General features: G+C 44.1%; 1 protein-coding gene across 1 annotated transcript; it reads left to right on the top strand.

Annotated features, from left to right (window-relative positions):
• Window positions 1-6,179: 6,179 nt before the first annotated feature.
• On the top strand, window positions 6,180-73,797 carry MAP3K9 (mitogen-activated protein kinase kinase kinase 9). The gene is made up of 11 exons (XM_054024937.1): window positions 6,180-6,528; window positions 12,826-13,239; window positions 40,171-40,351; window positions 48,771-48,919; window positions 54,160-54,335; window positions 59,955-60,195; window positions 61,510-61,632; window positions 62,328-62,481; window positions 69,758-69,870; window positions 70,636-71,445; window positions 73,200-73,797. The coding sequence occupies exons 1-11, from the start codon at window positions 6,180-6,182 to the stop codon at window positions 73,679-73,681; spliced, it is 3,192 nt and encodes a 1,063-aa protein (XP_053880912.1). The 3' UTR covers window positions 73,682-73,797.
• Window positions 73,798-121,896: the final 48,099 nt, after the last annotated feature.

Raw genomic sequence — 121,896 nt, 5'->3', positions numbered from 1 at the left:
TTCTTTGATTCAATTCTTAGCACTCTGGCAGGTTAATATCAAATAGATAAACTGAGGGGCATATGACATTTATAAAAAATGCTACACGTAACTCTCTCATTTTCCAAGGTCAGTAATAAGAGCTCTGAAGATTGTGGAAAAGCAGTGCACAATTTTTGGTCATCTATGGTTCTTTTTGAAATAGTTATAATGAAGCTCTAACTGGTTGTTTTTCCTAAAAAATATCCTAGAAAATTCAAGCACTTCCCAATCTACAATAAACATATTGAAATAATTCTCTAACGCAAAACACAGTTAAAATAGAAATCCTGGTGCATCTGAACTGTAGTGATACTGCCATGATGTTATAATGATAATGTAAAAGAGAAACAAGGCTCTTTGGTTGACTTATCCATTAGCAGGTGGTAGGGTACATAAAGCTGTTGGTCTGCTGACTCACCAGGCCAAAGTGACTCCACTTTGGATGGAAGGGAAGCAGGGAGCAGTCCTTTAGAGAGGAGGTCATTGAAAGAAACCCAGGTAAGGGAAGGCAAATCTTACATTATATTAATGTTTTTGAGTTAGGTATAAAGTCAAACCCAAAGAAGGTAAATTTGGATCCTAACTGAGAGTCTATGCACTCTCTTGAGAATGAACTAAGGGATTAATTTAATCAGCCTTTACCATTGACTTCAATATAGCCACTGAGTGGGAGTAAAAATGGGCACAAGGAATTATATGATTTTTCCTTCTGTTTAAGCAAAGCATGTTGGCCGGTGTGCCTTTATCAGCAACAGACACAGAATCAGAAAGTTTCTAAGACAGTTGGATTTGGCATGAGAGTTGGGAACTGCATTAGATACTAAGATAATGGTATCTGTAGAAATACCTTGGACAGATGGATTTGGGCATTTTGGAGAGCCAGTCAGAAATAGTTGGCTTTGAGCAAGTAGAAGGAAGCAAGTTTAGAAAAAAAATGTATTGATAGGAGCAAGATCCCCCAGGGAGAGAGATTGGGAAACAGTCAGAGAAGAAACATTATGAGGCAGCTCGGTAAAGTGAGCAAGAGCACAACAAGATATAATGACATTAAGCTGAAAGAAAAAGGGATGGAACAAGAGAGGAAACAACCAGGGAGAAAACAAGAGCCAAGGGGAAAAAAAAAAGATGGAGAAAATAACAAAAGAAATAGTATTTTTCAATTCACCTCATACAAGTACTGTACTGCAATCTCTCTATCGTGAAAGTGCAACTTATAAATGTAGATTTTTTGTTTGTTACATTACTACACTCCAAAACAAAACAGTGTAAAACTTTAGAGCCTACAAGTCCACTCAGTCCTACTTCTTGTTCAGCCAATCGCTAAGACAAACAAGTTTGTTTACATTTATGGGAGATAATGCTGCCCACTTCTTATTTACAATGTCACCTGAAAGTGAGAACAGGCGTTCGCGTGGCACTTTTGTAGCTGGCATTGCAAGATATTTACATGCTAGATATGCTAAACATTCATACGCCCCTTCATGCTTTGGCTACCATTCCAGAAGACATGCTTCCATGCTGATGATACTCGTTAAAAAAAATGTGTTAATTAAATTTGTGACTCGTTGGGGGAAAACTGTATGTCTCCAGCTCTGTTTTACCTGCATTCTGCCACATATTTCATGTTAGAGCAGTCTCGGATGACGACTCAGCACGTTCATTTTAAGAACACTTTCATTGCAGATTTGACAAAGTGCAAAGAAGGTACCAATGTAAGATTTCTAAAGATAGCTACAGCACTCAACCCAACGTTTAAAAATCTGAAGTGCCTTCCAAAATCTGAAAGGGACGAGGTGTGGAGCACGCTTTCAGAAGTCTTAAAAGAGCAACACTCCAGTGCAGAAACTACAGAGCCCAAACCACCAAAAAAGAAAATCAACCTTCTGCTGGTGGCATCTGACTCAGATGATGAAAATGAACATGTGCCGGTCACTTATGCCAGGGCCAGCTTTAGGAAGTGCAGGGCCTAATTCGAACATTTTTGGTGGGGCCCTGGCAGGGATGGCTGAGGGCAGGAGGTGCGGGGCTGGCTGCAGGCAGGACAGGAGGTGCAGGGCTGGCTGGAGACAGGGGCTGGTGCGGGCAGGGCAGGGGATGCGGGGCTGGAGGCAGGGCAGGGGGTGCAGGGCTGGCTGGAGACAGGGGCTGGCTGCATGCAGGGCAGGGGGTGCGGGGCTGCAGCAGAGGCAGCTGGAGCCCAAACCCTTTAAATAGCCCCTGAGCCCCCCGCTATCCCAGGGCTCTGCCTCTGGGGGCTATTTAAAGGGCCTGGGCTCCAGCTGCCTCTGCTGTGCCCCCTGCCCTGCCCGCAGGGCTCCCTTGCTTCTAATGCCCCAGCCCTTTAAATAGCCAAGAGAACCCTGGGGAAGCATCAGGACTCCAGCGGCTATTTAAAGGGCCAGGGCGGTAGAAGCAACAGGAGCCCCAGACTTTTTAAATAGCCCCCAGGGCTCCAGCAGTGGGGCTCTGGTGGCAATTTAAAGGGCCTGATTCTCCAGCCCCTGCTGGGAGCCCAAGGTCTTTTAAATTGCCACCGGGAAAGCCGGGCCACCCTGGTACGGCACACTGGCTCTTGCCAGTACGCCGTACCAGGGCTTGAGCGTGGAGCCCTCTTAGATGCGGGGCCAGATTCAGGGGAATCAGTTGAATCGGCCTAAAGCCAGCTCTGACTACTGCTTTGGACCATCATCAAGCAGAACCCATCATCAACATGGCCCGTGTACTCCAGAGAATGGTGGTTGAAGCATGAAGGGACATATTAATCTTTAGCGCATCTGGCATGTAAATATCTTGCAATGGTGGCTACAACAGTGCCATGCAAACACCTGTTCTCACTTTCTGGTGACAGTGCAAACAAGAAGTGGGCAGCACTATCACCTGCAAATGTAAACAAACTTGTTTGCCTGAGCAATTGGCTGAACAAGAAGTAGGACTGAGTGAACTTGTAGGCTCTAAAGTTTACATTGTTTTATTTTTGAATGCATTTTTGTGTATATAATTCTCAGGGCCGGCTCTAGGTTTTTTGCCCCCCCAAGCAAAAAAAATTGTGGCTGCCCCCGGTCCCAGCCCTGGGCTCCTCGCCAGACCCCTCTGCTGCCCCAGCCCTGGGCTCTTCCCCCCCACCCACACCCCCTGCCACCCCAGCTCTGGGCTCCCTCATTCCCCCACACCATTGCCCCCCACACACACCTCCTGCCGCCCCAGCCCTGGGCTCTCTCCCCCGCCCACCTGCACCTTCCTTCCACCGCAGCCCTGGGTCACTGGTAACTCGCTCCCACGGCAGGTCATTCAGCAGGAATTTTAGATGTGCACAGAACACAGACAGGATTGGTTCCCATATGGTTACAGAACTGCAGTAAAGTGGAACAATTTTCAGCTTGTGTGATTGGAGGATATCTGGATGCATATTATAAGATTGTCCTACATAAATGAAAAGTTGAGGTGTCTTTATTATTCTTTTGTTCCTCTCTTTCTATGGGGAATTTGCCAATGCAATATCACTGTCTTCCTTTTAAACAAACAAACAAGGCAATGGCTGTTGAAAATAGCAATTCCAGTCCTAATAACCACTGGGAAGCATTTCTTGATCAATTTTATCCTACTTTTTCTACAGCAAGTTACAGTGGATCAGTATATTTGATTTGGGAGAAATGAAGTAACAGCTGCCCAAACTGAGCTTGAGCACTCCTGAATTTTGAGGTGTTCAAATCTGGAAGGCAGGTGCTGCGAGGTGGTGGGGGGAGAGAGGGCTGCAGGGGAGCACAGCAGCATGTATACAGCAGTTTGTCTGGCGCTGCGTGGAGCCAGACACGCTGGTCTGAGTGGCACGGTAAGGGGGCAGGAGGGTTGGATGGGGCAGAGGTTCAGTTGGGGGGGGACAGTCAGGGGCAGGGAGAAGGGGGGTTAGATGGGTCAGGGGTTGGGGGGGCAGTCAGGGGACAGGCAGTGGTTGGATAGGCATGGGAGTCCCGGGAGTTTGTCAGGGGACGAGTAGGGGGTGGGGTCCTGAGGGGAAGTTGGGGGGAGGGGGGTCTCAGGAGGGGGCAGTTGGGGACAAGAAGGGAGGCTTAGCTAGGGGGTGGGATCCTGGGGGGCAGTTAGGGGCAGGGGTCCTGGGAGGGGGTGATCAGGGGACAGGGAGCAGGAGGGGTTGGATGGGTTGGGGTTTCTGTGGGGGGCAGTCAGAGGGAGTGGATGGGACGGGGGGGGGGCTACCCTCCCTCCCTGTGGAGTGTCCTGTTTTTTGAATGTTAAAATATGGTATCCCTACCTTCACAGTGCAGCTCTTCATTCACTGCAGCATGAGGTCTCAGCTACCTCACTCCCTCCCCCTCTTTTCTATTGGTAGTCGCCAAGGGAATGCTGGGAAATGTAGTTCTTTCCCTGCTCCAAGGCTGGCTCTATAGGCAGGGAGAGAACCAGGGAACTACAGCTCCCAGGGCCCCCTGTTGGTTCTCAGCTCCCATGCTGGATCCCTGCCGCCCCGCAAATGGACTGCCCCAAGCACCTGCACACTTTGCTGGTGCCTAGAGCCCCTGATAATTCTACATTTGTAAGTTCAGGTATCACTACAGTACTTGTATTAGGGGAGTTGAAAAATACTCTCTTTTATTTTTTACAGTACAAATATTTGTAATAAAAATATAAAGTGACACTATATTTTATATTGTTGCAATTAAAATCAATATATTTGAAAATGTTAACATCCAACTATTACAATAAATGGTATTATATTATTAACAGTGCAATTAATCACACCATTAATAGAAATTTTTAATTACACAATTAATTTGTATTCACTTCCCTAGTTTAAATTGCTGCTTTTTTTTTTTTAAGGAACCAGTTTTCGCTTTGTACAACGGAAATGCTTTGCTACTCTCCACTAGAACCATCACAGTTCTTAGGCTAGAATAACGAAGTGGTGTGTGGGGGAGGAGAGCCCTACCCCAACCGCTACTCGAAGGCTGCTCATCTATTGTCATAGGTCCTACACCGCTAACCAATTCTTTTAAAGTCTGGTAGGGGCCTGCACTCCCCGGGCAGGGGGACATGAGCTCTGTCCAGCTGCTGCTATGTGAAGTGCCAGCGGCTGTGACCCAGTGACTGCCGTACAGCTGTAGAAACCCCAGGCCCCTACTCCTGCGAGGCTGCCGCCGCTGGGGCGGTGCAGGGCAGCTGGCTCACACAGCACAGCAGCAGCCCACGAGCCGTAGACCGTACTGCACCCCAGGGACGCTGCAGGGGCAGTGAGGGAGAAGGCCAGTGACCGCTCTGAGGAGACGCGGGCTCGCACCCCTGAGGCGTCCCATGGGTTCGCCAGTGACTCACACCGCCCCCGAGAGCCGTGAGTAGGGGCAGTGCCACCCACCGGCTCAGCCTCGCGCTAAACCAGCCAGACGCCGCTTGCCGCGGTTACTGCTGACTCTGCCGCTCGGACGCCGCAGCAGGTGCGCCCACAGACGTGACGTCGACTAAAGCTGCGGTTGGACGGCAGCGTCTTACTGAACCCTCCTCCCAACCAATGGCAAACAAACAGACGTTCTCCGCGGGGACAATTGCCCAATCCAAACGAGGCGTTTAATCTCATGGTACACGCCCACATCCTCTGAGCCAATGAAACGAGCCACACGGAGAATAGACTCCGCCGCCGCAAAGTAGCAGAAGGGGCGGTGCTCTGGCGGTTTAACTGACGTGGGCCGTCAGGCCAATGAAAAACCACCACTGATGGGGCGTAGGGCCAACTGGGAGAACGCCGGTGAGCTCGAGAAATCAGGAACGGGTGGGCGGGGATTTCCCTGGGAGGGGAGTGGCTGAGTATCTTCAATCAGGTAGGGGAGGTGCTGATGGACAACCTCATCAGCCAATAGAGATGAATATCTGGCAGAGGGGGCGGGGCCCGCGCTCCGAGCAGAAGCTGCGGGAGCGGAGAGTCAGGTGGCTGAGGATGCGCGGCAGCAGGAGGAGGTGGGGGATGCAGCGGCAGCTTAAGGGTGCCCGGCACTTGCCCGTGCCTAGACTGGGCTAAAGAAGTCTCCGCTGACCCCCGCCCGTACCTGCTGCGCTGCCTGGAGGCGCCCCTAGGTCCGGCTGTATGAGCAGTGGACGCGGCGGCGGCGCCCGGCTTCTGCGGGCGCCTCCCCCTATGGAGCAGCCGCTCCATGGAGCCCTTCACAGCGCGCAGCACCAGTCCGCAGCCGGAGGCAGGGGCCGACGGCGGCAGCAGCAGCAGCCCGGGAGAGGAGCCCCCTCCGGGCGGGCCGCTCTGGACTGCAGTGTTCGAGTACGAGGCGTGCGGCGACGACGAGTTGAGCCTGCGGCCGGGGGACGTGGTGCAGGTGTTGTCGCGGGACTCGCTCGTGTCCGGGGACGAGGGCTGGTGGACGGGGCGGATCGACCAGCGCGTCGGCATCTTCCCCAGCAACTACGTGAGCAGCAGCGCGCACAGCCGCCGCCAGGGGGGCGCCCAGGAGCTGCGGTCCCCCTACGCGCCGCCCCCGGCCATACACCGTAAGGGAGCAGCGGGCCATTGGCGAGGGGCGGGGTGGGGATTATTGAGGGGTGGGCCCGGTCCTACTGGGGCGGAAAGGGGGGGCGGCCTAGCCTGTCACTACTTCTTGTCTTTTAATTTTAGCCTGTAAGTGATAGCAGGGAGTTGCCTTTTCTGGGCAGAGGCGCCTGCGAGGGGGTGAGTTGGGAGGCAGCTCCACAGCCCCGGTAGGGCTTCTTGGTCAGGCAGTGCCAGCCTCCTGCAGCTCAAGTGTATGATTTATATATAATGACCTTGTCCTTAAAGTGTCTACACTGATTCTCACCCACCCCATGGATTTTGGCATTGGTGGTGGAATTACCTACGCCAAGTGGGGCACAATCTGGTACAGGGTTGGAGGTCACAGACACAGCTTTTTTGACCTATTTATCCTGTCACTCGCAGCAGGGAGCTTGGAAGCTAGAAGTTAAGGTTCTAGAATCCTTACTTAGCAATAACTTGTGAAAGGATGAGATGTGGACAAAGTACTGTATACAATCCATTATGTCCCATCTGAGATGTGCAGAGATCACTGTAAAAAAATTCAGTTTCTTTACTAGTACATTACATATCCTATTCCATCAATTGTCACTGTTCTCCTTATCCTAACACGTTTCTTCCTTTTCCACATCCCTCTCTAATTTCCAGAGGACTACACCGCCTATATTTTAGATGTAGGTCATAACATTGTTATTTCATTAACCTTAATCTATCACCTTTTGCTAAACTAACCTGTTTTCAAGAGTTTGGTATGTTCATGCATGACGATAAAAATTTCAGGGTTAAAACTCCCAGGATTGTTTATGTAGTTTGGTGTTTCTCCCAATACACTTAGGGAAGGGTTGTTTGGAAAGAGACCAGTTAATTCTTAATTAGACATATCTGTACTGCTGCTACTTATTCCATATATTCCTTTGTTAAAACTGACTTTTTAAAAAAAGTGTACTTTCCTAACCTAAGATGTTGTATGTTAAAAAGGCTGCTTTCCAGCCCTTTGTCCTCAAGATCAAACAATGCCCTCAGATATGTGCACGAGTCTTATTGACATAAGATACTTAGGCCCAATCCTGTAATGATCTCTTATGATCTCTTATGCCCACTCAGAGCCTTGTTGACTTCTGAGGGTCTCTGAAGGAGTGCACAGGTCTCTCTCTATGGAGTTCATTTCAGGATTGGGGCCATTAGTAGCTCTGTAGCCTGAAGCCATTTCACAGTCTCTCAGTTTATTAACTGCGAGCTATAGTTGTGGAAAGCAAAACATTCTAGAATGTCTGCATCTAGAACATATTTCTGGCTTCTCTATTAATATCTTTTTCAGTTAATGCTGGGAATTCAAAGCCAAAATTAAGATGTTCTTTTTCGAATAAGCTTATTTTGTTTAAAGCAGTGGTAGAGTATACAAAAATGCTCATATAGGACAGTAAACTCCTTCAAGGAAGATCCGTGAAATGTTAATGTTTTTCTGTCTGGCTCCCTGTATGCTCAAAAGTATGTAACTAGGATTAAATAGTAAATCATGCTGCCCATGGGAGAATCCTGGTTTAGGAGTACCAAGAAACAGACACTGTTCTGATCATTAAAGCTGAGTGTTGGATCAATGATTCTGCCCTCCTCTGCTCAGCAGTTGTATGGTTCAATCTTTCCATGCAGTGAACAGCCCAAATATTACCAGTAAGTGGTATGCTAGATATCTCTGAGGGAGTGTGGAAAGGAATCCCTCCATCACGGAGCCATTTCTGCTTCCCTGAGACTGCTCAAGATCCTGTGGCCCTAACTTTTTATTGGGAGTGCAGGGGAAATGTACATATCAATGGATTCTCCAACCCTGTTCCATTCCCTGTGCGTTAGTGCTCAGAGGGCTGCTGTAAAGTACACCCCTTCCAGCAGCCCCAAATCCTGCTGCTCCACTTGTACAGCAGAATTGCAGTGCCTCTGCTGTATAGGGCCTCTTTGCACTTCCTGCTGATAGGATTGCCTCTGTGCGTTAGGGGTTTTGTGTGCCCTAGTGGCTTGTTATGAAGAAGTGATGGAATTTGATCAAGCTGTATACCCATCTGTTGTGTGTGTGGTTGCTGTTGAATTGGGTTTTTACCTTAATGCTTGTGAAAGGTGCTGGACTGAAAGTCCTGGCAACTTCGTTCCAGCAGATAGCTGGAATAGCATGGACAATAGCAGGACATTCTCTTCCACCACTCAGACAATGTGCCTCAGTCCTAATTTAGACAGATTACCTCAAGAGGTGAACGGATAGTTCAGGTTCCTTGCTCTGTTAATCCATGGCCTCTTTGTTGAGGCTGCCAGCAGGGGTGCTGAAGGACTGGGGGGAGGGATAGCTCAATATGTATTGTGGACTCCTGTCCATTAGCAATTGAACTTATCATTGATGAAATGGTAATTATGCTCATCTTCAACTTAATTTGGGTGTGAATCAATGATCTACAGGCTCTGCAACCAGTCCTTTGATTGAGGAATCCGTATATCTTTCATCTACTTCAGTTTATTTGATTTCTCTGTTAATTCTTAGTAATGTTACTGTCTTGGGATTTAAGTATTGTTAAAATATAATCTTTCCCTTAATTTTTACAGTTCAGGAGAACACTATTTTTTACACATTACGTTTGAAATTAGAAAGTGGGTTAGTACTTCCAGCAAGGTGAAGAAAAATAAGGATTTGTAACACAAGTAGTTTTTTGTGCACTTCTACACCCTTGCACTACATTAGACCAACTCATACATCTCACCCAGTGGATTTTTGTAACTATATGAAGAATGAGAATCTAATCAGTCATAATACTTAGTCCTGCCTTGAGTGCAGGAGACTGGACTAAATGACCTGTCGAGGTCCCTTCCAGTTCTGATTCTTTATTGTCTTAGATTTTGTTGATTTCTCCAAAGGTAAACTCCTAGTTATTCCCTTAGATTTTCTTGATTAGACTGTCCATGGGTGAAGGAAGACTGTGCGGTTGCTATCCCAGTTTACCTGAAAGCAACATACAAACTGCAAGTGAAACTGAAAACTAACTAATTTCTAACTACAAATGAAGTTTTGCTATGAGATGCAAGCTTATTTGTGGAGGTACAAAACCTCAAATAATCACTGGGCATAAAATCACATTGTGTTTCCAGCATGAGAGTATAACTTGCAAACAGGGCTGGCACCAGCGCAGCAAGCAGGTGCTTGGGGCGGCATGTCCGGTTCTTCGGCGGTAATTCGGTGGCAGGCCCCTCAGTCCCTCTCGGAGGGAAAGACCGGGCATCGAATTGCCGCCGAAGAACAAAGCAGTGACAGTAGAGTTGCTGCCGAAGTGCTGCTGATCGCGGCTTTTTTTTTTTTCTTTCCGCTACTCTTGGTGACAAAAACGCTGGAGCCAGCCCTGCTTGCAAATCAGGATTGAATTCCAAGATACAAACATGGCAGTTCTGTCTGTCCCCTTCCTTGTGGAGAATCTGTTATACTTTGGCATTCTTTTTTAATAACCCCTTTCTTCTTTCCATCCCCAGCACTGCCTTCTACATTTTCTGTGTTTCTTTTGTATGTCAGTTACTAGACTAAGCTTTTGTAATGGAGCAGAGCATCTGGAAGAATTTTACTATACTACATCCAGAGCCATTCTATTCCTTCCCTAGCTTTCGAGCCATTAACTACAAGATGCATTGCTAGAGGAACTGTCCATTCAGCACCCTTGGGCTCAGAATCATACCTTTTCACTGGAATGTGTATGTTGATATCAAATCTGGATGTAAAGATTTTGCTATATGTCTCAAGGTTCTTTAACCAATTAACATCAGGCCAGCACTAATTCATCACTTTTCTGCACTCCTTTCCTCTATCTTTTTAGCTTATTCGCTAAAGTACTTATGGGAAAATCCTACGATCAACAGCCTCTCTAAGGCATTTTCAGAGGGTAGATTGTTGGGTCCATTGTTTTATAGTTGTGTATCTGCACATAAAGTACAGTTTAACTTCCCTTTCTCTCTCTAGAGGCAGGGTATAGGGAAATAGTGCAACAGCTGGAATTCAGTTGAAAGATTCAAAAAGTAGAAGAGGGGCACTGTTTCCTGTTTTGAATCTTCTAACAAGATGTACCAGGGCTGGTACTTGCACTGGAGGGCCTCAACATAACATGCCTCTTGGATGCTTTCAGTGCCAAAATAATTGGCTCATGTCAGTTATTGCTCTTGTCTTAGAAAGGCTTGATTTAAAATATCACTAATATTTTTGGTCAGAAACTGGTACTGTGACTTCTGCAGTCATGTAGATGACCAATATTAGAATACCAAAGTGCCATTACTGTAGGAGTGACACTGTGTCCATGAGTAGGAGAAAGAGGCTGCTTTCCAGCTCTGTTCAACAGGGTGATTACATGAAGACAAAATAGATCTTAGACAAGTGTAACCTGGGCTCCCCTGTTTTAGGCGTGTTTTTTTTTTTTTTTGGTCTCTTGTATTGGAAGAGTCACAGGAGTCAAGAAAGCTGTATCGGGTGAAAACTCCTGGTACTGTAGAAAGGCAGTGTAACGCTAGATAAAATAGTTGAGGTGTTGAAGGTGAGGATTCTGTTGTGCTGGTACTATTGTGTGAGGAAGCTTTATAGCTAAGCTTGGCAGAATTTGATTTTTATTAACAATTTTAAAGCATATTGATGTTTTTAAAGCATTTTTTCAGTTTAAATTTTCAATTGTGGGAAATTTGGGAGTGGGTCAGACAATTATTTAATGAAATGTTGAGATTCAAAAAGTAAGTTTTATGTTTGTTAAAACACAAATTATCAAAAGCACATGAAACTATACAAAGCAAATACCCTTAAATCAGTCTCTAAATACTCAAACAGCATTTTTCTTACTTTGCCCATCTGTAAAGTTTGAGTATTATTGATGGAATTATTTTATTGTGGGTTTGTGGGTCTTTGGTGAAATTGATGTTTACTAACATGTGCTGATTAAAAATCTAATCCTTCCAAGCCTAATTATAGCATCTCTCTGTCTTGCTTGTGTCTAATCCATGTTTCCTTGATCTTGGTCAGAAACAAGTCAACCAAAATTACAAACAAACTTAATTTTGTGCGATCACCAGTCTGAGCCAGTATATACAATTTAAGGTTCAGTTGTGTGTGTGTGTTTAAATAAATCTTTAAAATGATGATCCTCTGGTTTTCCATATTAAATATTTCCGTATCAAAGTCACATTATGTGATGGTCCAAAGATGACTCTTCTTATTATCAGTTCTGCAAACTCAGTGTGCAGTCTGAAAATCCCGCTGTGCTGTCTCTCAAATAATGTCAGTGACATCAGAACTCTGCTGATAATTCTGTTGACCTGTTGGTGAGAGAGCCCTGCAGCCTATACATCCAAACGGGCGCAAACTAGATTTTAACAGGAGTGAAAACATGTTTGTAGCAGTTGAATAAGCATAGACATAGAAAGAGCAAATGCAATTTTTGTTTGCTTTTGACTAGGTCTATAGCAGTGGCTACTATGTGAATAGAGTGTAATCCTGACACATCATGTGATGTGGTCAGGAAATAAAAAAATTGTTTAAAAGCATTTATTTATGTCAAACTGTGGATGTTTTAATAAAGGTGTATCACAAACTAAACACAGTGCCTGAAGATAAAGTTCAATGAACTCATGTGCAGATGGAGAACATTTTCTACTCCTGAGGGCATTCTGAAATTTGGTGAAATTTGGGTGTGGGTCTGACCCAGACCAAATGCTGTGCAGGAGAAGAGGAAGTCCTGTCTTCTCCAGCCCAGCCGGGACTAGCAGCTGAGCCTGGCACAGGGTAGGAGCCACCACTTGGGTCTTCCCCAGTCCTGCCCCCTTTCCTACAGTGATTTACCTCTCTGCTGGCTGCCCTGGCACCCAAGACATACTGCTGGGGAGGGTTGCATGACTGCTCTTGTGGCTTCCCTTTGCTTTCCCATCAGAAAGTCATTTTTTTGCGGGGAAGTAAAGAAGTCTGCAGGGGGATATAAATTCTGTGTATGCACAGCAGCGCCGAATTCCCCCAGGAGTAGTTTTCATGAAGGGTTTTACAAAGTATTTATAAAAATTTGCCAACTCCCAGAAGATCCCGCAGATCACAGTAGGGAGGCACAGAGTTATCTTTTTCATTCCTACTGTTTAAGGGTGAGTCTAGTAAGTAGTTCACTTATGGCTTCTATTAGAGGTTGACTTATTTTGCAAGGATGGCATTGGGCATCAGACTTTTCCATGTATGAACTAGTGGTTGGATAATTCTTAAGAACAGTTTAACATTTATTTTTCTCTCTCCCTAGTACTGGAGATTGACTTCTCAGAGCTGGCTCTGGAGGAAATCATTGGCATAGGAGGCTTTGGAAAAGTCTATCGAGCTGATTGGGAAGGAGACGAGGTTGCTGTCAAGGCAGCTCGTTATGACCCTGATGAGGACATCAGCCAGACCATTGAGAATGTCCGCCAAGAGGCCAAGCTCTTTGCTATGTTGAAGCATCCCAACATCATTGCCCTTAGGGGAGTGTGTCTGAAGGAACCTACCCTCTGCCTGATCATGGAGTTTGCCCGTGGTGGGTCGCTAAATAGGGTGCTTTCAGGTAAAAGGATCCCCCCAGACATACTAGTGAACTGGGCAGTCCAGATTGCCAGGGGAATGAATTACCTGCATGACGAAGCGATTGTTCCTATTATCCACCGTGACCTCAAGTCCAGCAACAGTAAGTACTATGCCTTGTGTAGCCAGGGTTGGGATTGGGTTTTGAAAGGAAGTGGTAAGGAAGGAGGAATATTGCTAATTTAAATCCTGTGTTGTGAACCACTGTATCTTCTAGTGCAATCCGTTGAGGATAAGAAAACCTGAGTGTTGCAAGGAAGCTAAGTTCTCAGCAACATGGTGGTAAACATCTTATAAACAAAGACTTAGAGTAAGTGTTAATTTCACAGTGTCAGTCGTGTGTACTTTGCAGAGGTAACCAAGTTGGTTGCATGCAGTAAAGGACAATATTTCCCCAACAGGAAACATATTTGTACAGTGAGCTAATATACATACTTGAAAAAAGAACAGGAGTACTTGTGGCACCTTAGAGACTAACAAATTTATTAGAGCATAAGCTTTCGTGGGCTGCAGCCCACTTCTTCGGATGCATATAGAGTGGAACATATATTGAGGACACACACACACACACACACACACACACACACACAGAGAGAGAGCATGAACAGGTGGGAGTTCAACTTAGTATTAGTACAACTAATACTCCTGAGATCTCAAAAGAAGTTGAATTGAGTCACTTCAGCATATATCAGTATGTAGGAAAGTACCACTGAACCTAAAATGCAAATTTGCATTATCCTTCAGTAGAATAATGAGACTAGGTAAACCCGAGGTAAATGTAAGTAATACTTAATATTAGGAATGTAAGAATTGCCCTACTGGATCAGGTCAGTGGTCCAGATGTGGTTGAGTATGCTGTTTCTAACAGTGGCCAGCACCAGATGCTGAAGACGAAAAAAATACAAGAAACCTCACATTTGGCAGATGTGGAATGATCTACTCTCATCCTAATCCCTTATAATTAGAGATTTAGATTAAGATCTGAAGCATAATGTTGCTTTCAAATTTGTTAGCATTAACTATTAACTTTAGATAGCCTCATCCCTGTAAATGTCCAATCCCTTTTTGAGTCTTAAGTTTTTGGCCTCAGGGAAATTCTGTGGCTGCAAGTTTTGTAGTTGAATGATGAGTTGTATGGAAAAAGTGTTTAGTCTTTGTTACATTTTTAATTAATTGAATGTCCCTCTGGTCTTGTGTTTCAAGACAAGGAGCACAGAAGCTCTCAACCAACTTTCTCTGTAACATTAATTCTTACATACTGCTGTCATTGTTCCTTTTATTCATCTCTTTTCTAAAGTAAATCCCAATTTTTAATTTTTTCCCAGAATCCTAAGAAATTTTCATTTCCTTCTGTGTTGTGGATGTGTTAAAGGCATGTTAGTAAATGCTTTGAAGTGAAGAGTTGACCAGAGTAGGTCCTAGCTCTGATGCTGACCTATTCTTGAATTTTTGTGCCTATTTTCTCCATCTGTAAAAAAACCACTTATTTGCCTATTTCATAAGGAGGCAGTGAGACTTCATTTGTTAACACTTACAGAACATTTTGAATTATTCAGTGAAAGGTACTGTAAAGCATAAAACTCATTTTTAAAACTCCTTTTGTCTGCATACACCTCTACCTCGATATAACGCTGTCCTTGGGAGCCAAAAAATCTTACTGCGTTATATTGAACTTGCTTTGATCCACCGGAGTGCACAGCGTTCTATCCGAATTCATGTTATATCGGGTCGCGTTATATCGAGGTAGTGGTGTATTTCATTTTGAATTTGTTGAGTCTAAAAATTTAGAGTATTGAAAGCTGCATGATAAGTTAAGTTCCTTAGCCAAGCACAGAGTTCTGGTTGGGCTAGAGAAGCAAAATGTTATAGCTTATCTGTACCATCTGTGCTGTGAAGAGCAACAGTAAATGTTGGCAGAGTAAATTAGTGGCGCTTGCTCCACTGCAGATGAAGTCAGACTGAGACACTAGATAACTTTTCAAAAATCCCACCCAACCCGATTTGGGAGGAAACAATACATTAAGTATTATGGGAAGGGGGGGAAATGAGTGAGTGCCTGGATGAGGTTAAGGCAAAGTGAATATGAAAATTCTTTTTCAAGTCCAGAGGCCTCTCTTGTTGAGAGGGGAAAGGCTGAGAATTTATTGCACCACATGCTGTGCCACTTAAGCCTGCCCAGCAGCACTTCATCAAGGACTGTGAGTTAAAGATGCTATCAGACAAAAAATACAGGAACATTGGAAGGGGGGAAGTTTCTGCTCTAGCCCAGCAAGAACTGCAGAAAGCAGCAGGATAGTAAACAAACTAAATGCCAAGGTTGGTAGCTGAGGAAGGGGTGTTAGATTATCTATAATAAGATTCCATTATTTTATCTCCCACATTTTGCAAATATGGAAACAATCTAATTGGTACTACAACTATGGACTCCGCATAGTACAGATGCTGTTCATAAGTGCTTGATTGTTTAATTTTTTTAAAGTTTATCTATCAAACTATATAACTGCAATGAGTGACCTTGTTTTTATTGTCTTATGTACACTCTCTTCTGGCTGTATCTATGAATTACTTAAATTCCCAGATTAGTTTGGCATTGAGGACACAAATCAAGTTGGAAACTTTTATTTTCCTGTGATGCATGGTGTATGACCTTCGGAGCCTCAGAGCTTACTAAGAGTTCGTGTTTGAATGTATACTCTGTAGATATTAACAAACAAGAGTTTGAAAAAAAATTATGGAATATTTTTGAGGGACTGAATGGTTTAATTGGCAGGTACTGGAGAAGCTGTGTTTTTTAGAGTAGAATCCTATTTCTATACCTTCCAAAGGTTTTGAAAATAATGGGCTTGGACTTCTTCTTTGGGAAGATGTCACAGGTTGGTTGACCCTCTAAGGGGTATTGGGGCCCACCCTTGCCTGTGGCAGATCAGCTACCCTCCCAGCTGATTCTGATAGGGCCATCTGATAATTAGCCTAACTAAGAAGGGGTCATGGGCTACCTACAAAAGAGCTGTGAGAGCTCAGTTGGGAAAGGAAACTGCAGAAGGGCAGTTGGCTCCTATGGTAGCTCCTGTAGAAGGGTAACTCCCAGATAGATCGTCTGGAGGAGAATTGAGCAGGGTTGCAGGAGGGAGGCTGGCTCCTGTGATTGGTCCTGGAAGAAGGGAAACTGCTAGAGGGGGAAAGCCTTGAGTCAGCACTCCGTAAGAGAGGAGGAAAGAATTGAGAGCTCAGGAGGGATAGAAAATGCTTTTGTTTATGTTGTATTTGGACTGTTGTCAAATTTGTTTCTGGTACCTTGCTGGATGATACTGAGAGACACTTCTACCTGGGAGAGTTTCCTGCGGGGGAGACTGAGGCAGAGTGAATAGTGCCACAGTGGGTCACAAGGAGTAACTGTAGAGGGGAAATCCTGCCACAGTTTGGTGGAAACTGGGTAGTGATCTAGCCCTTGTGGAAGGGAGCAAAGTAGGACAGCAACACTGTCACAGGAGATCATTCCATCTTGTAGGGGGGAACACAGCTGAATTGTCCCTTTTAAAGGTTCCATGATTTCAGTTCTTGAAGATATTGGTAGTTGAGATGCAGCCTAAAAAATAGATTCTATGCTTTCTTTCCTTAAATGAAAAGGGAAACAAGTAAGGGTGCCTGTAGCTTAGCTCAGGCATCTCTCCCATTTTTTTTCCTCTTTCCATCCTCTTATCACTTCCTGAAACATGATGCCCATGGAGATGCATGTGGTGAAGAATAAGAAGAACAGTCTCTTAAAGCTTATTCATAGATTCATAGATTATAGGACTGGAAGGGACCTCGAGAGGTCATCGAGTCCAGTCCCTTGCCCGCATGGCAGGACCAAATACTGCCTAGACCATCCCTAATAGACATTTATCTAACCTACTCTTAAATATCTCCAGAGACGGAGATTCCACAACCTCACTAGGCAATTTGTTCCAGTGTTTAACCACCCTGACAGTTAGGAACTTTTTCCTAATGTCCAACCTAGACCTCCCTTGCTGCAGTTTAAACCCATTGTTTCTGGTTCTATCCTTAGAGGCTAAGGTGAACAAGTTCTCTCCCTCCTCCTTATGACACCCTTTTAGATACCTGAAAACTGCTATCATGTCCCCTCTCAGTCTTCTCTTTTCCAAACTAAACAAACCCAATTCTTTCAGCCTTCCTTCATAGGTCATGTTCTCAAGACCTTTAATCATTCTTGTCGCTCTTCTTTGGACCCTTTCCAATTTCTCCACATCTTTTTTAAAATGCGGCGCCCAGAACTGGACACAATACTCCAGCTGAGGCCTAACCAGAGCAGAGTAGAGCGGAAGAATGACTTCTCGTGTCTTGCTCACAACACACCTGTTAATGCACCCCAGAATCATGTTTGCTTTTTTTGCAACAGCATCACACTGTTGACTCATATTTAGCTTGTGGTCCACTATAACCCCTAGATCCCTTTCTGCCGTACTCCTTCCTAGACAGTCTTTTCCCATTCTGTATGTGTGAAATTGATTTTTCCTTCCTAAGTGGAGCACTTTGCATTTGTCTTTGTTAAACTTCATCCTGTTTAACTCAGACCATTTCTCCAATTTGTCCAAGCTTGTAGGTTTGGGGTAATTATCTAAACCTGGAGCAAAAAAATCCCCATCCTTGGGAGCTCTGAGGATCTGAGATGAGTGGTTTGGTTGTTTTGCGGAGAGTGTCAGAAAACAAATGTAATCCTTAAAGATAGCTGACCCTGCACGCATGACTTTTGAGAGGTCTGTGCTGTACTTTATGGTGCATAATGATATTTTGCTGCCAAGTGACTTCCAATTGTACTGCAATGGACAGACTTGGAATCTGTTAGGCAAGCTTTCTAATGGTTCCTTGAATGGGATGTATAATCCCAGTTATGTGACTGGGTAAGTACAGCAGCTGTTTTGGGATTTATCCCCCGCACAATGCCTTCCTTTATTTATTTTTAAAGGAGAAAAGTGGAGAAAGGTGTGTGTGTGTGTGTTTTTCCCCCCACTTCCCCCGGTATGTGATTAATATGGTTTCCCTTTGTATTGCATAGTGTTTGAGAGGCTCAGAATTTATCCAGCCTAAGAAATTAAACAAATTGGCCAAGACTTTCAGATACTGAGCAGTCACCATCTCTTATTTCTACCCCTTTTGTGTTTCTAGTGGCAGGGCCGGCTTTAGGCCAATTCCACCAATTCCCCCGAATCGGGCCCCGCGCTTAAGAGGGCCCCGCGCCCAGTGGCAGGGTCGCCCAGAGTGGGGGGCAAGTGGCAGAGAATCCCTTCCCTGGCTAGAGGTACCTTTTTAATTTTTACTCACCCGGCGGCGCTCCAGGTCTTTGGCAGCGGGTCCTTCACTCGCTCCGGGTCTTTGGCAGCACTTTGGCGGCGGGTCCTTCAGGTCCTCCTTGAAGGACCCGCTGCCAAAGACTAGGAGCGCAGCCCGGTGAGTACAAGCCCCACGTATTTTTTTTAATGTGGTTTTTTTTTTTTTTTTAGTCATCTCTGTCGGGGCCCCGTCGAAACTGTTCGAATCGGGCCCCGCACTTCCTAAAGCCGGCCCTGTCTAGTGGAATAAAGAAATTAACATAGCTGCTCTTGTTTACTTCTCTACTTGTGCATCAGCCTTAGAGATGGCAGCACAGGAATAATGCCAGTTAACTGATGCTGCAGGGAGCCAGCCAGCAAGCAATACTTGCACTCTCTTGGTTGGTTCAGTAAAACATGATTTTTGGCAATATATTGTGGGATTACTTTTCAGATATTACTAATCCAAGATCTTAAAAGCACTTTACAAAAGTCAGTCTCTATTTTACAAAAAGTGAAACTGAAGTGCAGGGTGATTAAGTGACATGGTCAAGATGTTGTGTGCTAAGGGCAGAGCTGAGAATAACACCCAGGAATTCTGACTCCAATCTTGTGTCTTTATAACACATTGAATCTAAAAGATACTGCTCTCTAAGTGGGCAATTTTTTGGTGTATTGTGTAGAGTCTGAAATATCCATATTGATACTTCAAAGCTGCCGCTTTCTAATGACTTCCCATCACTGCCATGCTTTTGGCTCCCCATTCTATAAAACTGTGAAACACAGCTCCTTTCCAAAACCTCCCAAATACAGCTAACTTCAGCATGAATCTGAACAGCTGACCCAGCAATTCATAATATGAATTGATTTAAAAAAAATAGGTGCAGAGCATTTAACCTTTACTTCCAGGTAAGTATCTTAAATCCAGCTCAAGGGTAATAGTGACTGAAAATTGTTACTGTTTCATAGTTCTGTATGAAATGGTGGCCTCAATTAATTTTCTAGGCATAGCATAGCCCAGTTACAACAGGCCCTCTTCCTGACAGTCTCATCAGAGGGAAAAACTGAATGGACATCAAACCACTGCCTTTCTCTCCCCTCTTCCCGCCCCCAACCGCCACAATCCCAGAGTTGGATCCATTCAGGGCAAGATTAAGGTGCACTGGCCGGGCAGCATGGAAGTGTGTGTGTGTGTGTGTGTGTGTGTGTGTGTGTGTGTGTGTGTAAACCGCTGACTAAACTCTCCCGGGCTTTCAATCTGGCATCTTCCATCAGAATTGAACTGGGTCACCAACACTACTTTCTTTAAAAAGATAATATTTCTATATAAGGAGAGGGAGGCTGTTTTATGAGGTAATCGGAGTTATTTGCTCTTGGGCATAGAGATTGGTGCCCCCCCCCCTCCCCCCCAACAGGAAGGTGAGAGATGGGAGCATTGTCACTTTCTAGCCAATAAATTGGCATGATAATTTTACACACATACATGCAGGTTCAGCGGGGAGTGCAGGGAGCACTAATTAATCCTGTATTTTTTAAGATCATAAAGGTGAGTAAGAATATAGACTTCTGGAGAGCTGTGACCAACTTGAGGAATATTGTAGACTCACCTTTCGAGGTTCTGTCCTTTGTCAGTTTGCCAGGCTTTGTGGATACATTGTACAATGCTGCTAGAAATATACAGGATGTGGTGGGCTCTCTACTCGTCCATTATTTTCTGCCAAAAAGAAGTCTTTCACTTCCTGCCCATTCATCAGTCACAACATGGGTTATTGGTCCTGAGGAGTTATTTCCCTGTCTGCGCGCAATGATATGCTGGTGCTAACTTTTTATTTTTGCTACTTATGTATTGGAAAATCCATTCATTAAGACATTCAAGAGAGTGGGAAAGTTTTCAGTTCAGGCCTTTTTCCTTGGTTCTTTGTTTTTCTTAACTTGTCTAAATTAGTGGCACTTTTTTTTTTCTGAATGAGATTATACAGATACTTGTTTTCAATTATACAACTTTGAAGGCAGTTACTCTAATTCTGTGATCTAAGGGGGGGGCTGTTACTTTCCTTTTGAAAAGTTTTTTGGTTCAATATTTTAATATATTATCTTATACAAACTCTGTCACATGCTCAAAATGCAGAGACCATATGGGGTATTTGATACCCATGAGAACAGTCTGAGTAAAACCACCAAATATTAGTAAGACAATACTGAGCAAACAGAAGTTCTTATTTCTTTGGGCAGAAATAGAATTACCTACTGGAAGAGTCAAAATTCCGTTCATATTTAAACAAGGTTGTATTTTTAAACCTAGTTAATAACTGATTGCTGCAGGGTCTGAGATTCTGCTGTATAATAACTGTTGATAGATTATGACTTAATGATAACTGGTGTGTAGCGAGACCAGGTGAGATATAGATATAATATTGATTGGGGTGGTGGATCTAGGTGATTCACTCTACCACCTCTTACAGGGCTTCCTATTGGTTCTCTTTATTGGGTGTGCTTGTGGTATGAAAGGGAGGAGACAGAGTAACCTTTAAGGGGGGGAACTGACTGTGCATTGTGGCAGGAAGCGTTTTACCTTCTAGAACCTTCATTTGTTTCCTGGTAGTAGGTAGGATCAACTCTGTGCACTCCCATCAGGTTGCGGCCTCTCCTGCCTTGGGATTTGAGTGTGTGGTGGTTTTTTTTTTTTTTTTTTTTTTTTTTTTGTAATTGTAGCACATAGGTGGTGGTGCTAATAGTACTGTCAACTGTAGTTTGGGGTCCATCATGGATCTGTGAGCCTCTCTGTAGTGACTGTTTAGAAGCATGGAGTTAGTTCCATTTTCTGTTTAATATCTAAATCTAACTTTGACTTGAACATCAACTTCTGGGGTAGTGCACTTATATTCATAGCTAGGGCCCTATGAAATTCATGGTCCATTTTGGTCAATTTCATGGTCATGGGATTTTAAAAATCATAAATTTCATGATTTCAACTATTTAAATCTGAAATTTCATAGTGGTGTAACTGTAGGGGTCAGGACTCAAAAGGAGTTGTGGGGAGGTTGCAAGGTTATTGTAGGGGGAGTTGTGGTATTACTACCCATACTTCTGCGCAGCTGCTGGTGACGGCTCTGCCTTCTGTGTTGCTGACTGCAGAGCTGGGTCCTCAGTCAGCAGCCGCCACTTTCAGCAGCACAGAAGTAAAAGGCAGCAGCAGAGAAGTAAAAGTGGCATTGTATTCTATTGCCACCCTTAATTCTGCACTGCTGCTGGCGGGGTGCTGGCTTCAGAGCTGGGCGCCTGGCCAACAGCCACCGCTCTCCGGCCACCCAGCTCTGAAGGCAGCACAGAAGTAAGGGCGGCAATACCACGACCCTCCTAAAATAACGTTGTGACACCCCCTTCTCCCCCCACAACTCCCTTCTGGGTCTGGATCCCCAATTTGAGAAATGCTGGTCTCCCCCTGTGAAATCTCTATAGTATAGAGTAAAAGCACACAAAAGACCAGATTTCAGGGGGGGAGACCAGATTTCACAGTCTATGATGTGTTTTTCATGGCCGTGTATTTGGAAGGGCTCTACTCATAGCTATGGGGATATACTGCCACCCACTTGCTGTGGTGAGGGAAGGGGGATGAGGAGAGAGATCTCATGCTGCATATAACTAAAAGAAAACTGCACAAAGTGGAAACGTGATTGCAAATGTAGCTTCAAAATTATTCCATTTTACCGTTCTATTCCCAGCTGGAGGTGGCTCCTGCTGAAGCTTTGTCATAATATTATAAATATATGTACACACTATTATAATAGGCCTAAACTTTCAAAAAGTCTTAGTGGACCTAATTAACAAAATGCCATTCATGTGATTCCTACCTGATAGACAGTTTTTTACTCCCATGACATTGCTGATGTTTCTTGGTTTTGCTGCCTTGATTCCAGGAAGTCCCTTTATCCCCAAACTTCCAAGTTGATGTGATTTGAGGAAGAATTGAGTTGGCTTCTAGACTTAATTATTTCCCATGGAGCACTTAAATGATTATAAAGTGCAGGCTAATTCAAGCCTAAAGAAGAAAGGTGCTTTAAACCAAGCAATTGGCAGGAATTGAATCTCAGTCCACAAAGGAGAAACTCCACTTTTTTTCCAGGGTTCTCTTTTTCACAAACATTCAATATGTTTTTCCACTAAAACAAAAAGACTTACTTCACCCTAGCTGAGTGAAATGTATCAATTCTAAATATATCATGGCTCTGGAGGCTAAACGTCCCCTTCCCCCATTAAGTATTAGCTCTTTAGTGTTACTGTACAGTTCAGCTTAAACTCCAGGAAGCTGTGCTGTCACATCCATCACATGCTCCAGATTGATAGAATGGGACAGCTGGTGAGCTTTGCTGGACACTCACACATCTGATAATTAAAATGCTTTTGCTTCCACGATCTAGGCAGATATGTTCCCCCTTTTAATATAGCTGATGTTGGATAGGGTTGGGTGGGAGAATATTTGCTTGTTAGCAGAATCAGAATTCACATTGTGGTTTTTCTTTCCAAATTATGGAATTTCAAGGGTGGCCAGTGAAGTCCTTGCTACAGAATCTTTTAAAGTGCTTAACTTGTGGGGCTAAATTCACATCTGGTGTAAGAAGACACAGTCCCACTGAAACTAGTGTCAAAGTATCCAGCACAGCAGGTGGTGACAGGGCCTATAATGATGTAATGAGGGGGAGTATGCATATAGTATGTAGGGAAACCCAAACCTAATCTATATGCAAGTCTGTTACTCACTTCATGTACAGTAGTTGGAAGAATTTTTCCTAAATGCAGGGTCACCAAGAACAAATTGCTCAAGGAAGTGATTCAGTCATTCATGAAGCAGAATTATGTAGGCTGAGTACTTGAAAATTGGAGAAGGGATGAAGTTTATTTCAGTAAACCAGTGCAATGCAATAAAAACTTATTTTGGATGCAATATTTCAAACTATTCTCTCAAAACTGAGTTTCATACTCAAGACATTATGCTACATGAAACTTAGAAAACACTGATATAAACAGCTGGCAAGTTCATCCCCCACCACCTCCATTAAATACGTACTGCTTTTTGTCTCTTTAGCAATGTTGTAGACTTCTTACTTAGCTTTCAGGATCTGTATATTTCAGACAGTGTAGCATGGAGAGAGATTAATTCTCGGCATTCATCATGAATGTCTGGGATGACTTCTGCACCCCCCCATCTGAGCTGCAATATGCTTTTATATAATTGTTTTTGTTTGGATGGGGGATTATGGGAGAATTGCAGTAGAATTTAGCAAGATTCTTCCTCTCCCCTGCAAATTGTTTTTTCACTTGACCTAGCAGCTCTTTCCCCATCAGTGAAAACCCTTATACCATTTTCTATGGCCCACAAGTATGGTGCTATGGTTAATACTTGTAGTTTCCATACCACCTATCTAAGTACCTTTAAAAACACTTTACAAACATTGAATTATACTTAACAATAAGTGGTGAGGAAAGATATTTTTGTTGGGGAAATAAGAATAGAGCGTTCTAATAGGTTGCCCAGGATTGCCCCGAGCTTGCTGGAGAGCTGCAAAGACAGCTAAGTCTTCTGACTCCAAGTGCCATGTTTTAACCTCAGGATTATTCTTATTTCCTCTAAATCAGGGGTCTCAAAGTCCTGGCCTGCTGGCCATCTGTGGCCCGTGGAGGAGAGACGCATGCAGCCATGCTGCCAGCAATGGCTGGGGGAGAGGGACAGAGATACCATCATTAGTCGCCGGGCAGAGTCGGCCATGGAGGCAGTGTCACTTTTTTCCACAATAAATATAAACAAGTCAAAATACTGAACACAACTATCTGATGTACACCTTGCTGCAATCCTGAAGGTTTCAGCTGCTCAGTCACTGAGGCAAAACATCAACAAACTGACAGAACTGAAGTGTTGCCAGGTTTCTGGCAAACACTATACAATTCTTCACCTGCCAGAGAGTTTTTAAAGTTGTATGAGAGTTTTACTATTTCTAAGAAATTCGAAATAAAAAATACAATATAAATGTTTTCTTTTCTGAACACCATCTTCAGTGACATTATTGGCCCATTGGGAGGATTTGAGATCTGGCACTGGCCCTTAGGTAAATTGAGTTTGAGACCCCTGCTCTAAATGGTCACTGATCAAATGCGATGAACTAAGCTTGTACTGGCCTATAAGTGTCTCAGTACTTGAAAAGCTGGCTAGAATAACTAAGCCAAGTTTTTCAATGGAAATGAAAGCCTTGTCCACATAGCTTTGTCACAAGTGTAGAAAAGATGAGAAGAAATCTAGAATTTAATGAAGAGAACCTGAAACTTACAACATATGAGTGCAGTGCTCATTTAATGCATCTTTTAGCCAAAGACTAAAGTACAACTCCACAAATACAGGAAAATGTTGAAATCGCAAAAATACTTCTGTAACAATCACTTTGCTTCAGCTTCACTGAAGAGGGGAGAAGGATCCAAACTAATTTTTCCAAGATGTATATGGAATTCAAGGGTTGACTATTTTGAGCTATTTATTAAGAACTGGCATATTCTGATGACAATTAGTGCAGAAGATCGTGACAGAATAGAAGAAACTATCACAGCCAAAGTAGTCAACATTGGACTAAAGAGAAATGTAGAAGATAAGTTTCAGTATACAGCATATTTTCATAGCCTTGGATGAACTGCAGAAAGATTGCTGTTGCTACTGAATTTGGAGAGAACTTCAAGAGTCATTGAAGAAATATGCAACAAAGTTAAATTGCAGTCACTGAGGACACGGATGGATCAAGCACTTACTCCACCTAATTCTCTTGCCAGTATTCTCAACCCCAAGTTCCAGGGTAGATGTCTATCTGCCAAAGAAGATGCTGCTGCGAGGACATAGGCATCTAATAATCCCCCATCAGTCTTGTCAACCATAATAAATTTCAGGGCTGGAAGTTAACCGTTCAGGCAATACATGTTTGCTGAATGTGTCTTAAAGTCACCACAGTTGAACTGGTGGAAGTCACTAGTTAAGCACTTGGAACCAGAATCTATTGAAGTGCTAAATCAGCTTTTGACAGCAGTAGCCTCATCTACAGGCACAGAATATTTTTCCTTTGGTCTAATTAGTTCAAAGTTGAGAAATCTATTTGAGTTGAAAAAGCAGGACAACTTTTTTTTGTCTTCCAGTCTATAAGGAGGGAGGGGATGAGATCTTCTATTGTAAAAGTTTGAAGGACAGCTAAAGTAACTTGGGGGAGACTCTCATTTTCAGGAGATTTGGGTGATTAGGAACTTAACCTCCAGTCACTTTCACATAGGTATATTTGATAAATTTATATATACAAAACATTGAAGGTTGTTTTATTTAATAAAAATACATTTTATATGCTGTTTAAATTCCAGTTACCCCCCTATGCAGCTTGACCCAAATCATGAACAAAAAGTTACTTCTCTAGTAAATAGAGAAAATATCATTCACCATTTTCTAATATACTAAAGGTGTTACAATTAATAAGAATCTGAAAATATTAAGCTATATAATGCTTAAATAAAGGTGTGTATACATAGTGTACCCTTTTAGGCCTGGTCTACACTACATGGTTAAGTTGACATAAGCTGCTTTGGATCAACCTAGCTGTGGAAGTGTCTTCACCTAATTTTGGCTCCTGCTAAAGTAAGTGCCTCTCCAAACCGATTTAGTAACACCACCCCCCTGAGCGGCGTAGAGTCATGGTCGATATAATGAAATTGACAGGTCGGTGTAGATGTTGCATTGCTTATGTTGACTGTTACTGGTCTCCAGGAGCTGTCCCACAGTGCCTCACACTGACAATGCAGTCAATACAAGCGCTCCTGGAGAGGATGCATACCACTGACCCAAGGAGCCAAGTGTGCGCACACAAGTGATTTAATAACTGCGGTGGCTGTATGCTGACATAATCTAGGTCAACATAGTTTTGTAATGTAGACATGGCCTTACATTTGGAAGTTTTTTTTTTTTTTTTTTTTCCCTTGCTGTGCTGCAGGTAACAGCTCTGTGGCCATCTCCTACTCTTCAGCATCTATTGGACTTCATATTGATTCCTTTAAGAAAGAGGGTTCTTTTAAGCTATGCATATCCATAAAAATGTCTGAGGCAGCCTGGTCTAAAGGCTAGGAGTGATGATTGGATTCTGACTCCAGCAGTGACTTGTTTTGGGCAAGTAACTTAACCCCTATTTCCTTATCTCTAAAATGGTAGTAATACAATAATTAGACACTTAGCCCCAGTCCTGTACAGTGCTTTGAGTTCCTAATATGGAAGGTGCTATTTAAATTCTAACTGTTTCCTGTGCCCATAGCATAGTCACATCTCACAAGTGTTTGGTGAAGACCAGCTTCTTCAAGCTCATGCCTGTTGTACTAATTTTCATGTACTTGCCAGCAGTTAACACACAGCAAACTGAATACACTTTTGTCAGGGGTAGGGATTAGGAGCCCATCCCATAGCCCCAGAAACATTGGCAGCAACCCAGAAGGGAATGCTAAAAGAGGAAAACTATTATTCTTTGCTTTCCTGTACCTTGCAATTTCCCATCCTTTTTAGTGCATTCCCTCTGCTGACATCACAGTGCGCACTGGGCTGTTATTTGATGCTTGCTAGCTAGTCCCAGATGAATGCATTTGAACTGCATTAGCAGCTAGGTTTCCGGTCCTCATGTGCCAGACTCATTTAGCAACATCATGCATTGGCTGATGAGATGTAGTGAAGTGTAAGCTGGAGGGTGCTAGAAACTAGTTGTCTGGCAGGATTTTCTGCCATCTCTCGCCTACTTGTGAGAGAATGTACATTCCAGGGAAAGAGGATAGGGAGCACTGATCTAGCAGCTGGCATAAAGGTGTGGAGGAGTTGCTAAGCTCAAAATACAGTGAGCTTAGTGGGATAGGTATAGAAACTGCTTAGGGGAGCCAAGGGCTTGTATTTTTAAAATAGTGCTCCGATGGTACAGGAACCAAACGCTAATACTGTCCGTGACCAACATTTCTGGGGTTTATCCTGAATGAGAACATTCTGAAAAGATTTAAGGGATGAACTAAAACAGGAGAGAAAACACATTTATCTGAGTATCTGATCCAGACCTCTTTTACAGGGCTGGCTTGCTTACTTTCTCAACTCTTACCAGCCCCGACTTGTGCTGCAGCATCACATTTCCCCTTGTTTTACACATCTCCCCACTGTGGTCTATTTCCCCTGTTCCCACAAGTGTTGCTGCATTATAGGAATCTCCATTTTTCCAATCTCTTTACCTCACCAGCTCAGGCTTGCACTGCTGGTGTTCACATATATTTCTGTGTGTTTTACTTTTCCTGTTCTTTTTTCTTCCCTCTTTCCTCTCCTCTCCTCTTTTCTCTTTAGAAATGTACAATCCTGAAACACAAGCCATTTAATTAAAACAGCTTTTGTCAATTAAATATTCTCATTCCTGAAAGAAAGCCCAAACACTTCTTGAATGGGTTGTGGAAAGCTGGACTGCATTCTACTAGTGGGCATCTATGGGAAATTAGGGTTAAGGAAATTAAGGAGATAAGAGGTCAAGGAGTAAAAGGCCTATACTAAAACATTCTCTAGTAATAGCCTCAGAAAGATGTATAAGCTCTGATTTAATAAAATAATGAATACTTCTTGAGAGAGTCTGGGAACTTAAACACTGAAGCCTGGCATTGGTGATGGCAGTGTTGTATGGGTGCAATTCCTAGCTGGCTACTTCCCTCTGGAAAGGGGCTATTTTGCTCTCAGGTGATAGATGGCATCTGATAGGGTTAGTGTTTTGTGAAGTGTTGCAGATCTTTAATGGTTAGTAAATTTAGCAGTAGTGTGATGTACTCGGAAACAGAGTGACCCTGGGTGAAAACAAGGGTGCTTACAATTGGATTTGCTGTTTTGATAAGGTGCTTTGTCAGTCAGCTTTTCCACCTCAAACTCAGAAAATATAATTTAGTCTTCAGTTATTTTATAGTGCACTATGAATTAATTCAGAGCTGCCAACTTTAAAGCCACTAGAAGGAGCTGAACCTACCAAAACCGGGAGGTGCTGCCATGACAGGCAGTTAGTACTGTATTTTGTGGGATGGAAACTGCACGTGAGGGTGGGGAAGATGCTAATGACAAGGTGCTTTACTCTGAATAATCAATTTGGGATGCTCCCTTCTTTCCTCACTCTGTCTTTGCAAGTGGTTATGCACAGCTTTCAGCACAGACGAGGCAAGGGGCTGCTTGAGGCCTCATTCGGGATTGTTGCTCACAGAAAGATTCAGTGTCTTCCTTAAGCAGTGGGACCAGAAAAAGAGGCAGCACTTCACCAGGTTATGCTGCCTCCTAGCATTGCTCTGGCAATCAGATGAGGAACAATTTCCCACCTTTCTGCTGGCCTCTTCCTTCTCACTAGCAGTAGGTCAGTGTGGTTTGAACCCTTTCCTGCTGTGCCCCTTTCTTTGCCTGGTCAAGGCAGTGAGATGTTGTGAAGTGGGAATGCAATTTTCTATCTGATCTCCTCCTCCAAAGACTTTTGGCTTTGCAAGTGATGGGGCTGGCCTTGTGACTGATGGTAGAAAGTCTGCCTCATGCTTCTAGCTGGTGTTTTAAATGCCCAGTGGTGGTAGCTGAAAGATCAGGTTTCCAGCTCCAGTGGAGGAGTATGAAGAGGATATAGGAGCAAAGAAAAGTGGTTTTGTCCTTAAAAGCCTGTTTCTTCTCCCTGCACCTGGCCTAATAATTTTCCTTTTGAGACTTCCCTGCTGTTACAGCTGTTGAGGTTTCTTTCCACTTCCTGTTATCCCCCATGCACCAAACCTACTCTGAACACACCCAACATCCAATAAACCTTTATGCATAGTGGCTAGGAGGGGAGGGGAGGGAAGGGAAGGGAGTCTCTCCCTCCCCACCACTCTCCATATGGAACAGCCACACTTCCAAGTCTGGAGGCCTCTTGCTCTGTCCTAGGATGCCTTGTACCACCTTGAGTAGCTGGTAAGGCCTGAATGGCTATACCCAAATTGAAGCATCACTGTGTTCAAGCTCAAAGTGTTACCAGTGTTTCTGATCCATAAACAACTTGTAAGTACTCTGCATTGCAATTCAGAGAATGATGGGAAGGAGACTGGAAAGCCAGGAAAAGAGGGAAACCTTTCTAAAGCTACCAGTTAATAGGGGATGATGAAGAGCAGGTATTGCTTCCTTCTCCATCTGCAGCAGATGTAACACTTTCCAAAGCAGAATGCACATATTGCCACCTGTTCTTCTGCATTTTCTCCTGTACATGTATAACCATCCAGTGTCTGTTTAGTTATTTATAATGGCCTGCATTACCATAGTAACAGAGTGCCTCATGCACAACTCATTGCTCTTTGGCTGACACACACACACACACACACACACACACACACACACACACACACACACACACACACACACACACACAATTATTGTAGAAATAAGGATATTCCGAAACCAAATTCTTATTGTGGTAATCTTATTCCTTGTTTATCAACATAGCTGTGAAAGAGTGTTATAATTGCAAGGGTTAAACACAGTTTGGAAATTATTAGTGAAGGCTGTTGGTGAACGTGCTCCTTAACAACTTTGTAAACTTTGTACTATTGAAAATGGAACTCAGTCCTTCTACATCTTATATTGCTATTTTATGTATACTAGAGTATAAATTTCATAGATTATACTTCAGTGAATGTTACAATTTCTTCCCCATCAGTCTCACAATGCCTTCTTACATTTGAACAAGCTTCCACACCATGAACATCATTATTTTCTTATGTTGTATAAATCTGCAATCTGGCTGCATTAAGGGCCTGCTTTCTGAAAAAGTAAGCATGGAGTTGTACATATAAATGTATGCACAGTTGTGTAAATTTACATTCCTACAAAAGTCCAAGTATGGCTATAATTGACCAGTTGTGCATGTAAGTATCTAGTATTTACAATCAGAATAATCGGCTGCAAACCGCAAAAATTATGTTGCTTAATTGCTGAGTACTAGGCCTTCTGCCGTAATTGTGGTTTATGTATGTATGTATGTATGTATTTATTTATTTGCATTAATTTATTTTAAGGTTATCACATACAGTTTGAATTGGTTCAAATAGTAAGGTGAATGGGATGTGAAGCAATGACTTCCAACCGCCAGTCGCTATTGTGGGCCTGGACATAACTTTCTGCACAGCTCAGGTAACAGTATCGTCACATTGGCTTCCATTGTGGTAACTTCCCTTGGAATGGCAAAAATTATTAACTTACACTTCAAAAAAAATTGCTTACAATTTGCAGGATAGTGAGAGGATCTGGCAAAAATTGAACAATTAAACTCTTCAAACAATTTACTTCCATTATTTTTACCTGTTCCTAAATTAATGGGATTTTCTATTTGGAAGATTGTTTTGTGTGGCAAATACTTACTTGCAATCTCCCTTGTGTATCAGCAACTTGAAACCTGGTCATACAGAAAGAATGTGCACTGTGGTGATGGTGCTGGAGATTTTCTGATGTCCAAGCTGGCTATTCCTGCAGACCTTATTTCCACCCATACCATTCCACTTGCTTTAATGGGTTTGGAAGAATGTTATCCTGCATTATCTTGGAAGGCAGAAGGTGAAAAGCAAAAGTTGTCAAACTGAGTCCGCTGCTTCTAAAGTGGAAGTTTTCAAATGCTCTCTGCAAAGTATCTATTCATCAGCTCAAAACCCTGTACTCAAACTGTACAGAAGATCTTTTCGGTCTCCTGGGTAAAGGGGTATTAACTCTAAATCAGTTATTGAGTCTGTAAGGCCCAGAGCTGTGCTCTGTGTGGCCCTGTACACTGTTGAGTGTCCTCAGCTCCTGTTGACTTCACTGGGAGTTCAGTTCTTGGCACCTGGCAGGATCAGGCCCTTAAATAAGGAAGTCTAAATTCAGTGAGAATTTTCTTGGTGTGATCAATATGGGTAAGAAAAGGTGGAATTAGAATTACCTTTTTAATAGCCAGGAATGCAGGGTTGACTGATATTTTGTCAATAGAAAATTAACAATTTATTGTTCAGTAACTTGAACAACTGTTACTTCCTACCACCATTTAGCATTGACTCACTAACACTGAACCAGGATATTTTTGTAATAGTTGATGTTTCCATTTGTCCCCAAACCTCAAAGCACTCTACACCTGTCTTTCTGTTTTTATAGATGGAAGGCTAAGATCCCGAGAAGCTAAGCAAGTTGATCAGGGACATACAGGAAATTTTTTGACAGAACCAGTATTTCCTGACTCCCCATCCTGTGCTCCAGCTGTGCTTGCTTGATTTTTTTATTTTTATTTTTTTTATTTTTGGATTGTATAATGACAGAATGAGAATCAAGTGCCAAGAACCAATTTTTCTCCTGTTCCTTTTTTGGTAGTCAATATTTGTGTGCTGGTAAGCTACAGGAATGTTGTGTAGAGTTGGGCAGCAAAATTCTCTGAGGACTACATCCCCACTCCAGGCCCTCAGTTCCTTTGTGCTGTCTGAACTGTGCAGGTGCCAGTCCCACAGAGCCACTGTGCTTGCTCCATCGCAGGGATAAGAAGGACTTTGCCTGACTTGAACTCAGAGGTGATGAGCTGGACCAGGGTCTGGGGGGGATGGAGGGGCAGGGAATAGTTTGGGACGGGGGAGAATGAAATTGAAGACCCAGGGGGAAGAAACTGAAGGTAATGAGTGTGAGGAGGGGAGGTAGACTGTGACTGGGATGAGGAGCCTGGCAGGCTGGAGACTGGGACTGCCTTGGTGTGGAGTTTGTGAATAGGATAAGGAGATGGGAATTGTGAGGTGGCAGACAAGGAGATGGGTGAGAGGGGACAGGGACTGATGGTGTCAGGCTTTCAGGGAACGTGAGCAAAAGGATCATGTCACTGGAATACCCTCCTTCAGAACCCGGAACAGAACTCAAGATCCCAGCGTCTCTCTATTCCTTTACTGTCAGCAAATAGCTGTGAAACCCACTATTAAAGCATTGTTGTCCTCCTCTATTGGCTGGCTCACAGAGGATGACAAACCTCCTATCAAATATTCTGTTCAAGTGGGAAAGAGATGGGGTGTTGATAGAAAGATTTGAACTCTGCTCATGATCCATGTGGGTGTCCATATATTTCACATGATGAAATTTTCTGGGAGCTTTTCAGTTTGCTTTTATAAAAACCTAACAAATTACATCCAAAAAATCTTACTCTGTGACCTTAATGTTCATTTATTTTTATTTGTAATTAATATTTAACCACTTTACCACCCATATTTGCATGTCTACAGTTTCTTTTCCACGGCACGGGGAAGGGAAGTGGTATTGTGTGTACGCACAGGAATAGATTTTTGCATAGAGCAGGTTGGAGCAGGCTAGCAGTGATTGATGACTAACAAGCTAACACACTGGATGTTCCTGCTGAATCAGCTCTCCTTGTGTGCAGTGTGGTTGAAGACCAGGCCCTGCATCTTGGCTGCCAACCAGTTCCTTTTTTAAAGATGGGAGTGACACTTTGAAAGACGTTTATACCTTGACCCTGCCCTCATTTTTCTTTTTCATCCTGTTGAATTAATAGGCCTGCAGAAGGTAAATTTTCCTGTTAATGGATGGGTTTGGGGGAGATGGGTTGTATGGGTGCCCTATACCTATACTTCCCCCATAGTTTTATTAGACAACACTTAAGAAATAAACCATCCCCTGTACAGGCAAAGCAGTTTTTCTGGATCTCACTTCAGCTGGCTCACCTCCTTGCTGTAGGTTCTATCCTAAGCATACTGACTAGTGCTATTAAGAGATGGATAGACATATGACACTGCTCTGTGAAATGTGACTAGCTATTATAAGACAAGGGGGATGCATGGTGAATTTAATTTGTAAAAATCAATGATTCAAGATCGTGCTGCAGTAGCATGAAGCACAGCAGTTCTAATGAGGAAGGAGAGTGTAGTCCAATGACTTAAATATGTGAATGGGGAATTAATAATGTCCGCTTTTACATGGTCTTTCTCTGTGGCCTTTGTCGTGGGACTGTCTCTCATTGGCTTAGTCTGCATGTGAAACAAGGACCAAGTGTTTGAATGCTTAAATAAACATGTGAGCACAAATTCTTTTGTTAGACCTTAATACAAAGAAAGGTAACTTTCTGAACACACTGTAAACTAAGCAACCAGATTTAGATGATCTCTTGCCCAGGATGGGCCGTGGATCCTAACAATGTCTCTTGCCTTTCCGTTGCTGCAATGTGGTGAACCAGACCTATGAATCACAGACATAGGGTGATTGTATGATTCCCCCTTCCAAAGAGCCTGACAGTTGTTCTGCTTCCAGCAGCTGCGAGGAAGAGTCATACCTTTCTGCAGAGCTTTGCAACAGCACTTGCCAAATCAATTTGATTTTCATCTTCAAAATAGAACTGAAGTGGATTTCTGAGGCTAGAAATGGTATATGCCATAAAAAGGAACCGAGATAGAAGATGCACTCCAGGAGTTCATAAGGGATCTGTGTGTTTATCCTCTGGGAACTTTCTTCCACTTGGTGGTGATCATCCAGCTGGTAGGGCTCCTATCCCTCAGCTTAGGTCAGCTGGGAGCTGGGCACTGCTCAAGGGTACCAAGGATAAGCCTCTCTGAGGATGCCTCAATTGCCGTGCTGCAGATTGTGGCTCTAGTAACATGTACTTCCATTCCCAGGGAGATGGATTCTACATTCTTAATGCCACACCAGGGAGTAGCTTTCCTCTACTCCCATATTCAGCAGTGATAAGAGAAGGATGTTTTAGTCCTGTTCAGTTGCATTTTAGGTAGTGCTCCTTCAATGAAGCTCAGTGGGAGGGAGCCAGGCAGTACTTTATTAGGGCTCCAGCCATTCCTTTCTCTCCTCTTCAGTTTATAAACATGGAGGAAATGGGGAATTCAGCAGCATTAGCAAGGCGACTCTATGGACGGAATTCCAAGTCTGTTATCTCCCACCCTGTCCATTATTTTTATTGATTCAGGAACTTTCTAAAGCGGGGGTGGGCAAACTTTTTGGGCCGAGGGCCATATCTGGGTGGGGAAATAGTATGCAGGGCACAGGGTTGGGGTGCGGGAGGGAGTTCAGAGTGTGGGAGGGGGTGCAGTGTGCGGGAAGGGGTTTGGGGAGGGGTGCGGGGTGCATGAGGTGACTCAGGGAAGGGGGTTGGGGTGCAGGAGGGGTGTGGACTGTGGGAGGAGGCTCAGGATGGGGTTGGGGGTGCAGGGTGCAGCAGGGGGCTCAGGGCAGGGACTTGGGGTGCACGGTTCAGGCAGGTGGCTTAGGGCAGGGAGTTGGGGGGCAGGGGGCAGGAGGAGAGCGGGGTGTACAAGGGGGCTCAAGGCAGGGAGTTGGGATGCAGGAGGGGTGGGTGCACGGTGCAGGCAGGGGGCTTAGGGTAGGGAGTTGGGTGGGGTGTAGGAGGGCTTCGGGCTCTGGGGTGGCAGCGGCACGCGCCAGGGCAGGCTCCCTGCATCCCGGCCCCGCGCCACTCCAGGAAGCGTTGTGGCCCCTGGGGGAGGAGGGGCGGAGGGCTCCGTGTGCTCTGCACTTGTTGCGCCTCCAGGTACCTCCCCCAAAGCTCCCATTGGCCGCGGTTCCCCATTCCCGGCCAATGGGAGCTGCGGGGGGCGGTGCATGGAGGCAAGGGCCTGGGGGCCGCAGGGACATTGGGCTGGCCACTGCTGAGAGTGGTGCGGGGCCCCCGGCACCACGGGGGGCAATCCCGCGGGCCAGATCCAAAGCCCTGAGGGGCCGAATTCGTCCCGTGGGCTGTAGTTTGCCCACCCCTGTTCTAAAGTACCAAAAATTAGGAGGTCATTCTCTTGCTCCCATATACACACAACCAGAGCTGGTCAAAAAAACTTGAACACCGTTCTGTAGAAAAATGCACTTTTGTCGAAATTGAAATGTTTCACAAAAATGTCGATTTTTGACAAAAATTGGGGGAGGGGGAGTCAATGTTTTGCTTTGACTTTTATATTACATTAACTATAAGATACATTTGATTTTTATGTATCATCCTACTAATATTATAAAAGTCTAAACAAAATGAATCAAATTGATGAAGTTGAAATGAGAGTTTTGATGGTCCTGAATCAGAAATCTGAGTTTTGGAGTTGGGTGTCTTTGAAATCTCAAAATTTTGGCTTTTTGTTCAGTCGGCGTTTTGGTGTGGGGTTTTTTATTTATTTATTTATTTATTTATTAAATGTCAGAATTTCCTGCAAAATGGAAATTTTATTCCTGACTAGCTGTCCTCAGAACCCTTTTATAGTTCAGTTAGAATCCCTGCTCCGAGTCACTGAATTGAGCAGAGAAGCAATGGAAGATGTATGTATTCATTTGGTTAGTTAGGCAGCAGACAAAATTCCATCTCCAAGCTACCTTCTTCCATCAGTGTCTTTTTGGTAGCAAATACCCAGGATTGGGTACTATTGGGGACTGTAGGAAAGAGCCATAAATAAAATCCACACAAAAAAACCCCCAAATTGAAGACTTCTTAAATGGTGAAGGGGTGCCTGTGGCTTAGGGTGCTTGAGAAGTTACTTCTAGCTGAATTGCTTGTGCCTTAGTTTCTATTGTATTCCTATGGGAGAAGGTCAATGAGGTTAAGCACCTGCTTTAAGTTTAAACTTTTGGAATAATTGAAGGACTCCTCCACCCAACCCAAGCACTTGATACTTAACACACTGTTTTCCCAAATGAATACCAGCCTAGCAGTTGAGACTTCTTGTATCTCTGTGGAATATAAAAGGAAGTTTTTCCTGTCTTCAGAAAAGAGCTGTGTTTTTAGGCAGAGGTCTGAAAAGTCTCTTTAATTACTAGGATTGCCTTGATTCTGCTCAGGAGCTGGACCAGTCTGTGGAGAATGCACTATTAATTGATGAATCTGTGCTTGATTGGGGTAATGAGTAGCTCCAAAGATCCAGAGTGTTGATGCTCTGCCTCTAACCATGCTGTCAGCTAATAATACAGAAGCAGTTTTTAGGGGGTGTTAGCCTGTTTTTGAGCTAATGCCATGACTCTCGGTGCACTTGGAGTAAGCTTATTCCTGGTGCTTGATTGGCAGTAAGTATGCCTCCCCCCAGTTGCAGATGGCCTTGTAAGCTGCCTTTACTGTTGGTCTGGGTGAGCAGGATAAACTGAACACCCAGTTCCCCACCCATGGTGATTTATAGACTGGCTACTGTGTGCAGCCCTCAAGCCTGGAGAACCACACCAGCTCGACTTGGTGGTGGTGGTGTGGAAATCTTAGGGCATGGCTACACTTGCAGATGTAGAGCGCTTTGAGTTAAACCAGCCTTCGTAGCACACAATAGGGAAAGAGCTGTAATCTTTCCACACTGACAGCTGCAAGCTCACTGGCGTGGCCACATTAGCAGATCTTGCAACGGCCACAGAGAGCAGTGCATTGTGGTAGTTATCCCAGCATGCAAGTGGCTGCAATGTGCTTTTCAAATGCGGGGGGTGGGGTGGAGCGTGACAGGGAGTGTGGTGTGTGTGTATATTGGTGGGAGAGAGAGTGGGTTTTGGGGGGGCTGAGAGCATGTCAGCATGCTGTTTTGTAAGTTCTCCCTCTCCCTCCCGCCTCTCTCACACACACACACACACCATTCCACAGTAATGGCTTGCGTGCCAGCTGTCAGAAACGGAGCTTTGAAAGGGCATTTCCGCATTCCTACAGGAGTTCAAAAAAATGACAAGATTTAAGGGGATTATGGGATGTTTCTGAAGGCCGATCAGAGCGCTGTAATGCAACACCTCATTCACACTGACACCTGTGCGTTGTAGCTAAGGCGCAGCAACCGTTATTCCTCTCGATGAGGTGGAGTACCAGAAGCGCTCTAGCTGTGGAGTCAGAGCGCTCTACGTGCCTTGCCAGTGTGGACGGGGAGTGAGCTAGTGCGCATGGGGCTTCTTTATTGCATGCTAACTCACAAGAGTAGCCAAGCCCTTAGATTCTCCCAAGTATGGTTTTCCTAGGCTTCAGTCATAATACAGATGCCCTGTGACTATACATTTAAAAGTTGATTCTCCCCCGCCCCACATCCCAACCACGCATCCATACAGTAAATGTGGCTTCTGTTGATCCAGCTGTTGGAGGAAATGGCCATCATATTATTTTCCCCAGCTGACAAGTTACACTGCAGAAGTTACTGTTGCCTTCATAAGGTTTAGAAATTCTGCTTTCCATGCTGCCTGGCCACCATGTCTCAACCCTGAACTAATGCCCAATTCCCCCCAAGAGGCCATTCTTCATGGCTCTTAGTCTGCCAGTCTGAGGTTGTGCACAAAGACTTTTTGGATGGACACCTATCCACTGGAATTAGATTGAGAGCTCCAATTTATTTATCCTACATAAATGAAAAGCTGTCTGATTGTGATTACTTTCAATCAGAACCAACCTCATTCTGTATAAACCTGTAGTCTACAGGAGCCATATAAGGCACAATATCCCATTACTAACTTCTTGAGCCAACCAATCCCACACAGGTGAAGGGATTCTAAAGCCTGCAGAAAAAATTGCAGGACAAAAATGTGCCCTTATTTGGGCTGATACAGTTGTACAAATGAATACTTGTTCTGGGTCAAGAACAAAAAAATCTCATATGCAATGAATCCTAAGTAATACAAACCCAGCATTCCTCCTATGCACCATTCCTTGAATATAGTTACCATTAATGATACTGCTGCTCATGTGCTATAGTTACAGGTGAGTCATTTGGGTGGTTGTGCTCCTTGTTTTATAGGGTTTGCATTTGGATGTAAAGTTACTGTATATGCCTGCCTATTTCCTTGCATCTTATTCTAGCCTCTCTCCTATCTTTTTCTACAACACAGACTTAAGTTTTACATATTTAGCTCATAAGAAAGCTTGGACATTTAACATTAAAGTGTTACTAAAGCTAATGGTAGTGTTTTAAATCCACTTTGCATTCACTTTGTAGTGGTGTAGATGACAGCACAAGGTGCAAGGCAATGGAGAAACCGGCATCATGCTTCTTATAGACAAGGATTCTTGTACTCTATGGTAAACTCACATTAATTCTGTAGCAAAGACTCCTTTTATTGCTGTATCATATTGCAACAGACTGGGAACTGTGGCAGCTTTATTTAAAATAAAAAAAGAGGTGCTGTAAAGTTAAATAAGAAAATGAATAATAAAATCAGTACAATAGACCTTGTGGTGCTCATTTTGATATTAAATCCAATGGAGTTTTTGCTGTTTGCACCATTTGTTTTAAATATGCTACAGATTTTTGTGCAGACAATGCATAATTACATCTTAAAAGTTGCTAGAATAGAAGATGAAAGTTTTGGCACATGAGAAAGTGTCCACTTGGCACCTAGGAAGCTGTTAAGGAGGTCTTGAATTGTAGAATAATCACACTAGCTGGATTTTTGTGCTAAAATGATCAGCAATGTCAACATTAACTGTTTCACTTAAATTGTCATCTTTAAATTTCAGTATTAACTCATTAAGATGAATGAAGTGGTTCAGACCTCTGTTTAAGCTATTTCAGGCTGTCTACAAACTCAGGAAGACAACATTATGTTGATTTACATTTGGTAGGCTTTGTTTTTTGTTGCATACTCTGAGCCCTGTCCATAGATAATGGCCATGGCGGATTTAAATATGAGTTCATACTGGAGTAGAACTGTAAGACCGTTAAACACATTTCATCTGTTTGCTCAGTTTAACTGGTAGCAGTCTTGTTACTACTTAAGTTTCTCTCTTTGCTCCTGCCTCAACCCTGTTCCCTCCCTGCATTCCATTGTGACACATCACATGCAACTTATTCACTTGGCCAAGATTTACAAAAGTGCCTAGTAATTTTTGGGTGCCTCAATTTTGGTGTTCCCAACATGAGGCAGTTTGAAGGGGCCTGATTTTCAGGAAGTGCTGAGCATCCATTCTCTGAAAATCAAGCCCTTTTAAGGTGTGTCAAATCGGGCACCCAAAATCACTGTGACTTTTGAAAATCCTGACCTGAAGGTGAGTTTATCGTATGGCCATTTCCATTTTAATGTATTTTTAAATAGAAGTGTACATCCACCCTTATGGGGTTGTTCTCCTTGATAAGAATCTCTTCTAAGCAGTTTGTGAGAAAGATGCGATAGTTGCTTTGCTCAGAAAGGATTAATTAGGAAATTATATACGAGGCACCTCCCCTTTTTTGGATTTCTAGAAGTTACAGTGGTTCACTTCCCTTTACCAGAGGATTGTTTACATAGAGTAACAGTACACAGTACGCCAAATGGTTCTTATGTCCTATTTACCTGTACCTTGGGTATCCTGATACATTAAAAACCAAAGGTCACATCTCCAGCATCCTAGAAATGCATATATGATGCTATAACCCTATATCCTCAGTTGTGTTCTAGTAAGGACTGAGTAAAAACTGAGCAAGGATTTCAGGATTTGGCCAATTTTGCTTCTGAAATCCTTGCTTTCAGGTCTTGGCTGTGATTAATGTTTGTTAATTATGGGAATGGACTCATTAATTAGACATTTTGTTTTTCATCAGATTGAGGGCACAGTTTGAGACTTCTTTTACAAGGCAAGATAATGTGTAAAGCATTCAGAAGCAGAGATTAGCTAAGGCGAGACTTAAATTTGGGAAATGGCTTCTCTTTGGGGGGAGGGGGGGGGAGATCTTTATGGATAAATCCTAGTCTCACTGTACATGTTTCATTTCCCCCTTCCCTCCAGTATTGATACTCGAAAAGGTGGAAAATGGAGACCTGAGCAACAAGATATTGAAGATCACGGATTTCGGCTTGGCCAGAGAATGGCATAAAACCACCAAAATGAGTGCAGCTGGAACATATGCCTGGATGGCTCCTGAGGTCATCCGCTCCTCCATGTTCTCCAAAGGCAGCGATGTGTGGAGGTATTGATTTGGCACTGAGTACTTGGATACTAAACATTTAAGTTCTGGGGACTGCCAGACAACCTACTGTATGCTTAATACAGTACCAATCGTGGTTAATCGAATCCCCAAACTCCTGTTTTACTAAAGCTCTGTGTCCCCTAGCTTTCCATCCTGCTGTATCATCACCCTCCTTTGGGAGTTAGGAATCCAGAACACGGGCTGTTGCTTTATGGGTTCGGACGTGTGCTTGTCCCGTCTCCATTACCCTCACTCCTCTGCAGTACATAAAACAAAATCTGTGCACTTACTTAACAATTGTCTTTTGAATAAGACACAAAATCAAGATCCTATCCACTTGTGATTATTAAAGAGTTAATTTTTGCAAGTGTAAGGGATTCAGCTGATGTTCTGGCAGTATTCCAGCTCTAGTATTACAGTCTGTCTATCTAAACTGCAGGGGGAGTTTTACCTGGACATGATATTCCTTAGTTTCATTCCTAAATCTTGCGCAGTGGCACAGAATTTCCCCAGGAGTAAAAAAAGCTCAGTGTAGCCAAGACCTTAATGAATGGGTATCGCATGTTGAGATCCTATAATATCTATGCACAGTATTATAATCCTCCTGTGAGCCTCTCTCCCAGTTTTCCTTGTTTCACATCAATCAACTACAAAGTCCTGTCTTCTGGCTACCAGCCTTCTCTCAGAGAACAGAATGAATCTCCCTTTGGAGCCATCTGTGGTGTTCTTTAGTTGGAGAGGTTCGCTGGTGAGAGAGCCACGATATTCTGCTTCTCCACAGGCCTGAAATATTTGTTGCTTCTGTGGTACTCTTAGTCCTGGCAACAAGATACTGGCACTTGTAGGATCACAGTTGAGGTGTGTTGAACAGAGCATGGTCCAGTTGGGCATTGGGCCCTGGCCACCTGGTGTCTGAGATACACGTATAGAGGAGCAAATGCCACCCAGGCAATATTATCATTTGAGAGCATTAGCCTCTTCATAAACAGACACAGTTAAAGACTCCTATTCCCACCTAAGCATGCTGTTCAAATCTTGACAGGATTGACTTTTTTTTTTTATCCTATTAGACATGTCTTTCCCCCACACCACTCTCCTGGCTAATCACTGCCAGATTGGAATTTGACTGATAAGCATCCATACAATTAATCTCTATAAGAACAACAAAATTAGCTGTCTCCCTTCCTGAGGTATGCAAACTTTTATCCCAACACCTTTCCTAAAAAGTCTCTTAATTTATTGGAAGAGCTCCTGTCTGAATGAGGGTCCTAGCCTTTTGACAGAGGTCTTATCTAGCTCATCTCCTTGATGCACAAATGCGCAGGTAGCTGTTGGAGAAGATGCTTATTATAGGCCACAGCAATGTTCTGAGGAGTGGTTTCTGCCACCAGTGCCCTAGTTAGGCTTGCTGGTAAACAATATTTTGCACTTAGCTAGCATGCATGCCTTACTATTATCACTTATTTTTTTATGTTGCAGTAACACCTAAGGGCCGCAGTCATAAACAGTGCTGTACAAACACATGACAAACAGTCCCTCCATCTGAGGCTCTCAATGTACTTTATAGACACGTAATTCTTACAACAGCCCTGTCAGGTAAAATAGGTATTTATTTCCACTTTGCAAAGGGTGAAAATGAAGCGCAGAGATTGCAATTTGTACATGGTCATACAGTAAGTAGATATCAGCTGGGTACTGTAACTACTTAATTGTGATTCCTGTCTGTTGTTTGCCACCCACCAAACACCACTGCTCATACCTTTTTATTTGTAGGTGTGGTTTCTGCTGGTATCTAGAATACCTCGCTCTTGTATAGCACCTTTCCTCCACGGATGTAGCTCACCTGGAAAGGGGCATGCCCAGCAAACTACTTCAGTATTCAAATGTTGTTTTATAGGACATTATCCCTATTTATTCCTCTGTGCATTTTCCTTTCTCCCAGATTCTGGAATGCTCAGCTGTTTTTTAGAAACATCCAAAAATGGGTGTTTGGGGAAGGGAGGAATCTCAAAGTAAACACTTCCCCAGAGAGCCATTTTATTAATGAGGAGAAATGCAAGTCCAGCAGGCCATATAGGGGTATAGCAATGGAAATTTCTAACGGCTGCGTGTACTTCACTTTGATACACTTACACTTTTTACAATACATTTTTTCTTTATCCGTGTCAGTGATATTACCATAATGCAGGAAGTGATGCCACAATATCACCTAGCCTCTTCAATTACACATGTACAAGATGCATGTCTGGCACTTCTCAGACCAGTTATCTGCCCAGAATTTTAAATTTTCACCTGTGGGAATAGAGTACTGGAATCATTTAGGCGGGTCTGACTAGCAGATGGAGATGATTCAGAGGCTGGGTATTGGATATAGAGGCTTATACTTACCTTTTAGAATGCTAATTTGAATCCAGCCAAGTCTGTTGTGACTGAAACAGACTATGCAGCAATCTAGGTGAAATGAGTCAGTGGTGGCAGTTCCTGTCCCAATGGATAGGTACTTATCACATGACCACTGTCCAGCCACTATCTCAAAATCACTAATTTATCCTCTTTGCTTGCAGTCTTAGGGCATGGCTACACTTGCAGATGTAGAGCACTTTTAGTTAAAACAGGCTTCCTAGCACGCAGTAGGGAAAGCGCTGTAATCTGTCCACACTGACAGCTGCAAGCTCATTGGCGTGGCCACATTTGCGGCACTTGCAGCGGCATTGGGAGTGGTGCATTATGCGCAGCTATCCCAGCATACAAGTGACTGCAATGTGCTTTTAAAATGGGGAGGGATGGGGTGGAGTGTGACTGTGTGTTGTGTGTATGTGGGGGGAGAGAGAGTGGGTTTTTGGGGGGCTGAGAGCATGTCAACATGCTGTCTTGTAAGTTCAGACAGCAGCAGATCTCCCCTTCCCCCACACCTCTCTCTCACACAGCATTCCACAGTAACGGCTTGCATGCCGGGTGTCAGAAATGGAGCTTTGAAAGGGCATTTCCGCATTCCTACTGAAGTTCAAAACAATGACAAGAGTGGCCACTTGACTTAAGGGGATTATGGGATGTTTCTGGAGTCCGATCAGAGCACAGTAACGCAACATCTGGTTCACACTGACACCCATGCATTGTAGCCAAGGCGCAGCAACGTTATTCCTCTCGCCGAGGTGGCGTACCAGGAGAGCGCTAGCTGCGGAGTCAGAGCGCTCTACGTGCCTTGCCAGTGTGGACGGGGAGTGAGCTAGTGCGCCCAGGGCTCCTTTATTGTGCTGTAACTCGCAAGTGTAGCCAAGCCCTTAGCAGAAAAGCCAAGAAGTCAGTAGTGAAGTTAAACTTCCCTTTCAGCTTCAGTGGTAGTCCCTCCAGGTCAGGGTTGAGTAGGGCGGGGTGGGGGAAGCTAGCGCTGCATGTTATACCTGTTCCGAGGACAAATAGGCTCCCATGCTCTCAGTCCAGTACTATTTGTCAGCACTAAATTATAATCAGGATTTTTTTTTAAATGAAGTGAGATTTCATTCTTGATAGAAAGTGTCTGTTTTCCCAGTGGGTTTTACATTGGGAAGGTGAAGGAACTGGGCTGGGGGTGTTCCATCCTTTGGATCCCCTGTCTGACTTTGCTATCGCTTGTTGGGAGGGGGGGAAATTCCTTTTTCATGTTAAGTGCAGACTCTTGGTGGAGGCAGAGAAGGAAAATAGGGCACTACTGACATTTGAAAATAAAAAACAGAAAGGAAATTAAGACCTTTTGAATAAGTTCAGAGACATCAGGGAAGGTGGCAATATCACATAGCCCCTCCGACTCCCTGAAAATCCATTGAGTAGGATTGAACCTGATGTTAAATGGCTTAAAGGATTACTGGATTACTAGGTGATGATTAATTATTCATATGAACGTTGGTTCATTTGAGTTTACAGTCAGTATTATGTGGTTCCTGTTGTAATTAAAGTCCAAACAACACTTCAGAATGCTGTAAAAAGATCTGGGCCTCCTCTCCTTCTCTATCTCCTTAATGGGGATAGAGAGTCTCTCCTGCTGCTTTTCCTTTCAGTGTGTTAACCTCTTCTACCCTCTGGTTTCTGTTTTATGACCACCAACCTTCTGCTTAAGAGGGGCTGAAAGACACTGTGTTCAATATCGCTTCTTAATTAGTTGGAAAAGTGTAGCCTTCTCTTACCATTTGGGGCTGAGAACGTTGTCTCCAGAGAATTCTGAGCACCCTACAGAAGAGATGGTGACCGGATTGGGAGCAGGAATCAAAATCATGTCTCCTGCAAGCATTTAAATTCAGCATGGGATTGCTGGAATCCCATATTTGCCCATCCCCTCTGCTTTTTGAAATTTCCCTCAGAGGGAGTATCATGTTCATAACACTTGCCCAGCAGCACTGATAGGAGCAGCAGCTGTAGAGTGAGACTGTTGAGGGACCTGGTAAATTTCACTCTGGTGCTACTCCTGGATGAGGAATACCGATGTGCAGAGTAGCATGTGTGATCTGTTGCTGGAGCTGCTCCTTCAGGGAAACGAGAGACAGACTACTTGTTAGTATTAAGAGGCTCAACGGGACATTGTCAATCTCCTTAAACCTCTGCATCTGTCTCATAAAACTGAATGACATGACAGAGCAGTGTATGGTATATTGGGTTGGTATTGCCTTCTACTGTATTATGTCACATCAGTTGCTAAATAAAAAACAGGACATGATTCATATTCCAACTTCACATCACTTAAAAATTTCCCTTATGGCTTAAATCGGATTTGGTGCTTCCTTCCCTTCTTTTGTGTTGCTATCAGCGCTAAATGGCTTCCCTCTTTCATTCCAGAGATTTCAGTAGTAGATGAAATAATAGCTAGAATTTGAAAAGTGCTGTTGGATGCTTCTGAATGAATGCAAAATAAACAGTAAATTGTGAATGGTACATCAGTTCATGTACAGTAGGACCTAGTTGTATCATATGCTCTCTAGTGTCAATAGTGGAGCACAAACCAATTCTGAGAGTCAGTATGTCCAGTACAGACACATCTACCTGGTTCAAGACACTTCAGGTTATTCCAAACGTGGTGCCTGCTTGCCTGGGGATATGGTCTGGGATGGTGTTTCACTGCCAAGCCTTTCCTTAACCACAGCATGGGGAAAAACCTCTAAAAGCTGAACTGCCATAAATAAAGTTGCTGGTTAGCTGATATGTCACCACTGCTGGCAGAAGTGCCTCTTATGGGAGTACTCTTTTTCTTGTGATAACATCATAGATGATGGTTAATGTTCCAACAGCTGTACTGGGTTTCGTAAGTCAGATTTTTCTGAGTGATGAGGTCCACTCACTACAGTGGTGCCTCCTGCTGACCATCATGGGGATTAGTTCTGCCAGGCAGTGCGCCCTCTCCAAGTGATGCCTCTCCCATCATCTTCTCTGCCTGCAAACCTGCCTCAGTCCAAGTCCTCTTCATGACTCGGCCAGAGGCCTGTATTTCCCACTTCCAGGATGGGTACTACTGTTCAGAAGTCAAGCCATTTCCCCAGTGGTGAATGGGGGGACCTGGACCCATCCAATAATCTGGGTCCTGACGCAGGAACCCTGTAGATAGTAGCCTCCTGCTGTGTCTCCTTAACTTCCTTCAATAGTGCTTCAATTCACTGGGCCACTTCCCGGTGGCCCCAGCACCTTCTTTTCCCTTTTCGCAGGGCATTCAGCCAGCAAGTCCCAACAGCCAGCCAGAAGAAGCTCCTTGTTCCCCTGGTCCCTGCCAGCAACTGTTCTGCCCAAGGTGCTACCTTTGCTGCAGCCTGCTGGGAGCACAGTTCTCACTCCTTAGGCTCCCTGCAGCAACTCGCCCTTTTGATACTAGCTCTCTGGGCCCTGATTGGCTGCTCCATGCAGCTTCCCTAGCCTGCTAGGAGGACTCACCTCCCCTGCTCCTTTCTGGGAGGGGGGTGTGGCAGGCCTCCATTAACCCCTTCCACTTGGGTGTGTGATGAACACTCCATTGCACCCCTACTTACCTGCCAAGTCTATTTTTCCCCTTTCCACTGCCATATTGCCCTTTCTGCTACTAGCCCTGCTTCCCCGCCCCCCCCCACCCGATACCTGTCTCAAGGTTCATTGCAGAGGGATTTAATAGGAAATCAGAAAATCATTTGTATTTAGCAACAACAAAAAAGGCAGGACACTATAGTGTTTTTAAAGTCCTCATCTTCTGTTTCTCTCACTTCTCTCATAATTTAAATGATCCAGATGTAGATTACCCAGTCTCTCACAAGACTTAATTTGAAGCAAATATTTTTCTCCCCTTTTCTGAAAAACACCTCACATTTCTGAGCTATCCACATTGCACTCTGAAATTTGTTAGGCTGACTACTAGGGACTATGCTAGGATTTTTGTCAGAAAGCAAACACTCCTTAGAAGGAATAAATCGTAATTTATTATGGGGGGCGGGAATCAAACCCTGGGTTTAGCTTAGCTCAGTGGTTTGAGCATTGGCCTGCTAAACCCAGGGTTGTGAGTTCAATCCTTGAGGGGGGCCATTTAGGGTTCTGGGGCAAAAATCTCTCTAGGGCTTTAAGCAGGGGGTTGGACTAGATGACCTCCTGAGTTCCCTTCCAACCCTGATATTCTATGTAATGGCTTTTTTAAAATTCCAGACTCAAGTCTAAGTCCTTAAGATGTCATTACTGGTTTCCAAGAACACAGTATTGTTGAAAACTGCTTGACTTTCTGCATTTCTTATTGACATTTTCAGAGTTAATGAAATCCTTAAACTAGGGTAGTACTAATAGGCATTCCTCCTTCCCATTTCTTGGGGCTCATTGTCATGAAAAAGAGAATAGGACTAATACTGAAAGTATGGCATGTCAATGTACATATTTATTTTTAGATTTATGTATACATGACATCTAGTTAGCCCTCTGCTCCCCATAAACACAATCAGCTCTCCACATTGCATTTTTGTAACAGCATAACTTTTAAAATGGAGTGGCATCTGGTTCTGAAGTTTTGTACCTGAGTATATACAGAAATTTGAATTTATATGAAATTTATGCAAAAATATAATTTGGCAGGCTTATTACCCCCCCCTCCCCCAATTAGGCTGTTGTGTGGATTGTCACACACAAATTACTTCTACAGGCTTCAGAGTAACAGCCGTGTTAGTCTGTATCCGCAAAAAGAAGAACAGGAGTACTTGTGGCACCTTGGAGACTAACAAATTTATTAGAGCATAAGCTTTCGTGGACTACAGCCCACTTCTTCGGATGCATATAGAATGGAACATATATTGAGGAGATATATATACACATACAGAGAGCATAAACAGGTGGGAGTTGTCTTACCAACTCTGAGAGGCCAATTAATTAAGAGAAAAAAAAAAACTTTTGAAGTGATAATCAAGCTAGCCAAGTACAGACAGTTTGATAAGAAGTGTGAGAATACTTACAAGGGGAGATAGATTCAATGTTTGTAATGGCTCAGCCATTCCCAGTCCTTATTCAAACCGGAGTTGATTGTGTCTAGTTTGCATATCAATTCTAGCTCTGCAGTCTCTCTTTGGAGTCTGTTTTTGAAGTTTTTCTGTTGTAATATAGCCACCCGCAGGTCTGTATGCATCCGATGAAGTGGGCTGTAGTCCACGAAAGCTTATGCTCTAATAAATTTGTTAGTCTCTAAGGTGCCACAAGTACTCCTGTTCTTCTTTCTACAGGCTTGTGAACCAGAATGATCAGAGAGACCACAAATCGCTCTGCCTTCAGAGCAAAAAGTAAAGCATAGCCACTTCTTGACTTAGCTTTTATATGCTTGTATTGATTTGGGATGGCTATCTTTTTGGGGGATGGAGAGGTACAGAAATCCATCAAAGTGTGATTTAGAATTGAAGGTATTTGAAAACTACAGTAATGAGCACAATACAAATATTTGGAAGACTAAATTCTGTCTAAAGAAAAAAATTCCAGTCTCTGTACAGATCCACATAGACTATTTTGCTACATGCTCTATTTTTAGAGAGTTTAGATGGTAGAATTAAGAAACCTTTGCACAATTTTTGTTAAGAGTATTTACTGCTCAAAATGAAAATGGTAAACTGTTCATTTAAAAAGAGTGAAACCCTAATTGTTGCTATATTGACTGTGCTTCTGTAACTTTGACAAATCAGGAGCCCTGTCACATCCTCAGGGAGAGGGAGTTTGCCAAAACAGGACAGCTAAATTCAGGAAGAGGGAGCTGCACAGATTAATACTGGCCAAACATCCCACAAAAGCAGGTGGTCTGTGTTCAGACGTACAAGTCCATTTAATTTTTTTGTTTTGTAAATGTCTTTATTGAGTATCCTTTATATGTGAGGCAGTCTTGATAAATAAGAGAGTCTTATGCCCTGTTTTTGCTTGAGGTTTATTAAAGTGTTTGTTATAGCCGAACACACACTTTCTGTCTCTCTCCCAATAGTTATGGTGTGCTGCTTTGGGAACTGCTAACTGGGGAGGTACCATTCCGAGGAATTGATGGTCTAGCAGTAGCATACGGAGTTGCCATGAATAAACTTGCCCTTCCGATCCCATCCACATGCCCAGAACCTTTTGCCAAACTCATGGAAGGTAAGAACCAATTGCAGTGGGAGAGATAATGTTTTATATATTTTTCTTGAGTGCTTTCCAGGAGTGCCTGTTTTTGTAGGTTTCAGTAGCTCAGACCACAGAATTAAATGGTTTTGCTCAGTGGACCATGTTATTACAGAAGCCATACTAAGCCTGCTATGACAGTTACTGTATCATAAGACCTCTAGGCTGCAGAAATAAAAGCCTTTGTGAAGCGGGGAAGGGGATGTTTTTGTCATCTTGCAGTCTTGATTGTGGGTGATGAGCTTACACCAAACCCCCAGATCCAAATACCACCACATTTGGAGTATTTGAAATCTGACTCTACTTCTGAATTTTGCAGCTTGAGCCTATTGATAGCTAATACTATTATCACTAATCAGAATGGTCTAGTGCAGAGGTCTTCAATCTGTGGGGTGCGCCCCCCAGAGGAGTGCAGAGTAACATTTGGGGGGCACAGCTGGGGCCCTCACCAACCCCCACAGGGGGTGGGGAGGGAGTGCCTCCCTGGCCCCGCACCTGGGGATCGGCCGCGGCTGCCAGCCCCATGCTCAAGGTTCCGGGGCTCTGCACCCAGCCGCAGCTGCAGGCCTCAGCCCCTGGCCGAGAATCTGCTCCCGACTCCAGCTGTGGCCCCAGCCTCTGTCCCCCCTCCCGGAGCCTCAGCCCCACTACCAGCTCAGGGGGAGGGAGCACAGATGGGGCAAGAGGGGCGCGAGGTAAAAAGTTTGGGGACCACTGGTCTAGTGGATTGAACTCTTGGCTGGGGATCAGAATTCTATTCCTGCTGTGCCATTGACTTGGTGGGCCACATTAACGTATTTTGTAATCAATGGAATAGTATCTGCTTGCAGTATTGACACAATAATTGAAATGAATGCTACTTGCAGTACACTGGTGGTGAAATGGGCCTGGTATGTGACTTTTGATGAGTCATTTATCTCACAAAGTAGGGTTGTGAAGCTTAATGTGTATATAGTACTCTCAAAATGTAAAGTTCTATATCGTACTAGTGCTAAACATCATCTGTATCCCCATCAATCTGGTAATGTCATACTCAAATTTTGTGGGGGATTTAATCATGACTTTGACATGCTGAAAAGCCCCAGGTGGTTGAAGGCTTGTTGTTTTTTTTGTTTTGTTTTTTTAAATCAGTTTCTAGAGGTGAGTTATAGTATGAATATAGTACCAAAGGAAGGAATAGTCTTTTGTAGGGTGCAATTCAGGTGATGGCCCAGATGGGTTCTCTGGCTATTTTAACTCTGCAAATGTCCCCTGAGCCATCCACTCCAATCCAATTCTTAATTTTTATCAAAATATGTATATAGAATTCTAAAAGAATGCTTAGAACTTCTATTTTGTGCCTTATAGCTGAGGCTCTCATAGCGCTTTACAGCCATTAAAGAATTAAACCTCACAACCCTCCTGTGAGTCTGGTAGTATTACCTCCACTTTACAGATGGGGAAAACGGAAGCATAGAGAGATGAAGTGACTTGTTAAGCATTACCCAATGAGTTAGTGGCAGGGCTGGAAATAAACCCAGCTTATCTGACTCCCCCTGCTAGTGGGATAGACTTGCCTTTGACTTAAGTAGGTGTCACTGGGAGGTTTGTCTGCTTCTGGAATACTTTTCTTTCTCTGTCCTGTGATACAGATTACAAACAGTTCAATTAAAAATCTAGAATTCTGCATAATGTTTTGCTAAAACAATGAGCTATAGGATTTCAAACAATAGAATTGCAGATACAGTACATATATCTGCATTAGTACAACTATGACCTTAAGTGACAGTCTGGTTACGAAATTGGGAGCAACTTGTCAGGTGGATGTGGTTACCAAGAAATTACTGTAAATGAACACTTGAAAGTATAGTAGCCACTAAGGATGGAAACAATGTAACTTGTTCACTGAGATTCCCCTGGTCAGATACACGGGACATGTTATGGGAACCCGATTGTATGCCAGTGAATTTAAGTACAGCATAAAGAATCCAGTGCAGCAAGCTCAGTCTAAAAGAGCTTATGACAACATTGAGCAGTCAGTTTCAGTGCATTTTATACTGACAGTGTTTCTTAAGAGAAGGGAGTCAGAGTTTCTTAAAATCAAACGTGGGTGTTGGTGGGGTGGAAAATATTGGAGGGTGTGAAATAAAGTTGTATGCCCTATATTTCAACCCAAAACCATAGAGCAACCACCACTTCCTCTTTTGAATGTTTAGCTTCATGATATCCAGGGAGAACGACTGGAAGGGAATAAGAAAACAATCACTTTCCTCCCCCTTTGTCAAAATTGTTTGTCAAAAACACCATTTCCCTTCCTGGTGAACTCTGATTCCCCTAATGCTGATTTTGCTTTTGAATTACTGCTCTGGTGGTCTTTACTGAGATGACAAACATGAACTTGCCCTCTTCAGAGAAAAGATTTGTAAGTTACAGCGTCCTCATTAGTGCAGATAATGGCAGCTCTATGCCTGGGAAAATAAAAGCCATGGACCACCTGCATAGTTATCAAGCTCACTCACTCATGCACTTGGTTGGCTGTAGCACTTTGTTTTACACTGGGTCATGTTTGCTTTGCCATGCTTAAAAACTGGGATAGAGGGGTAGGGATTATGCCCTTGACAATTTTTCTGTATCGCCCATCGTCACTAATTGGTCAGCAGCAGGGAGGCTACGAAGCAGTTTTGGATGTCCCTGGTTCTGCACATAGCTATAAGAAGCATCTTGTGAGCCATAAAAATGTTCATTCCTGTGTTGCTTTTGGGACCCAACCAGATGCCTAAAGAACAGCATCCTGATGCAGAAAATCTCAGTATCAAAATTCCCAAATGGAGAATTGCAATAATTAAAACAAAAAATGCAAAATCAGAATCCCAGCAGAGTCAAAAGGAATAAGAAATAGGAGTTCAGAATAATCCCTTGTGCAACTGTGTTAAATTAATAGAATTATTACAGGGATGAATTTGGCTCATGATGTCCTCTAATCTAAATGGCAATTTTAAAATGATAAAGCATCAGTAGAATATTAATGTTCTTAGAATGTGCTAAACTTCCTTTTTTTTTTCTCCTTCCAAAAAGCAAGCAATATTGCACTTTCTTGCACAATTTGCACAACTTCCCTTGGCCATGTGGGAAGCCTGTGCTTCAGCCCCTCCAGGTATTGGTTAGAAGGGATGGTTACATTTACACATTGGGAAGGCCCTCTGCATTACAACATGTGTATCTGCAACTGTGGGGTTGAGGTTGTTCTACTCTGCCACCTCTGGGACTATGGTCATGTGATGGGCCTTTCCTATCTGACTTCCTGTTAAAAGAACAGGAGTACTTGTGGCACCTTAGAGACTAACAAATTTATTAGAGCATAAGCTTTCGTGGACTACAGCCCACTTCCTCGGATGCATATAGAGTGGAATAAATATTGAGGAGATGTATATACACACATACAGAGAGCATAAACAGGTGGGAGTTTATGCTCTCTGTATGTGTGTATATATATCTCCTCAATATTTATTCCACTCTATATGCATCCGAGGAAGTGGGCTGTAGTCCACGAAAGCTTATGCTCTAATAAATGTGTTAGTCTTATGGTGCCACAAGTACTCCTGTTTTTTTTGCGGATACAGACTAACACGGCTGCTACTCTGAAACCTGACTTCCTGTTGGGGCTTGGCATGCAGGAGTTCTCTAGCATTAAAGGGAATAAGTGTATCGCTCAGGCAGGAATCTACGAAGACTGCACTAGAAGACAATATGAAGACTGCACTAGGAGACAAAATATAGAATGAAACACTGACATTTGCTGAGGAAGGGGGCCTACATTTGAGGTGAGGGGATTGAATGATTGGGATTTTCCTGGTCATGAGAGTTTCAGATCATCCACTTAACATGATGGTATTTTTAAAAGCAGGAGCTTGATAATTTAAGAGTTTGGGATTTTATTATATACTGTTCTCTAGTTAATATCTCTGGGCCACATTGCTATAGTACCTGAGCATCTTTTATATACTGTTGCCTGTTTGGAGCGGCTAAAAATTGTACATGTTGTGGTAAGATGATGCCTTAAATTCTGTATTTTGGGAGCTATATAATAGAATAATTTACTGCATTTTGAGTTCACTTTTTGAAATGTGGCAGCTCAAATCTGGTTTAGATTAAGTGGAAAAAGTTACTTGTTCTTTGCTCATCTAAAACAAACACATACCACACAACTGGGTGTCAATGACTGACTGTGTCTGCCTGGGACTAGAACAGCAAGGGATATTGCAGATCAGAATTGAAGATATATAGGATAGGATATACCTTCACTGCAAAGTTAGCTCAGGCACTTACTCAGTTGTTGCCCCTCACCTCCCTTTCATCCACACAATCAGCCCTCTTACCTGAGTTAAGTGGTTCTTTCTACCTCAACTAGCTGGCGTAGTTGGGAGTATGGGTTAGAGCCCAGCTTTGCTTTCACTTAGACTGATAACCTGCCCACTTTGCAGTGAGGTTGCAGGCTAAATCACAAGAGTGCTGATAGTCCTTCAAGCCTTCTCACAATTCCTTCTGTGTGCAGGAGGACAGATGAGTTCTTCTACAATTCACTGGAAAAGAATCCATAGAGTGGCTCTGCTAACTGCAGCACAAACAGCTATGAGACATGCTCACAGAAGTCCTAGCAGCTCACATGGGGGAGCACAGCACCAATGAGGACACAGTAACTTGGGTATGGCTTTGTATTGTGGCTGCTCACACCCACTCTAGGCTAACTTAAGTACTATTCACCCAAATTAACTCTCCAGTGAAGTGCAGAAGAAGCTTATACTAACCCTTGCTTCTCTATGCTGAGCTATGCTCTCACAGCAAAATCAGTCTCTGCTCCATAACCAATTAGAGTTTAAAGCAAAGTATTTGGGTGAAATATTTATGCTGTGTGGTTTTTAACAAGATTGGTAGTGTAGTTATCTATAAATTGAGTCAGTCGCTAACAATATTTTATTTATTTAACATCTATATTTCAGTAGCATTTAGAAGCCACCAAATCAGGATATATTTAAAATGACAGTCCCTGCCCCAAAGAGCTTAGTCTACAGGAGAAGACATGAGGATGAGGTTGGGGGATGGGAGAGGCAGGGTAACAAAAATGCGGTAGTGCATGATTCTTAGCCAGTCAGAAGGAGTAAACACAACTTGCCACCTGCTTAGTCTCTAACCTACTTATTCTGATGTTTAACAACTTGCTTGCCTTTGTCCTGTTTTAGACTGTTGGAATTCTGATCCACACTCACGACCATCTTTCGCCAATATACTAGACCAACTCACTACCATAGAGGAGTCTGGCTTCTTTGAAATGCCCAAAGATTCCTTCCACTCCTTGCAGGAAGACTGGAAGCATGAGATCCAGGAGATGTTTGATCAGCTTAGAGCCAAAGAAAAGGTAAAAAGGGAAAAACATTCCACTCTCATGTTATCTTGGACTGTGATCTTGTCTAGTTTCACAGCCTAAACAGGTATCATCTTTGTATGTTAGTTTCTTTTACTGGCATTTTTAATATGTACATAAAGGGGTTGGAATGGGAACAAATTAGGTTGTAGTACTCTTCCATGCTGTGTCCACACCTAAACTCTGCCCGCTTGTGACATCAAAATGAGAGTCCAATCACTCATATTGAAGATTTTTCCATAATATGATAGTTCCTCTCCATTTTTCCATGTGTTACCTGGCAGTGAAATTGTTAACAATCGTGACAAATACATTATCATTAGGCTTACATGTCAACACCCAAATAATATGGAAGAGGCAGTTCACATTCTCAGAGCTGTTTTTTTGGGCTGCCTGCAAATTCAAGCAAACATCAGTATTGGTTATATAATGGTCATCTTTTCAAGGTTTTGGTCACAACCACAAGGGCTAGAGACTATAATTTTTTTTTAAAATTATATTTCAGATACTGGATCACAAGGTACATCTGCCAACCCAATTTGACTCTTTGTAGGGAATTACCTCAGCTCATCATGTACTCGGGAAGCTTTTAAAAATGTCAGTATGCCTGTATTTTTAGGGGTCTCTTGATATAATCATGCTAGTAATGGTATTGACCTCTTTCTTTCACAAATCATATGAGTTTCCCACTTGACTGATTTAGTTGATATGGCACTAAATTTTGCAGTGCTGTTCTAGGTGTCAAATACACATGTACACTTAAAATGTACTGGATTTGGTCTGCACCATATTGCCTGCAGTGTCAGTAACCAGGTTGTGACACATGGAGCCTCTAATCTCTGACCTCCCCAGGCTCTAGACTGTAGGGATTGCCAATAGGCAAGAGCAACAGTAAAGACAAAATGGAAATAGCCTCAGAGGATGGATCAGCGAGAAGAGAAGTTCAAGTAGACAGAGCTGTTGTACCCTGATTTGCCCCCTCCCCATAGCAGGAGTTCTCCAAGTGTCTGGAACTGATGCAGGGCAAGAGGAAAAAGAAACACAGCTGGTGGCTGGCTTGCTAAAAAGCTATCTGCCTTTCCTATACTTTTCTTTATGGTCTCTGCTGCAAATAGTCACTGGAGCCACTGAAGCATCTGTCACCCAGCTACTCCCTACCCTGTTTTCTCTGTTTTCCTGGAAGACACCAGCAGGTCCCTTTGCCTTCCCTTTTCCTCCTTCCCCTTCCCCTAGTGGCATTGAGCTGTCTAGTAAGTGTAAGAGAAACACTGGGTGATTGAGTGTGGCAGCAGACTAAGTGGAGACAACATTGGAGGATAGTAAGGACAAGGGGATGGGCAATGTCCGCCACCAAAAATAAAGGCTGCTCAGTGAATGGGGGTGGAGTTCTCGTGTACTGTCAGAAAAGTGAACGTAAACTGCAGCAGCTCCTTTACTGCCCTTGTAAAACATCTGCTTACTATGGTCAGTATAAGAAGAGGGGAGGAAGTCCCCATCAGTGTATTACAATGGAATGACTTAATAGGTCCACCGGTTGGGCTGGTGGATATATGCCTAACCAAGGTTAAGGGAACAATGAGCTTATCTATAATGAAATTGTCACTTAAAGGTCAATTTGCTTTAGGCTCAAATGTTAAATTAGGGGTTGAGGGAGAAAGGGCTCTTTAAAAAACACAAAACATTTAAAACAAGCCAAAAAAAAAAAAAAAAAAAACCCTTAATGTGAATAGGAATGTGTTCAGAACTTTTTTTTTAAATTACATGAACTTTTTTTTGCATATAAACACTTCCCTCTGGTGGTGGTGTCCTTTGGTACATGTGGTACAACAGCATTATGTTAGTGCTTTAGAGGCAGAAAATGAAACAGTAAACAAAACCATCAGTTATGAAAATTAAATTATTTAAATGTTTAGTTTTTCTTAAATTGTTTGTACAGTGCATAGCACTGTGGGGGCCCCAATCCTGATTGCAGTTCCTGGTGCTACTATTATAGAAGTAAAAATATGAATCATCTATAGCATTCAGAAAAGGACATTTTGAAGAATACTTACTTAAAAAACAAACACTAGTTGTCAAAATAAAGCTTATTATCAAGCTTGTGGGATGGTATTACAGATAACAATGAGGTTACAAAAAAAAAGAAAAGGAAAAAGAGAGAGAGAGAGAGAATTAGTTTAAAAATCCATACAATTTAACAGGATACTTCCAAACCAAAAGGAATTAAACTTGAACTCTTCAACTTTTACCTTTGCAGTGAAATTGACCAACTGGAGATAATTATTCTGTGATTTTTCTGAAACCTTTTGTCCTTGTGGTGAGAAGGAAGGAATTTGATGGGGAGAGCAAAGGATTTGGAGATCTCGGGAACAATTAATTCCAGTTGATCCGTTTCATCAACAAAGGGCAAGGTGAAAAGTTAACTTTAAAGTCCTCCATATTCACAGGGATGCTGCACCCTAGCATGAGTTGATAGGAATGACCGCTATATAATGAACATTTAAAAGGAAACAAATAAACCTCACTTCATCTCTCTTGATAACGTTATTGTGTAGATTTGTGTTAGAGCTCATAGACTCAGTCTTTAAGACCAGAAGAGACCATCCTGATCATCTAGTCTGATGTCCTGCACGTCATAGGCCGCAGAACCTCACTCACCCACTCCTGCAATAAACCCATAATCTCAGATAAGTTACTAAAGTCCTCAAATAATGATTTAAAGACTTCAAGTTACAGAGAATTCACCATTTACTCTAATTCAAATAGAGAGTGACCCAAACCCCATGCTTCAGAGAATGGCAGAGACCATAGGGATTTTTTTGCCTACCTGACCTGGGGGAAAATTCCTTCCCAACCTCAAATACGGCAGTCAGTTAGACCCTGAATGCATCAGCGAGACCCATCAACCAGATATCTGGGAAATAATTTACTGTAGTAATTCAGAGCTCTCCCTATCTATTGCCTCATCTCTGGCCATTGGAGATATTTTTTTTTTTTTAAAAGGAGATATCCTATCTCCTAGAACTGGAAGGGACCTTGAAAGGTCATTGAGTCCAGCCCCCTGCCTTCACTAGCAGGACCAAGTACTGATTTTGCCCCAGATCCCAAAGTGGCCCCCTCAAGGATTGAACTCACAATCCTGGGTTTAGTAGGCCAATGCTCAAACCACTGAGCTATCCCTCCCTTTACTTCTAGTAGTTGCAGATAGGCCACATGCCATCATAGACAATCTCATCCTACCATCCCCTCCACAAACTTACCAACCTCAGTCTTGAAACCAGTTGGGTTTTTTGTCCCTGCTGGTCCCCTTGAAAGACTGTTCCAGATCTTCACTCCACTGATTATTAGAAACCGTCATCTGATTTCACGCCTGAACTTGTTGATTGCCAGTTTATATCCATTTGTTCTGGTGCTAACATTGTCCCTTAACTTCAATAACTCCTCTCTCTCTTGTGTTTATCTCTCTAATGTATCTATAGTGAGCAACCATATCTCCCCTCAGCCTTTGTTTTGTTAGGCTAAACAAACCAAGCTCCTTGAGTCTCCTCTCATAAGATAGGTTTTTCCATTCCTCTGATCATCCTAGTAGCCCTTCTCTGCACCAGTTCCAGTTTGAATTCATCTGTCTCAACCATGAGAGACTTAGAACTGTGCACACAGTATTCCAGATGATGTCTCACCAGTGTTTTGTATAATGATACTAACACTTCCCTGTCCCTATTGGCAATACCTTGCCTGATGCATCCTAGGGTTGCATTAGCCTTTTTCACAGCCACATCACATTGGTGACTGATAGTCATCTTGTGATGGACCAGTAGACCCAGGTCTTTCTCTTCCTCTGTCACTTCCAACTGATACATTCCCTGCTTATAGTAAAATTTCTTGCAGTTAGTCCCTAAAGGCATGCCCTTGCACTCTGCGCTATTACATTTCATCCCATTTCTATTATTACAATTTTCAAGGTAATCTTGTAGGATATTCCGGTCCTCCTCCACAGTGGCAGATTAGCCACTGGGCCAACAGGCCACAGGCCCCCGGCCAATTGGGGGACTCCGGGGAAAAATGTGCCCCGACCCTGCTCCCCGGCATGTTTTGGCTCATGGGGAGTGGACAGAAGAGGACGGAGTGGCTTTGCCCTGCGCTCTGGGTCTTGCCTCAGCAGCTGAATGCCACCTCCTGGGTCCTAGTGCCAGCCTGTTTCCTCTACAACCATGAGTGCCTGTTGGGAGGAGGGAGGTGTGGAGAGGAAAGGATGGGGAAGAGAAGGGGATACAGGAATGGGTGGGGGGAAGCAGGAGCCCAGCATGTGGAATTCCCTGGGCACCAGCAACACCAGTGCAGGGACATCACTGCAGGCGTGGTTGCCAGCAGCAGCTGGGGCTCCCGTGTTACGCCATCCTGTCCCCACCCAGCACCGGCAGCCCAGGTAGCACTATAGGTGGAGAGCGAGAGCCAGTGAACCAAGGGGACTGGCTTCAGCATGCACGTGTGCATGTGCATGGGCGTGCTTTGCCCCCCCCCAAATATAGCAGTCAAACTACGCCTATGGCCCTGGGATTGGAGGAGCTCTAGCTCCCTGCTTCGGACTCAGGGCCACGGGAGCTCTCACTCCCCGCTGTGGCCCGGGGCCACGGCGCGGGGAGGGGCACAGAGCTTCTCTGGTCTTGGGGCTGCAGTGCACGGTGGGGGCAGATAGGAGCAAGGCTGCAGAGCTGCCGGGGCGGAGGGCAGAATGTGGCTGACCGTGTGTGAAACGGGGCGGAGCGGTGGGGGAAGAGACAGAATGGGGTGGTGCTGTGGGTTGTACTGCAAGCGGAAGGAGGGGTGGAGAGGGGGCCCCCCACTTGCTCTGGCCCAGGGCCCCACGAAACCTTAACCCGCCTCTGTTCCTCCATATTGACAATACCTCCCAACTTTGTGTTATCTGCAAACTTTATTAGCACACTCACGCTTTTGTGCCAAGGTCATGAATGAAAATGTTCAATAAGATTGCTCCCACGCCGGACCCAGGAAGAACTCCACTTATATCCTCCCTCCAGCCTGACAGTTCACCTTTCAGTATGACCCAATATAGTCTCCCCTTTAACCAGTTCCTCATCCACCTTTCAGTTCTCGTATTAATCCCCATATTCTCAAATTGAACTAATAATTTCCCATGTGGAACTGTATCAAATGCCTTACTGAAATTCCAGGTAGATTAGATCTACTGCATTTCTTTCATCTAGAAAATTGGTGATCTTCTCAAAGAAAGAGATCATGTTGGTCTGTCACAATGTTATATTTTATCCCAGTTACCATTTACCTCTGTCCTTAACTACTTTGTTTTTAAAAATTTGTTCCAATACCTTGCATACAATTGAGGTCAAACTAATGGGCCAGTGGTTTCCTTTCTTAAAAATAGGTGCTATATTAGCAATATTCCAGGCATAGTTTACATCCCCCGAGTTTAAGGATTCATTAAAAATCCTTTGCTATAGGACTGGCAATTTCATGTGCCAGTTCCGTTAATATACATTAGAGGGATAAACACAAGAGAGAGGAGTTATTGAAGTTAAGGGACAATGTTAGCACCAGAACAAATTGATATAAACTGAATTCTCTCTTTCCTCCCTGCAGGAGCTGCGCACGTGGGAGGAGGAGCTGACCCGTGCTGCACTCCAGCAGAAGAACCATGAGGAGCTGCTGCGGCGGCGGGAGCAGGAGTTGGCGGAGCGTGAAATTGACATCCTAGAAAGGGAGCTCAACATCATCATCCACCAGTTGTGCCAGGAGAAGCCTCGGGTGAAGAAGCGCATAGGCAAGTTCAAGAAGAACCGTCTTAAGTTGAAAGATGGCAATCGCATCAGCCTCCCTTCAGGTCAGTGATGCTGTAGTGCCGGGTTGTAGAGGGGTCCTCTTGTGCCAAAGAAGTTTCTGTTAAATGTAGCTCCTTTGTGCCTGCAATCATAGAATGGCCCATTGGATGGTCACAAGATGTGCCTTAAGAAATCCCAACCTCTTTGGCATCAAGAAATTAAAGGTCAGTGGTTATAGGGAAAAACATAGGAAATGGTAACAGAGCTCTATGCACTATGACTAACATTGTCCAAAGGGCAAGGATGTGGTTAAAGAGGATTGTTGAATGTTTGAGTGTTTATAGCACACATCACTAGTCTGCAGCTGGTATCGGGAAGTTCACTTTAAAGCAAAATATTAATTTTAACTACCAATGCAACATTTAGTTCTACAATACCCCAAATGCCCACTTTCATTGAAGGCAGTACCTGAAAATGGTGGAAGTGTCTACTCTGGGGTCGTCTTATTGTTAAATAAAGCTGATATGGGTATATTTGATATCAGAACAGCAACCATAGCCCATTGTACTGCTGGTGTGGGAAATGACCTTGGGACTCTGCGAGTCATGTTGAGTAGCTAAGGGAAGATTATGAGGACTACAGCACTCAACTTCTCAACACTACTATTTAGCACATAAATACAGAATTAAACTGCTGCTTTATTCCCTCAAGAGTGGACGGAAAATGTCACTTGGTTGATCAACAGTTGGGGAAGTGGGTGGGAGAATGAGGATGGCTGTCAATTGAGTTGTGAGTCCATTGTGATAAGAGTGAGAACTGAATGTGCAAGTTGCTTGAGGAGTTCCAAACTGGCGAGAAATAGAAAGCTGCATGTGTTTGATTATATAATTCACCCAGAGTCGGCAGCCTTGTTCTAGATGGTTCTTAACACGTACTGCACTGTTAACGCTGTCTCCGAAGGGAGACTGAGAGTTGGGGAGAGTGGTGGTGGTAGATTATATTTTTAATAATAACCATCTTTAATAAGATGGTAAACATTTGTTTCATGAATTTTTGCTTGCCCCATAAGTCTCTTTGGGAAATGAGATGAAAAGGATTTTACCTGAAAAATTATGCAGGTACATATGGGTAGGAATGTCAGTCCCCCACTAGACACATTTGTATTCGTCCTTTGCAGTTGTATATCCAGATGCAAAGCACTAATCTTCAGGCTGCGTTAGGAGTGTGCAAATTGGGGGTTTATGTGCTTGCAAAGATGCACTGAAACACTGGTGCCATTCTGCAAAGGTGCCAGAAAGGATTAATAATCTTTTTTGTTGTGGTTCATGAATGAGTATTTTAATTGTGATTTTTTTTTTTTTTTTTTTTTTAAACAGATTTCCAGCACAAATTCACTGTACAAGCATCTCCAACCATGGACAAAAGGAAAAGCTTGATCAGTAGTTGTTCCAGTCCTCCTGCAAGTCCTACCATCATTCCCAGACTCAGGGCCATACAGTGTAAGGAGCTTGCTATAACATTGAACTTGGGAAGAATATAATATGTCTAGCAGGCGCTGCAGTGGGGTGTTGTGAGCCTTGTTTAGGAAAGGATTATAAACGTTCCTGAATGAAGCCTGAACTGTGGAGAGTGAAGGTGGGGAATGTTCCTTCTCCCAGAAATTGAACTTCACTTGTTTGTGTTTCTGGGCACTTGCTGATTGATTGCATTGGAAGTATATTTCTCGGGGATACAGCCTGCTTGCTGTAACTGAATGTATGGAATATGTTTGCAAGTTCAGAAGGTATTTTTGAGGTGGATCAGCTGGATAGGCTGAAAGAGAAGTGTGTGGCAAAGGAATGGAAATTGGTAAAAACATTTCAAGAAAAATGAAAGCAATTGGTGTGGGAATGTGGCCCTGTCATAACAAGCAGCCAGGAAGTGGAGACCTTACAGGGGCAAATCTATCTGTGTCATGTGGGTGTTGTGCGGCTAAATCGTTTGATGTTGGTGAGCACTTCACACTCTACAGGTGGTTGGTTAAATAGTGTTAATACATTTCCTTCAGGGTCTTTAGCATTGTGCCTTGCTTCTCTTTTCTCCAGTGCTGAAGAGTGCTACATTGCCACTCAAGAGGTGCAGGCAGCATTTTGTGTTTTTTCCTGCCCCACGTGCCCATCCTTTCTCCTCCCCCCCCCTTTATTGGTTTCCATAGTGACACCTGGCGAAAACAGCAAAGCATGGGGATGCAACTCAGTCTTACAGAAGGAGGAAGGAGAAGAGGAAGAGAAGAGAAGCCAGAAGAAGAAAGGGCGTACCTGGGGACCAAGTTCTCTTTGTCATAAGGAGCTAGCTGCAGGAGAAGATGGGTAAGAACAAACAGGACTGGGTCCAGGGGGAAGTGTGAATGGCCAAAGTTTTCTGAACTTTAAAGCTGCTTATAAGCACTTGGTTCTCAGAAGGGCTGCCTGGTAAAACTCCATCTCTGTCCTGCAGATCTGCCACAATTTTCAGCTGAAATAATTATTTATCCATTGTCTCAGACATTAGAGATAGAAGAAACAGGTAAAGTCACATCTAATCCATCCTCAGAGGTCCAGTGCAGCGCTGTTCTTTTCAATGTGCTTTCCAGTACTTTGTCCAGGGTAGTTTTAGTCTTTTCCTGATATTCAGTCTAAATTTTCTGTAGCTCGATATCCTCCAGCTTCTAATTATACCCCCTTTGGACTACCCTGAAATATTCTTCTCCATCCTTCATATTTACACCCTTTGAATACATATTTTCCTTCTCTTGTGTAGTAGTTAGTATTAAGCTGGGACTAGAGGAGCCAGATAGATATTTTTTCAGCCTTCTTAAAAGGTATATATATGCTTGTAGAGATGTTGTGCCAAGTCTGCTCCTGTTGATTTCTATTCTGTGGTTCCAGTCTTGCGTGAAGACTGTATACCAGGAGTCAAACCTCAGCATTTTTGTGATGCTGCTTAAAAGATTAGTATTTATTTTTAATGATATGCTTAAAAAATCTGAGGTGACTTGATGCCTCATAGGTTTGAAGTTTGGATATAGAGACTTTCACCCCTAGGTTGCTAGTCTGGACGCAGCCCAGATTGGTAATGGGGGAAAAAATCTGATAGCTGGTCAGTAGCCTATCTGAAATGAGTCTGTTGTCTTAGTTTGCCAAATTCCTGGAAGACAAGTGTCCATATAACAAACCTGCCCACCAAAATTGGCATTGATTGCCCCCTGCAGAAAAGCCAAGGATTGAATGGTCCATGGAAATTAAATTACAATCTCCCTTAAACGGTGGTCTTTCTAGCCCAGGCTTTTGAGGCAAATTAGCAGGGCAGTGTGGAGAGAGCTTGCATGGCCACTGCTCAGGCTGTATCTGTTCTGTAGATAACTCTTGAGAATTAATGCCTTTATTTATCACACAGTCCCATGTCTTTCACCAGCATTACATTTAAAAGGTGGAGGAAAAAATGTTGATGGTAGAAAAATGCTTCTGCCTTGAAGTCCAGAAGCCTTTTGTTGGAACTCTGAGAGAGTTGGAACTCTGATTTAGTTGGTGTTGGTCCTGCTTTGAGCAGGGGATTGGTCTAGACGACCTCCTGAGGTCTCTTCCAACCCTGATATTCTATGATTCTAAAACCTCTTCTTCTCTTCCACTTCTTCCCCTGCAAAACAACAGTTGGAAAGGGTGAAGCATCTATTATGCACAGGGAGCTAGGAGGATGGGATTTGCCAGTTTGCTAAAAGTGGTTGAAATTAACTTAATCCTGTTCCCTGCAAAACTGAGATGCTACCTCTGTGACTGACTGTTCATCTCTTACAGAGGAACTCAATAAGGTTACAGCATTGTACAGAGCAGCATCTGGAACATGGTGACTGTTTTGCTGAATGGGCAATGAAGTGAATATATGATGAGCCCTTGCTGCTCTTTGAAATCATGCCAGACTGAGAGGCTCTTTAAAGCAAACAGAGCTGCAATAAGTCGCAGTCACTCTGAGGCACACTCCCCATTTTTATTTTCTTTTTGGTTAGTTAAAGGTAAATTTTAAGGCTCGCTCACTTAAGTGCCAGACACAGGTGAAAAATTCCCTTGCAAGCTTTTCCCACAGAGCTGTGGCAGTGCTCTTTAATCCTGGCTAGCAACATTCTTGTCATTTCAGTTGCCTACATAGCTCTCTGCCAAGGCATCTTGAATCCTTATCTCCTTTGTCCTTTGCCATATCTTTTCCAACAGGGATTTAAAAAAAAAAAAAAAAGTCACAGTAACAAAATGATAAATTGGAGAGGGTTCAGGGAAGAGCCACGAGAATGATTAAAGGATTAAAAGACCCGTATTATAGTGTTAGGCTCAAGGAGCTCAATCTCTTTAGTTTAATAAAGAGAAGGTTATGGGATGACGTGATTACCATTTAAGTACTTACATGGTGAACAAATGTTTGATAATGAGCTCTTCAATTTATCAGTGAAAGAGAGAACTTCAATGGCTGGAAGTTGAAGCTAGACTCCCCCTCTCCGCCCCCCCCAACACAAATACATTTACCGCCACCCAGCTCTTAAGGCAGAGCAGAGAGCATCAGCTGCTCACTGGTGCTCAGCTCTGAAGGCAGCGCCATGCCAGCAGCAGCAGAGAAGTAAGGGTGGCAATGTGAAAAGTGATATTTGTCAATATCACTTTTCACAGCAGACTTAGCGCCTCATTGCCACCCTTACTTCTGTGCTGCTGCTGCCACCCCTGGGCTGACAGCTGGAGCCCCGCCACCTCCAGGTGAGGGATTGGCTGCTGGGAAGAAGGAGAGCCCAGGTTGCCTCCCTGTGAGATTGAGGGAGGGGGAAGGAGAACCTGAGCCTGGGTGGTGAGGCTCTGGCTGTCCTTTTTATCCTCACCTTCCAGGTGTGCATGTTCCTTTTGCACGCGCCCCAGCTACCTGGGGCTGGTAGCCAGAGCTCTTGGGGGAGGGAAAAAAACAAAACCTGCACTCTAAATTCAGGTTTATATAAAGCCAGTCGCTGAAAAATGACAGTGATTATTTTTATCCTTTTTAAAGCTTGTCTGTGAACTGCAGAGATATGCATACCTGATAACAGGCTGATATGCCAAACTGGCAGGGACTGATTAAGGCTGAACATAACTTGGAACAGCGTCATGACATTTACATTGTGAGTTCGTGATATTTATTTTAGGGTGTCTGATGGAAACCCTTAGTCTTCTAATTCTGAGCCCCACTACAATAACGACTTAGATATTGGCATAGAAAGTACGCTTATTAAGTTTGCGGATGATACCAAACTGGGAGGGATTGCAACTGCTTTGGAGGACAGGGTCATAATTCAAAATGATCTGGACAAATTGGAGAAATGGTCTGAGTTAAACAGGATGAAGTTTAATAAAGACAAATGCAAAGTGCTCCACTTAAGAAGAAAAAATCAGTTTCACACATACAGAATGGGAAAAGACTGTCTAGGAAGGAGTACGGCAGAAAGGGATCTAGGGGTTATAGTGGACCACAAGCTAAATATGAGTCAACAGTGTGATGCTGTTGCAAAAAAAGCAAACATGATTCTGGGATGTATTAACAGGTATGTTGTGAGCAAGACATGAGAAGTCATTCTTCCGCTCTACTCTGGTCTGGTTAGACCTCAGCTGGAGTATTGTGTCCAGTTCTGGGCACCGCATTTCAAGAAAGATGTGGAGAAATTGGAAAGGGTCCAGAGAAGAGCAACAAGAATGATTAAAGGTCTTGAGAACATGACCTATGAAGGAAGGCTGAAAGAATTGGGTTTGTTTAGTTTGGAAAAGAGAAGACTGAGAGGGGACATGATAGCAGTTTTCAGGTATCTAAAAGGGTGTCATAAGGAGGAGGGAGAGAACTTGTTCACCTTAGCCTCTAAGGATAGAACAAGAAGCAATGGGCTTAAACTGCAGCAAGGGAGGTCTAGGTTGGACATTAGGAAAAAGTTCCTAACTGTCACGGTGGTTAAACACTGGAATAAATTGCCTAGGGAGGTTGTGGAATCTCCATCTCTGGAGATATTTAAGAGTAGGTTAGATAAATGTCTATCAGGGATGGTCTAGACTGTATTTGGTCCTGCCATGCGGGCAGGGGACTGGACTCGATGACCTCTCGAGGTCCCTTCCAGTCCTAGAATCTATGAATCAAGTCAGCTGATAGTGACCTGGCCTCAGCCTGCTGTTGTGACATGGGAGATTTTTGTTCTGTCTAGGGATAGACACTTTCAGGTTTTCACACCCGCAGTTGGGTTGTTAGTGTTTGTGTGATTTTAATGTTCTGTTGGACTGAAGGTGACATTTATGGATTTATGGTAGCTATAGGCCCTTGAGCTGTGATCCTTTTCAGATCTCACAAGCCAAGCAGGACATAACCTGATCAATACATAGATGAGGGACTTTCAAAGAAAATCCTTTTCCTGCAAAAAGTGGTGTTGGAAATTCAGTAGCAGACACATTTTCCTGCGTCAGGACTGTACCAATGCCCTAGCATGGTGTTTAAAGGACAGTGTACTGTTGGAGACTCTCGCTTTCAGATGAGACATTATTAAGGATCCCATTACACGTTTGGCAATTTACTGACCAAATGAGATCTAATCAACTCACAGGCTAAAGGCGCTTGTAGGAATTCCCAAGGAGAGGGATAATGGGTTTTCTAGTGGGAAGGGAGGCTGAGGAGGACAAATGTAGTTACTACTGTCTCATAACATAAATATATGAATACCCTATCAACTTTCCCACCCAAATAGGCTACTGAAAAAATCTAAACCTAGATTCCCTCGCCTCCCCCTCCCCCCCCGCAAAAGGTGCCAGGGTGGGGTGGGGGGTAAAGTAGGTAGTTTGGCTGCTAGTGCTGTCAACTAGTACTGTTCCAGAGGTGATGTGCTTTAGCAAGTGGAATATATATATTGAACTGCTTTCAAGCGCACCCTAGTAGCATGTATGTTGTGTAGCAGTCTCCTTGTCAGGCCTGCAGGGACTGTGGGTAGCAATGTTTGTGAAATGGTAAAAGAATGTAAGAATGAGGTGAAAATAATAATTAGTCAACTTCAGCAAAGTCTTAGAATTATTCTGATCACTCCTAGTCTTCATATTCAAAGTAAGGCTCACTTTCAGTGCCAATGAATCTTCGACCTCTGCTTTTTTATGAAGGAAGCTGTGTCTAGAAGGAGGCATAGAGAAGCAGAAGAAGTTGATGTGTCGTGCTGTGCCACAAAGGGCAGCCCAGAACAACCCTGTAATCTTCAGGGATATCAGGACGAAGGTGAAGGCTAGACTGACAATAGTTGTGCATTATTCACTGTTTTGCTGTTTACTGTCTGTATACATTGAGAACCTAGTACATACCCTTCCAACTCCATGGAGAAAGACTCCATACTAATTGTCTATGTACCTTATAAAAGACCTTGGCATTTACCTTTGGGGAGAGCATAGTGTTCCCTCTTCTTTTTGCTTGCATTCACCATCTATCCATTCCTTAATGTCTCCTTCTCTGTGTTTATTTATCCAGGTGTATATATAGATGGGATGCTTAAATATAACTAAAGCTACCAGGTTGTTTTATCACATAGTTACAGCACATCTTAGGATGAATAAATCATGACATAGAATTTTGTCCTTGTATAGGTCACCCCACCAGTCACACTCTTGTTGCTAAGTCACATGGATGCCTTCCATTGGGGCATAAGATCAACATTGCGCTGACTGGATTCAAACTCATGGAAGGATATTGCACACACTCAAGTGGGAGTGATTAATGTGGAAAAACGATAATATCTCAAGACCGAGGAGAACAGAATGCTTTTAATGTAATTTAAAACTATGCCCCTAAATTGGAAATATTTGTGGTTCTAAGGTAATACAACAGTCATCACCCAACTGATCATGTGCAAAATCAAGTGTAGACTTTGCAATCTTGGTCCAAAAAGATAGTCCTCTGTCCAGTGAACTACAGGAGCACTTTAATTAACTAGAGAGTAAAGGAAATCCATACTCCCACAATGAAATCTGTAATAATAATACTTTGAGATCCAGATCCTAGGTGAAAGGCACTAAAAAGTGCAGAGTGCCTCCAGAAATGAATTAAGCTTCATGAGAACCCCGGAAGGAGGTCAGTATCATTCCCATTTTATAGATTTGTGAAACAAGCACAGGAGAATTATGTGACTTCCCCAAGATCACACAAGTTAACAACACAGCTAGGAATATAACCCAGATCTGCATTCTCATTCTCTGACCATTAAACATGCTCTTTCCCAGCCCATTGAGTTAATTTGTACACATCCATAGTACAGTGAGATTGCTGACCTTGACTTACTGGCATGGTTAGATCTCCTCTCTCTCAGCTTCTGACTTTCTTAGCTGGGTCTTAGCTTTTCATCTAAGCTGTGACATGTATAACTTTAGAAGTTTGAAGGGAGTCATTTCAAATCTACAAGTCCAGATAGTACAAGACAATTAATGGGTGCTGATATCCTTGCTGATGTGCCAAAAAGTTGCACCACTGAAAGTTCCAACATTCTCAGTGGCTTGACAGTGGCCCTAGGAAGTAAACAATGTGATGGTAACAAGCTTGTGTGGATAGAAAATAAAGATCCATCTGGGTCACAAAAAGTTTGGCTGCAGATCCTAACTCCCCTAAAGTTTGAGTTTGGATTAGAGCTTTTAGTTCTGGCCCATATTTAGAAGAAAATGAATGATACAATTATACAGTATATGGGTGCATTGACTGTTGGGTCTATAATATAGTCATTCCAAGGTGCATTGGTGTTACATGTTTGACTGTTATCATTGTTAACTGGTTGCTCTAAAATTTTTTTTTTTTTTTTTTTTTTTTTTTTGAAAGGGTTAAATGTACAAGGCATGACCTTGGCACATCCCATTCCCTGCTGTGATTTCCAGCTTTCATTATTGCTTTGTTTTATGCAGAAATATTCTTGGAATTGATTAATTTTCTTTGCTCGATATATATTGTTGCACCTGCCTTAAGATGGAAGTTGCAACATTTTGGTAAAAGAACTGAGTTTTGCTTAGTTTCTGTATCTTCTATAATTGCCTCCGCATGTTCTGCTAAAATGATATTTTGTAAAGTCGTGCACCCCCACACATCATTGACTCTCAGCAGACATCCCTGTGCTTGCCACACTGTCAGTACAGTAGGAGAGATGCTTTTTCATTTTTTTTCTTTAGTGGTGGAAACATGTCATTGTTTCAAAATGTCTTACTTCAGGAGAGCATTAGCTCTGTCTATGTGGAGATGAATTGGCCCAGGCTTGCAGTCCTAAATAGAATAGTATTTGGAAATGTAGGGGAGAAGAATCATAAGAATGGCCATACTAGGTCAGACCAATGGTCCATCTAGCTTAGTAGCTTGTCTTCTGACAGTGATCAGTGCCAGATGCTTCAGAGCGAGTGAACAGAACCAATTCATCAAGTGATCCATCCCCAGTCTCAGGTTCTAGCAGTCAGAGGTTCAGGGATGCCTAGAGCATGGGGTTGCATCCCTGATTATCTTAGGTTCATCAATGGCTATTAGCTATCCTTCATTAACTTATTTAATTCTTTTTTTGAACTCCGTTATATTAGTCTTGTGTAATACATATTTTTTCCCTGTCTTTTTCTCCTCCAGCCTGAAGTCTCTGGTAGATGGATACAAACAATGGTCATCTAGTGCTCCAAACCTAGGGAAAGTCCAGAGAACTACACCTGCCTTGCCAGGATTCACTAGCCTAGCAGAGATGGGTAAGGGCAGACCACGTACTTTATTTCACGCACGTGCACGCATCCCTGCGTGAGCAATTCTATTCATCCAAGGCATCTTACTCCAATGTCTTCATTTTGGTGGTTCACTATTTCACCTTAATGTCCTCAAGGATTGCCCTCTCTCATCTCGTCTTTTGGATTTTCTGTGTGTGTTCACTCCCCTCCCATCTCTCCACACTCACTCTCTCTCACTCTGCAGCTCACCAGTTCTTACCCCAAACCTCTCAAAACCACTGTCCAGCTCTCTGTTCTCTGTGGTAGCTCTGCACTCCTTAGAAACTTTGTGATCTTTCTTGTTAATAATGCTGTTGGGAATGGATATTTGGGTGCTGCAATATAGGGATAGATCACTTACAGGAAGTACTGTGGGGGAGTGGTTCTTGTCTCCTTCCCTGCCTTTCTAAACATGTCCTTATGTGTAAATCTACTGCAGCTGGGAGGGCTGAGGAGCTCTTTTCAGAAATGCTACTCTTGGTCAGCACCTTGTCAGTGCTCCCAGCCTGCACCAGCTTTGCGAGCTGGATTCACATCCACAAGGGCCAGCTTTTTGTCCTGTCTTGGATTGCCTAGCTTGGACAGAAGAACCTATTCACATTTGACTATGGTTACAGTTAGTGCTTAGATGAAGGTATTTCCTTCTTTGCATGCTTTGTGAAGCTTAATCCATTCATGTTTGTAAGGCATGTTGTGAGTCTCTGGTGAAAATGTTATGCCAACACAAAGTATTTTTCATTTGCTTTGCAGAGGATGAAGACAATGAGTGTCTTAATGGAGGCGAAGTGCACCCTTCACCTGGGCGCACCCCATCGTACCTCTGCATCCCATTTCAGAAGAGCGGAGACGTGGATGGCCCACCCAGTGATGCCAATGAGGAGTCCACCCCCATGAATTCTGCTACAAGCACCCCTCAGCTCACCCCGACCAATAGCCTTAAACGGGGCTCCCAGCATAAGCGGTGGGAGGTTGCCTTACTCGGTTGTGGAGCAGTGCTGGCTGCTGCAGGCCTAGGCTTTGATCTGTTGGAGGCAGGCAAGTGCCAGTTGCTGACCCAGGATGAGCTGGAACCGCCCAAGGAGGAGAAGAAGAAGCGCGACAGTATTTTCCAGCGGGCTGGGCGCCCACGCAGAAGCACCAGCCCCCCTTCCCGGAAGCTCTTCAAGAAAGAGGACCCCCTGTTGCTGCTGGGCGAGCCCTCCACCTCACTGACCCTCCTCTCCCTGTCTTCCATTTCTGAATGTAACTCCACCCGCTCCCTGCTGCGCTCAGACAGTGATGAGATTGTGGTGTATGAGATGCCCGTCAGCCCTGTGACAGTCAAGGCTCCCTTGCCAGTAGTTACTAACCCGCTGGTCAATGTACGCATTGAGAGGTTCAAGCAGGACCCCAACCAATCCCTGACTCCCACACATGTGACTCTCTCTTCCCATGCCCAGCAAAGGGGGCACAGGCGAACCCCTTCTGATGGGGCCATCAAAGTGGCTGGACTGGTTGCCAATGGGTGCTCTCCCAGTGGGTGCACTTCCAGTAACTGTTTAACTGGTGCACTGGGCGCAGGTAAGTTTCTCCTCCTCCTCCTCTTTCTCAGTCTTCAGAATGAAGGCCAGACAGTTAGTGCAGTGATTCCCCTATCCCTCCCTCTTGTGCCTTTGTTCATCGAGAGAGTGAATACTCTATTTATATAGCGCCTAGCACAGTGGTCTGTGGCAAAGGCTCCTAGGCATTACCTTTATACTACTAATAAATAAAATAATACTCTAATCCAGCGGTTCTCAAACTGTGGGTTGGGACCTCAAAGTGGGTCATGACCCTGCTTTAATGGGGTCGCCAGGGCTGGCTTAGACTTGCTCGGGCACAGGGCTGAAACCGAAACCAAAGCCCAAGCCCCAGCCCCACTGCCTGGGGTTGAAGCCAAAACCTGAGGGCGTCAGCCCTGGCTGGCAGGGCTCAGGTTACAGGCCCCTTGTCTAGGGCTGAAACCCTGGGGCTTTGGCTTTGGCCCCTCCCCCACACCTGGGGCAGCAGAGCTCAAGCAGACTCAGGCTTCGGTTCCCCCTCCTGGGATTGTTAGAAGGGAGTTGTCAGAAGTGGGTTGTGGTGCAATGAAGTTTGAGAACCCCTGCTCTAATCAGTTTAGGCCTGGTATCACCACTGATTCACTGTGCAACTTTGGGCAAGTCAGATAACCTCTCTGTCTCTCTTTCCTCATCAAAGGATATTGTGAGGCTTACTACATTAGTTTCTTGGACAGAAGGCATTATCCAAGTATAATGTCACTTCTGTTGTTTGTTCCTGAGGATTCCACCTTCACGCTTTACCCTTCCTTAAGTTCCCCTTATGCTTTCAAGGCAACTTCTATTCTGAAAGCCAACAAAAAATGGACATGAGGCCTTCTGGACTGAGCTGGTGCCACTTTTTGTTCATTGGCAAGAGGGTTCGTGTTGGGGAGTACAAGGTGTGCTCTGCCGCCAAACCTTTATCAGGGACTGAGCCTCCACAACATCCCAAATTCCTTACCACTACGGGGGGAGAAACACTGGAATTGTTCTTTGATCTAAGTGACTGTAGCTACTTAGAACAACTGCAGCCTGCCAGGACAATGGCCTATTGTATCAGGGTCTGTAGTGAGATACAAGTTAACATAGTCATTTATGCTCATAAAAATAGCTTTAGTGAAAACTTAAAACTTCATTTACTGAACAATAAATTCTGCTTTGGAATTCTTCACCATATACAAATTCATATGATGAGACATTATGCTTATTATGTATATTCTATTAAAATACATTAAATGAACATTAAGATGATAGAGTGAAGCATCCCAGAACCACTGAGTGACAAGATTAAGGTTTCCTACTCGAGCTTTAAGTGATCTGATTATATAGCATTGGAGCAGCTGTATCTCACTAGTGTGTCCAGAATAGTCCAGGAGCCAGTGGACCAGTCCCTTATCTCAAATCAATACAACAGGGGCATAGACTTCTTTGTTGTTTGGAAAACTGTGTTTGTCCCCTTTTAATAATTTGTCCACATTGGAACTTCTATTCTCAACTCAGTGTTTCCTATATTTAATAATGCAAAACCAAAATTTTCTGGGGGAAAGGGTCAAAGCTCCCCCAAGCTCCCAGTGGTCTACCTCACATATAGTGTTTCAGATGAAAATTGAGGGGTTCTGAATTTTGGATATATTTTATTTTTGCACATGGCTTTAGTGTATCTGGGCATTAAAGTCAAGTTGGAGCTATTTAAGGTATCTATCTAACTGATGTGTCTTCTTTCTCTCTCTCTCTCTCCCTCCCCTTTTTGGATAGGTGTATTAAAAACTCCCAGCCCAAGTCGAGATCCAAATGAGGTCCCTCGCCTGCCAGACCCCAACCTTGTCTTTCCTCCAACCCCAAGACGCTGGAATGCACAGCAGGACTCCACACTGGAAAGACCCAAGACCTTGGAGTTCTTGCCAAGGCCACGCCCTTCAGCCAATCGGCAGCGGCTTGATCCCTGGTGGTTTGTGTCACCCAGCCAAGCTAGGGGTGAATCCTCTGCCAACAGTTCAAGTACTGACACCCCAAGCAATCTGGACTCCTGCTTTGCTAGTAGCAGCAGCACTGTAGAGGAGAGGCCAGGACTTCCTGCTCTGCTTCCTTTCCAGGTGGGTATTCCTGTAGAGGAGCAGATGCTATTGGACATAGATGTTGAGGGGCAGAGCCAGGACAGCACAGTTCCGCTATGCAGAACTGAACTTAAAACAACCAAACCTGCAGCGTATGAACTGAAACAAGAGTTCTGGTCTTAGCATGAAATCCATTAGGGGGCAGTAAGCCCCTTTAGAGTCAATCATACTACTTGCACTGAGAATGCACTTTGAAGACAGATAAAATGGAGGGATGCTACTGAGATCATATAATGGTGCTGCCTCTATTGAAAATGTATTGTCTGACTGTCTGATTTTTGTCTGCAGTTGGATGTAACTGGGCAACTCAAAGCTGCTGACTTTTGCTGTGGGGATTTTCTGTAGTCTTCCTTATCTTGTTGTTGCAGTTTGAAATGGCAATAAGCAAAAATGATCATATCAAAGTCTCTGTATTTGACCTCACAGAGCTTGACAAATGTGGTATATTGGTATATAACCCAGTATTAATCTGGATCCTGAGATCCCAAGTATTACACTATATCAGGCACTGGTGTTTGGTATTTTCCCAAGGCTGTCCAAATGGGAGAAATAGCAAATATTTGGAGATTTGCTTCACTGAATCCCACTCTTTTATGGCAGGGTTGGTCTGGCATCTACCCACTACCCCGGCAGAAGCACCTGGCTCACACATGCTTGGATTTTATAGTCTCTAATAAATTCTTTGTTAAATGCTCCTCAGATGCAGTTTTCATCTGGAACTCTGACACATTCCATCTAATCTAATTTATATACTATAATGTAGTCCCTTTTGTGTGAGCGGACCTGTAGCTAGAACAGTAATTCACTCTTTCTGTTGAGTTGTGTGTGACCTCAAAAGCAAGCTCTCCACACTGATGATGTATAACAAAGCCATCAGCATTAGGAACCAGACAGTATGTTTGGCTTGCAGAAAGAACTCAGTGTATTCATTAGTGAGGTTCTTCCTCACCCTGTCAATGCTAGGAAAATCAGGTATGTAATCCTAATGGACTGCTTCCATCGAAATCCGTGGGAGCCAGATCGGGCACTGAGGCCTCATATCATGTAGAAAACATGTATCTGGATTAAGCTAACATCCTAACCAGTTCCATTCTTTATCCTGTCCTATTCCTAGATCTTCTATCCTGGGTTAATGTCTTTCCTACTTTAATCTCTTTTCTTCTGCCCTTTTGTCAGTAGCTGGGATGCTCCAAATCTCCAATAGAGTTCTTAGGTACAATTCGCTAGGTGCTAGGAAGCTGAGAGCCAATTGGAAGAGCACAAATCCCCATTGCTACTTTTGACCACATGTTGCCAAATGGAGAAATCTCAGATCAGTCCCAGTATGCAATGTAATAATGAATTTGTGTCGTTCTACTCAATCATTCTTGAGGAGGGGAAGGTGGGCAGTGTAAATTCATTATGGGAAAACCACCATTCAGGTAACTATATTAGTTCTTTGGCATCTGAATAATTCATGTGCCATTTGCCAAGCAAGGAAGGTAAAGCGCATGACTGGAGTTTCACTTGAGTTGTCCAAAAATAATGGCAAAAGACCGGGGTAAAAGGTGTTAAGGTTTAAAAATAGTTTCCAAGAAGGGGGTGGGGGGGAGGGAGAAGAATGGCAAATGTTGGTATCTGCTATAACAGCAGCAAATAGAGTGGTAGTATGAGAGAATATATTTACATTTGAGAAACTCCACTCGTTTAAAAAACTGCTATTTAGGAATTGAATTGAATAAATAACATAACATTTTCAAAGTAACTCCCACATTTGTCTTTGCAAATCTCTTCTTTTTTTGTTTCTGTTCTTACCCAGTCCCATCAGTTCATTCTCTTTTCTGTTACTTTAATTCACAAAGTGAGATGCTGAATTAGGAAATCAAAAAACTCCCTTGGGCCCTTATAATATGGTGCCTTGAAGATTTTGGTTGTCCTTTGTTCTCCTTGTTCATCCTGTACAACCAGAACAACCAAAACCTAAGAACCACAGGTCTCTTTTGCTTAATCTCTGATAAACTGAAACACTTTATTGGAGAGATGACCTTTATGTAAGAAACCAGAATGGTAGTAGCTGCAGCCTCTTCCCAGACCAGCTAGATGATCCTGCTCTGCCATCAAAGAGATCCCATCCCATCTCCCTGAGTTCCTCATCAGTAGTACAATATTATTTTTCTTAGGGTATTTTTTTTTCAGTATACTGTTGTTGCCTCAGGTGGTTGCTGTGTATGGGACAGGAAGTCTCAGTGTATAGATTCTTTTGAGACTAGCTGACCATGCAGATTAGCACTTTTAAGAGATGAATCTATTGGCATCATTGTGGGGGGGAAAGGTGTTCTGATTTAGCAAAACTTTGTGATGGCTATGTCCTTTCATTGCTATAGGGTACGTCTACACTACCTGCCGGATCGGTGGGTTGTGATCGATCTATCAGGGATCCATTTATCGCGTCTAGTGTAGACACAATAAATCAATCCCCAATTGCTCTGCCGTCGACTCCGGAATTCCACCACAGCGAGAGGCGGAAGCGGAGTCGACGGGGGAGCGACGGCCGCGAGGACGTGAAGTAAGTGATTCTAAGTCGATCTAAAGTATGTCGACTTCAGCTACGCTATTCTCGTAGCTGAAGTTGCGTATCTTAGATTGATCCCACCCCCCGCAGTGTAGACCAGGCCGTAGAAGTGTAGGAGTAGTTGCCTTCTCCCCCATGGCACAGTTGTTGCGGTACATTGTCTTCTTGTGATCAATGGGGGCAGTATAGCATTCACAGTGGAGATCTCAGTCTGTTGTTGAGACCCGTAAAGAACATGCAGAGAAACTGGATAACCTCTCAGTCTATCAAAGTGTTTGCTGTTTGCCATCTTAAGGTAGTTGAAAGAATAAAAATTGAACTCCAAGTTCATTGCCATTTAGAACATTTTATTTTTGTAAAAAGTCCTTTTGAAGACTTATTTCCATTACCTAGCTTCCATTTGTAGTGTGATTGATTTTTTTTTTTCCCCCCTCCTCTTCTCCCTCCCCCCCCCCCCCCACCCCGGTGTTAGTATTTATATTTGTAGTCAGAGTCAACATTAGATACGTGACAAAGATTCAGGAATCAAGCCTAGTACTGCATTCCAAGTCTCACATGACATCCTGCCACCTTCTTGAATAATCAAGACCAACTCTGAAATGTTTCCTGGGTTTTTTAGAGCTGCTTTTTCCAGAAAAAGATGCTCACTACCTACTCAAAAATTTTGGAGATAAAAAAAAAAAGGTATGCGTTTTTAGATTAGGAAATATAACGACCAGCAGTAAAATATTATTGCACAGAGATACAAATCTACTGCGACCATGATGCACATTTAGCTTCTGCTTTATCTTGTGATCATCTGTTTTTAGCCTTCTTGCCATTCCTTTGAGAGATGAATATAGCTTTTTAGAAAATGAACTACATCAGGTTATGGTTTTAAATAATCCCTCCCAGTCTGCACACATATATGAGGTTTCAAGGTAAATTTTTGCCACTGATCGGGTGGGGCAGCTGCAGACACTTGAAAACCATACTGCTTCCTTAGAATAAAGAATAAGATTTGTTCTTTTCCCTTCTGAGGAAGCTTCTCTACCACAGCAGCTCTCTACATGGAGAAGTGCAACTCCTGCCAAGAATGAGGAAGAGATTTCTCACTGTTTTGGTTCCAAATGCCTGGGAGCATCATCGTCCTACTCAGTGTAGGTTCCTTGGATTGATTTGTGAGCTGCATAGAACAAATGCTGTGTGATTTAGGTATAAAGGATCATAGAAATGTAGGGACATCAAGAGGTCATCAATCCAGCTCGTGCTCTGCGGCAGGACCAGGTATATCTGGACCATCTCTGACTGTCTCACCTGTCCTTAAAAACCTCCAGTGATGGGGATTGCACAGCCTCCTTTGGAAGCCTAGTCCAGAGTTTAACTTTTTTTATAATTAAGAAGTTTTTTGGCATCCTAGGTTCCTTTATATTTCACATGTCCACTCTCTAGGGTTTTGTTTCTTTTGAAAGGACCACCACTGTGGCTTTCAGTACTGCAGTATGCTTCATAGCATGTCAGAGCAAATACCTGACTTGCAGAGTTTATACCTTCCCATTAACTGAAACATGCACAGAATCGTCTGTTACTGGGGTAAAAATAAGCAAGCAGTTACCTTCTTTCAATTATTGTTCTAAATCTCTGCTTTCAATGGTTTGCTCCATCCCCCCATCTTCATCAGTTTATTATTTATTATTAATATTATCTATTTATTTGAAATGTGATAGTGCCCTAGGGTCAAATTAGGGTCAGGAAATTGCATACACATAATAGTGCTTGCTCCTAAAGGAGCTTATAATTTAGGCATAAGAGTCAAAAAATTGAGAAAAACAAACATGGAGGCTGTGTGGGGGGACGGGGCGGGAATGGACCAGGCAATAGTGAAATGATTTGTGTTTAGTACAGTAAGAAGCAGTCACAAGATACCACGTGCCTAATCATTGTTGAGAGGTTTGTAGGCATCACAGCAAAGGTGAGTATAAAAGGAGGAATTTGAAGGAGGACAGTGTAGTGGCTTTGTGCTTTTTACAGGAAGCTCCACCCATTCATAGGGATCAGAACGGGGGGAAGGCACAAAGATTTTTTTTTTTTTTTTTGAGTGAACACTGGACTAGTGAGCTATGAGCTGGCACAGCAAAGATAGACAACAGCATGATAACACTTATTGCGTTGGGTATCAGATATTCAGATATATGATGTAAAATAAGATAGAATGTATGTGCTTTATTTAAAAGTTTCTGCTTAATTTTCCATTGCTGGAGTCCCAAAATAATCAGCATGTTTCTTGGCAGTTTATGACCTCCATAGTTGTTTGCCCTCAGTCCAACCAGTCATTGGCTTTTACTGCTGTTAACAATACAGATACATAAACATGCAGATTAAAAAAATGCCATATAATGTATTTTAAAGCAGAACTGCACATTACCATGATGCACTTCTCTAGTTACAATACTGGTCCTTTAATCTATCTATATTTAATGCACTCATCACCATAACATCTGAGTGACCGTATAAAGCAGTTAGAATCCAGGGCAGCAACTATTAGGAAAGCATGATGTATTCTTAGTGCCCAAAGCAGTGGATATTATAAAAAACTTCACCTCTCCACCAAAAATAAAAAGAAATGCTGGGTGGTTGAGTAATACATGAGCAGTCAAGGGGATGTTATATTGCCGAGTATGGCTGATTGAAAATTTTCTGTTTGAAACAATTTTTGGATGGAAAATTGTTTCATCTAAAATTGAAATGAAATATTAAGTTAGTCCAGATAAAGACATTTTTCGCAAAAAGACTTCCTGTGGAAACTGACATTTTTCATCAAAAATTTGAATGCCCAAACCCCAAAATATTTCCATTTTGAAATGCTGCCACAGTGCCTCATGGGAATTATAATGTTGGCTAGATGTGGACTCTTGCTTAATTACACTGTTAGCTCCGGAGTTGACGATTCAGCTGGACAAACAAATAGCAAATGGGGATCTGATGTAAGTTTGAGGATAAGCCAGTGGGGCATGCTTATTTTAATTCTTTGCGAGATACAGTCTCATGTTGGGACAAATACCCCCCTCACCATCTAGAAATGCTTTTGTAAGGCCTTGCCTACTTTGGGATTTTAGCCACCACTGTAGCTGCAATAGATCAAACTCCTACTGTACACAATATATACCAGTGCAACACGATTTGCACTGATGCAGCTTTATCCCAGTTTTAAGGGGATATATTTACACTGGTGGCCAAAATGCCAGAATAGACCAGGCTAAGTGTTTTGTGTATCCCAGTTGGGAGTAGTTTAAACCTCTCCTCCCTTTGTGCAGCTTGCTTACCTGCAGATGTCCTAATCTCCTGGTTGGGACCTTCCCAAGAGCAGATTATGAAGTCTGGGAAGATTTAACTGCTTCCCATCTTAAGGTAGTAGGGGAGAGAGCTGAAGTGTGGGTACAGGTCTGCCCCGACCATATCCTTTTGCCTTCCAAAATCTGCGTCTTAGCAGTAAAGGAAGAAAATGGGGTTGGGGGTGAAGTGGCAGAACTATTCCAAACTCAGCTCAAATGAAATGCCACGCATACCAGATGATCAGAATATGATCACTTATGTTCCCTGGGATCCTTGGGCTTGGCTGCTCCTCACTTGGATCCAAAAACACCCATGTCTTTGTTCTTGACTTCTCCTCGATAAGGCTCCTATCCCTACTGGGCTTCTTGAACTTGATTCTCCATTTAGGGGAATCTTAGATGCTCTAGTGAGCATCTTGGGTTTCGCTTCTTGATGGAGGTGGGAAAGCATGGCAGTAGCTCAAGTCCAGTCATTTGTGGCAGCAGAATGAACTGTCACACAGTAAATTGTGGAGATCTTCATAATATGGTTCTTCTCCTTTCCCACATGCTTTGAGACATGAAATAGCCTGTTTTAAGCACTGTTACCACTGAGTATTTGCATGGGATAGTTAATGCCTCCCAGAACTGTTGTTTCGGGCTCTTAAACACAAGCAGATATTGCTGCATCGGTAATGTTCTGGTCACATTTTCAAGGCTCTCTCAGCAACCTTAACAGGTAGACATTTCCCCTTTTTAAATCTTAGACTCTGGAGAATAAAACAGCAGCATGACAGAGGTTCCAGTATTGCATACTGCCATGTACCAGTTGAATTTGACCTCTGCTTTGCAGAGATTGAAAGGTGTTCCTCTTTAAAATGGATCCAGCTGGGGGACAGGTTAGGGTGCTGCGTGGAAAAAGGATGTTGAGCACCTGCAGCTCCCATTGAAGTCAATAGATGTCTCTGCATCTCAGGATTGGGCACCTTATTTAGAAGTTGAAAATGCACTAAAGGTCTATTTAATCTTAACACTAAAATGTTTTAAATCTTGGGGTTGGATGATGAGTTTTCTAATGCAAGAGTTATTTTGCCTGAGCATCTGGAACTCCAAAGCAGATTCACCAGTGGATCAGTTTAATTTAGGGTGAGAGCAGGCCATTGTTTAATTCAGAGAGGAACCGTCCCAATGGCAAATCACTTAAGTGGGGAGCATCTAAGTAGAAAAGATGTTCCTCTGGTTCTGCCACCTATTGGCTATACACACAATAAGGAAATGAGTGGACCCTTTTAGGCCCTGTTCCTGCAAAACTCTTGAGCACATACATCCATTCCCATTCAGCAAACCACTTTCTGTGAAGTCAGTGGAACTGAAGTGTGGCCTTAGAGATCTTCTGTGCTAAAGTGGAGGGTTGTGCTCCTGTATGTTCTAACCAGGCTGCTGTTCTTAGGATACGTGTAAACTGCAGTTAGATACCTGTGGCTGGCCCGTGCCAGCTGACTCAGGCTCACAGGGCTCAGGCTGTGGAGCTAAGTGCGATGTAGCTGCTCCAGCTGCAGCCTGAGATGAGCTTTCGGACCTTCCCACCTCATAGGGTTCTAGGGTCCGCACCCCAGCCTGAATGTCTACACTGCAGTTAAACAGCCCCTTAGCCTGAGTCAGCTGGCCTGGGCCGGATGTGGGTTTTGAATTGCAGGGTAGATATAACCTTAGAGGAATGGCTGTGTATGACTGTCACTTGACAGGTGACTCCTTCCCCCAGTTCCTCAACAAGGCTTTAAGAAAATGCTAGCTTGTGTGTGCTTGTATCTGCTGGCTGCTGCTGTGATGGTAGCTCTTACTACATGGACTAGGCACTTTTGGAAGTGGTGGTTTCTCTTGCCACAAGTGGAGGCGCTGTTTCCCTGTGGGCTGGATGTGAGCTATGAAGGGGCGTGGGTGGGTGAGGGGACAGAAGTGTCAGTAACCCTGATGCCTTTTCTCAGATTTATTTCCCCCACCCCCTGGCAGAATACACACTCAGGATAGAGTTCTGTCTTGGCTACAGTTGCCAAGCCCAGCAACAGTCAATACCCAGCTCTTGTGCCACCTTCAGCTACTTGCTGCTGGTCCAGCACAGTATTTGCTGACGTGTATAATTTGTTCACTGTAAACGTGGGGATGTTTCTGGTGCATCAGAGATGTTTTGCCTGAGCAATGTGTTGAGTGGTTTATATGTAAGGAATAGGTCAGGGAAATCACTGTCCTTTTAAATACTAACTGTTCTGTGTATCTGAAAGGTCATTATCTTCTCAGACAGGGATATATTTTCTGCTCTTTTTATGCAGTATATTTCTCCTCTGTTCGCCTTATGTACTAGCTGTGAAGCTGATCTTGCTCTCATTAAAGTCAAAGGCAAAAATCCCATTGACCTGATTCTGCTGTATTACAATGCTGTAAGTATGGATTAACGCCATTAAACTGGAATAACTAGAACAGAATCAGGCAAACAGATTTCAGTGTTGTACGATCATGCCCTTATGCTCAGTCTTTTGAGGTGCAGAACTCTTTCTGCTCCTGTTGAAATCAGTTAGGAGTAAAGGGTTTTGGACACCTCATAAGCACCATGCACCCTGCAGGATTGGGCCTTTATTATGACCTGCTAATTACCTCAGTTTGCAGTGTGGCTTCTCTCTCCTATCTAGGGTCTTCACAAATTTGTCATTATAGGGAGCATTACTGGAAGGTGTTCTTTGCCCAAAGTACACAGTATATTTGTCAGCAGCAAAGTGGTCAAAACTGCAAATGCAAATTTCCTCCTGAAAGTTTAAATAAAATAATTGAGGCCACTCTTTCCTTATTTGTGTGTGTGATGACTTATTGTTAAATGAAGTGATTTATTGGAGCCTTCCTTTACTTCTTTTCAGCCGCAAGGCTATTGGGGAAAATAAGACTGAATTCATTTTTTAAAAAGCTTTATTTGTGACACAGCTGTTGCCTCTGACCCATGGGAGTTTAAAAAAGTAGTTAAATTATTATCAGTCTGGTTTGTTTCACTGTAACTAACACATCAGCTGATTACCCTTGTGTATAATCTACTGTATCTCTTTCCTCAGTTCCGTGTCAATGTATCGTGTGTATCTTGGATTTCAGTTGTTTTTTGTATTAAGTTCTTTTGTTGTAGAATAATATTTAAATGACGCAAAGAGCTAATTAATGTTGTCAGGTTTTTTTGTTAGTTTCTCTGCCTTTTTTTGGATGTACTGTAAATTGTAAACCAAGGATGCCAAGCAGGCTTGGTTCAATGGCTAAAATTATTATTGTATTACAGTGTAATGCTGATCTAGGCCTTGTCTCACCACAGAGCACACAGACTTGAATAAAACTGTTGAGTCATCGACTTTAGGTTTTGAGTTTTTATTCCACTTTTCAAGTATTTTTGAGCAGGCTTTCATAATTCTGACAATGACTGCAGAAACCTGATAGTCTTTGCTAAAGCAGGGCATGCCTCTACAGTCTCTCCCGATGTAGCTCTGCCAGTGCACCTCAGTTCAAACCTGCAGCATCCCTCCTGTTCCAGTCTTGGACCGCCACATAGTTCTGCAAATCCACCTCCGTGCTGACATGTAGCACCACTGCTGTTCCATTCCTGGTACTCAGTACAGCTTTGTCTTTGCCTCTCAATTCTGACCTTCAAGACCATTTGCTAACCTAATCCTGGACGCCTTTGAACAGACTGCTTAACTGTATATTGTTTTTTATTAAGGCTAATGTTCATGTAGGAATTAGCTAAGACTATCCTTCTCCTTATTCTACATATGACGAAGCAAAAATGTGACTACAGCTGTTCAGAGTCAAAAGGCTAATGCAGTAACCCACTTGGTTCATGAATCGTGACATTTAGCAGATGACTTTTTAAATTTTAATGACAACTTTCTTTGGTCTTCCTATCATTTCACTGAACCCATCAGACTGCTGCGTGGCAGAGGCCTTTTCAGAATCTTTATTCTGCTCTTATGGTAGCAGATGGAAATGTGTAGGGATCTGAGTTTCAATCCTGGAGGCATCTCATACAACTGTCAGGCAGCCCTCTCTAGTAAATTAATGGAGCTGCACTGATGGTCCTATGGGCAGGCAAGTTACCCAGCTCCCTTTTGAGAAGGAGGATTTTATAACATTAGGGTGTGCCAGAAAGGGGATAAAACTAGGTGGATCTCTCCATCAAAAGTAAAAAGAAATGCTGGGTGGTTGAGTGATGCATGAGGAGTCGAGGGGATGTTATATAGCCCAAGAATGCATTGAGTAGCGTTAGTTGAAAGTTTTCTGTTGAAACAGTTTTTAGATGGAAAATTGAATTTCATCTAAAATTGAAACAAAATTCTAAATCAGTTCAGATAAATGAAATTTTTCACAAAAAGTGTCCTGTGGAAACTTTTGATGTTTTTATCAAAAATGTGAACGCCCAAACCCCAAAATATTTCCATTTTGAAATGCTGCTATGGGGCACCTCATGGGAGTTGTAGCTCGGGTACCTTATGCTCCCATTCCCCGCAAAGTCCATCTGGGCAGCCTGCTCCATAATCTCCCATGATGCACAATGGCGATGCGACTGCCAGGAAGCACCACTTCCCCTCACCAAGAGGCCAGGCCATGGCACAGCATAGCAGAAGCATTCGAATGAGAGAACACAGCCTATAGAGAAGAATGGGTACATGGGTCACAGCAGCAACAAAAACTCCTTGGTGTTGGCTTCCATTTTCTGACCAGCTCTAGTAGATGAAGGGTCCTTGAGGGGATGATCTGTTACTGAGTATGCACCTTAGATTAAGAGGCAGCGTGAGTGGGGGCACTAAGGCTGAGTTATACACAGAAAAAGGACCCTGGGGAGTTACTTTGTGAGTAATAATTATTTTTCTGCTTATAAAAAGGAAGGGACACATTCTGGAGTACAGAATATGTGATCTGTGCTTTATACAAAATCAGGTGTAGAGGTGAGCATGTACTATGTTTACCCAGTTCCCTTGGAGGCTTGATTTACTAAAGCATCAGGGCAGCCAGCAGATGGCATGTGCTCGAACAGCTCATTTAATTATTTTTTTATCAGAAGAATATATTTTTGAGGAAACTCCTAGCAGCTTTCTAAGCAGATTAAGGAGAAAGAGCTCAGACTTCTCCATCTGATCCAGCTTCAGCTAATAAAATAACATTAATCTCCTGCTTTTTTAATTAAATGTTGACTTGCTTAGTTCTTAAACATAAGTGTAAGGGGTTGGACTCACCCTTGCGGCACTTCCTGCTGGTCATCTGGGGAATCGGCTCAATCCAGCCTGGAGCACCCTCTGCAGGCCGGTGATCCGCCTTATCCCTCACACCGGTGCCCCTTGCTCTGGGTGCTACCCCCTGGCAGTACCCACACACGTTGGGTCTCCCCTCCCAGGGGAACCCCCACCCACTAACTCCACCTCGCCTCAGTGTAGGGCTACTGCCAGTCATCATCTAGCCCCACACCTGGGGCAGACTGCAGTATCAGCCACTCATCACTGGCAAGGAGGGTTTGGACCTGCTGCCTTGGCCTACCTCTGGGCTGCCCTCTGCAACCCCCAGTACCCTTGGCCCAATGCTAGGTCGCAGGCTGGAGCTCCCCAGCTCTACTCCACTCAGGTACCCTGTCTTAAGCTCCCTGCAGCCAGGCCCTTCTCTCTCTGAACACAGAGAGAGACTTCTGAGTGCTTGGCTCCCAACCTCTTTATACAGGCCAGCTGGGGCCTGACTGGGGCATGGCCCAGCTGCAGCTACTTCCCCAATCAGCCCAGTAGCTGCTTCTCCCTGCAACAGTCTTCTCCCAGGGCTGTTCCAAACCCCTCAGGGCAGGAGCAGGTATCCACCCCGCTACAATAAGGGAAGTGGAGAAAAGGAATCTCAGTAAAGCATCCCCTGTGCTCAGCAGAAACCTAATTGATTGTATAATAAGTTTGCTTGGAAGTTCTCGCTGGCTAGTAAGTTGACATCATCATTTTAGGGAGTTTGCAGACTTTAGTGAAAGCGCTGGAGTGAATGTGGAACTGAACAAATGTTACTGTAGTTTAAGCAGGGCTCACTGAGGCAGCTGAAAGTGTGATTATGTGGTGATTGGCTTAGCTATGGCAGTAGGGAAAATGGGAGACAGAGGTAAGATTGTAGCTAGTGACAGATAAAACTGCAGATGGTTCAGTTAAGCATTCAGAAGTTTGGAAACTTATCTGAACCCCGTCTTGACTTCCTGAGAAACTGGCCTGGGCTGGAAATTGAGAATGGGCCCTCTTGTGTGTGATATGCTGATATTTCAGATTTCCATTTGGGAGGGAAACACTGGGTGGAATAGACTTTGACTTTGACACTTTTGGTCCTGGCTGGTACCCAGAACTGTTGCGGTGTCTGAAAATCAGAGCTAATCCTGAGCTGGTAAATTAGAATCACGATCTGAATTGCTACTAATTTCTCAGGGTTATTTGCATTGCAGGTTTTGGTTTGGGGACAAAAAGTTACCTTCATTTTTCCAAACCTGTAAGAAGTTTGGGTTTATGTTTTGGGCAGGATTGGGTTGTTATTTTATTACAATCAGTTTGTTCCCTCTCTGATATGGACTCCCTTCATCTGCCAGAGCAGAAAAGTATTGCAGTCTCAAAGGAAACTACAGTTCAGTTGGCTGGTGAGATGAAGCTGTAACCAGCTGACAAAGAGAAGAATGGGGAGTTGGTTATATTTTTGACTCACAGGATTCTACGTATTCCATGGAGACTTTCTATGAGATTCTGCCATACAGACTACCTCTTAAAGCTGCTTAATCTGGAGCCTTACTATATCACACATGATTAGTGCAGTTAAATCCTCCTTAATTAATAAAGAACAAATCCTTCAAAATATCCAAGTGCAGTGAAAGGTGGTGGGATCAAAGATGGCACTCAACATAAATACAAGAGAGAGAAAAAGACTATACTACCACTATTAAGTATACCCAGAGCCCCATATATTTGCTGTGGAATTCACCCCTTCTGCAAAAATTATGCTCCAGAATCTCAGCCCTCATTTTAAAACCAAGTTTCTATCCCTTAGGGTTGCCAAAATAACCTTGAATATGCAAGTAAAGTGATAGTATTGCATCAGAGACTGCAGCTAACCTGTGCTCAGAGCGCTAACTGCTGTGAATATCACATTCATCTCAATTTGAACAGCTGTGGTTCTTGTGAGACAGTGGTTATGAGTGTGCTAAATTCTGTGGCATTTTTCCAGAATGCCACAGAATTTAGCATTTCTGTCATCATAGGATTCACCGTTTTGATGCAGAATTTTGTTTTCTGGCGCCCTGACCTGCTGGGATCTGATTGTAACTGCCTCAGTCATGCTCAGTCTCTAGCTTTTCTCACGGTGTGCAGTTATTTGGATAGGATTATAGAGCATGCTCCCAGCAGTGTTCAATAGAGCTGGCAGCAGGGATCAGGGTCAGGGAACCAGAGCTGCAGTGGGGGTTGAGGGAGTCAGAGTATAAACTAGGCAGCCTAGAGAACAACACAGTAGTTGAGGCATATTGATCTGAGGAGTTGAGCCATTAATGCCACTTACAGGCTCTCTCTTTGCTTGGCACAAATAAGAGGAAGGACCTTCTGAGCTAGGCTGCCTGGGCAGCACTATGGATGCAGAGACTAGGGGAGTGGAGCTGAGCTGTCCGAAAAGCATAACAAAAAACCCATCTTCAAAAAATAATCACACCTTAATTTTATATCTGTGAGTGTTTCCAAGTCTGAGCTCCAGCAAGTACATGTTTTATGTGGGGCTTGGGAGGTGGGAACAAAGAGAATCTCATAGTAACAGAATAAATTCATGTTGCTTTGGAATTTATGAATTGCTGCTGCAGATTTGGGGTATTGTTGCTGTGGAATATGATCCCATTGTGCAATGGCCCTGAATATAACAGAGCTGAATGTCAATATACCAGTATAATGAAGATAGCTGGAGAGAAATAAAGCTATGTGCCATGTGACATGCAAGACTTAAATTATGCAACAAGGCCTCCTGATTTAGACAGCAGAGCAGTACTGAATTATGCATCAAACTGGAAATTATACAGAAATGTATGGGAGCAGAGTCCTATGATCAAGGGTTTTAGGAGTGGTGATGGGGTATGCACCCTAAACAGGCTCTGAAGGGTTGTGGGCCTGAGAGGCCAATTATGGTATCTGGCTGAATCTGGAGGGAGAGCTAGACTTAACTGAACATGAAGCCCAGCTAGGCAGGAGCAGGCTCGTTAGTATAAAGCCAGGAAGTTGAGAGCAGAAGGAGGCTGCAGGAAGAGTCTGAAGTCTCTGGCAGTGGGGAGGAGAGGAGACAACTGAAGAGGGAGAATAAGCCCTGGGATCCTAGCCCCCAAGAAGAATTGTGGGGAAAGAGGGTCTGAGAGGTCTGAATAGGAAGAAGCCCAGGGAAACAGCTGCAAGGAGTAGGACTGAGCAGACCTCGGCTGCTCTTTATAGGGCCTTGGGCTGGTACCCTCTGTAGAAGGTGGGCCTGGGTTCCCCTACCAGCCACTGAGAAGTGGGACAAGATTGTTGGAGATGCCAACTGGACAGCTTGTCTGAAGGGACTTTGTTATCCTGGAAGGAGAGGACTACATAGTGACCTGGCTGGAGGGCTGAGTCCTGAAGAGGGAGCACGCCAAGTTGTGAAGAGAGGATGAGTAACTGATGGAAGGGGTGCCATACTGGGTGAGAGCTGATCCCCAGAGCAGCCACAAGGAGGCACCACCTGCGGTGAGTGTACCCTTCACAGAGGTCCTCGGGGCAATTACCACCTCCTGTAGGCATCCCCCTCTCCTCAAGAGCTGCAGCCCCTTTTGTCACTGGCGAGCCCTGTTCCCCCAGCCAGGCAGTCACAGCTTCTCCTAACACCTTCAGGAGTGGTGTGATTAAGAAGCGGGGTGCTTCCCCTTAGCACAGCATGCATGAGCAAACTAATCAAAGACTTCATCTCTCAGAGGCCTCAGTGAGTGGATTGTTCCTTGCTGCTGTCTTCAGTCTGGAAGGAACTTCCTCTTGCTGCCTTCCATTTCATCCTTTTAAAGGCAGTAGAGTGGGAAGCAGAAACAGAGAATCCGCTGAAGTGCCCCTTGTGGGGAAGCCACAGAACGAAGAGACAGATAAGGAGGAAGTAGGCAGGAAGGTAAAGTGGCAAGGGCAGAAGATGCAGCATTTCTGTGGACTCGCGTCACAAACAAGATAAAAAGGTAAACTACATTGTTATTTGCATAACCACTTAATCTCTCTCTCCACAGGGTCCAAGGTGTAAAATTAATCCAAAGACATCCTGTGACTTCCCTTTCTTGGAGATATCAGAAAATGGAGATGGAATTGGGTTTGTCATTTGGAAAGTCTGAATGTGTGCAGACATGAGTCACTGGTGATGTGTACCATGAAGGGTAGCTCAAGATCTTTCAAATCAGCTTTAAAATGTTACTTTAAATGCCTCGGAAAATATTATTCTAATGTATAATTTTCAAAGTATGGGATATAACGGATCCACCTCTTCTATGCAGTCACTGTACTATGTTACTTGTAAACCAGAAAAAAAGAATCACTTGGTTTCTTTCATACATATACTGAGCTAACTAATAGTTTCTGTCCAGTTTTGATACTGCACAGTTTTAAAACAAAATAGGCACAAACTCTATGGGAACTCACAGGAGCCATTCAGGTACTGTGATGCTAAACGCCCTTATAAGAATGTAGATACATAGAACAAATCCAGGCCCTGATCCAGCAAAACCGTGTTTCGTTTGTCACATTGTATTTCCACTGATTTCAGTGGGATTACTCTGTGTGTAAAGCTAGGGACACGTGCAAGGTCTGGTCTACATTTAAAGATTAGATTGACCCAGTTCTGTTGCTCAAGACTGTGAAAAATTTTGCTCCCTGAGTGCCGTAGACCCTGGAGTAGACATGACTAGGTTGAAGGAAGGAAGACTTCTTCCATTGATCTAGTTACTGCCTCTTGGAGAGATGGACTAACTACACTGGTGGAAAAACCCCTTCTGTTGATGTAGGAAGCATCTACCCTATGGTACCACAGCAGCACAACTGCAGCACTGTAGCTGTGCCACTGAAGCAGCTGTAGTGTAGACATGCCCTAAGTCTTTGCAGGATCGGGGCCTAAGGAACAGCAATCTACCAAAGAAGCAAGATTAAAATGGGTTACAGTTTTAAGGACTTGATTCTGCAAGCCCTCCATGTGTGGTGCTCCCAATGAAGTTAATGAGTCCCGCACGTGTGCACTAGATGAGCTAGGTACCAAATTATTACATAAATTTCACTGGAATCCATCCATACTTTCAATGAAGGATTATTGCTGACAAAGACTGTTTGCGATTGCGAGACAGGTTGAAGGCAGAGATATGGAGCCTAACCTGCTTTTTCTACTGATGTGAGTACTCCCATTGAAGTCAATGGGACTACTGAGTGAGTAGAATGAGGCCCATTTTCCATATCTTATGATGACATAGCAAGTTTAATAATTTTGGCATCAGTTAACTATTGTGTTATCAGATATTCTGAACCCAAGTATGGAATGGACAGGTCAAATGGCAATCAATCCTACGTGGTGTTGGTAACATTCATGCTCTTGCAACATGGGAATAAAATACTACCATCTATTACTGAGGTGGCAGCATTTTACACCCGCTTTGCACAAGTGCACAAGACTATACAAAGGTGCAAGACAATGGAAAATCAGGACCACTATGTGTATAGTCTTTAGTGTTCTCCAGTATGCAGTACCACTTGCTGCCACTGGGATGCTCCTGATGGGTCTAGAGCTTTTACATCCCTTGGAGGTTATAGTGGCTGAAACACACCTGCCTGCTACCCAAGGGATCCCAGCCCCACCAGGCGTCCCTACACAAGAAAGGGAGCAGGCACAGAACAAGGAATGGCCATTCAGGTGCTTGTAACTTACATTAACCTCCCAGAGACAAGGTATGGGGCTCCCTGCATCCATCTCTTTCCGCCCTCCCCTCCCCGCTTGCCCTATTGCTGTTTTTCAAAGTGCAGCCAGTAAGGAAAACTTCTCAGCTGGTGGGGAGGGGAGGAGGAATGTTTCTGAATTTGTGCCTGGAGGGGGTAGGAATGAGAGTGGGAGGATTTCTGAACCAGGCTGGGTAAATAGGAAGGAAGGGGGATAGCCTGCAGAGTTGAGGAAAGGGAGATTCTGAGCTGGGGAAGGGTTGCCTGCCTGAGAGGTTGTGGGGAGATTATGAGCTTTGTGGGGGTTGAGTTGGAGGGAACCAAGAGGTTCTGCAGGGTTCTGAACAAGGAGGAGGAAGGTTTGGGTTGGCAAGGCTGAAAGTGGATTAAAGACTGGTGTGTGTGCAAGCAAGTGCAGGTGGAATGACTGGGAGTTGGGGGGGTGAAATTCTAGTGAGAGAATGAGGATGTGTTGAGAGTAGGGATAGACTGGCGAGTGAGGGGGAGAGTAAAGGCCAGAGTGGGAGAGAACAGCCAAGTGGCCACAAAAGGGTAAATTCTTTCCTCCTGCCATTTGGTCAGCCTGCTGAGAGAGGGTTGGAGAGGGGGATGGGGAAGACGGAGGGCAGTGTCAGAGGGAAAGGAGGCAATGTGGGGAGCAGACCCATCAGTTATTTTGGGCACCTGCTACTGCTGCTGAGTGATAAACAAGATGAATATAATTGTTTAGGGGTCTGGTTATCCTACCATGTTTGGGTTTTTTGGTTTTTTTGCTAGTGGCAAAAACTGATGATGATGTGTTGAGAAAGCCCTTCACAAATACCTTCTGCTGTGCTGGTTTCCTTTGATTCTTATTTACTTTGCTCTTGTTCTCATTTATTATTTATGTGAACATTTCTTAATTTCTGTAACAGTTCAATACTATCCTTTGAGTCTGAGTCAACATTTAAATGCCATTTGAAATTTGGAGTTACTCAAGATGAAAGGCTACCTTCCTTTTTAATGCCATAATTATTGGAGTCATACTTGTGAAGGTGCTAGCAAATCACATACAGACATGAGTAAATGTTTTTGTTCATTTACAGTGTCTAATTTTTATGAAGACTGAACTTGTTGCTATGTTAATTGGTAAAATAAAATTGTGTGTGTACATATGTGTGCATTCAGAGATTTCTGAAGGGTCCCATCTTGCTACCATTTCAGTAAATGACAAGTTCCATGATATTAGGATCTGGCCTACAATTTTTAGCTATTCTCAACAGAGATCCTGATGTAAATCTCTCCTGTTTAGCTATTATTTTGTATGTCTATTTCTGTAATTCATTATGACAACAAAATGCAATTTAAAAAAGGAAATAGTGGCTGAAAACACATTGGTGGCTGCTGAGCTGTGTTTTTTCAGAGATGCTCAGGGCTCTCTCTGAACGGGCTTTGCTTGAAAGCTTTCTTGGCATGTATGCTGGGAGAATATATGAGGGGCTTGTGAGAAATGGAAAACAGAAGAACAGATCTGAGCTGGACCTGGCCCAGGAAACAGAGGCCTAATGAGATGCCATCCTTTCTTGATGTGAACAGTGTCTAGGCACACTACTCTTTCTGTCTTTGGATCCTGCAGGTACAGATGAGCTTTCAGTCTTAGCATCTGCTGCTGACTATCAGCCTGCAGGGAATCTCCTACAAGATACTCTGCATTCCCACTGAAGCCGATGTCCTCAAAGGCTACTAAGGATTATGAAGACATTATTAGGTGATGGGTGTGATGGGTCCGTCCCTTCCCCCCCCCCCCCAGGGTGCCACCTGGAACTGAGGTACAGCTGAACTCTCTGTCTCACCAATCTGGGTTCCCTCTTGCACCAGGACATTGTGACAAGTTGCAAAACCCTCCAAGCTTGCACTTACACCAACATCCACAGGCAGGGACCACACCCAGCTGTGTTCATGAATGCTCTGGCCAGCCACTCATGAACCCACAATAGAGAGGCTACAGCCAAAATATCCCCAGCTTCCCAGCCTAAGACCCCAAAGCTGTACCGTCCTGCCCTGGTCAAAACCCAACCAGTATGAATTTATTACCCAGTCCACCACTTCTACAAAGGAAAGCGGACATGCACCAACTCTTGTTCATGAGGTGAGATTTATCCCCTTTGCACATCAAACAACACGCATTGTTTTAGGTAAAACCTAAAATAGATTTATTAACTACAGATATATCACTTTTAAGTGATTATAAGTGATTACCTAGTAAATAAACAAAACTGCAAACTAAGCCTAAGATATTAGAAAAATTGGATATGAAGTAGCAATTTCTCACGCTGGCTGATGATACAAGCAGTCCATCAGATTTCCATACACAGGCTAAAAATCCCTCTTCCCCCAAGTTCAGTCTTGTTCCTCTGGTACTTTTAGGTGTGTAGTTGTGGGGAGCGTGAGGTACCATCATGATGTCATTTCCCCCTTTTATATCTTCTTCCCACTTGCTGGAAAGCTCTTTTGCTGTGACCTGGGTCAAGCAGTTCCCATTGTGTAGTGCTCTCTCTGAGAGGTTTCTGTTGTACACAATTCCTAGGCTAATCCTTGTGTGTATTTCCTCAATAAGCCATTAACATTGTTTGGCCTTTTTACTGTTTGTACCAGAAAGGCTGCTTGTGGGTGTTTTCAACCTTGCAACATGTTTCAGTAGCACATACATAGCCAAACTTCATAACTTCACGTACAATGGTAGCACATACAATCCAACAAGATATTAATGTCTAGCAGATCAAGACTTTTAGAATAGTTGTCCAAAACATATCATCATTAGATGTCAGTGGTGAATAGGGGGGTGCCAAGGTGTCACAATGAGAATACCACCTAATTGAAGCACTCACCATGGGATGGTTAGCTGTTGATATAGATTGTGTCCAGTAATTCTGTCAGTTCTCACAAAGTAAAATGGACTGGGCTGGGTCAGTACTTGGATGGGAGACTTCTTTAAATCTCTAGGTAGTGATTCAGTTTGTAGGGCTGCTCTCCAATGTAGAGGAGATCTCCTCCTCCCTTGGCTGAGACATTGAGCTGAAATCTCATAGTGCTTTTCACAGCAGTAGGGGGATTAACCCCAGTCACCCAGCAAAATTCCAGTGCAGGAAATTGCATTCTGATTCCCCCTGCAGTTTTCATTAGATATGGAATTCTTCATTTTCTGTCCTAAACTGTTTTTCAGTGTTTGTGTGCTGTTTGTCACATTCCTCTCCAAGCAGATGTATTTTAGTGATGGGTGAAGTCATTCCTGCATGTATATAGTTTATAAACCACTTTGGCTCCTTAAGCATGAAAGGTGTCCTAGTAATGTAATTTATTATTAAAACAGACATGTGTGCAGACATACACATTTTGATTTACCAGATGTGTTTAATGGCCCATTCATTGTTCTTTGTTCCTGTTATTCTACAAACTTATCTTATCAGATCTTTTTATCTTTGATCAGAGCATGTTACCCCCTACCTGGTATCACACATCTTTTATGAAAAACAATAAATCCTTGTCTTCAAACTCGTAATGGGTGTACTTTTGACTTAAATCATCCCAGCTGTAACTTTGAGTTCTGTCATGGATAGATTTAGCTCCTCCTTTCAGAAATGCCTTCTATTGGTAGGTCTAAGTATTATACTTTTAGTATAGGAAATGACCTGTTGAAATACATTAGGATACCTTGGTATCCTTAGCACAAAATTGCTTGTCTGAAGATTGAAAATGGGTTAATAGGCTGTCAGCATCAAACCTCAAGGTCTATCTTTCCTTAAAACTCCCACCTCCAAATTCCAGGTACAGTATACCATTGGTCTCACTGACCAATAGTAGTAATAAATATATGAAATCAGAGGGAGGCCCATCTTTTCAAATGGCTTAATGATACAGTACTTAGTCCAATAATCTTGTACATCTCGTGCTTATTGAAGACATTTTCATTTTTAAGTAACTAAATAAACTGCTGGGAATAATTTGAAATCTGAATCGTAACCTTGGTTTATAGGATGTTTATCCTAATTACATGTCTGCTTCTTAACAGATATGTAAGATGATGTTCCATCTCCATTAGCCTTCTTTCTTTTAAATTTCCTCTATTAATGGGAGGGAATGTCATTCAGATCATATGACATTTTCACTTTTTTGTATCTTGCTTAAGCTTCTAAAATGTTCATTTAGTAAGTTGACTTGAAGGACAGTCTGTTGCTTCTCTCACTTGGCAGTTAAAGAAGCAGCAATTTGTTTCTGTATTGACTGTATCTTGGGAGATGATAAAATCTGTCAGCATGGACTGCGGGTGTCAGATGTTCAGTGTGTTATTTGCAATGTACGATGGTACTACCACATTAACTCTTTCTCCTGTCTTGAGGGAGGTGGGAATCTTACCTGTGGTGACTGCGACAGGACTGTCCTGCTCTGTCCTAGCAACTTAGGGAATGAGTTTCTGAAGCTTCTTAATACTGCTTCCCCCAAACCCATCAAAACTGTGCTTTCCTATCTACCATTGTCTTGGAAAACTGAAGATTTAGTTTAGTTTAGATTGAGGTTTAGAAGGAGATATGGATGCGCTATTGTTACCATTACACTTTTCAAAGACACCATAATAGAGGCCCAACTTAAATGTATACCCCAAATTAAAAAACATAGTAAAAGAACTAAAAAAGAGCCACTGTGGCTTAACAACCATGTAAAAGAAGCAGTGAGGGATAAAAAGGCACCTTTTTAAAAGTGGAAGTCAAATCCTAGTGAGGTAAATAGAAAGGAGCATAAACACTGCCAAATTAAGTGTAAAAATGTAATAAGAAAAGCCAAAAAGGAGTTTGAAGAACTAGCCAAAAACTCAAAAGGTAATAAAAAACATTTTAAGTACATCAGAAGCAGGAAGCCTGCTAAACAACCAGTGGGGCCCCTGGACAATCGAGATACAAAAGGAGCACTTAAGGACAATAAAGTCATTGCAGAGAAACTAAATGAATTTTTTGCTTCAGTCTTCACAGCTAAGGATGTTAGGGAGATTCCCAAACCTGAGCCATCCTTTGTAGGTGACAAATCTGAGGAATCGTCACAGATTGAAATGTCACTAGAGGAGGTTTTTGGAATTAATTGATAAACTTAACAGTAACAAGTCACCGGGACCAGATGGCATTCACCCAAGAGTTCTGAAAGAACTCAAATGTGAAATTGCGGAACTATTAACTATGGTTTGTAACCTGTCCCTTAAATCAGCTTCTGTACCCAATGACTGGAAGATAGCTAATGTAACTCCAATATTTAAAAAGGGCTCTAGAGGTGATCCCGGCAATTACAAACCGGTAAGTCTGACATCAGTACCAGGCAAATTAGTTGAAACAATAGTAAAGAATAAAATTGCCAGACACACAGAAGAACATAAATTGTTGGGCAAAAGTCAGCATGGTTTCTGTAAAGGGAAATCATGTCTTACTAATCTATTAGAGTTCTTTGACGGGGTCAACAAACGTGGACCAGGGGGATCCAGTGGACATAGTATACTTAGATTTCCAGAAAGCCTTTGACAAGGTCCCTCATCAAAGGCTCTTACATAAATTAAGTTGTCATGGGATAAGATGGAAGATCCTTTCATGGATTGAGAACTGGTTAAAATACAGGGAACAAAGGGTAGGAATAAATGGTAAATTTTCAGAATGGAGAGGGGTAACTAGTGGTGTTCCCCAAGGGTCAGTCCTAGGACCAATCCTATTCAACTTATTCATAAATGATCTGCAGAAAGGGGTAAACAGTGAGGTGGCAAAGTTTGCAGACGATACTAAACTGCTCAAGATAGTTAAGACCAAAGCAGACTTCAAAATGATCTTACAAAACTAAGTGATTGGGCAACAAAATGGCAAATGAAATTTAATGTGGATAAATGTAAAGTAATGCACACTGGAAAAAATAACCCCAATTATATATACAATATGATAGGGGCTAATTTAGCTACAACTAATCAGGAAAGAGATCTTGGAGTCGTCATGGATAGTTCTCTGAAGATGTCCACGCAATGTGCAGCAGCAGTCAAAAAGCAAACAGGATGTTAGGAATCATTAAAAAAGGGATAGAGAATAAGACGGAGAATATCTTATTGCCCTTATATAAATCCATGGTACGCCCACATCTTGAATACTGCGTACAGATTAGACAAGATTCAGAGAGGGCAACTAAAATGATTAGGGGTTTGGAACGGGTTCCATATGAGGAGAGATTAAAGAGGCTAGGACTTTTCAGCTTGGAAAAGAGGAGACTAAGGGGGGATATGATAGAGGTATATAAAATCATGAGTGGTGTGGAGAAAGTGAATAAGGAAAAGTTATTTACTTGTTCCCATAATATAAGAACTAGGGGCCACCAAATGAAATTAATGGGTAGCAGGTTTAAAACAAATAAAAGGAAGTTCTTCACACAGCGCATAGTCAACCTGTGGAACTCCTTGCCTGAGGAGGTTGTGAAGGCTAGGACTTTAACAGGGTTTAAAAGAAAACTAGATAAATTCATGGAAGTTAAGGCCATTAATGGCTATTAGCCAGGATGGGTAAGGAATGGTGTCCCTAGCCTCTGCTTGTCAGAGGGTGGAAATGGATGGCAGGAGAGAGATCACTTGGATCGTTACCTGTTAGGTTCACTCCCTCTGGGACACCTGGCATTGGTCACTGTTGGTAGACAAGATACTTGGCTGGATGGTCCTTTGGTCTGACCCAGTATGGCCATTCTTATGTTCATAGCAAAACTGATACACTAGATGTAGACTGTTTAGCAATAGTCTGTGAACTCTCCTCTCTTACAGTGCAGCTGTCCCTTCCTCTCACCTCTGAAGTGTTTTTGATACTGACTTCAGAATGAGCAAAGACTGTTTCATTTAGCAAACCACTCACTAAATGTATATGCCTTCTTTTTCCCCTCCTCAAGATTCTACTGTGTCTGCAACGCTATTGGACTGTTCCAGCACTCGGTTCCCTACACAGCTCCGCCAGTGCACTTCCGTCCTGAATTGCAATCATCTCCCAAAACAGACTGTTTCAGTTCTAAGCCCCTGCACACCTATGGCAGTATCCTCAGCTATTCTAATTTTGTCCCTGTACTCTGGCAGAGCACCTGAATCCTGATCTGCACCAATCCCTACTATTCTAATCTGGAGCCAGCTCCCCTGCCCTCTACAAATGCATAGCCTTTGATCCTGACCTATAGCGTCCCTGGTATTCTAGTCCTGGCTCCCCCGTGATTCTGTCAGTGCTGTCGATCTTGACACTGTCATGTTATTTCAATCCTGGGCTTCTCCTGAGCAGACTACATATCAAAGCTGAACTGTGTGATGGTTCTCTAACCTGCATAAATCTCTAGTATTACTAACCTTGAAGGATCCCCCACTCTACAATATTTATATTTTACCTAGGAGTTAAACTTGGATCCACACAGGTGAAAGGCCAGTATACTAACCCACTGCACCTTTTATTATTGAGTCACATGTGCTCTTGGTCCTTTTACAGTAAAAGTAAGAAGACATTCCTTGCCCCAAAGAGGTCAGTATCTAAATAAACAATGGACAGATGAAGGATGGGATACAGCAAAATACTGCTTAGAGGGTTTTTCTTCTGTTCTGACCTTTTTCAGGGAAATACTAAGGTTGATAGGCTATTGGAAGATGTTTGCTGTAAGGAAGGACTTGAATCAGTCTGACATGCCTCTAAAAAGAAACTGCTATTATGTTTTATAGAGAAATACACCTCTGCCTCGATATAATACTGTCCTTGGGAGCCAAAAAATCTTACCACGTTATAGGTGAAACCGCATTATATTGAAGTTGCTTTGATCAACCGGAGTGCGCAGCCCCCCCCGCCCCCCCGGAGCACTGCTTTACCACATTATATCTGAATTTGTGTTATATCAGGTTGCGTTATATCGAGGTAGCGGTGTATATGCTTTCCATAAGTTTTTTGCAGCATCCTAAGGAATTCTGTACCAGGGATATAATTATCTATTAAAGTCTGCTTCAAAATACCTATAGAAAGGCTATAATTTTCTATGTGACTTTTCCATAAGTGAGTCTTACAAATAAAACATCTTGGACCATCATGTGGGTCGAAATTGCAGTGGTTTTTGAGTAAGTCCAACTGTATTCACTCTTTGTCTAAGGCCTGGTCTACACTAGGCGTTTATGTCAAAGTTAGCGCCGTTACATCGAATTAACCCTGCACCCGTCCACACCGCGAAGGTATTTAGTTCGACATAGAGGTCTCTTTAATTCGACTTCTGTACTCCTCCCCGACGAGGGGAGTAGCGCTAACTTCGACATGGCCATGTCGAATTAGGCTAGGTGTGGATGGAAATCGACGCTAATAGCTCCGGGAGCTATCCCACAGTGCACCACTCTGTTGACGCTCTGGACAGCAGTACGAGCTCGGATGCTCTGAACTGCCACACAGGAAAAGCCCCGGGAAAATTTGAATTTGAATTCCTTTTCCTGTCTGGCCAGTTTGAATCTCATTTCCTGTCTGGACATCGTGGCGAGCTCAGCAGCACTGGCAACGATGCAGAGCTCTCCAGCAGTGATGGCCGTGCAATCTCAGAATAGAAAGAGGGCCCCAGCATGGACTGATCGGGAAGTCTTGGATCTCATCGCTGTGTGGGGCGATGAGTCCGTGCTTTCCGAGCTGCGATCCAAAAGACGGAATGCAAAGATCTACGAGAAGATCTCTAAAGACATGGCAGAGAGAGGATACAGCCGGGATGTAACGCAGTGCCGCGTGAAAATCAAGGAGCTGAGACAAGGCTACCAGAAGACCAAAGAGGCAAACGGACGCTCCGGATCCCATCCCCAGACATCCCGTTTCTACGAGGCACTGCATTCCATCCTCGGTGCGGCCGCCACCACTACCCCACCAGTGACCGTGGACTCTGAGGATGGGATAGTGTCCACGGCTGGATCCTCGGACATGTTAGCGGACGGGGAAGATGAGGAAGGAGATGAGGAGGACGAGGCAGTCGACAGCGCTCACAACGCTGATTTCCCCGACAGCCAGGATCTCTTCATCACCCTTACAGAGATCCCCTACCAACCCTCCCCAGCCGTTACCCCGGACACAGAATCTGGGGAAGGATCAGCCAGTAAGTGTTGTAAAAATCTAAACATTTATTTGTAACAGAACAGGAATATTAACAATTTAAAAAATGGGTTTCTCATGATTAGTTTGATTAGCTTAACGGTTCAGTCATGGGCAGTGCAACTATTGAAAAAAAATCTAGCAATGTCCGGTTTTGCATGATTGTCCTGCCCAAGCTGCTCTACTGGTTAGTCACTGCTACAGCAGCTACAGTAAAATGCGGTCTATATGTCCGGGGATGGAGCAGAAATCCTCCTGTGACATCTCGAGGAAGCTCTCCTGGAGGTAATTGGAAATCCGCTGCATTAGGTTCTTGGGGAGAGCGGCCTTATTGGGTCCTCCGTAGTAGGACACGTTGCCACGCCACGAGACTATCAAGTACTCTGGAATCATTGCTCTGCACAGCATGGCGGCATACGGCCCTGGTCTTTGCAGGCTTTCCCGGAGCATTCTCTCTTTCTCGCTGTCAGAGATCCTCATGAGGGTGATGTCGCTCATGATGACCTGCTTTGAATGAGGTAGGGGAATGTTAGTGTTGGGACTGCTTTGCCGTTCCTTTACAGAACTGTAACCGCTGGTTTGCAGCCACGCGGTGGAGGCGGGAGAGGGGCAGCCGAAAGGGATCGTTCCCGGGGACAGCCGCGAGGGTGTGGGACAGGAGCAGACTTCCTGCTTGCCGAATTGCTGGCAGCAGGGACCGACATTGATTTCAATGTGAAATGAGGCCATTGCTAATATTAAAGTTTTAAGCTGCCACAAGTCTACGGCTTACCATGTCTGCCTGCAACAGAAATTCCGTTCTCCTGAGAGGCTTCTCAAATGTGCTGTAGAAGACCCCAGGCACTGAATGCGAAGGCCGAGAATTCGACCTTGTGCTGAGTGCGCATGTGAGAGGTGCTGTGCATGGTCTTGTTAACAGAGAAAGACTATGTTCTTTGTTCACAACTACATTTATCTTTCTGAGGAATTCACTCCCTTTTTCCCATTCCCACAGCCCCATCTGCGACTGTCTCACAACCTAGCCTGTCATCACACTCCCAGAGGCTAGCGCGGATTAGGCATAAGAAGAAGAGGACACGGGAGGACATGTTCTCGGAGCTTATAGCCTGCTCCAGAGCCCAGGCAGCACAGCAGACCCAGTGGCGGGAGAACTTGACCCGAATGCACCAAGCCAACATGGATCGGGAGGAGAGGTGGCGTCAGGAAGACCAGCAGGCGACTCAAACCCTGCTTGGACTAATGAGGGAGCAAACGGACACGCTCCGGCGCCTTGTGGATGTTCTGCAGGAACGGAGGCAGGAGGACAGAGCCCCGCTGCAGTCCATCTCTAACCGCCCTCCCCCGCCACCAAGTCCCATACTCCCCTCACCCAAAGTGCACAGAAGGAGAGGCGGCAGAGTCCCTGCTAACTCTCACTCCACCCCTGCAGAGAGCTCGAGCAGCAGAAGGCTCTCATTCCCCAAAATTTGACAAGTTCTTTCCTTCCCGCCTGACACAAGCCCCCGTCCAAGTTTCACTTTCCCAGTTCCATGTTTGGTTGATAATAAAAAATACGTTTCTGTTAACTACTGTTTCCATCATGTTCTTTTGGAGGAGGGGGGGATAGGGGGTTGGTAATTCGACAGGACAGTCACCTTTGGCAGGGTATATAGTCGGGGGCAGGCACAGCAGCAGGGCACATACATAGTGCAGTGATGCAGTGACTAGTTACCCTGGTTAGTCTGGGAGGTTGTTTTCATGTTATGTGGTGGGGGGTGGGTTGCTCTGTGACTTTGTGGCAGGGGAGGGCAGTTACAGATCTTAAGCGGCGGTCCTTAGGCAGGATCACAGAGCCACACAGCAGGGGATCTGTAACCGTCCTCCCCCTGCCACAAAGTCACATAGACCACCCCATACACACAGTCCCTATCAGGAGGGGTGACAGGCTCCGTTGAAACAACCATCCCACCGCAGCGGAGCCTGTCAATCCTTGAGTTTAGAAGCTGCATTCGCGCCACTACAGTACACCCGCTCCGCACCACAGTCTGCGTCCCAGTTTTAAAAAATTCCCGCGAATACAGTATTAAAGAAAACGGTGTGCTTTAACAAAGTAGAACTATTTTTATTTTGAAACGTGTGTTGGAAGTGGGGTGAAGGGGGTATGTAACTGGATAGGATAGTCAACATTAACTGGGTAAAGAAACGGGGGCAGGTTCAGCTTCTCAATACACAAACTTTAAAGTCACAGGTTACCCTGCTCACTCAGGAACTTTGCTTTCAAAGCCTTCCGGATGCACAGCGCTTCCCGCTGGTCTCTTCTAATCGCCCGGCTGTCTGGCTGTGAGTAATCAGCAGCCAGGCTATTTTCCTCAACCTCCCACCCCGCCATAAAGGTCTCCCCCTTGCTCTCACAGAGATTGTGGAGCACACAGCAAGCTGCAATAACAATGGGGATATTGGTTTCGCTGAGATCACAGCGAGTCAGTAAGCTTCTCCATCTCCCCTTGAGACGGCCAAAAGCACACTCCACCACCATTCTGCACTTGCTCAGCCGGTAGTTGAAGAGTTCTTTTTCAGTGTCCAGGGCGCCAGTATAGGGCTTCATGAGCCAGGGCATTAGCGGGTAGGCTGGGTCCCCGAGGATGACTATAGGCATCTCCACATCCCCAAGAGTTATTTTGTGGTCCGGGAAGTAAATACCTTGCTGCAGCCGTCTAAACAGACCAGAGTTCCTGAAAACACGAGCGTCATGAACCTTGCCCGGCCATCCCACGTAGATGTTGGTAAAACGTCCCCTGTGGTCCACCAGTGCTTGCAGCACCATGGAAAAGTAGCCCTTTCTGTTAATGTACTGGCTGGCCTGGTGTTCCGGTGCCAGGATAGGGATGTGAGTTCCATCTATGGCCCCACCGCAGTTTGGGAATCCCATCGCTGCGAAGCCATCTATGATCGCCTCCACGTTTCCCAGGGTGACTACCTTTGGCAGCAGTACATCAACGATTGCCTTGGCTACTTGCATCACAACAACCCCCACGGTAGATTTGCCCACCCCAAACTGGTTCGCGACTGACCGGTAGCTGTCTGGCGTTGCAAGCTTCCACAGGGCTATGGCCACTCGCTTCTGGACAGTCAGGGCTGCTCGCATCCGGGTGTCATTGCGCTTCAGGGCAGGGGACAGCAACTCACAAAGTTCCAGGAAAGTTCCCTTCCGCATGCGAAAGTTTCGCAGCCACTGGGATTCATCCCAGACCTGCAGCACTATGCGGTCCCACCACTCAGTGCTTGTTTCCCGTGCCCAGAATCGCCGTTCCACGGCATCAACATGACCCATTGCCACCGTGATGTTCTCGGCGCTGGGTCCCCTGCTTTCTGAGAGGTCTGTGCTACTCTCAGACTTCAGGCCATCACCGCGTTGACGTAGCCTCCTCGCCTGACTTTTCTGCATCTGCCTCAGGGAAAGGTGTATGATAAGTTGCGAGGCGTTGAGAGCGGCCACAACTGCAGTGATGGTTGCAGCAGGCTCCATGCTCGCAGTGCTGTGGCGTCCGCGCTGTCACTGACTAGAAAAGTGCGCGAACTGATTTCCCGCCGGCGCTTTCAGGGAGGGAGGGCGGGAGTGATGGACGGATGACGACAGTTACCCAAAAGCACCCTGGACACATTTTTTTTACCCAGAAGGCATTTGCGGCTCCACCCAGAATTCCAATGGGCAGCAGGGACTCCGGGAACTGTGGGATAGCTGACCACAGTGCACCACTTCCAATGTCGACGCTTTCCCCGTTAGTGTGGACTCACAAAGTCGAATTACTGTCCTTAGTGTGGACACACACGTTCGACTTTGCAATATCGATTCCAAAAATTCGATTTAAGTAAAATCGAACTACTCTCGTAGTGTAGACAAGGCCTAAGTAGTTTAAGCAGGAAATGCCTCGGGACCTTTCTGCAACAGCCAATTTTAAAGTGAAGAATAATTATCTAATCAATAAAAGCAGTAAAATGATTCTTAAACTTCATATGATGACCCTGGATCTTGCAGCATGTCTGTCTGTCTGGTGTTTAGAGGGTAAGCTCTTTCAGGCAAGGATTGTGTCTTGTACAAGACTAAACACACTTAATAAATGGGCACCCGGAGCAGTCAGATGCAAGCTCTGCTTGACTACTAGGAGATGGCAATCATGCCATATTCCCTTGGAAAGGTTATTTCCTCTAAATATGCAATGAAGTTTCAAGTTTGCCCTATGATATCAATGTCATAACTGCATGGGCATCTTCAAAGATATATTCCTTGGGCAGGTAATTCTGTTATGCAACATACCACTAGGGGGAGTTAGAAGGTAACTAGCTGTTTGCAGATTATGGTGAGGGTTTCAGGCTTTGCTATGAGCTCCTAGATTCCCACCGTGTCCACATGGAGCTCAGTATTGGAACTTTTTCTTTGTAAGCTTCTAACTAGAATAAAACTATTCCCCTGTTGTACCTTTAAACAGCTTGTCACACTCATTCCATTGGGAGTGAGAAGAATCCTTTGTCAGGTCTTCACAGTTGGTATGTCGGGACAACCTCGCTATGTACAGACCCCACCCTTCAGCAGGGCCTCAAGTTGCCTCACCCTTTGGCCCTTCTAGTGGGATAGTAGTGTCTAGTTCATTTATGGGAATTTGTGTGGCACGCACCGCCGTAGTGCCTGAGCCCCTCCCATAAACGGGTGAACATGAATAGGTCTCGTAAAATCGTGCTGTGGAGAAGTTTGATCCCCATTTTACAGATGGGGAAATGGAGCGAGAGGGAGGTTAAGTGACTTGTCTGCGGTCACACCGTGAGTCTGCAGCAGAGCCAGGAGCAGAGGCTACATCTCCGCGTTCCCAATCCTGTATCTTAACAAGGCTATGCTTCTGGCCCTTCTGAGATGAGCACATAGGGTGCAGAACTTGCAAGAGATGTTGTGTTCCAAATGAGCAGGGCACAAGAAGCTATTTCCTTTGTGTATGCTTTCAGCCAGCCTTGGTGCGTGGGTGGGCTTGTATTGTGTATAATGTAATGGGCACATGATGATCTCCTGGTGGTTATTAGCAACTTACAGTAAAAGCAATTTGTTGCTGTAGCATTAACACTTGCAGTGTGTGCCTGGGGCTCTAGACCCTGACCTGTATTCTGATCTGGAAAACAATGAACTGAAATTACTCTGTCTGAACCTAAGTCCATGCAAGTGTTCAGAAGAGGTTACCTGTCACTCTCCAGATCAATCAGAGACCTGACAATTCTCCTTTGCTGATTTCTCTGTCACTGTCCCACACCTACCCTTAAGGATCCCATTCATCAGCATGTTACGGATGTGTGTCTACCTTCATTTTTACACAGCTCAGTGAATGCACCACTTGCTTGATGCTCAGCAATATGAGTGTAGAAGGCACTTATCGGTGTCTTGGTGTCAGGCTGGAGTTGGGCTAGGGGTCCCCAAACTGTGAGGTGCAGAGGAATATTTGGGGGGCACAGCAGGACCTGGGCCAGTCTCTACAGGGGGTATGGAGGAAGCGCCACCCAGCCCTGCTCTGCCCTAAGCCCCGGCTCTGGCCTTGGCCTCTGGTGTGTACCCCCAGCCATGGTCCCCAGCTCTCACCTGCACCCCTGACCGTGACCCTGCTCCCAGCCCCAGTGCCCTGGGGGGGGGAATTACATTAAGAGTAAGGCAGGGGCTGACCTCACAAGTTTGGGAACCACTGAGTTAGGCTGGTGTGCACTATAAGGTGTATTTTAATTGTAAGTGCAGGTGAAATGCCTTGATTTGACCCCTGGAGGTAATGGCATACGTGAAACTTGTATGGGATGCAGCTCTTTTGTCTTCTCAGCAGTGCTGGGATGAGTCAATTTAAAGTCCATGATCTGTGGGCAAGATTTGGCACCAGATCTCCCAGAATGTCCGTGTTGCCAGGATAATTTCCTTTTGGGAATAAAGGTTTGTGGCCAAGGTAATGCCACAGCAGCCAGGAACAGTTGTTTTACTGAGCATGATATTGAGTATCTGACTCCAGACATAGTCTCTCATTGCAGCTTCTTCTGATGACTAAGGAGGAGCTGCTCCTGGTCTCCAGCTGCAGGACCCATACCTATTAGTGCAAAAGGATCACTGACAGCTCTGTGCCACAGGAGTTTGCAGAGAGGGATTCCATTGAAATACCTGGCATGGGTGGAGAGCACAAATGTGGTGTTTGTCAGTGCCCTGATGGTTTATATGCTGTTTTGAACAGTCTAGAAGGAAAAAAATTTGCTGCAAGGGCTGTTTCATTTTCACCTGCTCATCTTGCATCCACACCATAACACTGAAGTTTCTCTGTCAGGGAATGGTTCAGCACGAAGGGGTGTCACTAAGCAATTTAGATGAATGCAAATGGAAACAGCACATGCTGTTAAATAGGCAGTCAGTAATGAGGACAGGAAGCTTTTCATAGATCTCACCTGCCTGCTTCTGCTCTAGGGCAGTGGTGACCACTAGCATGTTGCAGCTGCTGAGTGGCTGAGCAGTAGGGGGAGTTGGTTTCAGTACGGTTCCTAGTAGGCTTTTGTGCTCTGGCCTATCTCATTTGACAGTACATGTTATACCTGTCACACCATTGGAGGGGATTGTATCTAGCTGTTAGAACTGGGGGATTCCTGGGTTCTACTCCCAATTCTGCCCCAGGTTTTCTGTGACTCTGGTTAAATCAGTTACCCTTTTGTCCCTCAGTAGTCCAATCTGTAAAACAGTGATATTACTATTACCCACCCAGGAGTACTGTGTGGAGCAATGCATTATTTATAAAGCATTTTAAAATCCTGGGATGAAAGAGGTTTTATAAGAGCAAAGAATTATGATAACTCCGGTTCAAAAGGAATTATTCTGGGGAAAGTCTTGTGTGTATGGCCTTGGAATTGATCAATCTGTGAACTGGCTCCATTTGCTGGGAATTTAAAAGGGGGCGGGGGGGCAAGACTGAAGAGTGAACTCTCCTTTCACTGCTAGTCCCCTCGGTGCAGTTGTATGAGCCCCAGGCAGAACTGAGACATATTGGCAGGGCAGCATTGCAGGTGCTTGCTCTGCTGCTGCCCACGTTATACCTGTTCTGGGGATAGAGGGCATCCTGTCCCCAGGGCTGTTAGCCAGCAATAAATTCACTGCAAAAAAATCTGATGGCACAAAAGTCACATGTGTAACACTGTCCGTCCCACCTGGCCCCCAGCTGATAGGACTGCATGCTCTGCAGTTTATAGATAGAGATGGCAGCTAGGACTTTGTTTGCTTTTGGATTAGGTTTTTTTTTTTAAATGTGTGCAGCCTTTTTTTAATAGAAAACGAGGTTTTCCTGCATGGTTCTTAGCAATGCTCAGTGGGAATCTCTTAATGGTGTCAGCACCTGGTGCTGGTGCCATGCAGCTCAAGGGGAGGTTGGAGTTATACTGTTAGCATGTTCTAAATCGTGAAGTCAAAAAGCACTCTCCACCTCTCACCCCACCCACGTGCTCTTTGCCCCTTGTCTCAGAGAGGGGCAAAAAGGTGTCTCCATCTCTGTGCTGACAGACCAGGAAACAACCTGAAAATAAAAGTCGAGCTGGTTTTGTGATTTTTGCCCCGCATTGTAACATACCTTGGAGGGCAGGTTACTCTGAATGAAGACTGAATTCTGCAAAGGATCAGTGCTTCCACAGCTGTGTGCAGTCTGATAAGGGGGATGACAACATCCCTGGCTGATAAAGGGACATGCTGAGCATTTAATTAGGATTCCCTGAAGGTACTCATGTGTGTCTCAGGTAGCTGAAAGATAAATATTTGTGTGCATTGAGGGGAGAATATGCAGGGCTTCCATCTAGGCTGCATATCTTAATTTTGCAAGGTTCTGGATCCTACAGAGCAGGGGAGAAAGAAATTACATTATTCAGTATTCCACTGGGGGGCAAATCAACTCTGCTCTGTGGGCTTTATCACTCTACAGGGATCTGGAGTTACCAGGTGCACAGGAAATGTGTCTTTGTCTTTCTAATGGGATTCAGTGGCTTGCTGCCTTCACATCAAGTATGCAACCTGTGTGAAAATTTCATTTTGCTGAGGACATGGAGCTTGAATTGTAGAATGGGCATTAGGCAGTGTGCCACCACCCAACTACTGCCTGCATCTCTCCTGAGACAAGCCACAACTTGTCAGCTTGCTAGTGGGGTTTAGAACAGAAGAGCGGCCATACTGGGTCAGACCAATAGTTCATCTAGCCCAGTGTCCTGGCTTCCGACAGTGGCCAATGTCAGGTGCCCCAGAGGGAATGAACAGAACAGGTAATCATCAAGTGATCCATCCCCTGTCGCCTATTCCCAGCTTCTGGCAAACAGAGGCTCGGGACACCATCCCTGCCCATTCTGGCTAATAGCTAATCTCTGGGGGCTGAACTTCCACATTCTTTCACCAAAATCAACTTCCCTGAGCCATCCCATTCCAAGGAAAATGCCCTATCAGCTTTGTACAGAAAGCAAGGGAGCAGCCGCAGATTAATTTGCTAGTGACAAACAGGTTTTGTGAGCTTAAACCTATATCGGACCCTGAATCAACTGATGGGTGACTACTGACTAGACCTGTTACAGGAATACAGTGCAGATCCCCTGACTGATCTTTCCTCTCACAATAAGTGGAGTGCTCACAGAACAGGTATAGCACAAGTAAAGGCCATGAAAACCTTCCCCTCACTGCCTATGTGCCTGAAGCCTGACCTGGAAGGGATGAGAAGGGAGTTCAGTGTCCATGGCTCATTCAGCCCTTGGCTCTGGGCTGAGACTGCTAGTTGCAGTGGTGGTTTTGGAAGGTGGACACCTGCACATTAGGAACTGAATGGAGATGACAAAAGTCATTTTGCAGAGGCCAACAGTCGTCAGATGGTAAAGGCTTTCCACCAGTGCTAATCTGGTGATCAGGAAATGCTCCATGTTACATTACCCATTCCATGAGTTAGCCAGTCCCCTCTCCCTGCTGCCCCACATGCTCTGTATACCCATACTCCATCCATTTCTGCTTTTGTCCTCCCAAGCCACTATTTCCTTGTTCATGCCTGATTGCTTGTGTTCCTGTCAATTTCTTGCTCACTTCCACATATCCCACCTACTGCCACTCAGTTTCTCTTTGCCCTGCTCTCTCCTACTCTGTGTCCTTTTCTACATTTTCTCATAGATAAATTAATCAGAATTTGTAGCATCTAATCAAATCTGAGCTATCTGCCAAGTTATGTATTTACAAAAATAGCACTGAAGCACACAGTTAGACTGGGAGTGCCTGGGTCACTACAAAAAGTAATTTTCCCTCTGTTGATACTCACACCTTCTTGTTAACTGTTGGGAACGGGCTACATCCACCCTGATTGAATTGGCTTCATTAACGCTGACCCCCCACTTGGTAAGGCAACTCCCATCTTTTCGTGTGCTGTGTATTTATACCTGCCTACTGTATTTTTCACTCCATGCATCTGATGAAGTGGGTTTTAACCCACGAAAGTTTATGCCCAAATAAATGTGTTAGTCTCTAAGGTGCTACAAGGACTCCTCGTTGTTTTTGCTAATATGGCTACCACTCTGAAACCTGTCACAATATTAAATGAAGATCAGCAAACGATAGTCATTGAATTGGACTCCGCTCTTGTCATGTTAGGGTTCAGCTGCTTAAATTTGCCTTTGGGATGCCTTGTCCTCCAAATTCTTTCTCCTGTTTCTGCTATTGCTGGTAGGCTTTGGTGGAGGAATGGGTTTTGCGCTAGGCTCTGAAACAGCTCAGACTAAGGGTCAGTCTATCTGGCAGCAATACCATGCTCTAAGACTCAATTTATCCAAAACTAAAAATGTGGAGTCAAAACAGTTTTTTCATCAAAAAGTGAGAACATTTGGATACAAAGAGTGTTTGGTCAACTGCTAGAAAAATATGGGGTAAAAATGTATTTCAATGAAATAATCTGATCATCTTGCATCAAAAAAATGTGATGAGGCGGTGGTAAGGGCAGCCCTGTGACATACAGGCATACTTTGTCCTTTGTACTGTTGCATCTTGTACATCCAAGGATTCTGTGGCACTTTACAAACACCAATTAGTTCTCCTAACACCCCCGCAAAACTGGTCACTCCTATAATCAGACTCATTTTACAAACAAACAGATCCAGGGCTGCTCTGGATACACTGAAATACTTTTTCAGGAACTATTAAAAGAAAAACAAAAAGGCCCTTGGCAGCTTTCACAAATCATTCTTCTTCCTAATGAATCATTAAAGGGCTGGTTCTTTTGGCGCATTGCTTATTCCGTAACTTGCCATGGGATTCAACATTTTCCTGCTAGTGGTGCCTGCTCTTACTGGAACCTTGTGTGTTTCTCCATTGATCTCTAGCCAGGAACAGCTATTTTGTTTTAATATCATTATCTGTGCTAACAATTGCATTTAGCTCTACAAGGGTTAGCTGATGTATACATCAGCTAAAACCATGTGTCAGGTCTGAGAGGGGACATGCAGCCAGAGGAGGGGATTAGGAAGTAGGAGTCATACTAACTTCTAGTCCCAGTTCTGCTCATCAGTTTGTACCTTGCAAAAGCAATTTCTGTGCCTCGCATGTTGTCACTAGGCACTACTGCAGGACAAATAATAATAATTAGGTGGAAGTAATGAGATGGATGCACTGTCATGTATAGAGCTGTCTAGTGGGGCCTCCCAGAGTATCTGGCACAAGTGCAGCCTATTTAATATTTTCATGAGCAGATCAAGAAGATGCAGGGGAGACTGTGTTAATCAGAGCTGCAGATGAGAGAAAGGTGGGAGGGAATCAGTGATACTGTGGAGGAGGAAAAGGATATGCAGTATGAGCTCCGGAAGCTGGAATCAATGACGAGCTTTAGTAAAGATAAATATTAAGTGACTGAATGCATTCACTCTGCAGTGTATTTACTCTTTGCAGTCATTTATCCCAGATAATGTTCATGGTCTGCTATTAGACATTTGGGGATTCAGTTGCTATGAAAGATGCCATGCTTAATAAAGCTGGATTGATTCATACTGGAACGAATAAGCAAAGGCATGTTAGAGACTGGGGGAATACTGGGTGGGCAGCTGAACTGCAATGAAGGATCTAGGGCTAAAGCGAGTGATGAATATGAATTAACAGAGCAATGCTAATGCAAAAAAAAAAGGGGGGGGATTTACTATGTGACGTGGCATCGACAGGACTATCCACAGTAAGCGAGGGAAGTGCTATTCCGCCCTGTTTGATGGGGGTTAGGTCCTAGTTTCAATACCACAGTCATTCTGGGCTTCACTCCGAGACATGGACAAAGTGGGGAGTACAGCAGAGAGGGACAAAATGATAAAGGGTTTGAAACCAAGGAGTACGACCAAGGGAGCTGGGAAGGGTGGTGAGGAGAAAAGATGTCTGAGGGGGAGACGTACCTGTCTGCAGATGAAGAAAGGGATGCTAGAAAGAGAACAGGGATCCATTATTCTCATTAGTCACCAAGATCAGAACAAAAAGTGATGGTTTACTTCTTAACTGGTAGAGCTTGCTACAGAACTGAGAACAAGTAACCAGCCCCACCTTCCCCAGTTAGGAGAATAACATGGATACTGAAAACTAGACTTATCAATTGCTTTCCGCTTTCATAGTCAAAAGTGTTAACAACATCGATGACAATAACTACTCTTAGGGTTTACAAACACTGTATAAAGCTGATGGAGTCCTTTTTAAGAAACACCTTCAACTGTGCAAGGGGAATTCAAGACAAAGCACAGGCAGGTTTTGCCTCAGAGGAAGAGAAGGACTCTGACCTTGAAGAAAAAAATATATTGGATGATCAAAATATCTGTGGGCAAACCAACAGCAGCGTGGGAAAGGAGCCGTTTTGCTCTCTGCTCTTGGGCCTGTGGGCGGCACTCACATCAGGAGTGGCCAAGTTACAATCAACTATAGATTCTTTTTATTGCAACTGATGACAAGCCAGTTTCTCGGCAGCCACTCAATTATTTTATTAAATTGGTGGTTGAATGTCAGAGGAAAGTTCTCTTATTAGATCAAGCTGCTCTTCACTGGGGACTTTTGCAACCAGCAAATATATTCGGAGTGGCTGCCTGCTTCATCTGCATCAGAACATCAAAGGTAGAAACTTCTTGAATACACCCATTGGCACTTAACTAGCTCAGGATTGTAGGTGAATCCCTTACTTTCCTCTCTTTATGAATACCCATAGTCATTTCTCAGTACCCAGCCTCTCTCACGAAACTACAATACTTACACTGCAGTGTACCAGTAATAAATAACATCCCTCCATTGCTGTCCCCTGCTTAATAGGAACTGTAAACATGGCATTGCAGGCTGCTATGTTTATTGTCTTTCAATGATTTCTGGGTCAAATCTGCCTGTTTTACAAGTTGGGATATTCCCCCCCGCCAACTGCCAGCCATGGGGTCTTGGAGTCAGTCTGGGGTCACTCTTTCTCATGCACCATCACCAGCAATAACAGTTCTGTAAATCCACAGGCTACAGCCACAACAGCTGCTTTCAGGCTTCTCTGACAACTGCGCTGTAGCTTTCTAAACAGTCTAAGGGGCCCTCTAATGTACTGAGCTCTGGCTGCAGTGTTGTTGTAGCTGGGTTGGTCCCAGGCTATTAGAGAAAGACAAGGTGGGTGAGGTCATAGCTTTTATTGGCCCCACCTCTGTTGGTGAGAGACAAGCTTTCAAGCTTACCCAGATCTCTTCTTCAGGTCTGGGTAAGCTCAAAAACCTGTCTCTCTCACTAGCAAGAGTGGGTCCAATAAAAGCTATGACCTCACCCACCTTGTATGTCTGAGCTCTGTCACACCAACCCTGATGCACATAATTTGAATGAAATTAAAATTTCCCACATAATGAGTTTCACCCTGCCGCCCATCTGGCATGTTAGGGGAAGAGTATTTAAAGAGAGAAAATGGAGGGATTAACCCCTTCTTAGATACTTTGGCTTAATTAACCTTCTTCATTTCAGAACAGGACATTTGAGGAGAGGCTGACCAGAAATCTCCAGACCCAAGATAATGCACCATAATTATCTCTGCACAACTAGCAGGGCAATTGCAAACCTCTGGCCAACTGCAGCTCCAGATCAGGGTTGACAGAGAGGAGGGAAGTACTGTCTGACATGGATAAATATTAATTCAAGAAAGACTGACTTCAAAAAAATATATATTTTTTGAACAAACAGTTATCGGAAGGAGCAATGGGAAGGAGGCACCCGGTGACTGGGACATGTGGAGGTCAGTGGCTTCTGGAACTTTCCTTTTGTACTGTGGTGGGACTTTGGAGCAGTCTGGGGCAGAAATAGTGGGGCAGTCTTAAAATGCAGTTTGAATGGAATTACAGTGGCCATTTTAGGTATTTTCTGCAAGCTGAATACACACAGATTATTCATTGCATCAATTCTGTGTGTATGTATATGTAGGCCTGAAGGTATTGCTGATTTGTAGGAGATGCTGAAACATTACAAAAAAAATCCCCTAGAAAAATCACTGTTTCTGGACAGCCTGCAAGGTTTTGTTCACTCCTATTGCAGAGCCAGCATACCTTGGCTAACAAACTCTCCAACCCCTGAGTTGTGCTAACATTGCTTCAAAAGTGCTGATGCACAAACAGGTTCCATGCCTGGTGATCCATTTGAAATATGGGTGAGAAAATTATGGCTCAAAGTGGCAAGAAAAAGACACCTGAATATTTCTAAAAGGGTGTTGTAGACTAAGCAGCACTGACCAACAGTTTCTGTGGTCTGAAAAGTGACTGTCAAAATGCCATCATGGAATTTCTCATTTATTTTTTCTCTGTGACTTTTCCAGCTCATGTTTGCTCAGCTTATAAGTCAAAATTCATTTTTCTCCTAGCTCCACAGATCCAACCTAGGCTGTGAAAATTTGTTCAATCTGGCTCATACGCTATAACATGTAATAAAGATTCTGCAGGTGGAGTTTAGGTGAAAATATTGTTGATGATCTGAACTAGGGTCTCCACAGGTTAAAAGCCAGTTCACTGAGTTCCCCTTTATTTATTGCTCTTGTCTTATTTCTTTAAACCAAAACCTCCTGGAGAGTTCTTGGGAATTGTTCTTTTAAACATATTTATGGCTAACTGCACTGCAGAATAAATGCATATCCACTTACAGTTAAACGCATGCTTCTATAGTATCTTCTGTTCCTCTTGATATCTAATCCTCTTCTTTGGCAAAGTAAATAATAAGAGACACTCTTACAGATCAGATTAAGCTTCCAGTCCCTTTTTAAAAGGATGGGAGATCAATACCATTACCAAAGCCAGTAAACAGTCCTTAGCATTTCAGCTGTGCTCTGTGTACAGTGAGAGTGCAGAGAGGTACTTCTACTATTATACAGACCTACACCTTCACTGTATGGGTGTGCTATATGCTGCCTCCACCCGTCCCCCTCTGATGTGACTGTCTGCCCAGTATCAGAGAAACAGGGTTGGTGTTGAACTAAGGAGCCTTTCATCCTTTGGTCTCTGGTTCAGGTCACTAGTATTGTCCATTTTAGGCTGAAACCTGTGAATATGGCACCAGGATGGCCTGAGAGAGCTCCAGGTTCAAGACAATGCTTTTACCTTATTCAGAGTTAATTTTTTATCCCAGATCACACTAAATCAGGAAGAGAAGGAACCTGGGTTTCCCACATCACAGGGCAATATGCTCTGTCTAAGCACCAGACTATGGAGTTTCTCTAACTTGCTCCTGTGTCTCCATGAAATGTTTCCCTTTCAATGAAACAGCATATTTCAACAAAATCACCAGCTGTGGATACAGCATTAGGACAGTCCCTGCCTCAAAGAGCTTACTAATTAGTTCCTCTCTTGGCAGGCTCAGAAGAGAGGTTAAGGATTAAACAGACCATGGAGTCTGAAATCCTCTGTCATCCTGAGAGATGGCTCCTCTAGGTCAGGACTGAGTCATACCAGTGGAACTGAGAAGGGGAAGTGGATGTTGCTGCTGTCCAGGCTGTACTTCTTCGGTGCATAAATAGAGGACTCCAGATTTTATGGCTTTCAATCAGCTATCATTCAGAAGTACTAAATTGACTGCATGCTGAAGCAGAAGGGTATAGCAGTTTTTGGATTACTATAACCTGCCATGTGTGTTGTAAGACCCGAGGTAGAGGGCAAATGATTACAATGTGCAGTCATCTTCTATAAGTTCATAGTGGCTTAAGATCTAACTGCTGCCATGGAAGGGAGGAAGGTGTGGTCTCTTGTTAGACCAAGCTACTAGAAGCCAGAATCTGGGGTTCTGTTCCCAGCCACTGACTCACCTATGTGACCTTGGACCAATCACATAAATTCTCCATTCATCAGTTTACCTATCTGTAAAATGGGCATTATAATACCAATTTTGCAGGCGTGTTATGAAGTGTAATTAACATCTGTAAAGTGCACTAAGATTCTCAGATGAAAGGCTAGCGAAAGGCAAAGCATTATTATAATTATACTGAATACAAAGTATGAAAACAGACATGCATTCACTTGGCATTATTGTTTTGGCTACGACATCATCAGCAGCCAATCTGAAAGCTCCCTCCATATCCCACTCTCTGTAACCACTTTGCAATTATGTTTCATTGTACAGCAATTTTGTTCAACACCTTGTTGGTTGTTTCTCACATGAAATGAATTATTCAGCAGCAGATTGCGTTCTTGTCTTTGACAGTACTAATACCTTATGTTCATATAATCCTTCAAACGTGCTCTGCAAACATTTGCTACTAAATTCTTCAATGCATAGTATGCTACTATTATTATGCCCAAGTACACAGGAGGAAACAGAGGCTCAGAGATATTCAGTGACATGCTAAAGTCACACTGTGAGTCACTGGTGAAATTAGAAAGGGTGGCTGTGTCCCTGATAACTGAAAATGAGACACATTTTGCTTAGGACTGCCTGCATCCTAGTTAGAGAAAGCTCCCTTTCTTGAGCAAGCAAACCAAGATTCTGCTTTGCAAAGCGACTCTATAAAAATGGCATTGTGGGACTCCTTGTTTATTTTCTAATTGGTCCCCATTCAGATGTGCTCACACTCCAAGTGAAAAGATGACGTTTCGAACTGACAGCGTCACAAACTCAACGTCAGGGCTGAGTCAAGCTGCATTCTTGTTTGCAATCTGCAGTCCAAGTTCTACCCTCATTTACACTGGGAAACCCCATTCTCTTGTCTCGGAAACAATTATATGGATGCCAGGTCCAAATAAAATAAATTGCGCTCTCCCAGAGCTATGATGACCCTGCGAAGCTAGTGGGTAAAAAGTAGCAAAGTCGTGGGGTAATGCCTAATTACAGGCCATGTGATCTCACTAGCTCAGCTTGCTGATCTGATGTCCAGAGATGAGCCTTATGAGCTTATTGCCTCAGTGACTGAAGTTTGTGGGTCTGGCAGAGGGTCGTCTGCTGTGAGATCACTTGCTGAGCACCTCCAGCTTGCTGGGACGATTTCAAGGATGGGCCTTTGTGATGTTGCCTCAGCACCTTTACGTTGGTGGGATGGGGTCCGAGCACAGGCTTCTGTGCAGTCTCTTGCTCAGAGCCTCTAGCTTGTTGGACAGCAGGTTACTGGCTAAGTACTCCAGTTTTCAGGGTGGATGCAAGCAGGACCGGCTCTAGGTTTTTTGCCACCCCAAGCAAAAAAAATTTTGGCTGCCCCCCCCGTCCCAGCCCTGGGCTCCTCGCTGCACCCCCCTGCTGCTCCAGCCCTGGGCTCTCCCCTCCACCCCCATCCCCACCCCCTGCCGCCCCAGCTCTGGGCTCCCTCATTCCTCCCCACCATTTCCCCCACACACACACACCTCCTGCCGCCCCAGCCCTGGGCTCTCTTTTCCCCCCCGCCACCTGCACCTTCCTTCCACCACAGCCCTGGGTCACTGGTAACTCACTCCCACAGCAGGTCATTCAGCAGGAATTTTAGATGTGCACAGAACACAGACAGGATTGGTTCCCATCTGGTTACAGAACTGCAGTAAAGTGGAACAATTTTCAGCTTGTGTGATTGGAGGATATCTGGATGCATATTATAAGACTGTCCTACAGAAATGAGGAAAAGTTGAGGTGCCTTTATTATTCTTTTGTTCCACTCTTTCTTTCTATGGGGAATTTGCCAATGCAATATCACTGTCTTCCTTTCACACAAATAAATAAAAAAAAAGGCAATGGCTGTTGAAAATAGCAATTCCAGTCCTAATAACCACTGGGAAGCATTTCTTGCTCAGTTTTATCCTACTTTTTCTACAGCAAGTTACAGTGGATCAGTCTATTTGATTTGGGAGAAATGAAGTAACAACTGCCCAAACTGAGCTTGAGCACTCCTGAATTTTGAGGTGTTCAAATCTGGAAGGCAGGTGCTGGGGCGGGGGGAGGGGAAGGGGGCTTTGGCTGTGCGGGGGAGCACGGCAGCATGTATGCAGCAGTGTGTCTGGCACTGCGCGGAGTCAGACACGCTGGTCTGAGTGGCACAGTAAGGGGGCTGGGGGGTTGGATGGGGTGAAGGTTTGGGGGGGCAGTCAGGGGTAGGGAGGGTTATATGGGTCAGTGGGTGGGGGGGCAGTCAGGGGACAGGCAGCGGTTTGATAGGCATGGGCATCCCGGGGGTTTGTCAAGGGACAGGTAGGGGGTGGGGTCCTAGGGTGGAAGTTGGGGGGGCGGTGTCTCAGGAGGGGGCAGTTGGGGACAAGGAGAAGGGAGGCTTAGATGGGGTCCCAAGGGGCAGTTAGGGGCAGGGGTCCCAGGAGGGGGCAATCAGGGGACAAGGAGCAGCGGTGCTTAAATAGGGGGTGGGGTCCTGGGGGGCAGTTAGGGGCAGGGGTGATCAGGGAGCAGGGAGGGTTGGATGGGTTGGGGTTTCTGTGGGGGGCAGTCAGAGGGAGTGGATGGTGGCAGGGTGGGGCTACCCTCCCTCCCTGTGGAGTGTCCTATTTTTTTAATGTTAAAATATGGTATCCCTACTCACAGTGCAGCTCTCCATTCAGAGCAGCTCATGAGGTCTCAGCTACCTCACTGCCTCCCCCTCTTTCCTGTTGGTAGTGGCCAAGGGAATGCTGGGAAATGTAGTTCTTTCCCTCCTCCAGGGCTGGCTCTATAGGCAGGGAGCTAACCAAGAAACTACAGCTCCCAGGGCCCCCTGTTGGTTCTCAGCTCCCATGCTGGATCCCTGCCGCCCCTGCAAATGGGCTGCCCCAAGCACATGCTTGCTTTGCTGATGGCTAGAGCCGCCCCTGGATGCAAGGCACAGACCTCTGAGATCACTAGCTCGAATGCTTCAACGTGCAGTGATGCCAGCCCCATTCAACAATCACAAGCAAATTCCTCCCATTCCAAAAATCAGACGATTTTTAAAAGAACACATTTTACCTTCTTGCCATTGGCTTTCTGATGCTGGCATGTTTAGGGGTCACATTTTTAAAGTTTTCCTTTACATTCCATGAGAGCTAGACGCTGACTTTTAAGGGTGGGAAACAACTGGATTCCAGCAGCTGAGGCTGTAAGCAGAGCACTGAATATCACAATGCGATGACTCTGGGAGAGGTGGCAACGCTGGCATGTTCGGCTGAAATCACCGTACCAGTCTCTGAGAGTCACCGTTCCCTGCTTGCTCTGCCGATGCCAAGGCACCGGCCTTTGCCATGGCACTGGCTCAGCATCGCTGCTTAGCTGATGACATGGGGCAGGATCCTGGGAAATGGCTCAGCAGCTGTAGCTTGCTGGGCTGTTTTCAAGGCATGGGCTTCTGTGAACTCCCTGGCTCAACACATACAGCTTGTTGACTTGACGACAAGGCGCAGAGGGTACTAGACTAGATGGATTATTGGACTAATCTGGCATGGAAGTGCTTACATTCCTGTGAGCATCACATGGAGCCACTCTGGTGGTAGGTAAAGTACTTTGTGATGTAATAATGTTTTTATAATCTTCAGCAAGCTTCACCGTAACCCAATGCTACGTGGCTGAGTGAAGCAATGCTAAATCTTTACTTCCATGAGGGTTTCCTGAGCTGCTTGCTACAATTTATCCAGCCAGATAGCTGGCTCAGGTTATCGGAACCCAGCGAGGAATAAGACTGGCTGACAAATCAGTTGCAGTCCAGCCAACATTGCTTGAAAGATGAGAAAATCTGTGTGCTCAGCAGCTACTTCCCAACTGCAAATCCCACAGCTGGCTTGGCTTTGCAAAGGCAGGGGAGAGCTTTGTCCATATGTTTCTTTCTGGGTAAGCCCGATAAAACCAAAAATCCCCACCAATTAAACTGCATGTATAAGGTGAGGAGCACCCCCAATTCCTATTGATTTGAATGAAATGCGGGATTTGCACTGCTTCAACAGGGTTTCTATGTAGAACCAGAGTTACAGATCCCACTGCAGAAGAGGAAGAGTAGAACTATAATGTGGGTTTGAACAGCTGCTCAAACTGCAACAGGTCATTTCCTTGAGGAGAAGCATCCCCATTGCCAAAACCAACCCGCACAATTGGCACTAATTGCTCCCTGTGGTAGCAATTTGAATTGATCAAGGAGACTAAACTCCCTTCTCACTCCTGGAAACTGGACTGAGACCCCCAAACAGCTACCAGAAAAACAGATGCTAAATGCTCCCCCTCACTTCACAGCGCCTGCCCTGGATTCAGATTGACCTACAGTACAGGTAAAGGCTCTATATCCCTATTGGTGATCTCTTGCAGCTGGCTGTTGGGTTAAAAATAGTCAGGTATGCTAGTTTGTGTGTATGTTGACAGAAATAAAAAGCAGCAAATAGGCAAAGGGATGCATAAGCACAGAAAAAGACTATACTCAAAGGTTTGGTTCAGATAAAGTAAACTAAGTTTAGCTGCTTATCCAGACTAGGAAGGGGAAAGTCAGCTCCAAAAATGTTACAGGTCACCCGTACCCTAAACGGTCACTCATCACCAGTGGCAGATCAGAAATGTCATGTCCAAATTTAGTTCAGCTTTGTTACATGCTTACCCCCACAACCCTTCCTTCCAAACTGTTCCTCTACCTCAACCCGTATTTACTTGCTTTAGCAATTCTTCCTGGGGCAGAAACCTAGCAGCCTGCTACCTCCTCCAGCTAACCTCCCCCATTCCCCTAAGGAGGCAGCTGTCTGTCTTACTACTCCCTCCTACATTTTCAGGGGACAGACCCTTAGATGTAGCACAAATGCCCTAGATGGCTCAGTCATCCAGAAAGAGGTAGAAGCTGGGGCCCAGAGACAGGTCAGGAATTGGCTCCTCCATCTTTCTTACCCTCCTACCACATCTTCTTTACCCTGATTTTTCTCTCGTGTTCTTCTTTGCTCAGTACCTCCCAGATCAACTCTCCTTTTTCCCCACAGGGGCTCTCATGACACTCCCATCAGCCTCTCCCCAGCTTTTAGGGCAGCAAATATCACTCTTTCTCTCCCTGCCCCCACTCCAAGGATTGGCTCCGTAAGACTCTTCTCCAGCCTGTGGAGGCACCTCCTCCTCTAAGTCTCTCACATATGTTCAGCAAGCCCCATGCTCATTGTCTCTCCTTCACCTGAGCCAGGCAGAGATGCTGGTTTTCAGGTTCTTAGATACTCATGTTCCCCTTTGGTTTTCTCCTTGTTTCATTGATGAGAAGATGGAAACTTCAACATACAATTTGAAAACATATTTTAACACTAAAACAAAAAACCCCAAACAGCCCAATTTAAATAGCACCACACTTGTGCCCAATGCAGCTTGATTTGCCATACAAAAATTAAAGCCTTGGGAGACCCAGTACATCAGTAACTAGAGATCTGCCCAGCCCTAATTTTTAGTGTATCACCTTCACTCGTTCTTACTGACCAGCCCAGTCCTGTCCTGTGCACTGTTCCCCTTCAGCCCCCTCTGCGTGAAGCAGTGCAAGTGACCTGATGTAGCTTCAGCAGCCGTTCAAACCCACATTATAGTTCTACTCTTCCTCTTCTTCAGTGGGACCTGTAACTCTTGTTCTACATAGAAACCCTGTTGAAGCAGTGCAAATCCAGCATGAAGTGCCCTTAATTTCATTCAAATCAATGGGAATTGTGGATGCTCCTCACCTTGCAGAGTCTGACGCTACACTGGCTCTCCTGCCCTTCAGAGGCAGCTCCCCTCCTTTTCTCAGCAAAACTGAATTTCCATTTACCTCTGGCAAGCCAGTGAGGCTAAGGTTCCAGCCTGCTGTATGTGCAAACACACACAAACTGAAGATTCCTAGATAGGCAGATAGGAATTCCTATCACTTCAGCTGAAGTAGATGAAATTATTCAATGTTGGCAGGTGCTCTTTCTTCTCTATCAACAGTAAATACTAATAGCAAAAGCATGGTGGGGTTAAGGTTTTTAACACATTCAATATCCTTCCAGTTAGAGTGTGGGATTTTTCTTCTTGCTGCCTTTCGTGTCTAAAGTGTTGTCATGCCAGGTAGAGAGAGAGGAGGCTTGTTCTACTCTTCTGAGGTCTGTTCATGTCAAGAATGTGTGTGTGAGTGAGACAGGCAGTGAAAGTGAAGCTGCTTATGATCAAGCTACTGAGATTTTATCATGGCTCACAAATCCCCAAGATTCAAAAGTGTAATATTGGCCTTTTTAAGGTGGGACAGGCAAACAAATGGGCATGTTTAATATCAGACAGTTCAAGTCATTTGGAAGAGGGGGTGAGCTCTTATCTATAAAGGGACATGATCGAGTAGTTTAGGCCCCACCTCCAAAGATGTGTGGTGTGGTTTTGTTTTATTTTTTTTTAAACAAAACGCAGTCTGAATAGAAATGGGTTCATATAGTTTCTCTCAGCTAATTTCAGTGCAAACTGTTGGGTTACTGGATGTAAATCTAGTCCTGCTATTTCAAAAACTCAAACACTAGAGCACTGACTAATGCATGAAAACTGAAATTAGCCATAAATGCAAAGTGAACTGACCAGGCTAGTTTCACTGTCCAAGCTGAGTGAAATGCAGAAAATAAACAAATAGCATAAATCAATTACCAACCCTTTTCTTTTGTCTGAGCCTCCCCTGAGGAGGAATTGGCAGATGGTTTCACAGCTGAGGGGGAGAATGGGGGCTCTCTGCTGCAGGAGCAGAAAGATGTCTGGGTCAGCAGGATGCTGCCTGTGTGTCAGCTGCATTTAGGGGGGAGGGATAGCTCAGTGGTTTGAGCACTGGCCTGCTAAACCCAGGGTTATGAGTTCAGTCCTTGAGGGGGGCCACTTAGGGATCTGGGGCAAAATCAGTACTTGGTCCTGCTAGTGAAGGCAGGGGGCTGGACTCGATAACCTTTCAAGGTCCCTTCCAGCTCTATGAGATAGGTATATCTCCATATATATATATATATATATTGGGGGCCCCTGCAGGAGCAGGGAGAGAAGACAAGAGGCAGTCAGAGAGTCATCTGCTGCTTTACC

The sequence above is a fragment of the Malaclemys terrapin genome, chromosome 4 (assembly GCF_027887155.1).
Source record: "Malaclemys terrapin pileata isolate rMalTer1 chromosome 4, rMalTer1.hap1, whole genome shotgun sequence".
NCBI classification, from domain to species: domain Eukaryota; kingdom Metazoa; phylum Chordata; order Testudines; family Emydidae; genus Malaclemys; species Malaclemys terrapin.
Note: the sequence above shows the minus strand (reverse complement) of the source record. Positions and strands in the feature narration are given on the sequence as shown.

What these genes read in the sequence shown, in the direction of transcription:
- MAP3K9 (XM_054024937.1), top strand. Translation starts at nt 6,180, where the DNA reads ATGGAGCCCTTCACAGCGCGCAGCACCAGTCCGCAGCCGGAGGCAGGG. An exon ending in AAAGGCAGCGATGTGTGGAG is followed by an intron (nt 40,352 to 48,770) that starts GTATTGATTTGG and finishes CTCTCCCAATAG; the next exon opens with TTATGGTGTGCTGCTTTGGG. An exon ending in CTAGCTGCAGGAGAAGATGG is followed by an intron (nt 62,482 to 69,757) that starts GTAAGAACAAAC and finishes TTTCTCCTCCAG; the next exon opens with CCTGAAGTCTCTGGTAGATG.